The sequence below is a fragment of the Dipodomys spectabilis genome, unplaced genomic scaffold (genome assembly GCF_019054845.1).
Source record: "Dipodomys spectabilis isolate Male_0828 unplaced genomic scaffold, ASM1905484v1 ptg000125l, whole genome shotgun sequence".
Lineage (NCBI taxonomy): Eukaryota > Metazoa > Chordata > Mammalia > Rodentia > Heteromyidae > Dipodomys > Dipodomys spectabilis.
Window position 1 is genome coordinate 22,651,252 of NW_024870802.1, and position 144,179 is coordinate 22,795,430.

The window sequence follows — 144,179 nt, forward strand, 5'->3', positions numbered from 1 at the left end:
TTCATTTCTTTCGGCTACATGCCCAGAGAGGGATGGCTGGGTCATAGGTAGGTCTGGTTTTTTTTTCCTATGGACTTATTCTTTTGTAATATTTGCCCTAGTGGCCTATGGTTAAAAAAAAAACAACTAGATGATGTCTAGAAGTAATCTTAGGACCTGCTATTTCTCACACATCAGTCTTTGACAGTGACTCAGGTATCCCTGGATAGTGTTCAGAATTTTCACCTCTTTTGAAGAGCTGTCTATGGATTATTTCTTCTTTGCCTACTCTGTGTGTGTGTGTGTGTGTGTGTGTGTGTGTGTGTGTGTGTGTGTGTGTGTGTGTGTGTGTGTGTGTGTGCCCATACACGCACGTGCTTACGTACCAGTCCTGGGACTTGAACTCAGGACCAGGGCACTCACTGTGTCTTTTTTTTCCTCTCAAGGCTGGTACTTCACCACTTGAGCCACAGCTCCACTTCCAGCTTTTTGCTGATTACTTGAAGATAAAAGTCTCAGAGACTTTCCTATCCATACTGGCTTCAACCTGCAGTCTTCAGATCTTAGTCTCCTGAAAAGCTAGGATAACAGCCATCAGCCACCAACACCTAGCTGCCCTGTCTGTCAGGTCTCTCGCAAATGATCTTTAATGGATCCCTATTTGCACTGAGCTTTGGAACTTTCCATCCTCTTCTATTTCATCAGCTGTTTTGAGTTACTTTTAAGAAACACATTTTTAATGAGAAATTTCTGACAGAAAATGCAGTGCAGATGTAATTCTTTGAACAATTATTTCTTTTGTTGATGCCTTTTTCCCACAGTATCCACTCACAATTAAATAAAACAGCAATTAAAATTCAAAATTCACTCAACATTACTGTCTTAGCAGTCACCTTCAGACCCTTCAAATGCCTTTGTGTAGAAAAAAAATGTTAAGTTTTATCAGAAATCCAATGTACGAAATCAAAAAGCTTTCGATTTTTCTAATTTGGGAGCAAAAACTATTAATATCCTGGAAACTTATGATTATAAAATCATTACAATGAAGTAAAAACCCAAGAGAATAGGCCACAGTATAGCTTAACTCTCTTTAAAAAAATTTAAAAATTATACAAATCATAAAATACATTGAAGAACGTTGGGACAAAAATGTAACAAACATAGACCAACCCATCTTCCCAGGTGCAGACATAAATAGTTCAGTCTCATTTAGCCAGGGTAAAAGTATGTCTTTCGGGGTCTCCACAACTGAGAAAGGGCAGTTTTCAACTTGGTGCTGACTCATCAGTTGTCTCTTTGAGGCATCATAAAACAGCTTTTTAAATGACCTCCTCTCCCCCACCCCTCCTCCTCCCTTTTTTCCCCTCCTCCTCTGGCATTGTCCATGTTCTAAAAAAAAATCATGGTCCCCCAAACATAAGCAGACCCCTTCCAAAAACAGACTACATTTGAATTACCATGGCTCCTGTGACTCATGTGTTGAATTTCTTTCTCCTCTTCTCCCTCCTTTTATGCCTTTTAATCCAATGATATTGTTTTCTTATTATCTTGCCCCAGATCTCCAGATTTCCACTCCCTCTTCACTCTTGCCACTCCTCACCACATTGCGTGTCCAAGTTGATATTCCTAAGGGCAGCTGATGAATCACTACCACGCTCATGAAATTCCCCGGGTCTGTCCAGGATGCACTGCAAGGGTTAGCCCTGAGCATGCCTTTTTCAGTCAACAAACGTTCTCTTAACAATTCACCCAAGGTGATTTACTCTTAATTTTCCTTGTATCTCCTATCTTTAATCCTCTCCACACCTTCAGGTTTGATATTTTATCCACAAGGAAAACTATTCTCTCGTGTTTGGCTAGGATCTCTCCTCTATCTGTCTCTCTTTCTCTCTTTTTCTCTCTCCATTGTTCTGGTTTCCCATAGATTTTCTTTCCTCATATCCTGAACTTGTGTTTGGCCTCTTAAGACTTTCCTTGCCCAAATTTTACCTCTGCTCTCGGTTACCTCTCAGTAACCTCCAAATCATTCTTACTATGACAGCAGAGTGACCATCCAGAGAACCATTCTGAGCCAAGTCACTGACCAAGTAGCCTGTTAGATGCATATGGAATAGAGTAGTAACAACGGGACAAAAAAAAAAAAGCCTAACTGTGATTACTCGCTGTGAGCTTTTCCTCTTAGAAGGGAGCTGTGGTTGAAGCAGGCTATGAGCTGTTACTGATCCAAATGGTATCCATGAGCACACTTTGAGTGTGACAGCCCTAAGGTCATGTGAGGGATTCCCTTTAGGGAACATACTTCGAGGTAGCAAAGATAATCTTTTTTCACAATTTGGGAACATAACCTCATTAGGCTTATCATTAGTGCCTAATTTTTAGGCTGTTGTCTCAAAAACTAAGTTCAATACTAAGAAAGGATTTTATAACAACACAAGCACGAAAAGATGGCTGAGCTTCCATGATTTTTGCTGAATACTTGGTATAAAACAGAGCAAAAAGAGAGTGAGAGAAGAGACAGAGGCAGAGACAGACAGAGAGAAAAACTGCCCCACACACACATAATTCATTAGTCTTATATTTACTTACAAGAATCCAAGATGAACCTTGTGGAAATAATTGTGAGCAGAGGAGTTAATTGGGCACATTTGTCAAACAGTGTCCACAAGAAAAGCATTTGCTCATAGCCATTGGAAATCTTGAGACTTAGTACAAAGAATTTGGCATTAAGGAAAATTGTCTAATAAGGAATATTTTAGAATCAATTCCCCTATTGAAAGGCCAAACAAAGTAGAAAGGGTTGCAACAACTACATTGGAGGGAATCTTAATAACTTTGCTGCTGCAACTCTGTTGGTATGCTCAGTTGGCAAGGGGAAAACCTGATGCCTGGTTTGATTATGTAGTTGGCAAAGAGCCAGGGTCATGGTTTCTATCCTGTTCCTACTTAGCTTCCTTTTGTCCAATGACTACAGCATCGGTCTTTCACCTTAGCCAAAAAGAAAAAAAAAAAAAGAAAAGAAAAGGCTTTCTGCTGTTTGTGGAGAAATCAGCCTTTAGAGAGTGATGCAAATGTCTTTATTGTTTATTGTTGTTGCTTTCTTTTTGTTTTGTTTTGTGCACATGGCCTCTTGACATAGACCATGGTAGCCTCAAACTCACCATTCTCCTTCCTCAGCCTCCCAAATACTGAGATTACAGGCATGAAGTACCACTTTCAGCTATGAAAAGTTTTTTTGTTTGGGTGTGTGTGTGTGTGTGTGTGTGTGTGTGTGTGTGTGTGTGTGTGTGCATGCGCGCACACACACACACGCACACTCGAGTGCATGCCAGTACTAGGACTTGAACTTAGGGCCTTGTGCTCTCACTTGGATTTTTTTTTACCTCACTCAAGGCTGAAGCTCTACGACTTGAGCCACACTTTCATTTCTGGCTTTTTTTCTGGTTAATCAAAGATAAAGAGTCTCACAGAGTTTTCTGCCTGGGCCAACTTTGAACCATGATCCTCAGATCTCCTGAATAGCCGGGCTAAAGTGTGAGCCACCAACATTGTTATGAACAGTTTTTACTACGTTTGTTAATCAGCTTTCTATTGCTGTAAGAAGATACCTAAGAAAAACAATTTAAAGGAGGAAAGGTTTATTATTGTTCACTGTTTCAGAGGTTTTAGTCCTTGAACACTTAACTTCATTATTTTTTGGCCTGTTTGTAAGGTGGTGAGAGAATGTAATAGAATGAAGTTGCTCAACTCATGGGGGATAAAGCAAGAGAGGGAAGAAAGAGAGAGTAGAGAAAGAGAATGAGAGAGAGAGAGAGAGAGAGAGAAGACGGACGAGGGAAGGGAGGCAAGGCCCAGAGAGAGCATATAGTACACAAGGGCATGCCTCTATGAACCCCTTCCCTTCAATGCAGTCTCAATAGCACCTTAGATACTGAACCTACCAATAGGTCAATCCATTGATGGGCTCAGAGCCCTCATGATTCAATTGTATCAGCTGGCAAATAAGCTATTAGCACCTGACCTGTGGGGAACAATTCCAGATCCAAGCCCAAACACCATGAATTGACTGAAAAACAAAATTAGCTGAGTCCACTTCAGCATACCCATCTTTCCCTCTTCATTGTCAAGAAGATACTTTCTCAATTGTTGCTGTCTTGCTGTTTATCTCCCTCTGCAATGACAAGAGCAAGGTGATGAAAGAAAACCAAGAGAAAAGAATGACAGTGACCTCCCTGACTCTCAGGTCATCCATTCAAAGAGAAGGGTGGTCATCTGATTAGAAATTGGATAAAAATTCAATATTGACATGTATTTTTTAATTTCTTAGTAATGTAGAAATAACAATATAATTGGTCAGATAATGTCTATATAAAATCAATTTACATAATGAAAGAGTCCTATTAGCCAGAAAGACAAAGATGCTCCCTCTCCTTTTTTCTTTTTGGCTGCACTGTGGTTTGAAGTCTGTATCCCAAGGAATTGTAAGGAAACTCAGTGGTGAGAAGCAGAAAAGCCACCACTTAAGATGTCAAACTGTGAGTCTTTACTGGAGAGCCAGAGGACTTCTCCCAGACTTGTGTCTCAAAGACCAGCAGCCCCGAACAGCTAGCACCAAGTTTATATAGGCCACCACATAAGGTGTGTGGAATCAAACTGAACAAAAGTGTTATACATAAGCAAAGCAAACCAGATGAGGACACTTAAACCTAAAAGAAAAGAAAAGCAGCTAGGGAAACAGGGGAAATCAAGCACCACTTATCTAGAGAAGGCATAGACCAGTCTCCTTACTTCAAAGGGATCCTGCTTCATGGGCAGGCACTCTAGTGAGCCATCAAGTTCTAGGATGTACTCTTCCCACATGAGCATTTAACACGGGCTCAATGAGACAATGAACAGAAAAAGAAAGAAGTAGCTTTTGAAAAGGACACCAAATTGCTGTTTGTGTATATTTTTCCTAGCTCAAAATATTCAAAATAATTAATTTTTTAAAACTACAGTATGAACCAAATACCAGTGGTTCAAACCTGTAATCCTAGCTACTCAGGAGACTGAGATTGAAGAACTGAGGTTTGAAGCCAGCCTAAGCAGGAAAGTTCTTGAGACTCTAATTATCTCTAATTAACCACCAAAAAGTCAGAAGTGGAGCTATGGCTTATGTGGTAGAGTATAAGCCTTGAGCAAAAAAGCTAAGGAACAGTGCCCAGGCCCCAAGTACTGGTATACACACACACACACACACACACACACACACACACACACTCTTATAGTCTGAAAAGGAAAGTCATAAAACATGAAGAAAACTCTTTCCTAAATGTAACAGTAAAACTATGTTAGAATAAGCTCAAGATGTTTGTGCCCAATTTTTTTTAATGTTAGGAGGCTAAATCTTACAAGCCCTTGAAAATAGGAGAAAGTCTCTCATCAGTCACTAGAAATCATAAGTAGTTCACTGGAAACAGATGCATGCAAAAGAAAGATACTATTAAGAATATAACAGAAACACAGAAGATTAACAGAGATTAAACAATCACAAGGACAGGAAGGGGCCTTAGGTCAATCAGTATGTGATTAATGTCTCATAAATGAATTTCATCTATTAACCAATACAAATAGAGTATTTAAAAATTGAGTCTAGTAAAATCTTAAAAAAAAAATATGAGCAGTTAGGACTTACATAGGCTATATTTATGTAACATTACACTTATGAGTCAAAGTAAAAAGCATACAAATTTTTAATAGTGCTTATATAGTTTTTGTGAATTTTGATACACATTCACATTATGCAAAATACACAATGTTAGGTGAAGTGACAACGATTATATATAGTAGAAACCTATAGAGAGTACCATGTTATTGCCAAAGCAATAACTTTATCTCTAAAATAAAATTTAATAGGAAACAACATTCCTGAAATTATTAAATATCTTACTGTGATACTAACACATTCAATAAGATGGAAAAAATTAATGAAATGAATATATGAGAAAAGAAAAAATATATACTCATTATTTGTAGATACAACATGGGCTTAGGCCCTAAGTATTCATAGATGGACAAGACACAATTTGCCACCTCAGGGAATTTATGCCTTTATTTTTGTTTTCTACTCCAAAACACAGGTATAATTGTGACTCCCTGGAAAGGATTTGGGGTTTTAAAGCTTTCATTCATGATCTCCTGGCCCCGTTGATTGGGCAGTTGCTGTACAACATATCATGGTGGAAGTGTGGGGCAAAGGAGATCTCTAACTTTACAGCCCCTGACCAGGAAGCAAAATGAGAAAAAAATACAGGGGCTGAGGTCCCCGTATACTTTTTTAATGACCTTCCTTCCATTAGGCCCCAATTCACAACCATTCTACCACCTCCCAAAAGTAGCCACAGACTGATATCAAGCCTTCAGTAGGCAGGCCTTTGAGAGACTTGTAAGATCTAAACCATAATACTTTCAAAGGGAGGTACTAAGGCCAGCAGCAATAGTAGCTCCTAGCAATGTATTAGCAACACCAATTCTCTGGTTCCATCCTGACCTACTAAGTCAGAATTTTGAAAGAGGGAGGTATGCCTTAGGTACTAACGAAATTTGGGTTTGAGAAATATGACTCTATTATACACATAGGGAATGCCCAGATGATTTTCCTTGTCATTTTGTTTAAGATCACTTCAGAAACTATTATAAAAAAATGGGGCATACTTTCCATATCTGACTTCTTGGGACATTCCATTTCCCTAGTAGTAAGTACCCTATAGAGAATATTTCTGTAGCTGAAACTCAGTTATGCCCTATCACATCAATGCATAATAACTCCTTGAGCTCATCTTATCCGCCTAACACTCTAGATAACATTGCATAGAACAGCATTTCATAGACAACTTTTCCCCCCTGGAATTAATTTAATGTGATAAATTTCCAGGTATGGGATAGTTGTGTGAGTAACAAAGAATAGGAATGTCTTCATACATTTCATGATGCTGTTTAAATGACTTCGTCCTCAAACTATGCCCACTCTCCAGTGAGTGTAATGGGTATCATGACCAAATTCTCCACATAGGGCATAATTATTCAGTAATTTTGATATGTATAAAGCATTGCCTCCAAACTGCTTCATTTTACTTTGTTGCCTAACATGGTTGTAGTTTTGTGTTTGCCCCGTTCACATTGTTCATTGTGCAACTTGAGTGGATGATTCTTCAAAAAATGCCCACTCAATAAGTCTCTACTAGACTTCAGGCATAGAACTGTGTTCCAGGAGGATGAGATTATGGAACCAAGCTATTAACACCGAGGAACCATTGTCTTATCTGAGCCAACAGGCAGGACCTCTGTTAGTACTAGACTTTCTGATTTGTCCAGGGCTGCTGTTTGCCCACACGAAGTCTGTGAGAATTGGGGAAAGGATCTCTTCGGTGGCTTGAGGAGCAGAGGGCTTTCAGTCCCTATTGGTTCCCTAGGCCAGGTGACCTTGAAAAGTGAACAAGCTGCTTGAGCCTATGCTAGCACCCAGGTGCTATGCAGATTAAACAAAGCAGGAGGAATTCTGCCATTTCCCCTTTCAATGGGCCTGTGCTTTCTGTGTGGAAGTGTGGGTAGGGGGAGGGGGACTCACCACTTCTAGTTCTTTTCTGTGGTTTGGAAGGAAGTTCTGCGCTTAGACAAGTTGGGTTCTAAGCAGGACCCAGGAATTGGTGGATATGGCTCTTGAAAGTAAGTGCTCTGTGTATTACTACTTCCCCTTCAGGAGACTAGAGAGCTAACTGCTAACACTGTTTCAGTAGTTTCTAAGTGGTCATAGTGGGGTCTCCCTGCAGCATTTCTTCCCAGGAGTTTAGGCATGTTTAAAACTGACTGAACCTCACCTTATCCTGAAACCACAGACCTCTTGCTATTCTTATCCTGATGTGCATATTCATTCTACCACCAGTCCAATACAGTCCTAACTTAAAACAACTATCCTTCCAGCCTTTCCTTTGTCAACTAAACGTCTTAAAGAAAATCTTATACAATAGTGCTTATGCCATGGTCTGAGTGTCTGTATTTGCCCTTGCCAAATTTCTAGGTGATAGTCTTAAGAAACAGGAAGAGACTAAGTCATGAGAGCTTCATTCTTATGAAAGGAAAAGCTATTTTATCTATTAAAAAAAAACAAGTAAGGATTTCAAACATATAAATTAAGAAAATACCTTTCAACTAATACACATATTAACTGATTTTATACTTTATAGATGCAAACAGTACATTAGCTAGATATTTTCAGCAAGAATGTTATATCCTTTGAGTCAAAAATTTATAGAATTATAAATCATAACCATACAAGTCAAACTAATAAAGATAAGATGGAATTTTAATCTTCGTAGAATTTCTTGGTATCCTGGCATTCATAAAAGCCAATTGAAGTCACTTTTAAGAACTGTATTTTTTAAACTGGGACTATATTTAATTTTTCATTATTTAATTGCATTAGACCCTTGGTCTTTCAACACATTGTTTTACTTAGGATCCTTTCATGTCTTGTAAGGGTAAATTAAGAGGAAAATGTCAACTTTGCCACTTCAAAGTTTCACAAGTAGGAAGCCGTCTAAAATCTAGTTATCTCAACACATACATACAAAAGAATATAATGAATATAAAGAAGCAAATGAAAAAACAGTAAGGTATCCTCAAAAATATATTTCTCCTCCACTCTCCTCAACTGAAAGCAAACTATTCAATATTGTCCAAGTCCAGATCCTCAGCCACAGGAGATAACCAGGAAAAGACAGAGCTAGCTAAGAAAGGACTGTGCCTACACTATAATATCAGCCTTTACATAGTGAAATAGATCAAATTTATTCTTAGATGTCACTTTCTTCTGTGATATTGTATGAGTTGCAGGCTAAACACAATTCCGAACCCTAGGCCATTGGGAAAAATCATCTACATCTTTATTTGAAGACTCTCTAAGGATTGTTTTCACTCTAAAACATACCAGGAGGAAAGAAACATATTAACACTGCAATCATCAAAATGCAGACCAGGGAACGAGACAGACAATCCAATTTCTTCAGCAAATAAATACAATTCTTAAATAAATAAGAAGGAAGGGCCCATGTGTTGAGTCACTGCAAAGAAAAACCACTTCCTCTTCCTCTTAGGACTACCATGTTACCCCCTGACCCAAGCAAGGGCTTTGAGGATCACCTACTCTCCCTCATTCTTTCATTACTGCCAGTCCATCACCACATCCACCCAGTTGGCATCCTTAGTTTAACTTGATTCCCCTTTCCTCTGTGTGCTTAGCCAATTAAGTCCTCTCTCCTCCTCCCAACCGGCCTCTCCCTCTTCAGTCTGGCAAAATATATTTGCATACTCCAGTATATCTGGATACAAACTCTCAATAACTTTCTCACCGGTTCTAGCTGATGCTAACTACTGGTCCTAAGCACAAGGCTGACACTGGCTAGACCCTAAATTCTGTCCAGCCTTATTCCCTGCAACTGACTAGTGCTCCAACTCCACAGATCAGTTGGTAATTTCTTAACTCTCATGTAAGTTTTCACCCCTTCTAAGGTTTGCCTCCCCTTCCCTCTCCTGCTTTTTCCTGCCTTAAACCCTCTGTCCATCAGTAAATGGATATCTTTTTCTGAAATTCCCTCCAGCATACAGCACTTTGTACATTTTTGCTTCACACCAGACAGAGCTACCTCAGCCCTGATCACATTATAAGCACTGTGTATGGGGGTCTCACCTAGTGCCCATGAACTCTCTCACTCTCTCATCAACTCTCTCTCTCTTTCCTTTCTGCTCTGTATTACAATGGCTCTCTTTCCTCAATTCCTGGTTAGGACTGGCCTGTGAAAACTCTAGTAGAAGACTGGAAAACTCCAGGATGTAGGTAGCCAGAGTTGCCCTCATCTTCCCCTCAGCTTCCTGTGATGTTCCAGAAATAAGAGAAATAGGGCTTCACCTCCTCCATCCCTCATCCCTGTAGGGATTCAACTCTAACAATTAGGCCCCACAAGAGTTCAAATTCATACCACATAGTGCTGACACAGAGTCTCCAGGAGCTCCTCCTCCTCCTGCTGTGGCCCTGCCCTAGGGCAGTGGTCATTTGTTTGCCAACTCATCCCTAGGTTGCTTCCCATCCATAGATAGATAGATAGATAGATAGATAGATAGATAGATAGATAGATAGATAGATAGATAGATAGATAGATAGATAATTGATGGTATAGATAGATCAATGATAGATGGTAGATTATATATTATATAAATATAAGTCCTCAAAAACAAAAAGCATGCATTAAATTAGTATGCAAATGAATATTTGTGTAAAAGAATGAGCAGAGCCTCCTTATGTCCCATATTAAGCAAAATTCATACACCTATACTTCTGTATATTAACAGGAAAGAATGAATCATTTCCCCAGAGATGTGAGTGGCTCCAACTCATGTGAAATATTGTAATATTGTTTTGGGGTTTTTTTGGGGGGGCAGTCCTGGGGCTTGAACTCAAGGCCTGGGCACTCTCCCTGAGCTTCTTTTGCTCAAGGCTAGCCTTCTGCCACTTGAGCTACAGCACCACTTCCAGTTTTTTCTATTTATGTGGCATCAAGGAATGGAATCTAGGGCTTCATGCATGCTAGGCAAGTACTCTTACCACTAAGCCACATTCCCAGCCCACCCTTAGCTTTCTTTACTAAGATTAACCAAGTTTTCTCTTTTCTTCTTTCCTTCCCATCTTTCCTTCTTTTTCCTTTTTTCTTTCCTTTTTTCTTCCTTCATTTTTTCCTTTCTTCCTTTTTTCCTTTCTTTACTTTCTCTCTCAATTTCTCTTTTTTCTCTCCTTCTCTTTCTTCTTCCTTTCCTTCTTTCTTTCTTTTTCTTTCTCTTGTGCCAGTCCTGGGACTTCAATGTAGAGCTTGGGCACTATCCCTAGGATTCTTTTATTCGAAACTAGCACTGTACCACTTGAAAGCCACAAGCTGCATTTCTGCCTTTTATATTGGAGATAAGAGTATCAGGGACTTTCTGTCTGGTCCGTCTTTAATTCGGGCTCCTTAGATCTCAGCCTTCCCAGTAGCTAGAATTTTAGGCACAAGCCACTGGTGCCAGGCCCAAGTATTCCATTAAAATGTTTCAGCTGCACATTGGGGCATTCTTTCCTTCTGATTCACATTACCCAGAAGCCTCCAGCTTCCTGGAATTTGTGATAAGCAATAGTTTTCAAAGATTATATTTGCCCACAATCCCTGGGGCACTACTTTACATTTTCCTGAAATAATAAATGGAATATTTTGTCAATATTTCTTTTTTTCTACAGTCTCCTGCATGTTATCAGTCCTCATCTGGCAGTATCTAGCAATTACTCTGGTCACATGATAGAAATTACTCCACTGTCTAAAACCTCAGTTTTCAATTGCGGTTGACCAACAGACTTCCTGACATTTTCATGAATGTCATACCTATAATGTGGGTGCTAGATTTCCCACTTTGTTTTGAGGAATACTGGTCACTGGCATATGGGTAAAGACAAAAAACTTAAGAATTTTATTTTTACTCACTTTCCAGAACCTAATTCTGTATGCCTGCACCATTATCCCAATCTTAGACATGATGTAAGAAAGAATTATTATTATTATAAGAAAAGATTATTATTGATCTAATCAAATCCAGTGATTGCTTCTTGTCTTTCTTCTTTAGCTTATTTTAATTTTATTTCTTTTTCATAACTAGCAGTATGGTTTATTCTATGTCCAACTACCCATAGACTGGTATCCAGAATTAGCTTTGCTGTAAAACAATTGAAGGATGGATACTCCTCTATGAAATTCCATGATGCCAACCCACCCAACATAATCTTTCTGTCCTCCATGTAATCTTTTTTTATGGTGGGTAGGGGGTAGGGACAGAACTATGGGCCTGGGCACTGTCCCTCAGCAATTCAGCTCAAGACTAGCCTCTACATATTTTACATGGTATTCCACACATTAGTGCGTGTGTCTTAAAATTCCTGTTGTACTGCAAGTTACTTTTATAAAATGCATGCTTTTATAATGTCCCTATTAAAGGGCTTATCAGAGGCTTGAAGATTGCCATTGTTTGTTAAATTAGTAATATATTTCTCTATCTCTCTTAGATATTAGCTACTATAGGAGACAAATGGATGCTATAAAGGTTTTAGTGACTATTTAAGACAGACTGGAAACACGTTTTGATACTTATTATATATATATATATGGATATAGATATATAGTATAATCTAACTTTTGTAATTCTCTAGCTCAGAGAAAAACTCTTCTTTGCCTAGAAAATTCTTCTTTATTACAAGGAGGTAAGATGCGCGCAGATAGAGGCCATACCTCTGCATTCCTCTGGTGAGTGCTCAATATGTATATCAAATTAATTCTCCACAATTTGGCTCAATTCCTTTCAAAAGCTTTTCTGAATATCCCAAGGATTCTTTCATGCCCAGTACTATATCTATGTGTGTATAGGCACACACATTTGCACATATGTAAATATATATATATATATATATATTTATACATGTTCATTGAATATTTTATGGAGTCATCAAATGAAAAGCATATAATCCTCTGTGTGTGTGTGTGTGTGTGTGTGTGTGTGTGTGTGTGTGTGTACTGAGACTTGAACTTAGGGCTTTGAGCTTTTACTCATCCTTTTCTCCTCAACTCGTAGTTGGCACTCTACAACTTGAGCCACACTTCCACTTCATGCCTTTTGTTAGTTAACTGAAGATAAGTCTCTCAGATTTGTCTTTCCAGACTGGCTTCAAACCTCAATTCTCAGATCTTAGACTCCTGAGTATCTAGGATTATAGGAGTGAATCACCAATGCCAAGCAATTACCATTTATAGATAAGAAAAGCAAGGGCCAGAAAACTCTAGGTAATTTGGTAGTCAGGTAACAGGCTGTTTACCTGACCTTGAATCCTGACTCAAGTATGCCAATCCCACTTGGGCCTTCTTAATACACCACAGTGTCTTTGATCACTCCAAGAGGCTTTAAGTTTTCCTCACTTTCCAAAATCAACATCATATTCTTTCCAGCATTAGTATTCATTTCAATATCTATATCCCTTCCAGATACATTTCTCTTTCCATTCTCTTTGTATATGCTCTACTTGGAAGCACATGCTGCCCACAGTGAGAGTTTTCATTCCAGCTTAAACTGCCTTAACTTCTTTTTCCACATATGAACTAATAATACATTTTCGTTGGATTTCCCTCAATTCTTGTAGTTTGACAAATCCTCTCAAAACACACTGAACTTATTTCTCTGTCCACTTTCCCTCCTTACTACTGATCAGTTCTCTGTTATGATGGCCATTCCCTCTTTAATTATTCATCATGTAATATAAACTAGATGACTCTTGCCAGGTGCCGGTGGCTCACACCTGTAATCCTAGCTACTCAGGAGGCTGAGATGTGAGGATCACGGTTCAAAGCCAGCCTGGGCAGCAAAGTCTGTGAGTCTCTGATCTCCAATAAACCACCAGAAAACCGGGTGGCGCTGTGGCTCAAGTGGTAGGGCACTAGCCTTGAGCTGAAGAGCAGAGGGACAGCATCCAGGCCAAGAGTTCAAGCCCCATGACCAACAACAACAACAACAAAAATAGATAACTCTCACCTTTACCTGTTTCATATTTTACAAACAATGAATCTTCATTGCAGAAATGTCAAAATACATATATAAGTAAAAGGGAAATGCTGTTAACCAGAAATATTACCACCCAAGGAAAAAAATACTATTGATGCTGAAGTCTTCATCTTTCTTGATTTTTACTTTCTAAGTATATTTAAATACAGTACAGAAATATATGCATATACACATGCCTTCTCTTCTTGAGAAGTGACAAGATGACATTTGATGGGTAATGATCAGCAAATCCATGGAAGAATATTGCATAAGAGTGAAGCCCAAAACTAGGCACCAGTTGCTTGTGTCTGTAATTGTAGCTACTTAGGAGGCTGAGACCTGCAGGATCAAGGTTCAGGGCAAGCCTCAGCAGAAAAAGCTGTGAGATTCTATGTCCAGTTATATAGCAAAATGCCATACTGAAGACCTGGATCAAGTAGTAGAGAGCCAGCTGGGTGCAAATAAGCCAAATGAGACTATGAGTGGCAAAATAAAAAACCAAGAATGAGGCCTGAAATCCTCTCGTTCCTCTCTACCCTATCACCCTGAAGAAAACTAAGTTAAAGAGTTTGGCAGCATTTCTTTAGGTACTTCCAGTCTTACAGGATTTCAGACATCCTATGAAATACCATGAAAAGATACTATTATCTTTATGAAAAATAATGTATGTAGTCTTATGCCTCAGGTTTACTAGGAAGCTGTCTGAAAAATGAGGAAAAGAAAAAAAATCGAAGCTGAGTTATAGCTAGGAAATGATGTCAGTAATCCAAATGAGAAAAACTGGGATGAAGGCGCGCTCGCACTCGCGCGCGCGCGCGCGCACACACACACACACACACACACACACACACACACATAAATTCTGTCTTGGGATTCAAATGTTGGATGGAATTAATTTGGGTTAAGTGTGGTGGGCAGGGCTGTTAAACAAGAGGAAGAAATGGTCAGACTTATGTCTTGAGCCACTAGATGGAATGCCACTATCACAGACCTGGGAAAGCCTCCAGGAAGAATGGGTTCAGAGCTGATGACAATCAAGTGTTTTTGTTTTAGGAGACTGGTGGTTCATGCCTGTAATCATAGCAACTCAGGAAACTGAGATCTGAGGATAGCAATCCAAAATCAGCCTGGACAGCAAAGTCTTTGAAACTTATCCCCAATTAACCACCAAAAAGCTAGAAGAGGAGCTCAGGTAGTAGAGTGCCAGCCTTGAGCAAAAAAGTTGAGGGATATTGCCCAGGCCCCAACCTAGCACACACACACACACACACACACACACTCCAGTTCAGTTTTGACATGTTGAGCTTGAGATGCATGTGGAAAAACAGATAAGATGGGAACTAAGGAAGTAGGGATGAAAATAGAATATAAAAATGGGAGTCATCAGGATACAGAAGGCATTCAACATCATGTGAATAGGTTGGAGCTCCTTGTGTAAACTGCAGAGTGGAATAGGAAGGCAGAAAAATACCACAGATTCAGGAACTCCAACTTTAGGTAGGTTGCAGGGGAAACAGAGTTGGAGATGAACCTAAAGCCAAGACTGTAAAGAAGGTGTTGTAAAAACTGGTGGAATCACATTAAATATTGTGAACCTGCCATGCACTGGTGGCTCATCTCTATAAACCTAGCTAACCAGGAGGTTGAGATCTGAGGATCCCAGGTTTGAAGCCAGCCCAGGCAGTTAAGTCCATGAGATTCTTATCTCCAATTAATGACCAAAAAGCCAGGAGCAGAGCTGTATCTCAAGTGGTAGGGTGCTAGCCTTGAGCAAAAATACTCAGTATATCACCCATATATATAAAGCAAAAGAAATCTTGAAAATTATGAAAAACTGTAATTACTCTTCTTAAAATAATGATGAGAATATATCTAATGTCTATCCAACAACAACAGGAAGCCATGAAGAAGAAGAATTCAGGGTCAAAAGGTAGCTTCAAGGTAGAGTGCTTGCCTAGCGTGCATGAGGCTGAATTCCATCTCCAGCTGTGGTAGAAAAAAAATCAAAGAACAAGAATGAGATCATGGAAATAAAAATCTAACAGGACTTTAAAAGAATCAATAGAAGGGTTAGAAGATAAAATCAAGAAGATCCTGGAAAATAGAATAAGGAGAGAAAGAGCTTATAAGGTATTAACCCAAAAGAGGAGTTTTAGAAAGAAACCACAGAGAAAATGCCAGGAAGGTAATTATTACACACACACACACACACACACACACACACACACACACACACACACACACGTGTGTGTGTGCGCGCGCGCGCGTGCGTGCGCACAGAATGCTAATTCTCAGGATTAAAGGATATGAAAAATAAAAATTTTAATATCCATTATTGCACTAAATAAATTCTCAGATATTTAACACACACTGTTGTGTGTGCTAGGGTCACAGGTGAGAGTCATCACATCTGGCTTGCTTCTTTTTGGTTTAATCCCTTTTTCAGTAATGCTCATGATTCTGGAGCTTCCTGAGAAAAAATGCAAAGGAGGTAAATTATATGTGTGTGTGTGTGTGTGTGTGTGTGTGTGTGTATATGTATGTATATGTATATGTATATGTATATGTGTATATGTACATACATACATATATATTGGCTGAGCATGGTAGCACATACTTATAATCCCAGATATTGAAACTCCAGACATAAATAAAAAGAACTTGCACAAAGGTTGGCCTGAGCAAAATTTTAAGAGTTTTCTGAAAAACAAACTAAAGCAAAAAAGAGCTTGAGGTATGACTCAAGGGGTAGAAAGAAACAGTATTGGAAAAGAGGAAATCTAACCCAGGAGAAAAGCAAAGGAAATCCCCAGCAGAGAAGGCCTTGGAAGGCCACCTCTGAAGATCAAAGAAACAAGTCCAGGAAAATAAACGCATTGGATGGGCTCCTACTGGAGTTTACCATAAGGAACATGATACTGAGAGGAGGAGAGAAATTAGCAAAGTTTCGAGGCACAAGGAAATGAACATGAAAATAAATCAGGCAATCACTAATGGCAGGAAACACAAACGTTATATAAGAAAGGAAATGGTACACTACTTGGCAAAGCACTGAGCAATATTTATTTATTCCTATGATGCAAATACTTAGTAGTCATTTAATTGAAATGGTGATGTGACTCTTAGAAGATTGAAAAGAATTGGCCAAGATGATGAGAATTGGGTATGCTAAGTGGCATCTACCAAAATAGAAAGCCAATACAATCTCTAAAACTAAGAAAAGAGTATTTATATCACATTTAGAGCTATGGAGGTAAAAAAAAAAAGTCAAGAAAAATATGCATAGCATGCATGCATGAAGTGTCCTTGAGTCTCCTCACTGACCCTGGTGGTACATCATAACTCCTCTTAAACCCAATTGGAGGGCTAAAGATGTGTGCATCTTCACAAAAATTCTTAAGGAAGTCTAAAATGGGGGAAGAGAAATATTCCAGAACTGCTTGGGAATTAGGAACCGTAAGGGAATTTGTCTTTGTTATTTGACTTTCCTGTTCTTTACCAATAGAAGATAGTTTTGCATATGCAATTTGTTCTTTAGCTTGGTAGCTACTATTCCCAACAGTCTTAAGTTGCTCTAGATGTGAAGTCTTAAGTTACTGAGAAGATAGATGAGAAGAAGTTTAATTTTGTTGCTATAAGTTATGTATCACACCCTTATGATAGCCACACTTCCCACTTCCCACATATCCCTTTAAAGGACTCCCGGAGGGTCCTAGAATTTCCTTCTTTCTCTTGGCACTTCATTCTGTTCCCACTGCACCAAAATCATTTCCTAGGTTCAAAACAAGTTTTGTTTTGTTTTGTTTTTAATGTCTCTAGATCATTTCCAATTCTAAGAAAAACCTCAGAAAACTTAAGTATAAACTACCTCTTTCTCAAAAGTCTGTGGCAATTGACAAAGTTGATTCTCCTCCTTGTGCTTAACTCATGTCTAAATGTTCTTGCAAAAAAGAAATAGTATTAACATGAAGTGTTTTAAAAATAGACCTTTTCAAATTCACAACCTGAAAAAAAAAGGCTTAGGTTTTAATGTATCCTATCACCACCTGGTCCTGTATTGATTCAATTATACTCTATTGATAAGGATGTTTAAAATTCAGGTACAAAAATGTGGTATATCTATAAAATGAAATATTATTTAGCTACAAAAGTAGGAATGAAGTAAAACAGTGAAATTTGGAAATAGGAGACAAGTGAGACAGAGACAAAAGGTTATATCATACATAATTGCATTTATATGAAATGTTCAAAGTATAGAGACATGAAGTAGACTTTTTATTTCTGTGGGGAATGACGAAGGAAAATAGGGGGTGAATGGAATGGATATTAGGTAATGAAAATGTTTTGGAATTCGAAATTGCTTGCATTACCTTCTAACTATACTAAAAGCTACGAGGGTAGAGAGTTTAAAAGGGTGAATTTTATGACACGTAATTATATCCATAAAAACATTCTAATGTAGTCTTAAAACTTCTTGACAAATTTCAAGCCACGGCATACACAGTTAAATACAAAAAGAATCCACAGAGCTATGTAGAAACTCTCAAGTCCTCAAGTTTATCTAGTCTAGGATTTTATGTATTAATAATGGAGCCAATGAATTATTATATTAAGTAGTAAATTAATGAAACTCTGAAATGTGTACAATATGCTATCATTTACACACACAAAAAATGGAAAGGAAAAATAAAAATTTGTATATAGGAAACATATCTCTGGGCAATACATGAAAAGTGGTAACAGTGGTTGCCTCCAGGTCCAACTAGCTAAGTGTGGTAAGATGATGAGAACTTTCACTGTGCATCTTTCTGACGTTAAACAATGTGAATGGAATGTCCACTCAAAATAAATCTAAATCCAATTAATACTGTATAATTGTATCCTACTCCATATTTACAAACGCATTTTAACTATAATTTAGACCTTTTTTCTATTTATTCTTTCCATCTAACTAGCTTTTGCTTGGTTTATTTGAAGCTCTATTATTAGAAGCATGGACTTTTATTTATGTCTGTTATTTATTTATTTATTGAAGAGATTTAACGTTTTATTTGTTTCTTTACATGGATGCACATGTAAAATAGCCATGGCTTCTCATGTTTTAATGCATTTATCATTTGGTATTATCTCTCTTTAATTTTTGTTATATTCCTTGTTCTTATGTTTACATTATTTGATATCAATATAGGCATTCCAGCTTTCTTTTGATTAGTAGTTACACAGTATTCATCGTCTCATTCCTTTTGTGTGTGTGTGCTAGTACTGGAACTTGAACTCAGGGTCTGGGAGCTGTCCTTGAGTTTTGTGCTCAAGGATAGTGCTTTACCAGTTAAGCCACAAGTCCACTTACAGCTCTTTTTTTTAAGTGGTCAATTGGAAGTAAGAGTCTCACAGAATTTCTTGCCTAGGTTTTAAACCATGATCTGCAGATCTCATCCTTCAGAGTAGCTAGGATTACAGGTATAAGCTGACAGCACCTGGCTTCGTTGTTTATTTTCAACCTTTCGTTTTCTTCTTTATTTTATTTTAGGTCCAAGACTGGGATTCAAACTTGGTATCTGAAACTTTTGTTCATTGGCTAGCACTCTACTAACTGAGCCATGAGCCTAATCCCTTACTCTGTATTTTGATATAAAAAGCCATTAGTGGAAAGCAAACTATTTTTTTAATTATCAGTTCAGACAATATCTGCCTTTTAATTTGGATTTTAGGCCATTTACATTTAATGTGATTGTATGTAGAATTAACTCATTGCTATTTTTTTTCCTCTCTGGCTTTTGTACCATTTCTATTTTTCCTACTTTCTTTTGGATTCTTTGAGTATTTTTTAAACTCATTGCATTCATCATCATTAGTGGCCTAACACCTTTACCTTTTTGTTTTAGCTGTGATATGGTTGTCCCAGGAATCACAGTATACATTTCAAACAAATCACTTCAAGTACAGTGTGATAACTTTATAACGGTGTATTTCCATTTCCTCCCTCCCTTTCTTTGTGTTGTTGCATTGATTCCAGATACATTATAAATTTACAGCACATCATTATTGTAGATAATAATAGCAATGATCAATTTTATATGATAAACTGAATAGGCTATAATCCCTGGATATTCAGTTAAACATTAATCTGGATGTTTCTAAGAAGGCACTTGTTTGTCATAATAAATATTTAAATTAGTGTACATTGAGCTAGCAGATTATCCATCATAATTTGAGTGCATTTCGTCCAGTAAGAAGAAAGATGTTGGTAGAACAAGGATTGACTCAAGAAAAGGATTCTGCCCAAAGACTACTTGAATCTTAAGATGACCTTTGGAGACTGCACTGACATCTGGTAATCACAGAATTCTTTTCTCATGCTTTTAAAACTGCCTGCTACTGAATACATAAAAGTCTTTTTCTGGGAATCTGTGTTAAAAATATTGGCCTTTGTTACCCAGAATCCATCCCTCTGGAGAGCTAAGGCAATCTTCTCATTTCTGTGTGTCTGAACTTTCTCCTATTTCCCTTAGTTTATCAGAGATTTCTCTGAGGGTGACTCTGCAATTTAACTTTAAAGTCCCCCAACATCCTTAAAATCAATTTGCCTGGACTTCATAGCTAACTATTCTCTTATTTGCTTCTCCACCATCAGTCCTCTTACATCAAACCTCTTTTATCTTTTCAATAAAACCAAGCAACATTTGTTGTCAGTGATAAAATTCAAGGTTTTAACATTTTTAAAGTTTGCATTCAGCACTATGAACTTAAATTTGACAGCTTGCTAAGATTTCAAGGCTCTTCTAGAAAGCTCTGTGGTGATATTAACATCTTAATTTCTTTAATATTGTATAATGAAATGTGTCAATATTGGGAAGATCTGTGAAATTCAGTGAACCAAACTTTTCCAAATTATGCACAGATGACCTCACAAATAAGTACAGATCTATTTGAAGAACAAAACAATGGAATAGCACAAAACCTTCACTGAGGCCACAGTCCAATGGATTAACACCTTACCAGTACAGTTTCCCAATACCATGGAATTAGGGACCAATATATTGGTCAATACATTGTCCTTTGGGGACATTCAAGATTCAAACTATAACATCAAAATTTAGAGCCTTGCTTTGCCATACACTAGGTCTGTTATATTTAGCAAGTTATTGAAACTTTCTGCTCCTCATCTACCCATGTATAAGATGGGTAGCTTTGAACTTCTTATCTTATAATAATTAGATGCAATCATTGTTAAATACTCAAGCCAAGAATTATCACTGCCATCACAATAATTTATACTGCCTTTTCAAAGTAATAAAGGTCTAATATAGCAATAGGAAGCAGTCAAAATATTAGAAATTCTCCTTCACCAAGAAGCCATTTCTCCAAATGTAATATCAGCTTAGTTTTAACTAATTGTATTTTTTACAGTAGATTTCTCAGTACAAACAACAATACACATTGCATTTATCTGATTATATTCTTTTCTATTGAGAAGCAAGTGTTGTACCTACTTGATAGCTAATTTTTGTATGATATCACTATAAAAAATCACATGTGGAAAAAAGTTCTAGGCTTAAATAAAGAGTAAATATCAACTGCATGTGATGACTCACACCTATAATCTTAAAGTAGTTGAGGGGCTAAGATCAACAGAGTCACAGTTTGAGGCTAACCTGGGAGAAAAAGTTCTTGAGACTCCATCTCAACCAATAAAAGGTGAGTGTGGTGGTTCTCTCCTGTCAGCCTAGCTACACAAGAAGTGTAAATAGGTGGACCTAGGTCTATACCAAATGAAGCATAATGTGAAACCCCATTCACAAAATAACTAAAGCAAAAGAGTTTAGGGCATGGCTCAAAAGGTAGAGCAGCTGTCTAGCAAGCGTAAGACTTTGAGTTCAAATCCAAATACTTCCAAAAAAAGAGAGGGAGAGAAAAGAAAAAAAGAGACACTGATTCTGAGGATGAACTTGATCATACTTACTGACTCCGCTGGATTTTCAAATTGCTTTTACTGGAGGCATACAACTCAACGGACCCAGGGCAAAAAAAAATTTTTTTCCCCCCTGGTTAATGCATGTGTCCCCTTGGTCATTGTAAACCTCAGATAGAGCATTTGAAACATGTCTTAATGGTTTAAGCCCACAATACACTGTAACAAGAAGATCTCATAGTCATTATGGTTGGGTGAGTGATTATGCTAATTTCTTACTCCATGTAATTGACGAACAGTAAGAACGTCTTCATATGTATCTATGGAAGTCACAAAAAAGCCCTAGGAATAGTGTTTTATTGAGGACCCCTGTAGCTAATTATAGTTAGATACATTATGCTTTCCAAAACCTTGTGCACCTTTAAAAACTCTAAAGCCATCATTAAAACTGGTTATTTATCAAATTATGGCCCTTCTGTCTTTTCCATTCTTCTAGTGTCCATCTTTTTATCTTAGCTATCATAATTTTAGTTATAAAACTTTCATGGGGAAGGAAGAAAAGTGGTAGAAAAATGAAGGAGGGGGTAACAAGTTCAAGAAGAATGTACTTATTACCTCAATAAAAATAAATAAATGATTAAAAAATTTTCATGGGTTTGGTGTGTGTATGTATGAGAGACAGAGAGAAAGAGAGAGAGAGAGAGAGAGAGAGAGAGAGGGAGAGAGAGAGAGAGAGAGAGAGAGAGAGAGAGAGAGAGAGAGAGAGAGAGAGAGAGCCAAGTCTAGGGGCTTGAACTCAGGGTCTGTGCACTGTCCAGAAGCTTCTTTTTGCTCAAGGTGAGTGCTCTACCACTGGAGCCACGCTCCACTTCTGGCTTTTGGGTGGTTAATTGGAGATGAATCTCATGTACTTTCCTGCTCTGGCTGACTTCGAACTGTGATCCTCAGATCTCAGCCTCCTTAATAGCTAGGATACAGGCATGAGCCACTGTCACCTGGCTAAATTTTTTTTAATTTTTATGATTTTAATTCCTTGCTAAGGATATCTATCTTTCTGTTCAACTGAGGTTGTTTTTTATCTTATGGAGTATAATTATAATAAATAATTTTTACATCTGTGAAATTCAACCTAAGAGTTATCCTGCTGGGGGCACCTCTTGGTTGTCCTGTTAGAATCGTCTAGAAAAAAAAAATTGGATTCAAGCAGTGTTAGACTGCAGATTTGATTTCACCTTCTGTGAATGGTAGTTCCCATCTTGGTTTCCATTTTGACGCCTTTGCTATTCTCTTTTGGTTCTGTTCTAACCACATAAGCTCAAGGGATGAGCTAGGACTTGTAATTCAAACATGTAAATCAAAGACCTCCCTTTCCAGCTCTCTTCAGGATTTCATAACTGCCCCTATCTTTCACTTCTATGCCCTCTAGCCTTTGTACAAGACTTTTCCTGGTTCTTCTGGCTGAAAAGCTAGATTTCCCTGTGTGAGCTGTTCATGACTCCATCTCCATTCAGTTCCACAAAGCCGAAGCAGGGGGGCGGGGAGTGGGGGGTGGGTAGTCCTCACTTATAGGACAGGGGCCAAAAGACATAAAAGCAGAAATATCTCAACATAGTTTACTTTGCTCAGTTTTGACTTTCACAATCTTCCTGCATTTGCTTACTTTTTAGGACACCAAGGTATTTGGCAGGGAGATTTTCAGTCATCCTCCACAGAGAGACAGAAGTTCCAGTTGTTGGATTCTGCCTAGGCTGTTTCATTCACTCTCTACTTCTCCAGAGTGCTTACACCTCTCTCTGCTTTCTCAGCCCTGTTTTAGTCACCGTTTCATAAATGGCAAGTTTGTTCCTCCATCGATCCATTGTATTGCTCCTGACTCTAAAAATCTGTGAACTCAAACTGACATATTGAAATGCCATTTGTACAACTACTTAAAGATAATAAAATTTCAAAACAAAACTCAGCTCTTCTGATTCTGTACCACTGTAATTCCAATGTGGTACAACAGGTACATATCACAGACTTGTTGAATGTCTGCTTGTCCTGCTTAATTGAGAACCAATCACTTGGTTGATTTTGTTTCTTTTTTGTTTGGTGGGTCATGGGGCCTGGTCGGTTCTGGGTCTGGGCACTGTCCCTCAGCTCTTCAGCTCAAGGTGAGAGCTCTCCCACTTGAGCCACAGCGCCACTATGATATTTTTTGTTTAGTTTTTTTTAATGACCATATTAGTTGTACAAAGGATCTCGTTATATTATTTATATACTTGAATATAATTTATTTTAATCAAATTCAGCCTCTATTGCTGAAAAAAATTACTTTAAATAATTCAGGATATTCCAATTCAAGCAAAAAGTTTAACAGATTTCATACCAAATTAGCAAATCAAAGAGCTCCCTTTCCAAATTTTGATATAAAAATGTTAGTATCTCACTATCCTTTCTTCAAGACATCTACTTCCTCTTTGTAGTTTGAGTAATAGTTAACTATTTCTCATCATTGATGTTCATTTTACAAGATTTATATCTTGCACTGAGGTTCGCTTTTCTTATGTCAGTAATAAAGAACATTGCATGACCCCATAACCTGTGACTTATTTTGGAAGTTTAGGTTTTTTGCTTTTTGTTTTTTGTGGGAGTGACTTCTCACAGAACTTCCTATAAATTATTAATATCAACCTCCAGATTTTCTCTTTTTTTGGGGGGTCTGGTTGTGGGGCCTGAACTCGGGCCTGGGCGCTGTCCCTCAGCTCTTCAGCTGAAGGCTGGTGCTTTACCACTTGAGCCACAGTGCCACTTCTGGCTTTTTTCTTTTTGCTTATGTGGTGCTGAGGAATCAAACCCAGGGCCTCAGGCATGCAAGGCAAGCACTCTACCACTGAACCAACTTCCCAGCCCCTCAACCTCCAGATTTTCTGAGGTAGAATTGTTTAATTTTTTTGGAAAAAGATTCAGTTTGAGACTTTCATGTGCCCACTTGCCAAGATTTTCCCTCAGTAAATCATGTTCACTGTGACATCTTTGTTTTATTAAATTTTTATATACAAACAGTGGCTTCAAGTCTCTTATAAAGACAAGACATGTTAATGGCATTTTCCAAGCCTGGCAGATGGAAGTTTTACCTTTTGCCTCCTCTTTTAGCAAAAAAGAATGTTCATTTAAATATTTATAACTCTAAAATGCCTATGCATTATTCATATGACTTATGATAGCTATGCACAGTAAACAAAGTATTACATAATTAAAGAATTACTTGGGCTGTAGATGTAATTCAGTGGTAGAGCCCGTGCATGGCATGCACAAAGCCTTGGGTTCAAGCCCCAGCCATCTCTTAAAAAAAAAAATAGGGATAAAAGGGGGAGGGGAGGAAGGCTAGTTGTTGGGAGTGGTGGTGCACCTAGAATCCTTTTTAACATCATTTTTAATTATTATTTGTCATTTAAGAATTCATGTATCAGAAGCAGGGCATAGTGGCACACATCTGTAATACTAATACTTGAGAGGCCAGAAGAGACCTCCCTTTCTCAAAAATAAATTAAAAAAGGAAAGAAAGAAAGAAAAAGAAAACTCCCAAACTACTAATCTATCTCTATGTACTATGTAAAATACTGGGGTTTATTCTACCAATAATACTTTCATAGAAATATTAAATAAAATTAAAAATTTCAGTAATCTTCATATCTATGTAAGAAAGTTAACTACATCTTTCATTTTTATAGGTAACAAGGATTGGAAAATTGGAAGAGCTCATTTTAAAACATGACTATAATTGAAAATATAAGCATAAACATGATTAATTTGCTAATAGTTTCTTCATATTTGCCAGTTCTAATGTTCTAATGTTAATGAGGCTACTTTACTCAATTTTATAACTGTGAGTCAATATAAAATATTTTTTCTTTTGGTGCTACTGTGGTTTGAACTAAAGCCTTATAAGCTTACTAAGCAGGCACTTTATTTCTTGAATCATGCTCCAAGGCCCCTTCCCTTTTTTTTGCTTTTTTTCATGCTTTGTGTTTTTGCCTACGTCTACCTACACCTGTCAGTAGCTGGAACCAGAAATGCACACACCAATGCACTAAGCTTACTGGTTGAAATGGAAGGGGAGGGGTTCATAACATTTAGCCAAAGATGGTTTTGAATCACAATTCTCCTCCCCAAATCCACCTGCTGGGTAGTTAACTACTACACTTGCCATTTTTGGAAAATATTTTTAGAGTAAAATTTTGTCAGGTTTCACAGTATCTTCAGATCCCATAGCCTGTGTATATTAAATAGAAACCCATAAGCAATGGAATTGTTTCCATTCTCATGGTTTTCAGGAAGGGAGAACACTACAGTAGAAACACACCTTGTATCTATGAAATAAGGGGTTTGAATCTATTTGTCAGTGTTTAAAGGAGCAACTCAAAATACTGTTGCAATGTTTCTTTTTTCAAGCCCAATGGCATATGTTGAGGAGATATTCTATGACCATTAAGCAAAGATTATACATTTCTACATTTATGAACATTTTCTTTAAAGCTAAAATTCTGCATTTCTATGGCAATTTTCTTCAAATTGTTAACTTTTATAGTAACTTTCAAATTTTTCTTCAAAGACTTTCTGAAGTTTTCTGAAGCAAAGTGAAATGCCAAAAAAAAGTTAAAACAAAATACAAATTGCTCAAGAAAATGTCTTTAAAATTACTTAAAATCTATTTTTAAAATTAGAAATTAAAAGAGAAAAATATCTAGTAATTAAAAAATAAATTCTTGGGAGGGGGCGGGGAGGATTGGGGGGGGAGGATGGGAAGGAATGGGAAGGGGAAACAAAGGAGGAGGCTACAATGCTTGGTAAGAAATGTATTCATTATATTGCCCATGTAATTGTAACCCCTCTGTGCAGTATTTTCACAATAAAAAAATAAATAAATACTTTCAAGCTACCATGTCCAATTGTAAATAACTACTCTGACAGGAGAAACTGACTAGCAAAAAGCCCAAGTTTTAATGAACAATTGAAAACGTATACTGTATCAAATTAATGAATATCATAAATTTCCTTAATCCTAAAGATGAATTTGCTGGATTTTGAGGTAGGGTGAAAGAAGAGGATTTCATCTTTGTGGAAAAAAAAATACTTTGTTTGCTATTTAGATAATGGTGTATTTCTAGATTTTTAGCTATGAGTTAAGAACAAAACAGCATTAGGCCATAAATTTTGCCTTTTTTGTTTCTCGAGTAACTCAGAATTTATAGCTTGTTTCCTACTAACAAATCACAAATGGCATTTCCTTTCAGCTTATAGAAATGTTGAAGGCTCTAAGAATACTTTAATTTCTCCTGAAAGTGTTTTCAAAAGATTCTCTCTCTCTTTCCCTCTCCCTCATCCCCTCTCCCTCTCCCTCTCTCCCTCTCTCCCCCTCCCTCTCCCTCTCTCTCTCTCTCCCTCTCTCTCCCTCCCTCCCTCTCCCCCCTCTCTCTCCCTCTCTCTCTCTCCCTCTCTCCCTCCCTCCCTCTCCCCCCTCTCTCCCTCTCTCCCTCTCCCTCTCTCCCTCCCTCCCTCTCCCCCCTCTCTCTCCCTCTCTCTCTCCCTCCCTCCCTCTCCCCCCTCTCTCTTTCTCTCTCCCTCTCTCCCTCCCTCCCTCTCCCCCCTCTCTCCCTCTCTCTCTCTCTCCCTCTCTCCCTCCCTCCCTCTCCCCCCCCTCTCTCTCCCTCTCTCCCTCCCTCCCTCTCCCCCCTCTCTCTCCCTCTCTCTCTCCCTCCCTCCCTCTCCCCCCTCTCTCTCTCTCCCTCTCTCCCTCCCTCCCTCTCCCCCCTCTCTCTCCCTCTCTCCCTCCCTCCCTCTCCCCCCTCTCTCTCCCTCTCTCCCTCCCTCCCTCTCCCCCCTCTCTCCCTCTCTCCCTCCCTCCCTCTCCCCCCTCTCTCCCTCTCTCTCCCTCTCTCTCTCTCCCTCCCTCCCTCCCATTTTCTCCCTCCCTCTCTCTCTCTCCCTCTCTCTCTCACACACACAGAGCAAGGGGGTAAGGAAAACTGTAAATAAGTAAATAAATGAAGCCAACTCTGAGAATGAAGAGAAAAATTGTACAAGTTTTGCCAAATCGGTTTAGAAAACAAAATGGTTTTAAATGTTAGTTCTGTATGGTGGTATTCTTAAAAATAGTCTCTTAAAAATACCCTTATGTGACGATTTTATTGGTGGGGGGGGTTGGTCGTGGGGCTGAACTCTGGGCCTGGGCGCTGTCCCTCAGCTCTTCAGCTCAAGGCTGGCGCTCTACCACTTGAGCCATAGCGCCACTTCCGGTTTTCTGGTGGGTTATTTCCTGTCCGGGCTGGCTTTGAACCGTGATCCTCCGATCTCAGCCTCCTGAGTAGCTAGGATCACAGGCGTGAGCCACCCCGCCCAGCCTTGTCAGGGTTTTTAGAACAGCAATGGATACACGCCTCCCGAAGGGCTCTGTGGATGGGTGCATCTTGTTCACATGGCAGTGCCAGCCCTCCAGCCCCCCTCCCGGGAGACCAATTCTGGCCTGCCCTCCCCCTGCCTGCGGTCCTCCTCTCCCCTCCCCTGTCTGCAGTCCTCCTCCTTCTCCCCTGCCTACAGTCCTCCTCCTTCTCCCCTGCCTGCAGTCCTCCTCTCCCCTCCCCTGCCTGCAGTCCTCCTCCTCCCCTGCCTGCAGTCCTCCTCCTTCTCCCCTGCCTGCAGTCCTCCCCCTCCCCTGCCTACAGTCCTCCTCTCCCCTCCCCTGCCTGCAGTCCTCCTCTCCCCTCCCCGGCCTGCAGTCCTCTCCTCCCCTGCCTGCAGTCCTCCTCCTCCTCCCCTGCCTGCAGTCCTCCTCCTCCTCCCCTGCCTGCAGTCCTCCTCCTCCTCCCCTGCCTGCAGTCCTCCTCCTCCCCTGCCTGCAGTCCTCCTCCTCCCCTGCCTGCAGTCCTCCTCTCCCCTCCCCTGCCTGCAGTCCTCCCCCTCCCCTGCCTGCAGTCCTCCTCCTCCTCCCCTGCCTGCAGTCCTCCTCCTCCCCTGCCTGCAGTCCTCCTCTCCCCTCCCCTGCCTGCAGTCCTCCTCCCCTCCCCTGCCTGCAGTCCTCCTCCCCTCCCCTGCCTGCAGTCCTCTCTCCTCCCCTGCCTGCAGTCCTCCCCCTCCCCTGCCTGCAGTCCTCCTCCCCTCCCCTGCCTGCAGTCCTCCTCTCCCCTCCCCTGCCTGCAGTCCTCCTCCCCTCCCCTGCCTGCAGTCCTCCTCCCCTCCCCTGCCTGCAGTCCTCCCTCCCCCTGCCTGCAGTCCTCCTCCTCCTCCCCTGCCTGCAGTCCTCCTCCTCCCCTGCCTGCAGTCCTCCTCCCCCTCCCCTGCCTGCAGTCCTCCTCCCCTCCCCTGCCTGCAGTCCTCCTCCTCCCCTGCCTGGAGTCCTCCTCTCCCTCCCCTGCCTGCAGTCCTCTCCCTCCCCCTGCCTGCAGTCCTCCCCCTCCCCTCCCCTGCCTGCAGTCCTCCTCCTCCCCTGCCTGCAGTCCTCCTCCTCCTCCCCTGCCTGCAGTCCTCCTCCCCTCCCCTGCCTGCAGTCCTCCTCCTCCCCTGCCTGCAGTCCTCCCCCTCCCCTGCCTGCAGTCCTCCTCCTCCTCCCCTGCCTGCAGTCCTCTTCCCCCTCCCCTGCCTGCAGTCCTCCTCCCCCTCCCCTGCCTGCAGTCCTCCTCCCCCTCCCCTGCCTGCAGTCCTCCTCCCCCTCCCCTGCCTGCAGTCCTCCTCCCCCTCCCCTGCCTGCAGTCCTCCTCCCCTCCCCTGCCTGCAGTCCTCCTCCTCCTCCCCTGCCTGCAGTCCTCCTCCCCCTCCCCTGCCTGCAGTCCTCCTCCCCCTCCCCTGCCTGCAGTCCTCCTCCCCCTCCCCTGCCTGCAGTCCTCCTCCCCCTCCCCTGCCTGCAGTCCTCCTCCCCTCCCCTGCCTGCAGTCCTCCTCCTCCTCCCCTGCCTGCAGTCCTCCTCCCCTCCCCTGCCTGCAGTCCTCCTCCCCTCCCCTGCCTGCAGTCCTCCTCCCCTCCCCTGCCTGCAGTCCTCCTCCTCCCCTGCCTGCAGTCCTCCCCCTCCCCTGCCTGCAGTCCTCCTCCCCTCCCCTGCCTGCAGTCCTCCTCCTCCTCCCCTGCCTGCAGTCCTCCCTCCCCCTGCCTGCAGTCCTCCTCCTCCTCCCCTGCCTGCAGTCCTCCTCCTCCCCTGCCTGCAGTCCTCCTCTCCCCTCCCCTGCCTGCAGTCCTCCTCCCCCCTCCCCTGCCTGCAGTCCTCCTCCCCTCCCCTGCCTGCAGTCCTCCTCCCCTCCCCTGCCTGCAGTCCTCCTCCCCTCCCCTGCCTGCAGTCCTCCTCCCCTCCCCTGCCTGCAGTCCTCCTCTCCCCTCCCCTGCCTGCAGTCCTCCTCCTCCTCCCCTGCCTGCAGTCCTCCTCCTCCTCCCCTGCCTGCAGTCCTCCTCTCCCCTCCCTGCCTGCAGTCCTCCCCCTCCCCTGCCTGCAGTCCTCCTCCCCTCCCCTGCCTGCAGTCCTCTCCCCTCCCCTGCCTGCAGTCCTCCCCCTCCCCTGCCTGCAGTCCTCCCTCCCCCTGCCTGCAGTCCTCCTCTCCCCTCCCCTGCCTGCAGTCCTCCTCCTCCCCTGCCTGCAGTCCTCCCTCCCCCTGCCTGCAGTCCTCCTCCTCCTCCCCTGCCTGCAGTCCTCCTCCTCCCCTGCCTGCAGTCCTCCTCCTCCCCTGCCTGCAGTCCTCCTCCTCCCCTGCCTGCAGTCCTCCTCTCCCCTCCCCTGCCTGCAGTCCTCCTCCCCTCCCCTGCCTGCAGTCCTCCTCTCCCCTCCCCTGCCTGCAGTCCTCCTCCTCCCCTGCCTGCAGTCCTCCTCTCCCCTCCCCTGCCTGCAGTCCTCCTCCCCCTCCCCTGCCTGCAGTCCTCCTCTCCCTCCCCTGCCTGCAGTCCTCCTCCTCCTCCCCTGCCTGCAGTCCTCCTCCTCCCCTGCCTGCAGTCCTCCTCTCCCTCCCCTGCCTGCAGTCCTCCTCCTCCTCCCCTGCCTGCAGTCCTCTCCCTCCCCCTGCCTGCAGTCCTCCTCCCCCTCCCCTCCCCTGCCTGCAGTCCTCCTCTCCCTCCCCTGCCTGCAGGTCCTCAAAGTCAGAGCACTGACCACCCACAGTACGTTTGTTCTCACCATGTTTTCTCTTGCTAGAACTGCAGTTTTCCCGCGGGCAAGGACCCGCCTTTTCACCCCCTCCTATAGCCAGCATCCAGGGCACAGCCTAATAACCAAAGCAGATCGTCGGTCCTGCTAGGTTGTGCGAAGAAGAGCGAAGAGCGAAGAGCGGCGCTTTGGGTCGTTGCCTTGCTTCACCGTGAATCCCTGTTGCTGAAGAAACCCTTCCCTGGTTTTCCAGTCGACTGTCCTAGGGCCGGGCGTGCGGCTTAGTGGCAGTGTTTGCAGGCAAGCAGCCCTGGCTGGGCTCCAGTCATTCAAAAGCCGGAAGTGGCGCCAAGGCTCAAGGTGGGGAAGCGCTAGCCTTGAGCAATCAGGGACAGTGCGCAGGCCCTGAGTTCAAGCACTAGGACTGGCACAACAACAACAGGAAAAATAAACATAAACTGTGCTGTAGTCACCCATGCAGGAACAGTAAAATATCAGTTTGCTTCTTGCTTTGTGCACCGTAAGGGTGGGAAAACCAAGAACTTGCCAGAGTTCTGCTCCTCATAAGAACTCAAAGATTCAGGCTGACAGAGCTGTACCATCTAGAGCACGTCTCACCTTTGATAGCTCCGATACAAGAAGGGAGAATTTGGCTGTTTCAGGAGTTTCTCGTAGGCTTCACTTGGAATTGACATACTTTCACAGCTGTCACTGGAACGTACTAGTCCCCTCTAACTCCAAGGGAATGGAAATCCAGAGAATAAGTTCTTCTTGGTAGTTATTACTGTAAGACAGGGCATTTTCTGCTTCACAGTATGTATCACAGTTTCTATTTCAGTAAGGCCTATTTCTTCTACTGGAGTGTAAACCCTTCAAAAGTAGAAAGGATGCGTCTATTTGTTCACTTACATATTCAGAACACCCACTATATACTAGGGACTTGACAAATGTTTGTTGAATAAAAAGCTAAAAAACAAATAGTTAAAATAATTAACCTTTTTAATTGTGAAAGGAAAAATACTCTCCATAGGAAGGCATTTCTATTATGTCCATCAGCCAAATGGAACTTGATATAGACATTTCTGAAACTCCAACTTTGGTTTAATGCACAACTTTGATAATAACTCATTAATGCACATATCAAGATGCTACTAACAAATTCATTAATAGCCAAGATTTGTGACTGTACATCACAGGTCATCCAGGATTAACATTTTCATCACAATGAACTGTGAAATTCCAGTGAGAAATGTTTACTGGAAATAAACTTATTTAATCTCTAAAACTAGAGTGTAGCCCTCCTGAAAATTTAATTCACCCATACACACCCCACAAACACTCACACAAATGCACACATGCACACACTTGCAAACTGCTCATTAGGGCATGAGAGCAATTTAATCGAAACAGAAATTAGGATACTGAAAGGGCATTTGTAAACGTGGGATATCATTTGGACAACTGTACAGAGTACGTAGAAAATCCTAAAGGTGCACATAAATAATAGAATCATTGCCAATAAATGATAGGCTACAGTAAGCCACACCTAAACATTTAAAACTCCACTGCAGTAAACATATTTGGCAAACTGCAACACTAGAACCATGACAAGCCTTGCTTCATTCCACACAAACAAAATCTCTAACCATGATACAGACAGGTAGGAATTCACATGCAACAGAGAAGACATAAATTATTTTTAATTTTAAAATGAAAATATAAATTCTTGTTAAACACTTCATTTAAAAATATGCAACTTTTAAAAGGTGGTAATGCTGAAAGATGGCAGTTAACGTCTCCCGTATCCGTAAAGTGTCTTAAAATATCAATACACTGGTTTATAAGTCATATACTGTTCTCAGCTAAATGTACTTTTCACCGAAATTCTCAAATAACTGTCAAGAACTGAACAATACTAACCATAGTTTCAGAGCTAATAGGTGAACTTTTCATGAAATACTGATTTTTTTATGTGTTGCAACTCACATGAGCATAGATTTAAAGGTAACTAAGTGATAAACCAGCAGGTGCATTTGCTTTTTATTTGTGGGATAAAGAGATATAAAACCAATTTATTTCAAACTGAGCAAATATTTGGGAAGTACAAAAACCGGAGTTGGTCTCCCCCACTCCCCGAGATAAAGTTAATTAGTGATATAGTGTTTCACACATTCTGCTGTTTAAAAAGGTTCTTGAGAGCCAGGCATGGTGGTTCACACATGTAAGCTCAGAACTCAGGAGGCTGAGACAGGAAGATCACAAAGGTGAGACCAGCCTAGGCAACACAGTGAGTCCAGGCCAGCCTGGGTTACACAGTTAAGACGCTACTCAAAAACAACCAAAACTAAAAACATAAAATGGTGCTTGAGTAGAAATATCCACAATATTAAGCTCACTTATACTAAATAAATGGAGTTGTTTTACTTAGACATCTATCATCCTAATACCAACAAAATTTAAACAGTCTGGACTATGAGTAACTGCACGTACTTTTATCTGTAGCACTAAAAAGTGATCAAATCAGTGTCCATCTCCTGAGGCAACGGAACATTCTACAAACTCAGGAGGCAAATAAGTAAGCTAGAAGGCTTTGGGATATGCACAGTACAAAGTTCATTTTCTAAAAAGAAAATATATACATAAAACATGATTGTATAGTCACTAAAGTGTATTTAGTGATAGTTGTTTGGTGGCAGAATTATGAGTGATTATTTTATTGATGTTGGGAAGGTATTCTCATAGTAGTCAGAGGAAGAACCAGAGTCAAATCATTCTAATCTTCACATTGTTTAAAGCTATCAACCGACATCAACTTGTCAGAATGGCTACCTACCTTCATTTTTATATAACATCCCTTGAAAGATGGAAAAACAGCAAGATTATGGTCTTAAAAAAATGATTTGCTCTAACACTAAACACTGATAAAGAACTTTGCCCTTAGGCTTGCTATAGCCTTGCAATTCCAAAAGAAAATCAGTTATTAGACTACTTCATCTTTAAAACTTTCCATTTACCTTGTTTGCTAGGTACTGTCCTGACACATCTGGACTGAATTTTTGTTTCCATTCACAACCTTTTCCCTCTGCAATAGCAACAGCACTGCTGAATCAAAGTTACACAAAATCCAGTTAAATCTAAACTTTAGACGTATTGCTAAATATCTAACAAAAAAGTGTTTCACCGTAGCAGTAAATAATTACATTTAAGGGTCTTGATTTTTTTTTTTGGAAGCCTGCATTAAAACACTGGTGATTTTTAAATTCTCAATGGAAATGGTGATGGCATTCACTGAACCAAACCAGTTCAGATTACAGTGCAATGAAGACAAGATGTAAAAGCAAAATGCTAAAAGTTCCAGTATCTTAGCAATTTTCCTACAAATCAAAATACTTCTAGACTCTAGTAGTTTTCTAGTTGTTTCATCCATACTTATTACCTAAGAATCCTACAAAGACAATATGGCTACATATACTTTATATTTCTTTTATTATTATACATCTTTCACATTACTTTTCAAAAGTCATATAGAGATCACATGTAAACTTAAATTAACATTAAAACTCCACTGTCTAGCTTTCAAAACATTTATGTAAGTTACATTTTCACTCACTACTAGTTTCGTTGAGTGGATATGCCTTAGCTTTTAAGAATATTAGAAAAAAAAAACGCTGGGCACTGGTGGCTCACACTTATAATCCTAGGTATTCCAGAGGAGATCTGAGAGTCACAGTTCAACCAGCCTGGACAGAAGAGTCTAGATCTTCTCTCCAATTAAATAGGAAAAAGCCAGAAGTGGAAGTCTGGCTCAAATGGGAGAGTGCCAGTTAAAAAAGCCAATCAAAACTGTGAGGCCCTAAGTTCAAGCTCCAGTATTGGCATAATAAAAAATTAGAAATATTAAATTCATGTAGTCTTTTAGAATTCTGTAATATCAATTTTTAAATGGTTATGGTGAGTATATGATGGCAGAATATTATACTTATATTAATGGCAGAGTATAAAATTATAAAACAAGCAAAAGCCACAAATTAGAGATCTGCAGTAACAAATCCATTTGGGGGAGCTAATAGTCAGAATCTGGCTTAAAAAAAAAAAAGCATGCACAATTTCATAAGAATTTTGAAGGTTATCTAATATTCCTGGAGCAATTTAAGTCATAACTAGGGCAAAACAAAAACAAAAACATCAAACATATATACAAAAAAAAAACAAAAACAACTTCTTTTAAGCAGGAACAGCAGATACTCTACTACAAAGCTGACAGGCAATGCTTCTGTAATAGTGGGCTTTGAATGCTAGCAGGAATGGGAGAACCAAAAACAAAACTAATGAAACTTCTTAATTTGGCTATTATTTAAAATTTCTCAATTAATAAAACACCCACACAGCGACAAGAATGAGACTTTAATCAGTTTTAAGTGGAGTTTATAACACTAAGAGATAAAGGGTTGTTAACAAACACAATAACAAATGGACATCTGATTGGTATGAGGCATTATCCTGTACACATATTTTTTGTGTATCCTCAGTGCATAGCATTTACACACAGAGCCACTGCTGCACAGCACAAGAGTATCTGAAGAGGCTGAATCAGAGTAAGGCTGTTTAACAGACTGAAATGTTTTAGTATATATATGTATATATTCTATATGAAAACAGATTGAACTTTTGAACTGGCAGGTAAAAGGCGACTCTGTCGAGTACTACAGTTAAAGCCCCCACTTTAGTGCACAGTTCCACCCCTCCATCTGCATGCATGACACATTAACAGTATTTAAAGGTAAACGAGGCACTTTGTGGCAACCACAGCCATCGTTATGAACATATTGCACAAATTTTCTAGAACTAAACATGTAACTTGTACCCTACTTTTATTTTTAAAGCTGAAACATTTGATGCTGCCGGTAAACTCCACTTAAGTCTATAACCTGTGCCACAGCAAAGAATGGTGATGCTATTTATTCAACTACTCTTTTGTAATTATGGCAAAAAAAGTCCAAGAGGATTACAGAGGACTGGGATGGTATAGGGCCCAACTGTAAGCTTTCTTAAAAGTGATACCTTCAAGTAACTTCAGATACAACAGCTGCTGCACATCCAAAAAGTCTAAGAAAACATTCCAGAAACTTGCGAGAGATTACCTACAGACTGCATTTCAAGCTAATTATGAATACTGTCATAAATAAAGTTTTAATTCAGACTTGAAAAACCTTTCAGTCATAGCAATTCTTGTCAAATCCTATGGGGATGGTAACTGAAATAAAGTAAGGAGAGTATGTATAATATATATTTATATATAATATATATATAATGCCATTTTTCCATTTCCAATGACTACACCATAAAATGTAAGCAAGGCTTCTCAAAAACACTGAAACATTCAAAATCAAAACCCTCATTCAGACCTTCACATTCCAAAGGAAAAATAACAGTGCAAAAGCCCATTGTAATGTCATTATTAATGACCTGGCCCTCTGTGTTATGTACTGGAACAATACAAGTTATGTTTTAATATGCTGTGCCCAAAACTGTAACAAAGAACAGTACTAACAACTATTTTCAAAACATAAGCAGTTGGTTTCCATTTTAGTCAACAATTTTCAGCTTTTATGAAAGACAAGGTGACATATAAATTTCAATGGTAAGGTCTTAGGAATAGTTGTCTCTAACTTTACCAATTTAACTTATGAACAACCAGTCAATACTCTATGTATCAATGTTTAAATATAAATGTGTAAATACTAAAGAGCTTTGTTAAAAATTTAAAAATTTTGTTGAGTGAAACTGATGATATGGAAAACATGTCAACATTATTTATTAAGAATATTTTAGATGAAGTTCTGCCTAGTCTATTTACCAAACTCTAAATGCTGCTGTAGTAGGTCCTATGCAATCTGTATTTGTAAATTAACTAGGTCAGACCACAACTAGTGAACAATTTCAGCACCAATAAGATATTGAAAATGGGACTTTACACTGTTAAGAAATATAATGGCTGGATATTCAAATGTCAAGGTCTAATTTGAAAGACATCAAATTCCTGGAAAAAGAAATATCCTTTTTAATAGTATCTTCACATTACCTTTACAATAGTAGTTATACTCTGCTTAAAATTGTATGCAGTCTGGGCATATCAAATATATGATGATATTTAAGAAGTGAAAATTGAAGCCCTAATCCCAACCGTAGCACTATGAAGAAATGACTCAACACTGCACATTAAAAAAAAAAAATCTATTCTTTCAATAGCAAATTGATAAAGCAAATGTAAGGACAGTTACTACTGAAAAATTAAATGCCTCATTATTTGTGCAATGTTGAAAATTTACTGCAACTCTAATTTCCTTTTTAACACAAACAATGTCTTTTTAATATACATATTATATGTATTCAATATTCAAGTAAAATTCCCTAACAGTTAATGACATTTAAAAAATGTGCAAAACTGCAAAACTCATTGTAATAGAATGTGTAAGGTCAAAATGGCAGAAGGGTTGACAGCTACTGGACTGAATAAGTGCATCATAAGTCTTTAAAGAAAAAAAACCGCGTATTGTAGAATCTCAAATTGAAATTTCTTGTGCAGTATTACAAAATATTTTATATTTAAGAAGAGAAGCTTGCAGCCAGCATATGAAGCATCCACAGCAGGTATATGATTGAAAACTAATGAAATAAATGTAAGTTGTTGACTGAGTAGGTACTAATAGCATCTGACTTTCAGCACTGGCCTTGATTACACAGGAGATGGAGCAGTCATTACAACTGAGAAAACATACTTAATAAATCATTGTCAATTTTTTTTAATGTTTCAAGCCCATTCTTGTTGATAGCCTCCACATTTATATGATTAAGTCATTGTTGCTGTGTTTCTTACCTAGGACCACATTATTTTTATATCCCTTCATTTGTGGATTAAGATGTTGTAAAAGGTTCATTCCTGACCCCAATACAAATTCACTCCCTCTAGCTGCCTTTTCTAGCACCAATATGCTTTTTTTAAAAAAAAAAAATGCACAAACAACAAGCAGTGACAGCGGCCAATTCCTCAAATGTCCAGATTAATAACTGTAGCATGCCAAAGAAAGGTGTGTGTAAATAGCTGGCGATGGTATACGGTCCAGTGTCCAGCATAAAATATATCCCTTTCTGAGCATTCCCTCCAATCCCCTAACCTGAATACATGCATTAGAATGTAGTAAAACCCTTTAGAAACTTCTCTTAGCCAACTGCAAACTTATCTGTTGCCACAAGTGCAAAGGGGTAGGACGTGAACCTCTAATTCACAAAGCTCTTTAGCCACTTCAGTTGGTGACAGAACATAAAAGGAAAAATTCCTACGTTTACACATCAGTCTGTCTCCACTTTTTATAAAACTGGAATAAAATGGGAAAGTGCCATCTTTATTTATCCTAATTGAATTTTAAATGTCTTTTTGACACAAAAAGGTATATACATAACACAGCTACACAACCTTTTTCAACTGGACAACAAGTGTCAAAACCCTGTGGATGTATAGGGTAAAACAAGATTGGTCAGGAAAAGAATTGTTCCTATAACTGGATATCTGACACAATGTCCTATTTCCATTTAAAAAAAAAAAAAAAGGTCCATTTTCAGTTTATTCAAGTTTGTTTTCATCCCTCTTGATAAAAAAAAAAAAAATCAGACTTTCGTAATTTGTGTATGCTGATCTTCATCAAAAGGTTCATTCTCTGGATCAGAGTCAGTGGTGTCAGAATATCTATAATGATCAGGTTCATTGTCACTAACATCCGGTGTTACAGAAGTTGAACTGCTAGCCTCTGGATTTGATGGCTCCTCTACTGTTTTTGTGAAATACAGCTTCACCTAGAGAAAGAAAAGTTAAAGTAACAATTCACAATTACAACTTATTTTAAATTACTTAGAGAAAATATGTATTTTAAATGAATTCCTTTTTAAATGCTATAACAACATGAATACTTTAAAAGTGCTGACAGGTACCATTCTGGACAACATGGCAACTGCTTTCTTTTTTTTTTTTGGTGGGTTGTGGGGCCTGAACTCTGGGCCTGGGCACTATCCCTCATCCAGCTCAAGGTTAGTGCTCTACCACTTGAGCCACAGCACCACTTCCGGCTTTTTTCTGCTTATGTGGTGCTGAGGAATCAAACCCAGGGCCTCATGCATGCAAGGCAAGCACTCTACTGCTGAGCCACCTTCCCAGCCCAGCAACTGCTTTTCAAATCCATTTTACTTAAGATTTCCTATATTTTCTCTCTTGCTATGTACTGAAAAGATAAATTGGGATACTAATATACTACTTTAAAAGAAACATAAGGTATGAGCACTAGCTAAGTAATTTTACAGAAGTAATGCAGACAGAAAGTGATTGAGAGTTCACATAATACAGTTTTTCAATTACAAAACACAATTTTACAAAGAATTAAATTTCAAAAAATGTCTGAAACCCTTCAGATCTTAGTGATACCATACTAACATAAAAATACTGAATAATAATGATGGTTAGGTATTTCACCTTAAAGGACAAAGGAGAAGGAAAAAAGTAACACAGATCATACAGTGGTATAAGAGAGCAAGCTTATGTCCTTTGTAAGTATAGTCCAAAGTACTATCAAACCCAAAGGCCCAGAAAAATCAAGGAACTGTTAAAAGGGCACATACCTGGTAGGTAGGCAGTTAACATGGGATTTAAATCAGATCTAACTTCAAATCTCTTGCTTATTATAACACTTCCCCTGATATTCAAGGCACTATCATTTCTTTTCTTACATCCACTTTCCCAGTAAATTTTTTAAAGATCTACCTTCAAAATACTATTTTTGAATATAGTATTTATGTATTTATATACATGTATATATACGTCAGCTTATTACCCATCCCTGCCTCTACTCTAGTCCAAGCACCCACCCACCACCTCTCTCACTTGAACTAGCCACTTTCAGCAGCCTACTAACTCATTTCTCAGCTTCTATTTTTGCCCCCCTTTCCCCACTTTCCTCTCCAGTCTGTATTTTAAGAGAACAAATAGAGTAAATGTTTAAAGAAAAAAAAATCAGCTTATATCTTTTCTGCCCTAAAAACAAACACTTCACTGTCTTTACACCAAGATTAATTCACTTCTCCATTCTCTTTTCATCAAAATGCCATGTTACTCAATCTCATTCCACTCTCAGGGTTTTTCATCTACTTTTCTCTTTTCCTAGGTATTTGGACCTTTGTTTAAATGCCAAACCTTCTCTTACTATCTTAGCTACTAAAAACAAAACCAAAAAAAGTTTGATCTCTAGCTCATCTCCATCTTTCATTGAAATTAACATGACATTATATTTATTCATTGGTAAGTAAAAGGTTTGGGTTTTTTGGCAGCACAAGCTATCAAACCCAGAGCCTTGCCTAAGTTAAGTACTCTATTAGTGAGCTACATCGCTAGTGAAAGTTTCCACAATACTAGAACAAATCAACAAAACTACAGGGAAAACCATTTCAAAGGTAATGATTGCCAGGCATGATGGTACATACCTATAATCCTAGCACTTGGGAGGGAAAGAGGACTACAAGGTTCAAGGCCAAAATGAATCTCACATAGTAAGACTCTATCCAAAAACAAAAACAAGTCAGAAAAGTAATGGAGAAAATGTAGCTTTACAGGGGAAAAAATGATAGATTATAAATGAAATTTAGGGCTGAGAATGTGGCCTAGTGGTAGAGTGCTTGCCTATTATTCATGAAGCCCTTGTTATGATTCCTCAGTACCACATAAACAGAAAAAGCCGGAAGTGGTACTGTGGCGTGAGTGGTAGAGTGCTTGCCTCAAGTAAAACATACTGTCCCTGAGTTCAAGCCCCAGGACAAGAAAGAAAGGAAAGAAAGGGAGGGAGGGAGGGAAGAAGGGAGAGAGGGAGGAAGGAAGGAAGGAAGGAAGGAAGGAAGGAAGGAAGGAAGGAAGGAAGGAAGGAAGGAAGGAATTTAGAAATACTTTAAAGACATTTAGGGGGCTGTGAAGGTGGCTCAGTGGTAGAGTGCTTGCCTCACATGCATGAGGCCCTGGGTTCGATTCCTCAGCACCACAAAGCCGTAAGTGGCGCTGTGGCTCAAGTGGTAGAGCACTAGCCTTGAGCTGAAGACCTGAGGGACAGTGCCCAGGCCTAGAATTCAGGCCCCATGACCAAAAAAAAAAACTATAAAAAGACATTTAGGATAAAAAAGATCCATTTTAAACATATACCCTCTAACCTCTCCACTCCCTCTAAGTACTACTAGCAATATTCTTAATTTATAAATTAGTTAGGTTTGTAACAGATTATAAAGACAGAAATATAAGATAATTTAAAAAAAATAGAAGTCCAGGTGCCAGTGGTGCATACCTGTAATCCTAGCTACTCAGGAGGCTCAAATCTAAGGACCTCAGTTGGAAACCAGCCCAGGCAGGGAAGTCTGTAAAACTCTTATCTCCAATTAACCACCAAAAAGTTCGAAGTGGACCTGTGGTTCAAGTGGTAAAGCAGGAACCTTGAGCAAAAAAGCTCAGGGACAGCTCCCAGGCCCTGAATTCAAATCTCATTTCAGGCAGAGCTATACTCTTATCTCCAATGAACCACCAAAAAGCTGGAAGTGGACCTGTAGCTCACGTGGTAGAGCAGGAACTTTGAGCAAAAAAGCTCAGGAACAGCTCCCAAGCCCTGAGTTCAAACCTCATTTCAGGCAGAGCTAGAGCACAGGCACACAGAAGAGAGAGAAGGAGAAGAGGAAAAAAGGAAAGGAGGAGAGAAGAGAGGGGTATCAGGAGAAGGGGGAGAGGGAGGGATAGAGATTATGTTAAAAGGAAGAAGAGAAAATTCAAATAGGGTATATATACAGATGAGGCTTTTTTAATCTGAGGAATTCTTGTCTATAAATAGAACTCCATGCATTTACATACTCACATATATCATACATAGAGATGCCAGTGGCTGACACCTGTGATTCTAGCTACTTAGAAGGCTGAACACAGGAGGACTGCTGTTCCAGGACAGTTCAAGTAAAAAAGTCCACAAAACTCAATCTCAATGGAAAGATGCTGGGCATGGTGACACATGCCTCTTACCCCATCTATGACAAGAAACCTGAGATAGACAGTCATCCAAGTGTGTGCCTGGGAAAGAAGTGAGACCTTATCTCACAAATAATCAGAGGAAAAAAAAGGTCAAGAGAACATGGCTCAGCAGCAGAGTTCCAGCCTGGTAAGGGTAAGGTCCTGAATTCAACACTCTAAAACTGTCAAAATAAATAACTAAGGCCAAATAATCCAGAGACATTAACATGATGAAATAAAAAGGGTTTGTTAAAAGGAAGAACAATAAGAGAATGCCTTTCAAAGCGGATTATGTTGAAGCCAAGGACTGAAATATGAGGACAGTCATGTAAGGGTCATGGAAAGGCTGAGTCAGAGAGATACACAGAGAAGGAAAAGAACGGGAAAGACCAGAGGCCAAAACATAGCATTTTCACGGACTTGAACCAAGAGCACTGTGATAAATCTCAGGGAACAAAGAAACAATGTGGCTAGGGCTAGAACAGAAAGTAGGCCTGTACTAAATTATGTAATTCCTCCTAGTACATACAAGTTCTCCAAAAAGTGTTCAGAAGAGTGACACAATCAGATTTACTTAAAATCACTCAGAAGTTGATACTAAAATGAAGGAGAAAACAGAGTTGAAGTTGTAAATACACTCCATACCAATCACACCCAAACAAGTGAGCTTCCAAGAACCTCCATATTATTGCTACAAAAACATTGCTTCAACCAACACAATTTAATTTAGAAATGAGTAAATTCTTCACCTATATATTTAAAATAACACACACATACATATTCTCTCTCTTTCTCTCTCTCTCTCTCACACACATACAGAGTGAATATACATATCAACAAAAGTTTCCCAAAATGTTTTAGACTAACCTTGAAATTTGGAGAAAAATATCGGTTGGCTTTGTCTTTATTTGCTTTGTCAAGATCATTTTTTGTTAAAGTAAGTACTAGATATTCCTTGTCGTTATCTGCCCGTTCTATACTGCAAATACTATCAATTTCCTGATCACATAGACTTCCATTTTCTACTTTTTCTGAGGTTTCCTCTGGTCCTGGTATGAAGAACGTGTTTACCCAAAAGTGAAACATTTTGTCCTAAAAATAGAAAAAAAGAAAAAAAGGACATTGAGGCTTTAAAAAAAAGGGGGGGGGGGGGAACAAACCATCATAGATCATTTTCAATGAAGCTGAGTGAACATAATTCTTGGGTTACCTATTGAATCCTTACTCATTGATATTTTTTCTCTATGCAAACTTTAAACCAAAATCATCTCATAAGACATGAGATAACTTATTTTGCTTTAAAATCATAAGTAGAATTCTTTCTAAGATTAGCTTTAACAAATGTTTTGAGTTTATTGTGTATAGGTGTAAACAAAACCCAGGAGTTTTTATTTTAATGAAAGAACTTGAAAGTACAACTTCCCTTGTGAAGTATGGCAGATAAAAATTTTTACTTCTACAGAAATAAGAGGTTTCAGTTTTTTACATGACAATGTATGAAAATTTTCAGAATAAAATGGGAAAGGTAGTGTTTCTAATTTCTTTTTGCTATAAAATGTCCATTTTTAAAAATCACTTCTTACTACTAATAAAAAGACTTCTTAATCTAAATACCCTAGAAGTATTGGGGTAGTATACACCTGTATGCTGTATTAATCTCAGCACACAAGAGGATCTGATTTCAAGGTTAAACTGAGCTTTACAGTATAGGCCAGCCTATACATAGAAGTTCCTGTCTCAAATAAAATACCACCTGGGTCCCGGTGACTCATGCCTGTAATCTTAGCTACTCAGAAGGATGAGATCTGAGGATCAAGGTTCAAAGCCAGTCTATGCAGGAAGTTCATGAGACTCTAATCTCCAATTAACTCCCAGAAGACTGGAAATGCTGCTGTGGTTCTAAGTGGTACAGTGCCACCTTTGAGCAAAAGGCTCAAGGACAGCCTCGGCCCTAAGTTCAAGCCCCACGATTGGAAAAAATAAAAAATAATAAAAAATAAAATACCATAAGAAAAGTTCACCACTTCAAATGGTTTTTGGCCAACATAAAAATAAGTTGGATTCTTTGACAGTCAATGATTTAGAGCCTTGAAACATCCTGTCTGGTGCTATTCTAATTTATCTTCAGGATTTGTTTTTTCCCCCCAACAAGATGAGAAAAGACTTTTATGGGCCTGGTCTTATGCTTTAAATTTCACTGCACTTTTAACAGTACCTAGCAATAGAATCTGAGATCTAAATATTATTTTTAAATGTTCCTAACTTTAGAACCAAGCCCTAGTGCATCATGTCTATAATCCTAGCTACCCAGAAGTCTGAGGTATGAGGACACCATGGTTTGAAGCCAGTCTGGACAGGGAAGGTCCATGAAACTCTTATCTCCAAAAAGCCCAACTGGAGCTGTGGCTCAAGTGGTAGAGCACCAGCCTTGAACAAAGGCTAGCCCAAGCTCTCAGTTCAAGCCCCAGTATTAGCACCAAAATAAAATAAAATGTTTGTTAACCTTAGTTATTAGCCAAGTCATTCAGAGTTAAAAGAAAAATGTTTTAGATTTCCAAAACTATGGACCCTTGACTTGTATTAATTATCCAAAAACTGTTCTAAAATCAGATTAGGCATTTAAATAAGAGGAAGAAAATAATGAAAAATGGAAATTTATGTAAAGTAACCTAAGATGTACAAATATGTTATAAATATAAATATGTTATAAATATCTTCAGTCTTATTTGTGTTAAACTGAAATAAGAATGATTATGGTCTTAATGGTAGAGGGAAACAATGAGGTAAGTCTCTACTTTTTACAATAAAATATTAAGACTGCCGGGCGCCAGTGGCTCACACCTGTAAACTTAGCTACTCAGGAGGCTGAGATCTGAGGATCATGGTTCAAAGACAGCCCAGGAAGGAAACTCCGTGAGACTCTTATCTCCAATAAACCACTAGAAAACCAGTAGTGGTGCTGTGGCTCAAGCGGTAGAGTGCTTGCCTTGAGCTGAAGCGCACAGAGAAAGCACCCAGGCCCAGAGTTCAAGCCCCACGACCAACAAAAAAAAAAAAAAAATTAAGACTGAGTATCAGTGGTTCACATCTGTAAGCCTAGCTGCTTAGGAGGCTGAGACACAGAGGATCTATGTTCAAAGCCAGCCTAAGAGGAAAAAGTGGATGAGATTCACATCTCTAAAACCCAGGCTGGAGGTATGGATTAAGTGGAAAAGCACTAGCCAAGCCAGCATGCAAGCTAAGTATCAGGTCCTAAGTTTGAACTGATATATAGATATCTATGTCTATATATATGTATATATCTTTATATGGGTATATATAGATATCCATGTATCCATACATAAACTATCTTCCAGCTACTTGGATTCTGGATAAAGAAACTTATATTTCTCTGACAAATCAAGTTAAAGCTAAAATTCCTGTAATAAGCAAAACTTTTTATTTTCTTTCCAAAGAAACAGTTGAAGGGGAAAGAAAAAACTAAAATCTAAGAAAATGAATCTTACTTCTGATAATATCTGAAAATTAGCAATGTCCTATGTACTATGTTTAGCGAGGCAGCAAAACTTCATAAAGCTAGCAGTTTCTACAATAGCTGCTAACAACATATGCCTTAGACTCACTTTAAATGTTCACATTTAGTATTTTAAAACAAAATAGTTTGTTTTATAATTGTGCTTTTGCCTTCTCTGAATATAGCTCAGTAAAATTCAAACTTCATTAACCTTCTAAATCTGCATAGTTAAATAATACAACATTTATCATTCTTATTACTTCTTCATATGTATTTTTCTCTTAGCTAAATACTCAGTACACCTAGAGAAACAAAATGTAAAAAAAACCTAGTCTCTATACACAAAAACAAATGGGGGGAAAACGTTTGTGTCAATATGCAAGACCACAGAACATGCATGTCTTTTAATATTTCTATCTATAGACAAAAACATTCTTAATATTATAGTTTCATATTAATTTTTTTTCAATTGATCATGTTTTCTAAGAATGTTAGAGCTGATCATTATAATGTCTCACCAAGGCCACAGTATATACAGCATCTTTTTTCTAAAAGAAAACTAATTACAGTTCATTAAATGTGGCCATAAAATAAAACTTATCTCTTAATCTTTCTTTACAGAATGAGTTCTGCCCTACTAATAACTTTAAGCAAAAGAGCTAAGGTTACTCTTCTAGGCATGGCTATTTTGGACATTTTGCCAATAAAAGTACAACACAAACCTTTTTTAGCATCTTGTTCTGTTTGTGGAAGAACTCTACTTTGATGTCACCACACACAGGCAACGGCTGAGGGAACTCAAAATACATAAACTTGTCTTCCCGTCGTGTGGGTCCTGAATTGGAGGAATATATCTTCACCTTTAGCTGGCAGACCACAAACTGAGGATCTGCATGGTTAAATACATACTGGTATCATTTCACAGAAAATACCTTAACTATCAAACTATCAAAAATTATTTAAATGATTATCAACAATTTACATAAAATGACAATTCTGTTTTCCTGATCTAAAACAAATCAATGGAAATAAATTAGGTAAAAAATACAATGTTAAGGTTTTTCCGATTTGGAACCTTCAAAATAAGGATTCATTAATGATATGAAGGTCAATTACTACTTCATATTGTAGCAAGATTAGACGTCCAGCATATACACAAATACACATATTAAACATCCCATTAAAAATATGACTTTGAGTATAACTTTTAAAGAATTTTCTGGCAGTTTTATCTACATAAATAGTAAACTTTTAGAATATATTTATTTGCTGTGGTACTTTTAAGTCTCTAGTATATGACCCCCCCCCCCCCAGAAAAAAAAAATCACAAAATAAATCACATATTCATAAGAGGAAACAGTATAATCCATAACAAAATCATAATAAATCCCACAAATAAGCTTAGGTATTTACAAAATATTACCCTTCATTCTTTTGACCTCAAGCCTACATTTTTCCTGAAAAACATATGAAGTTACCGTCTTGAGAAACAGGAGGAAAACTCTGAAATGTCTGTAAAGAAATGCAGCAGACCTCAAGTAAAAGCTATAGCACAACCTCCCTTTCCTCCCAACATTCCACTTTCACTAACAACTATTTGCCTTTTAAAATAACTGGAAAAATTAACTTTTTCATCTGCTTCTCAGTTAGCAATTCTAACTAAAAGGTAGTAAAGACTAGAATGAGAAAATTTTATTTTATATACTTAAAAAAAATCTACTCATAAATCCATTTAAGTTAATGACATTAATGGCAGAAATAAAACACTGTTAAGATTCAAGGACTTTAAAAACTTAAAAGTATCTAAATAACTTGACAAAAAATAACATATGGAAGTTAAAAAGTAAAATCCTGGGGCTGGGAAGGTGGCTCAGTGGTAGAGCGCTTGCCTTGCATGCATAAGGCCCTGGGTTCGATTCCTCAGCACCATAAGCAAAAAGAAAAAAGCCGGAAGTGGCGCTGTGGCTCAAGTGGTAGAGCGCTGGTCTTGAGCTGAAGAGCTAAGGGACAGCGCCCAGGCCCAGAGTTCAGGCCCCATGACCGGAACCCTCCCCCCCCCCCCCCAAAAAGTATAATTCCTTTGAAAAGAAACTGATTGCTAAACTTAAGTAGGTCTTGAAGGAAATATGCCAAGACATTAGAATACAAGCTTGCAATATAATAAATGGTGTCTGTGTTGTGTATACATAAATTATTAGCAACAAAAGGCATTATCCTCCAAGAAGCAGCTGGGCGCCAGTGGCTCATGCCTGTAATTCTAGCTACTCAGGAAGCTGAGATCTGAGGATCATGGCTCAAAGCCAGCCTGGGCAGGAAAGTCCGTGAGATTCTTATCTCCAATAAACCACAGAAAAACTGGAAGTGGTACTGTGGCTCAAGCGGTAGAGCTCTCATCTTGAGCTGAATTGCTGAGGGATAGCACCCAAGCCCAGAGTTCAAGCCTCACAACCGACAAAAAAAAAAAAAAAAAGAGAAAGAGAGAGAGAAACAGTGTCACATTTTTATCAATGTGACCAAGGAATGAGAAATATGGAAACGCCAGCTAAATGGAATTCCCACTTTAATAAACACCTACTGGCTTAGGTAGCAATATCAGAAACCATACAGTAAATCCAAGTTTGGTCAAAGCATTGTGAGGTTATTCAAACACAGATTTGCAAGACACTGATCATGCCCAAAGTGGGGAATATTACAACAACTGGTCAATAAATTTCACATCTTTGACTGAAGGTTCAAAATTCAATGAACCATTTTATAAGTCTGTGTAAGAAGAAGCCTATTTGGAATAAGCAAAAATAAAGATATAATAAAATATAAATATATAAGTGTATATATATTAATAAATATAATAGCTATACACGTAATATGTAATATAATATAAAACTAGCCAGGATGGAAATGCCTTATCTTAATTCAGAAGCTGGCAATACTGATTTTAGAATTTGAAAAGAAAATAATGGTGTAAGCCAGATTTCAATTAAACTCTTTTTTTTTTTGCCAGTCATGGGGCCTGAGCTCTGGGCCTGGGCGCTGTCCCTAAGCTCTTCAGCTCAAGCCTAGCGCTCTACCACTTGAGCCCCAGCAACACTTCCGGCTTTTTCAGCTTATGTGGTGCTGAGGAATCAAACCCAGGGCCTCATGCATGCAAGGCAAGCACTCTACCACTGAGCTACCTTCCCAGCCCTCAATTAAACTCTTTAAAATATACATCTTGTAGAATTTTAGAACTATAGTATAAACAATTTGCAATCTAATTACAAATCAGTGTCATTTAATATTTCTACTAAAAACAAAAGGAAGTCTAATAAAAATTTAGGTAATAAAGGTCTCCTAAAGTCAGTAAGAAAATAATCACTACAGTATGAATTTCACAATTTAGAAGGCCTAATATCAAAAATCTAACATTAGTATGGTTCTTTTGACTTCATAACTCACAAATATTTCCCATGATTGCATTGTAGTGAATTCACAGTATCTGTATTAGGTACTTTAAAAATCAGAATTAAATATTCTTATAGACAGTTATATTAATTTATGTCCCTAAACCTTAGTACTTTTCCTTTCTGTGAATAAAAGTCTCTAATAGGATGATACTGTCCAAAAAGGAAATGTACTCTTTGCTTGACTTATATAACTGTAACATCACCTTTATAGTAAAGATTAAAAAATCTTTTTTTTAAATCTCTGAATATAAATGGTAAAACAAAAGCTAAATAAATTTCCTCTGATTGCCTTATCTAACTTAAGCCAGGTCACATTACCAGTTTCCCCCCACTATTTCTTTCCTCCCTCAATCTTTACAATTGTCTTTAAAATGGGATTTTTAAGCCTCTAGTATTATCATGACACCACAGTACTTATCAAATCAAATCATGTCTGACATCTCTATTCAAGATCCTCTAATAGACACAAAGTCTATTACTACTCTAGTCCTGGTTACTACTTTTCTTGTCCAGTTCATTTCCTTTAACTATGCTTTAGTTCAAGCTATTCTCCACTGCCTGTAATACTTCCTTTGGGTTTATTAACCATCTAAATTGGATGCTGCCTCCAATGATTCCTTCCCCTCTATGAATCTTGTAAGTTCCTATGTCAACACCTCCAACAGGCAATTGCCTTGCATTCAGTAGTTTTAAAAATTGTACTGAGGGGCTGGGAAGGTGGCTCAGTGGTAGAGCGCTTGCCTTGCATGCATGAGGCCCTGGGTTTGATTCCTCAGCACCACATAAGCAGAAAAAGCCAAAAGTGGTGCTGTGGCTCAAGTGGTAGAGCACTAGCATTGAGCTGAAGAGCTGAGGGACAGTGTCCAGGCCCAGAGTTCAAGGCCCGCAACCAGGAAAAAAAAACAAAAATCTAAAATAATAGATATATTAAATATAAAGAAGTGGTATCTTATCTAGAATTTATACAGTAAACAGAAAATGTACTTCTTAAATTTTAAAACCGGCCACTTCAAGTAGTAATTCTATATCAATATTATAAAACTCTTGTTAAAGAAAAAAGAAAGCAGCAATCTGGCCTCTTTCTAGGGCTTCCTTCCATATATTATCCATATATTCTCCTGGACCCTGCTTTGGGACCAGGTATTAAAACTTCCCCTCAGTCTAGCTAAGAACTTGAGCTAAGAATGACAGAAGAGAATAGGATCAGGGTTGACTGAGATAGACTTTTTAAGGCTAGGCTGAGAAAGAAATCACAAGCAAACATTAATGACATCACCTGTACTTAGTACTTAATCTAAGAAGTTTCAGATTTCAAAGTCTATTTTTTTGATGAACAAGCTCAAAGCGAGGTAGGTGAGTTGGCTGGATTACACAGTACATTAATGGCAGAGCTAGGACTAGAACCAAGATGTAAATCCAGGTTTTCTCTTACACTCTACACACTGACTCAACCTTAATTTGCTCTTTATACTTGAACTTGCTGCATGACTCAACATCTCTTCCTTTCATTTTCACTGTCCTGTCACTATTATTACCGCACATAACTAGTCTTCTTAAGATTAAAGAATTAGGGCTGGGAAGGTGGCTCAGTGGTAGAGTGCTTGCCTTGCATGCTCGAGGCCCTGGGTTCGATTCCTCAGCACCACATAAGCAAAAAGAAAAAAGCTGGAAGTGGCGCTGTGGCTCAAGTGGTAGTGTGCTGGCCTTGAGCTGAAGAGCTGAGGGACAGTGCCCAGGCCCCGAGTTCAGGCCCCACGACCGGACCCCCCCAAAAAAAAAAAAAAAAAAAAAAAAAAAAAAGATTAAAGAATTAGTTCCTAAAACTAGTAAAACTAGTAAACTAGTAAACCTAAAACTAGTAAACTGATGACTCTCTGCTACTCTCACACTGGACTTTTATTTTAATTTTATTGTCAAGGTGATGTACAGAAGGTTTACAATTACATAAGTAAGGTAGTGAATACATTTCTTGTCGAACTTGTTACCCCCTCCCTCATTTTCTCCCTCTTTACCGCCCCGCTTTCCACCGCCCCGCCCCCCTGAAGTTGTACAGATCATTTCCAACACAGTGTCTTGTGAGTATCCCTGCTGCATTGGTTCCCCTTTGTCTCACCATTTTATGTTCTCCTTCTCTTCCCTAATTCAGATAAACATATATACAATACCCAGGGTACCAAAATCAAATACAGTTACCACAGGGGATATACCATAGGGGAAGAAAACCACAAAAGAAAAAAAAAATCACATAGTACCTTAAAAACAACAACAAAGAAAAACCTCTTCTGTCCATGTCTTGAAGTTCATTTTGCTTAGCATCATCCTTTATGATCAATGTACATAGCTATTGAGCAATTCTGCTCATCTGCTAAGATTACAAATAAGGGAAACTATGGGACCTACATTTCTTTGGGTCTGGCTTACTTCACTTAATATGATTTTTCCAAGTCCTTCCATTTCCTTACAAATGGGGTGGTGTCATTTTTTTTGATGGAAGCATAGAATTCCATTGTGTGTGTGTGTGTGTATGTGTGTATGTGTGTGTGTGTGTATTTACGTGTATACACACACCACATTTTCTTGATCCATTCATCTACTGAGGGGCACTTGTGTTGGTTCCATATTTTAGCTATGGTAAATAATGCTGCGATAAACCTAGTTGTGCTGGTAGCTGTAGTATGGTCTTGTTTGTGGTCATTTGGGTAAATGTCCAGAAGAGGGATTGCTAGCTCATAGGTGAGCTCTATGTGGAGTCTTTTGAGGAACTTCCATATTGCCAGAGTGGTTTACACTTCCACCAACAGTGTAGTAGCATTCCCTTTTGGTACATCTCCTCCACTCATGCTGGAGTTCTTATGAACAAGATTTTTAGTCATATGATCAGAATTTAAGCTATCTTTTATGCCTGTAACATAGAATGTTTTTGTAAATATAATTTGGCTTCAAGATCATTAAAACCCATTATTCCTGGTTTCCCAATGAGCTAAACAATGGAGCTAATTAAATACACTCTTCTCTATGAATTTAAAGTGTGGTAAATTTCTTTGTGGATATGTTAAGAAAAATGTTCCAACAAACGGAAGGATGAAAATTTAGAGCACTTACTGCAAGTTCCGCCACTGAACATTGGAATAGTTTCAAACATCATCTTGTGAAACAACAGTGCCACTGGTCTATAATCCAGATGATTCTTTAACAGGTAGCTATAATAATACACATAGCGCCTCTGACTGGGAATTGTTACTCCCTGGTGGACAGAAAGAAAAAATAAGAAAGAAGCCAAATTCAAAAGGAAATTTTCATTATAGTCATTTCACTAAATTGCTATGGCAAATGGGTTGTACCCATTGACCAACATATACACTTTGAAATTTTGACTTTAAATGACTAGTATTTAAATCTGATTCGATAATAGAGAAAGATCAGAGCAACATCAATATAAAGCTAAGTTTCAGAATAACTTTTCCTCTTTAAAATTATTATTAACTCACTTATTTAAAGATCACAATGCTCTGACACATGAACCCAACAAAGGCCATTGCATAGCCAAAATAACTATCAAAGGCCTCCACACTACAGCTATGCTCTTAACAAGAACTTAGAGACACACAATTCCTAACAAATGTGGTTACCTACTTTCCATGCAAAAGCATATCACAACTAGATAGATGCTGCTTTTAAAAGGCAGAAACAGCAGTGGCAAAAAGTGGTATTAACCTTAGATACTAACAAAACTAGGGATGTATAGCTGCCATAATATATAAATGTAACAAACTGCTTAACAGAGGTACTTAAAATGTTTCTATCATACATACATGTCTCTGTTGAAGAAACTAGGTAAGTATAGAATAGTTTAGAAAATGTTAAGTATTGTAAATGCTTAAAAGATAACATTCATGTAGTTATAAAAGGGGAACCTAAGTTATTTTTAAAAAATCTCTGCAATGATACATTTAGTATGATTCTGAATAAATGAAGTACCAGAGTGATTATCTATAGGGTTTTTTTGTATTATACGATATGACAAGCAAAATTCAACTTAGAAATATGATAAACAGTAAGTCTAACAGTTAAAAGTGACACAGAAAATTGTACTTTAAAGTATACTATTGGCATCTAAACCTCCTCAATGTGTTAAAAAAAAACAGTAACAATAACTCTGGAAACAAAATGTATAAAGCACATTAACATGAATTTTAAAACAGGTATACTAAATAATAAGTATGGGAGTAGCTATTGTAATATTCTTAGTATTTTTAAAGGTAGGCATTTAATTATATATACATATATAATACATATATAACATGTAAAAACTGTAAACCATCTGAAATCAGGGGCTGGGAAGGTAGCTCAGTGGAAGAGTGCTTGCCTTGCATGCATGAAGCCCTGGGTTCGATTCCTCAGTACCACATAAGCAGAAAAAGCCAAAAGTGGTGCTATGGCTCAAGTGATAGAGTGCTAGGCTTGAGCTGAAGAGCTGAGGGACAGCACCCAGGCCCAAAGTTCAGGCTCATGAACAGATATACATACATACATACATACATACATACATACATATATACATACATAAATGTTTTTTAAAAATCTGAGCAGGGCACTGGTGGCTCACGCCTGTAATCCTAGCTACTCAGGAGGCTGAGATCTGAGGATCACGGGTCAAAGCCAGCCTGAGCAGGAAAGTCCGTGAGACTCTTACCTCCAATAAACCACCAGAGAACCGGAAGTGGCACTGTGGCTCAAGTGGTAGAGCGCTGGCCTCAAGCTGAAGAGCTGAGGGACACCGCCCAGGCCCAGAGTTCAAGCCCCACAACCGACCAAAAAAAAAAAAAATCTGAAATCATGACTTAAGAGTTTGGTAAGAGGCTGGGAAGGTGGCTCAGTGGTAGAGCACTTGCCTTGCATGCATGAGGCCGTGGGTTCGATTCCTCAGCACCACATAAGCAAAAAGAAAAAAGCCGGAAGTGGTGCTGTGGCGCAAGTGGTAGAGTGCTAGCCTTGAGCTGAAGAGCTGAGGAACAGTGCCCAGGCCCAGAGTTCAGGCCCCAGGACAGGACCCAAAAAAAAAAAAAAAGTTTGGTAAGAGGGTAAAGATTGTAAGTTTTGCAATCTGAAGACTTGGGTTTGATTTCTGATGGTAAAAACAGAAACTCCAAGTTATTTCTTCAGGAAAATGAGGACATAATAATATATTCCCTTCCTCTTAACAAAAATATCAAGAAGATCAAATATTAAATGCAGCTCATCATAAGCATTCAAAAAGTACAAATGATATAAAAACACTAACAGTTTAGAAATTATGCCTAGATATACAGTATAACTTTAGAATATATAATTTTGTTTTCATTGTTGTTCTTAAAGAAACACAGGAAAACAATGCTACTCTGATGAACTATTACAAATAGTCATAATAAAAAGTACCTTTAAAGTTTAAAAATGTTTAAATGTCACTAAACATAATTCTTTGCAAATTATTTAATTCAGCATCAAACAATTTATCATTCACAATTATCTACATAAAACAGCATCGTGATATGGGTGTGGCAAACAGATGCAAGATGAATAGAAAAGGTACTTTTTGGAACCACATAAATTTATTTTTAAGTTTTATTTTCTCTTACTATCTTTAAGTAATTGTGCAAAGGAGGTGCCACTTAACAAACCAGTTTATGAACACATGTGATCAGTGTCACCCCTTCAACATTCTCACCCCTCCCAACCCACTCCCCATCCTTATTCTTCTTAATTTTGTGGTATATACAATGAATTCTTGACTGCATTCTCTCCTGCTTCCCTTCCTTCTTCCCCTGGCTACACCCTCCCCTTTCAAGTACTAATTTCCTGGTGCTTATTTTGTTGGGCTTTGACTTCGTCTTTATACTATTTGAGTTCTTCATAGAGTCTAATATACTTCAATTAGTTCAATTGTAACCACTTGCATACCACCATGTGAACTAAATAATGTAGCCCCCCCAAAATTAAATAAAATGTTAAAGATTGCAAAAGAAGGAATTTTAGTGCATGTCCATAATCCCAGGAGAATTCTGAGTTCAAAGTCACCCTGGCTTTATCTCTCAAAGGAAAATAAAATAATAAAGTGAAAGAAATAAAATTTTACTAGACTAGGTTTTCAAGTTATTTGTAGTAGGCAATATTTTTTTCTCATGATAGCCATTTTGGTATAAATCCATGTACAATAAAACAAGGTTTCAAACCTTAAGTTTTCTCAAGAAACAAGTGATTCGAAGTATACATGTAATATAGATGTTTATATACTCAGTTAATCCTCCTCAAAAAAGAGATAAGCAAACATAGGAAAAATACTTGACTCTGCTAGCTGTCTTTGAGCCTATAATTTACATCAGTACCAGATGAACCAAAATTACAAACTTCACAGAGCATCCACTCAACCACATCTTCATGCTACAGGAAGAAAACACAGCTGAAAGACAGGAGGTATACAGGGTGGTAGAAAAGAAATGGAAAGCCAGGCACCAGTGGCTCACACCTGTAATCCTAGCTACTCAGGAGGCTGAGATATGAGGATTGCAGTTCAAAGCCAGCTGGGGCAAGAAAGTCGATGAGACTTTTATCTCCAATAAACTACTCAAAAAAAAAAAAAAAAAAATAGCCAGAAGTAGCACTGAGGATCAAATGGTAAAGCACTATAAAGCCTTGAGTAAAAGAAGCTTGGGGACAGTGCTCAGGCCCAGATTTCAAGGACCGGCAAAAAAGAAAAAAGAAAAGAAAAGAAATGGAGACAACCAAAACTATGAATGACAAAGGTATAGGCGATAGAATGGAGGTCAGAGATTGGTGTATCAGTCAGCATTCTACCTGATATAAACACACACACAAAAACACCCACATAATGGGAGACAAACCAAAGATTAAGTTAATTTAAAATGTTTATCTTTGACTTTTACAGATCTATTCAGTTACCAAAATTGTATCAGTTCTGGTTTTCTACAGCCTTTCTTTTTCAAATTTTGACCATAATTTTGCAATAGGCAATACAACTCATTGATTTATTTTCTAATCTACTTTCTTTTTACCACTAGATTTACCTCTTGTTAACTTGTATGTATTCTAAAACCTGGAGTGTTTTGGTTTTGGGAATTTTTTAAGTCAGTCATGGGGCTTGAACTTGGGGGCTGAGCACAGTCCCTGAGCTTTTTTGCTGAAGGCTACTAGCATTCTACCCCTTGAGCTACAGCACCACTTCAGGATTTTTGGTGGGTAATTGGAAATGTCTCAGATTTTCCTGCCCAGGCACCCTTTGAACCGTGATCCTCAGATCTCAGCCTCCTGAATACCTAGTATTACAAGCATGAGCCACCAATGCCCAGCCTGAACTGTTTTTAATACCACCTCCACAATTATTGATATGGTTTTTCAAATTTAAGCATTTATTTTTGGCCCCTCTCCATTCTATATTCCTTGACTGGCTTAAAAAGAGACGTACTGATTTTATTGGCATTTCAATATAATCAGTATTTGGACTTACTAGTTCAAATGGTTTACTGTTTTCTAATTCACAAATTTATATTTTAATCTTTGCTTATTATGAATCTTGATCACTAATATGAATCTGTATTTTTTTATTGACTCAATTATTTAAGAATATAGCTTTAAATTTCTATATGGATTTACATTAAGTTTCAACTGTAGTCCTATTTAACTTTAATCAAGGAATAGGGCTTATATATTTCTTTCAAATAGAAATATATATAATTAGCCTAATAAATTATTAATTATACATATATACCAATTATTAACATATTGTTAGCCCAGTAAAGTATTAATCTTCATAACTTTTGTAGAGGACAGAAAAACATTTTATAGGTTATTTTATTTACTACCTACATATTTTATTTTATGCCTCCTTGAAGTATACTAAAGATTTGCACTATCATTTCTACACATTTTCTTCTTCATTGTCTTTGCTTCATACATTTTGATGTTAGTTTAGCACACATGTTCCTGTTAAGAGTTCACATGGAATGTACCTGGGCCAATGCAAAATGACTTTCTGATCCAGTTTTATGCTTTTTGCTTTAATGCTAGTCAGTGAGATATTTTCAATATGCTTTTGAAATTCAAATTGAATTCATTGAAATAAGACTAATGTCCTTAAAAAGATTTAAAAGTATGAATTATGCACATCTTTTAAACCTACCAAACTGGTCAAAATATCTATCATCTTTTTTCATGTCTAAACCAAGAAATAATGTAGATGTTTTAACCAAATAATAATATCTTAAGGCCTAGAAAACTGTATTTCAGAATGATTAAATAGACTATAACCACTGGACAGTACTCAACAAAGGAGAAAATATGGCTCCTATAATTGGCTAGTAAAATAAATCTCTTAACAGTACTTTCTGTACCTACTTGCTGATATTCTACACACATTCCTTCCTGACATAAGCACACTTTTACAAGGTAGATATCAACACCTCTACCTTTTTGAGACAAGATCTTAATATGTAGCCCAGGCTGACCCTAAGCAACAAACAAACCTCGTCTCAGCCTTCAGAATATCAGGATTATAGGTATGTACAAACACCACCAGTCATCATCAATTCTTTTCTCACTGTACATAATTACCTTAATTAAAACCAAGAACACAGATTCCTTAAGTGAATAAATGTGAGTCTGAGTCTAAAACTTTTACTCAAGTGTCCTGGATTCTACTAATAAGAGGCATGCTATGTGATTTATTTATTTTTCCCATCTAAGATTAATCTCCAAAGTATAGTGTACTTTTGTCATTCACTTCTACAAAACTAATATTTTTAATGTTTCTCTTTATTTAACGAATATATAAATATCTAGTAATTTTCAGGAACATTCACAAATACTTTATAAATGTTAACTCAATAAGAATTGAAGGCATAAATGAAGCAAAGTCTAATGACATATTCAATAAATAGCACAGCTAATTTTAAGTACTAAACAATCCATAGAATCCTTGAAAATGAATGTTAATGCTTCTCTACTCCCTGTGGTTTGGAGGTTAGACCCTATTCTTCAGCTTCACATGCATGATCCAATCAGATATTTCTATTCCCTGACTAGAATGTTTCATTCAGATCTAGGCATATTTTCCAATCCAGAAAAATCAGAACCCAAACTATGAATTTTTGCTCAAGCTGTTATTTTCCTATAGAATGAGAACGCAAACATGAAGCTACTAGGAATTATACTTTGACATTGCTTATAGAAATTCTATATAGAGTATTTATAGAAAAGAATAGAAAAGGGTAGGAAGGGAGAATCGGAGAAAGAAGGTGACAGGGTCTTAACATTTGTTGAGCACCTACGTTCAGATCAAAGCTCTCAAGTTATGTAAGTCTATAAAATTCCCCTATTCTTTTAGTCATATTTGTTTGATTTGAAACTGAAAAGTACACATACATTCCAAAGCAACTATTCTTCTTTTTTAAAGCTTTTTTCTACTTTAGGTATCAAAAAAAACAAGGAGAAGAAATGGACAGTAGAACCAGGTAGAAAGCACAGTGATCTGGAGATCAGGATAAAGTTTCCAGTTAAAACACACAGATTTTAAGACTCAGAACTGTCTGATCTTTGCAGATCTGCTCCTCCTTTGTATAGAATGAGTCTTAATTAACCATTTGATGAACCTACGGATTGTATAATAGGCTTACATATCAAAGTAACACAGATTATCTCTAATGAATAAGATGGGAAAAATGTTACTTTGGAAGATGTTTTTTGTCAGTCCTGGGGCTTGAACTCAAGGCCTGGGTACTATCCATGAGCTGCTTTTGCTCAAGGCTAGCTGGGGAAAATGTTACTTTGGAAGATTTTTTTTGCTAGTCCTGGGGCTTGAACTCAGGGCCTGGGTACTATCCATGAGCTGCTTTTGCTCAAGGCTAGCTCTCTACCACTTCAGCAACAGCACCACTTCTGGCCTTTTCTGTTTATGTGGTATTGAGGAATAGAACCCAGGGCTTCATCCATACTAGGCAAGCACTCTACCACTAAGCTACATTCCAGCCCTATAAAATTTTGTTTTTAACAGAGCAATTATAGCTTACTTTGTTTTAAATATAGATGAAACATGAAATTTTCATTTAGTATCTTAAAAAGAAAGTTTAGTCAGAAAACTAAAAATAAAAATAACCTGAATATGAAATTAAATCACGAACATTCATTCCTAAGACAAAATTTTTAATAAATTCCTTTTTGACATCACTTAAAATTAACACATTATTTTTAGAAGGTTTAATTCATCTTTTTTTTTTGAGACTCTTTTTTTTTTTTTGGTCCGGTCGTGGGGCCTGAACTCAGGGCCTGGGCGCTGTCCCTCAGCTCTTCAGCTCAAGGCTAGCGCTCTACCACTTGAGCCACAGCGCCATTTCTGGCTTTTTTCTTTTTGCTTATGTGGTGCTGAGGAATCGAACCCAGGGCCTCATGCATGCAAGGCAAGCGCTCTACCACTGAGTCACCTTCCCAGACCCATCTCTCACAATTTCTAAAGGATACTAAATATACAAATTACTCCTAGGGAAGGGTAATATAGTTGATTCCTTATAGATTTATGAATAAAAAGTAGGAGTCTTCTTTATCTCAAACTGTTACCTCATTCTCAGATTTTTTTTTTTGCAGAAGGTATAAATTGACCCTTGAATATTCAAAACCTCAGTACTAATAACAATGCCACATTTTATCATCAATTTGCATTCACATCCTACTAGCTAATTTATACCATGTTTGCAGAGGTTATGTAAAGACAAGTCAGATTGTTTTGAGTATTCTCTGAAAAGTCTACAAATTATTACCAAAACCACAATAAATCCCTATTTTTCTCTTCAAAACAAGAAAAACAGATTCTGCTACTACATAAATGTCACCAGAATGTCACAATTTTCTTCAGTTTTCTATTATTTCTCTACAATTAAAATCAAGGATACAAACAAAATATTAAAGACAGTCTAAATTAATACTATACAAACCACAGAACAGATAAATGCATTCCTCTCCTGTAATAATGTTTTACAATTACAAGAAAGCAAAGGCGAAGGTTCAAACTAAAAGGAAATATTGGTAAGACAGACATAAACCTACACTGATACTTTAAGAATGAAACTGTTTTAGTTTGGATGCCAGTGGTATGAGCCTGTAATACTAGCTGCTGAAGAAGCTAAGATCTGCAAGATTACAATCAGGAGCCATAACATCTAGAAAAGTCTGTGAGACTCCTCAAATTAACTAGCAAAATTCGGGACTCAAGTGCTAAAGCACCAAACACATGAGCAAGCCACGGCAAGCAAGATTTAAAAAAAAAAAAAAGTAACAGTTGTATCAAAACAGCTTTATCATGCTCACCTAAGGTCTGTTTTACCATAAAATCTGTTACTCAAGACAGGTTAAAAACATATTACTAGTTGGGCACCAGAGACTCACAGTCTAATCTTATTCAGGGGACTGAGATATAAGAATCCCAATTCAAAGCCAGCCTGGGCAGTAAAATCCATGAGATTCTTCTCTCCAATTCACCACCCCCCCCAAAAAAAAAGCCAGTAGTAGAACTGTGACTCAAGTAATAAGAGTGCTAGCCTTGAGCAGAAAAACCTCAGGGATAATGCTTAGGCTCTGAGTTCAAGCCCCAGGACTGGCACCAAATATATATATATAACTTTTTAAGCATTCTAGTAGGTAAGTTAAATGGTAAATTAAATTTTTTAAAATTTTTTATTGTAAATGTGATGTACAGAGGGGATGCATTTACATAAGTCGGGTAATAAGACATTTCTTTTTGAGCAGTGTCACCTCTTCCCTCGTTTTTTCCCAGTTTTTTTCCCTCCTGTCTCCTGCCCCCAGTTAAGTGTTTTTTGTCTTTTTGTTTTTGTTTTTGTGCCAGTCCCAGGGCTTGAATTCAAGGCCTAGGCACTGTCCCTGAGCCTCTTTGTGCTCAACACTAGTGCTCTACCACTTGAGCCACAGCCCCACTTCTAGTTGTTTCTGAGTAGTTTATTAGAGATAAAGAGTCTTGAGAACTTTCTTGACCAGAGTGGCTTCAAACTGCAATCCTTAGATCTTGCCAAAAATGATCTCATTAAACTTGAAGAAATGATGCAACATGAATTTTTCTCAAAAGCATTAGAGAATTCATTTCTTGACACAAGCCTGCTTTTATTGGTCAGATGAATCTGTACATTCCATTTAGTCTTTCATTTGTGAGGTAGTATTCAGCACTTCTTCTCACCAAAACTGACTGGATATCAAGGATGACATAAAAGTTGCATTAGCTTAAACAATGGCCCACTTTCAACTTATTTTACATGGTATACATTGCATTAAAATTTACTGCTGAGCAGAAGTAAAGCTTGATTTTAGTTAATCTGTACCACTTAAATACTCATTGGTGGCCACCCATTTTTGCATGGGGAAAAAGAGACATAATTCTTTTAAGACTTTTCTTTTAAATTCCGTGTTTTTGTTTGTCTGCTTTGTGCTGGTCTTGGGGCTTAAACTCACATTTCCTGGGCTTCTTTTGCTCAAGAATATACTACCCTTCCACTTGAACCATAGCTCCACTTCTATCTTCTTTGGTAGTTTATTAGAGATAAGAGTCTCATGGACTTTTCTGTCTGGGCTGGCTTCAAATCATGATCCTCAGATCTCTGCCTCCTGAGTAGCTAGTACCTGACACATTCTATGCTTTGGTGCAATTAAAAACCCTAATTAAATTTTTTTTACATATATTATACACACTGGTGGTGGAATAGGTTACAGCTTTCATTGGATTTTTAAAGTTTATAACATGAAGAGGTTAAGAGTCTCTAGCTTAAATCTAGTATTATGAATCATGATATAACTTCCATTTTATCAGAAACTTTTTACCCGATTTCTAACATTTATATGCTGTGAATTATAACCAGTAACTAGTACTTTTATAATGTTGTAAGTTATTCAAGCAATAACAAAAAGGTTACAAAATAAGAGATGAGGGTGAATGATGGTAGCTTATGTCTATAATCCAGATACTTAGAAGGGAGAAGTTGGGAGAATTAGAGTCTGAGATTAGCCAGCCCATAATATACCCTATTAGCCAGCCCATGATATACCCTATTCTGCAAAATAACTAAGGCAAAAAGGGCTTTATGTATAGTTCAAATGGCAGAGCACTTGCTTAGCAAGCACACTGCCCTCAGTTCAAACCCTAGTACCACTGAAGAGTAAGAAGAGGTAGAGAAATCAGTAAGAGCCAATGCAAACACACTGCTTAAAATGACAGATGTGATCATTTGCTTCTTACCTAAAATTGAGTTAAGAAGCGGTTTAACCTAGACAAAACTGCCTGACTACTAAAACTAGAATCCAGTTTTACACAACCTTGTGGCATTTCTATCAGCAGAACTCCCTACGTGAGTATATACATCAATCTGGAGTGGTTTGGGGTTTTGTCTTTGGAGAAAGTATAAAGCACACAAACCATGTGTATTCAATGCTAACAGGTTTTGCTATATTTAACATGTAAACAAATGGAATCTTTGAAAATCATTATTAAAGTCCTCCCAAGAGCTTGTTCTTACTTTTTTATGTAATACACAAATTAAATTAGTCACTGATTATCAAGTCTTTATTTTTCTGAGTAATCAATGAATCCTTGATTGATCAATCCCTTCTTTTGTAAGTATCATCTAAAAATAATTTTATTGGTCTGGGAAGGTGGCTCAGTGGTACAGTGCTTGCCTCGTATGCATGAGGCCCTGGGTTCAATTCCTCAGCACCACATAAACAGAAAAAGCCGGAAGTGTCGCTGTGGCTCAAGTAGTAGAGCACTAGCCTTAAGCTGAAGAGCTGAGGAACAGTGCCCAGGCCCAGATTTCAAGCCCCACAAACCACAAAATAAAATAATAGTAAAAAATTTACTTATTATACAAACCAAGAAGCTACACATTATAATGTTATGGTAGTCAAATTATCCAGACATTTTATTCTCAAACAGCAGAAAAATCAAGCTTACTTTTATTATGTTTTCCTAATCATGCTTTGTAAGAATTTTGTGACACCATATTCTCAGTACAGTTATAGTTGTTTTTAGCATGATAAGAAAATAGCATGAAGAAAAAAATGAATGAAACCTGCCATTTGCTCATAGAGAAGTTATAAAGCATCTGATCTTTTAAAAATATGTTTTTTAGGGGCTGAGAGTAGGGAAAAGATTTGCTCAAAGGGTACAAATTTTCAGTTAAACAAGATGAATAAGGCCTAGAGATCTACTGCAGAACATGGTGATGGCAACTAATAATCATGTATACTTATCTCAAGTGCTCTCACCACAGTGAGGAAAGAATGAATGACTATGTGAGGCAGGTAAAGCACATGTTAAGTTGCTTGATTGTGGTAGTCACTTCACAATGTATATATTTGCCAAAACATTAGTCTATACACTACAAATATACATAATTTCTACTTGTCAATTATACTTCAATAAACCTAGAGAAAGAAAAATCTGTTTTCCAGTAATTTTTTTGGATCCAGGAAGAGAAAAAGAAAAACACCAGATATAGCTTACCTTCTTATCTCTGGTCCTTACTTCCCCATAGAAATCTAGGGCCTCTTGTGCCTTTAAAAATTTGCCCCGATGCAATAAATATGCACAAATCATTACACCAGTCCGTCCCTTTCCAGCTTTACAGTGAATTGCTGCAACATGATTGTCATCTTCACTTAGCCATTGGTCAAGATCTTCACAAAAGGGTTTGATGAGTTCTAGCTGTGGTGGGTTATGGTCTTCAAAGGGATACTGTGCAACTGTGGTAAAAAGACAACCTCAGAGTAAGGACAAGAAACTCTCTTCAACTTTTCACTGAATGTTAACTAGAAATGGTGAAAATACACTCAATTGTTTAGAAAATGTCCAATTATGTAAAACCTGTGAGTACATTATGTAAAAACTGAACTATGTAAGGAGGGTAGATACAGGAGGGGGAAATGGGGGAAAAAAAGAAAGGGGTGACACTGACCAAGAAGTACTTATTATCTGCTTTATGGAAATATAACCCCTGTGTACAACTATTTCATAATAATTTTTTAAAACTGACTTCCACAGGAAAAGAATTCAACTATTTATTTTTAATTTGTATGTATGTATGTGTGTGAAAGTACTGGGGCTTGAAGTCAGGGCCTGGATGCTATCCCTGACCTTTTTCACTCAAGACTAAAGCCACAGCTACACTTCTGGGTTTTGAGTTAGCTGGAGATAAGAGTTTCATGGACTTTCCTGGCCAAGCAGGCTTTAAATGGTGATCCTCAGATCTTAGCTTCCTGAGCCTATAATTACAGAGGTGAGCCCCAGTGCCAGCCTGAAAAGAATTTATTGATCATTAACTTTTTTTTGGCGGGGGGAGGGGGGGGGGGCGCCTGCTGGGGTTTGAACTCAGGGCCTCACCCTTGCTAGGCAGGCACCTTACACTGAGTCATGCCTGATTATTTTTGCTATAGGGCCTTCCTTTCTGCTTTCTAGAGTACAACCTTTCCTTTTTTGTTTCCCAGTGTGTCATGACAGGGGCTCACCACCATTCCCTGATTCATTCTGCTTAGATGGGGTCTTGTGAACTTTTCTGCCCAGGTTGACTAGAACCCAAATTCTCTCAATATAGGCCTCTCAAGTAAGTAGGCTTCAAGAGCACGCCACCACACCTTGATTATGGAGTGGGAAGGGTTCTCATGAGTATACCTACATTGACCTTGAACCATGATCCTAATCTCAGCTTCTGAAGTAGCTAAGCATGAACAACTGGTACTCAGCTTGTTCGTTAACCTTTTAATTTTAGAACAGAATAGAAACTACTACTAATTCTTAGATGTATCCTTTAGACAGGGAGGATCTCACTTCATGCAAGCAGAAGCTGTGCAAGGTAGCAGATCACAGCACATCAGATATATAGCTGAATGCAAAATGAAATGTCACATTGGCCACTTGTCAAGGATGTAAATGCATTTTTTGCTAACAGTACTGGGGCTTGAACTCAAGGTCTGGCCACTACCCTTTAGCTTTTTCCTTCAAGGCTAGTTAAGTCAGAGCTCCAGTTCTGGCTCTTTGATAGTTAATTGGAGATCAGAGTTTCCCAGACTTTCTTGCCTGGGCCTCAGCCTCCTTAGTAGCTAAAAATACAGACAAGAAACACCAGAGCCGAGCTTCTAAATGTGTTTTCTAATAAAAAGAGCAATATTATTACTGTATCATCATAAAACATTTCAAAGAAAACATCCCATTATCTATACAGTCATTCCATGTCCTTACCCCAATGACAAAAAAATATTTAAGAAAATTTGTTAACAGTCTATTTAAAGGTAGATAAACCTCAACTGTCTCAACTGTGGCATGTTTTGCCTAGTAAGCAATAGCCTAACTTCATCAAAAGAAAAAAAAAGGAACAGAAAAATTCTATTGAAATGTCTGAGTAAGATCAACCATTAGTGCTTCAGAATTCTCAAACTAACTGTCTGAAAGTTCATTTTAGATTTTCAGGAGAGATCAATAGCAAACCTATCAATCAATTGCTAACAGTACTCATTTATCTTTTTAACTATTGTGGCAGCATTTGCCAAATGTAAGTGAAAGTTTTTATGGGTTAAGGCAGAATTTACCTATATATGGAGCAGGGTAATAAATGTATCCATCTTTTAGGCTTCTTAATCTACATTTTTTTTTTTATCCTTTCCAGTCTCTTAAGCTATTCATCAGTATAGAGAACAGTTAAATAGTTCTGCTTTTTCCCTCATTATACTGACACTAATTCTTAGCCCATTTTCCTAATTCTGTTTTCCTGACAATGTCACATGTTTATGAGATACTTATTCCTAAAGCATAACATAAAAATTGACTTTGAAAAACTATGGAAGCCGGGCGCTGGTGGCTCACGTCCGTAATCTTAGCTACTCAGGAGGCTGAGATCTGAGGATCTCGGTTCAAAGCCAGCCCGGGCAGGAGAGAAGGTGAGACTCCTATCTCCAATAAACCACCAGAAAACCGGAAGTGGTGCTGTAGCTCAAGTGGTAGAGCGCTCGCCTTGAGCTGAAGAGCTGAGGGACAGACCCTAGGCCCAGAGTTCAAGCCCCACGACCGACAAAATAAATAAATAAATTAATTAATTAAAAAAAAATAAAAACTATGGAAGTATCATTAAGATATTTATCTCACTCAATCATCTAGATAATTCATTACTACTAGTCAATAAAAGACAGTCTACTAATTTTAAGCTCTACAGTGTATTATAGTGTATTTATACATACCTCTGCAGTTAAATTTGGCGGTGTCATAATGTCTTTCAGCACATCTAGAAAAAAGTTTAAATGTTGTATAAGTTACCTTTGGTCTTGGGAGAATGTATTAATATCAGCCAACATTTCTAGAACTTTTATTGTATGCCCAGCATTATGCTAATTTTTTTATCGTTACTATCTTATTTAATCCCAAGAATTTTGTAAAGTAGGAATTATTATTATCCTCATTTTCTAATTAAGGAAACTATGGTTATATTTAAAAGGTTAAATGTATGACATTAGAGCTGGGAAGGTGGCTCAGTGGTAGAGCGCTTGCCTTGCATGCATGAGGCCCTGGGTTCGATTCCTCAGTACCACATAAGCAAAAAAGCCGGAAGTGGCACTGTGGCTCAAGTGGTAGAGTGCTAGCCTTGAGCTGAAGAGCTGAGGGACAGCAGCCAGGCCCAGAGTTCAGGCCCAACGACCGACAAAAAAAAAAAAAAAATGTATGACATTAGTTTGTACATTTTCTTATAAAATTTGTCACACCACTAATATACAACTACAAATTCATCTGCATTAGTCTCCAAGTTTTCTCTATGCAAATTTTCCATGCTTTTAGGATGTATTTCTTTATTTCACAAGTACCTATAAACATTCTATTTTTAATATTCTCTTCACAGATAAGCATGTATAAATCTCAAGCCATTATTTTAAAACATGTTAACAGTAGAACATACAAAATAAGAGAAAAGATTAGACAATACTGTCCCAACCGTATTGGAACATAAGATCTGCTATTTGGATTTGGGGGGGAGGGTCCTGGGGCTTAAACTCAGGGCCTATGTGTTGTCCCTGAGCTTCTGTGCTCAGAAGTAGTGCTCTACACTAGAGTCATAGCTCTACTTCTAGCTTTAATTTTTTTTTTTTAACTATAGATTGAACCCAAGGCCTCACTCATACTAGGCAAAAACTCAAAACACTGATCTATGCTCCCAGTCTACATACAAATTTTTTTTTAATTAAGCCTTTCTCCTTTTTAGAGATGCCAAAATCCATCTTTTTCAATAATCTCTCAGACTTTCAATTTTATTTTATTTTATTTTTTGGGGGGGTCCGGTCGTGGAGCCCGAACTCTGGGCCTGGGCCCTGTCCCTCAGCTCTTCAGCTCAAGGCTAACGCTCTACCACTTGAGCCACAGCGCCACTTCCGGTTTTTTTCTTTTTGTTTATGTGGTGCTGAGGAATCGAACCCAGTGCCTCATGCATGCAAGGCAACCGCTCTACCACTGAGCCACCTTCCCAGCCCAGACTCTCAATTTTAATTGAATATATAGTATCAATAAAGAATAAAATTTTGGGGCTGGGGAGGTGGCTCAGTGGTAGAACGCTTGCCTTGCATGCATGAGGCCCTGGGTTCGATTCCTCAGCACCACATGAGCAAAAAGAAAAAAGCCGGAAGTGGCGCTGTGGCTCTAGTGGTAGAGCACTCGCCTTGAGCTGAAGAGCTGAGGGACAGCGCCCAGGACCAGAGTTCGGGCCCCACAACTGACCAAAAAAAAAAAAATATATATATATATATATATATATATATATATATAAAAACACTAATAGATTTCAAAAAGATCCTATGTATCATTATGCAGTAACATCTTTGTACTACTACTAGCCAATAAGATATTTTAAAACTATTGGTAATTAGGCCAAGTATAGTGGTACACACATGCAATCCCAACTACTTGAGGTGCAGAGATCAGCAAGGTTAAGGCCAGCCCTACAAAAGTTGACAGGACAGTATCTCAACCAACAAGTATAGCATGGTGGTATGCACATATAACTCCAGCTACTGGGAGACATGTAAAAAGACTGTAGTCTGAGTATAGTCTTGGGCACAAACATTAAGACCCTACCTAAAAACTCAAGCAAAAAAGCTGGGAGTATGGCTCAAGTTGTACAGACCAGACCTAGCAAGTAGGCTGGGGACACTGTTAAGGCCCTGAGTCAAACCCTACAAATTGGAATACAGAGGGTAAGAGAAAAAAGGAAAAATATTGAAAATAAACATTCAGGTGCCAGTGGCTCACGACTGTAATCCTAACATCCTAGCTACTCATGAGGCTGAGATCAAAGGATTATGGTTTGCCAACTCAGGAAGGAAAATACATGAGACACTTATCTCCTATTAACACACACACACACACACACACACACACACACACAGCCACAAGTTGAGCTCTAGTAGAACATAAGCCTTGAGCAAAAAAAAACAAAAACAAACAAAAAAAAAATCTCAGGGACAGCATCCTGGCCCTGAACCAAATGAGAGACAGAAAGAGAGAGAGAGAGAGAAAGAGACAGAGACAGAGAGAGAAAGAACAGTTTAAAACAAGCTGAAGTCCACAATTCCTTAATCTGCAATTCCAACATTTCCCAAAACATTACACATTTTCTTTTAAGTTTTTGGTAGTATCAATTTTAGCAGAACCAGATCTAAAACTATGAAGATGTATGTACTTGAGATTATATATATTACACACACACACACACCTGGTATAAAACCAACACACACACACACACACACACACACACACACACACACACACACACACACACACACACACACACACACACACACACACACACACACACACACGGTATAAAACCAAACATTTCATTCTAGGTACCATTCAAAATCCTACTGTCTATTTATGTAATACAAAATATATGCTTCCATATTACCCTTTAAAAAACTGAAATTTGTGTGCAGATTAAAACATAACTGGCTTAAAAAGCTTGAAACAAGTGACAGTGAGCCTGTACTATTATACATTCAGAAACCTTCAAAATATCTGTATAGTGCTGGGAAGGTGGCCCAGTGGTAGAGCGCTTGCCTTGCATGCCCTGGGTTCAATTCCTCAGCACCACATAAGCAGAAAAAGCCAGAAGGTGGCTCAAGTGGTAGAGCGCTAGCCTTGAGCTGAAAGCTGAAGGACAGTGCCCAGACCCAGAGTTCAGGCCCCACGACCAGAAAAAAAAAAAAAATCTGTATAGTTCTTCTACTTTAGAGTTTCAAAGACTAATTCCAATGAAGATTGAATATATTTAATAACCCACAACCCACTGCTTTCTTACCTAACCAAACCAGAAATAAATCAAATTTTACATTATAACTCAAAATAAAACAATGTGGCCAGGCACTGGTAGCTCACAATTATAATCCTAGCCTCTCAGGAGACTGATATCTGAGGGTCACTGTGTTAAGACAGCCCAGTCTGAAAAGTCCATGAGACTCTTAGCTCCAATTAATGGAGGGAAAAAAAAAAGCTGTAAGTGAAGCTGAGGCTCAAGAGGTGGAAAGTTAGCCTTGAGCACAAAGGCTCAGGGACTGTACCCAGTCCCTGAGTTCAAGCCCCAAGACTGGGACCAAAACAAAACAAAAACATAAAATACTACTGAAGATGGAGGAAAAAGTGGAGAATTGACTACTAAATGTTTACACAATGTATACACATTACGAAAGAGTTGTTAAGTTTTCTGTTTTACACTCAGTACCATGTGCTAGTATTATCAGCCTAGTTCCTTCCGTATATGAGGAAGCCAAATGCAGAGCATTGAAAAGCTTACCCCAAACCATAGTATATACCAGAGAAAGAACTCAAGCCCAGTATCTTTGATTACAAAAATCCAACTATTACTACTATTGCTTTATTCTTCAACTTACAATGAAAACTTTTTAAATGTAAAAGTAGCAAAAGGGCTGGGAACGTGGCTTAGTGGTAGTGTGCCTAGCATGCATGAAGCCCTGGGTTCAATTCCTCAGTGCCACATAAACAGAAAAAGCCACAAATGGCATTGTGGCTCAAGTGGTGGAGTGCTAGCCTTGAGCAAAAGAAGCTCAAGGACAGTGCCCAGGCCCTGAGTTCAGGCCCCAGGACTGGGAAAAAAAAAAAAAAAGTAGCAAAAAATTTTACTCAAATTTTAGTCAAAGCCAGCATTCCTATGAAACAATATTTTTCACTAAAGACAAAACCAACAGTGATTATTAAAAAGTGTATGCACAGCTGGGCTTCGGAGGCTTACACTTATAACTATAGCTACTCAGAAGGCTAAGATCTGAGACTATAGTTCAAAACCACCGGGCTGGAGATTCTGTGAGACTCTTACCTCCAAATAACCATCAAAAAGCCAAAAGTGGAGTGTGGCTTGAGCACAAAAAACTCAGGGACAACACCCAGGCCCAGAGTTCAAGCTCCATGATTGGCACACACACACATACAAAATATGCTGGTCTTCATACATAAACATAAAAGGCCCACCACTTACTGGGTTAGGTAGTGATAAAGGTACCAGGGAAAGGGTTGGCAGGGTAAAAATGAAGACTTTTTCTTAGTTTAAATCTTCTCTGGCAAGTGCCCTACACACCCAAAAGTTTCTTATGGTATGTTAATGGTAAGTTTCTCAACATACTAAAAAGAGATACAAATGGTGATTTGGATTTAAACATTTAAGTGTAATTAAAATTTAAAATATGATTCCTTTTTATCATTGCCTCATACGTGCTTATATGAGAAACAAGCAGTAAAGAAGCATTGGGAGAAATTTTATAATAATCCATTTGAACAATTCACAGACAGTTTAACAAATGAATACCAAAATACTGAAACATGTTGTCTAGGGGTGAAACTAAAAGGAGAGGGTGGACAAATGGAGAGAGGACTGCTGGGAAAATACACACATAATATTTAAAGTACATTCGTAAACATGGAACAAGAAAGCTTGAGGAGACTAGTGGGGATAGGATCTAAGGAGAGGATGAAACGCACTGTCCACATGAACATGTTAAGTTGTGACCCTTTGTACAACTATTTGAAGATAATAAAAGAAATAATGAACCTGGCACTGGTGGCTCATGCTTGTAATTCTAACTGCTCCAGAAGCTGAGATCTAAGGATTGCAATTTGAAGTCAGCTAGGGCAGGAAAGTATGTGAGACTCTTATCTCTAATTAACCACCCAAAATCTGGAAATGGAGCTCTGGCTCAAAATGGTAACGCATTAGATTTGAGAGAAAAAAACAAAACAAAACAAAACCTCAGGGACAGTGCCAAGGCCCTGAGTTCAAGCCCCACAACCAACAACTACAACCAAAATAGTAATTATAGTAATAGCCAGGCACTGGTGGCTCACGCCTGCAATCCTAGCTACTCAGGGGGTAAGATCTGAGGATTGTGGTTCAAAGCCAGCCCAGGTAGAAAAGTCCATGAGATTCTTATCTCCAATCAACCACCAGAATTCCGGAAGTAGCACTGTGGCTCAAGTGGTAGAATGCTAGCCTTGATCTCAAGAGCTGAGGGACAGTATCCAGGCCCAGAGTTCAAGTCCCACAACCGAAAATAATAGTAAGTACAAAGTGGTACTAGACATAAAGTGCAAAAAGGATTAAGATTAACAGGAAAAGCATACAGAGAAGTGATTTGTCATAGAATTATCTATGTAGGAAGGACTTTTCACTCTCTACCATGAAGCTATCTTCATCTTACAAAAGAAATCTTTTTGGGGAGATAGGAGGTACTAGAGTTGGAACTCAGGGCCTTATGCTTATTAGGCAGTCAACTCTACCTCATCAGTACAAAAGAAATCTTAACAGATAAAAATTAATAACAGTCAAGGGTTTGCAACAAAATAATGAAATGTGTCAAAGTAGAATACTCAGTGAAATACAATAAAACTTTTAAATAATAGTATTCAGTGACCACTTGGGTTCCTTAAAGGCAACAACTATATATATTTATCTTTATTCCCCACCTTCTACTTTCCTTCCCGACCCTTAACCACAGTGTAGATTATACTGAGGAAGAAATAAAAGTGAAGAATACTCATACAAAACAAACTGAATACCAAAGTTTGGTTAGTGTCATGTGGCTTATTACTATCCTAAATAGAAAAGAAATAAAATAGAAACACTGGCTATTGAGAGGCTCGCCCCAAACCAAATACACAATAATCAAGTGTCTAGAAAAGTGAAAAAGACTAGATAGTAATATCAAAAATTAAAATATGAAAAACAAAGGAGGGGGTAACAATGCCTGATAGTACAGTATTTTTTACGATAAAAAATATATACAAAAACATAAAATATGCCTGCTGCAAGTGTGTAGTTGGAAACTTTGGTAAAGTTAAAACAAATACAACTTAAAGCACAGAGAGAATATTGTAGTGGAGGTCTGGTATCGGATGTGCCTATATGACTATGTTCAATCACTTAATGTCTCTAGGCCTCGGATGTCCCATCTGTAAAATGAGAAGCTTCTACAATCCCATGTGAAGGGGAGTTAATGTGCATTAAGAGACTATTCTAAGGGAAGGTGGAGGTGGCTCAGTGGTAGAGTGCTTGCCTTGCATGCATGAGGCCCTGGGTTCGATTTCTCAGCACCACATAAGCAGAAAAAGTGGAAGTGGTACTGTGGCTAAGTAGTCAAGTGTTAGGCTTGAGCTGAAGAGCTGAGGGACAGAGTCCAGGCCAAGAGTTCAGGCCCCACAACCAGCAAAAAAAAAAAAGACTATTATAAACTAGCAAAGAGAGTTCATTAACTTGGGAACCCAATGTTTGATAATATAAACCTAGAAAGTCAAGTTCAGATGTCAAATTTAACCCTAAGTGATCTACAATACAGGTAATACAAGCCTAAATTCTGAAAGCAGGAAACCACTATATGCAGGAATGAAAAGAATTTCCTTCCCTTTCTTTGTATATGTTAAACTGGAAAAAAAATTTACAAAGGCAGAATTCATCCCTAGTATCTCCTCAACTGGAACCCTCTAAATCCCAAATCCCTAAGAGTCATAACCTAAAGTGATTCACGTAATGGACTCTAGCTTTTGACAGTCTCCGTCCCTTTTTAAACTCAATTTCTACATCTAGTTATTCAAAAACCCCAAAGCTTTGTGGTTTTTATTTTTCTCCAAAGAACACTAATGATGCCAGCAATAAAGCTTGATTTAAATGAGGCTAATCAAGAAAAGATGAAAAACCCCTAAAGGACTCTATTATTTGTAAACTGAGATCACCTAAACTCAAGGACCTTTTTACCACTACAACTCCCCCAGCACCCATACACACATCACTATCTGACCAACATAAAGGACCTACCATATTCTTAACATTCTCAACACTATGAGTGTGCCAATAATCACCTTGACTTGCCTGCCATTTTTACTATCTACAATACCATTTTCCTTTGTCCTTATCTGAAGACTCAATCTCCTACTGATTCTGTTCACCACAGCTCAAATATGCCTTCTTTTATAAAACCTACCTATGGGACACAATTGATACGTCTACTGTTCTTGTCACTGCTATTGTTTTCACTCTTTTATATAGCGGTTACTACTACAATACATTTTCCAACTTTCACATTCAACTATAAATAAGTTTTGTGTGGACTGGACATCTTCCTTCCCTTTCTAGAAAAGTTAAGTTAGTTTACAATACCTGTCCTATGGTGAGCACAAGTGAGTATTTATTCATTTGTGAATCTGAAAAACTCAATGGAAACTCACTAGAAGGAACCATGTTGGTATCTACTACACATTCAACACTAAGATCTTAACTGAACGGAAATACCATTAAAGATTTTTTTTTTTTTTAGCCAGGCGGCAGTGGCTCACACCTGAAATCCTAGCTACTCAGGAAGCTGAGATCTAAGGATCGTGGTTCCAAGCCAGCCCGGGCAGGAAACTCCATGAGACTCTATCTCCAATAAACAACCAGAAAACCAGAAGTGGTGCTGTGGCTCAAGTGGTACAGCGCTAACCTTGAGCTGAAGAGCTGAGGAACGATGTCCAGGCCCAGAGTTCAGCACCATGACCAAAAAAAAAAAAAGATTTTTTTTTTTTAACTCCACAAACCAAACCAATTAGGTGCTGCTGACAATCATATTTGCTAAAGATATAAAATGTCAGCTGGAGGCAGGAAAGAATCTTGTTCTTTATTTGATAATCTCCGTAGAAAGATTTCAACAATGAATTAGTACTTAAAACTTTTTTTGGTTGTACAGGAATTTGAAACTCGGGCCTTTGGCTTGGGCTTGCTAGGCAGATATATTCTACCATTTGAGCCATGTTCCCCCCCATATATATGTTTATATAAACTATATTTATATATGTGTATATGTGTGTGTATATATGTATATATATATAAAACTTTACATAACTATAACATATATATATATATATATATATGTGTATATATATATATAACTTTACTTCCTGTGGGAGGAATAAAACACCTTCCTGTGTAATTTGTAGATACCAATTTGGAAAAAGAAAGGCCAAGTAGAAATATATCACATTTTTATCTTTTTTTTAATTAGAAAATGTCTATATTTTGGGAAAAAATAACAAAACTGTTTACAAACAAAAATTTCATCTCATCTATCTACTCCCAAAGATGCGCACACACACACATACCCCAAAAGTAAAAGCACAAAGTTTTTTTGTTTTTTGTTTTTTTTGGGGGGGGGTCCAGTTGTGGGGCCTGAACTCTGGGCCTGGGCGCTGTCCCTCAGCTCTTCAGCTCAAGGCTAACACTCTACCGCTTGAGCCACAGCACCACTTCCAGCTTTTTTCTTTTTGCTGCTTATGTGATACTGAGGAATCAAACCCAGGGCCTCATGCATGCAAGGCAAGCGCTCTGTCACTGAGCCACCTTCCCAGCCCCCTTAAAAGCACAAAGTTTAAGATAAAGCTAATTAGCTTTATCAAGTGTTCAATCCTTAAATTAAAAGACATTACCAAATTCAAGAGTATTAGATTCTCATTTAGGTTCTATACAATGGAGAGCATTCCAATGACTGTTTCAATCCACCAACCAACAGGCATAAAATGGACAAAATTATATCCACTCAAGCATGCTTTCATAGAAGACATCATTAATGCTATGACAGAAGCTCGTCTGTAGATTACATTTCAAATTACCACATGGTTATGGGTCCAAAGATGGGCTAGATGCCAAGTCATTTAATGCAGATCAAGTAACATGAATCTGTGCCAACACTGTTTTACCTCATCACTACATTTTCCAAATGATCTAACTATGCTCTCAAACTTTTTCAACTGTTTTAGAATACGATTCTATTAAAGATACCTTTATTTCTAATGAGGAAATAATTTTTGCTTATTATTTTAGAATTTATTTGCAAGCATAAAAATAAGAAAACATACTTACAGATTGTATATCTTGTAATGGTTTTTATGCTTTGAATCCAAAAACCTTAAAATAAAACAAACAAACAAAGAGCCAGCATTAACAAAGACAAGCTAACATGTGAAACTACATTCAATATTACTGAAGTGCCAGAAAAAAATTCTATTATTTTTCCTAGTCTCAAATATAATTAAGTGAAATAATAATAATAACCAGCCCAAGCAAATATTCCCTTCATAGGTTTAAACTAGTATTTATATTGTATCATTCTTAAACAATTATTACATTACATAGATTTATACAATCTGAAGTAAAGCAAAGAGCTTTTCATACAGTATTTTCAAAACTTTCTATATTCATATAGTCAGCCTTTTCATAATTTCTTGAAGAGCCAGCATTAGCATTTAACTGAAGTTCACCTAGTTCTACAGATTTTCTAGACAACCACAGCAATTAGATATTTTTAAAAATAACCCTGAAAACTTAGTCATCCTTCTTTTCAAACTAAAAAAAAAAAAAAATGCTTGAAAGGCACAACTGCTAATTCTCTATACTTTATTAAGCATTTCACATTTATAGTGGAGGAAAGTAGGTCTCCAAGAGATTATATGGTCTTCCAAAGGTCATGCATACTAGTAAGTCAAAGAATAAAACCTTTAAGTTCCTCTCTCAAGACTACAAGGCAACTTTCAGGTACCTCAAACACAAAATGGGAAGCACTATTTGAGAACTTTTGTATATAAGCTGGTTTAATCCTTAATGTTATGAAATAACAGAAAGCTTAGAAGACTATAAAGCTAAGGTATAAAATCTGTTTGAAAAGAAAAAAGGTTCACAAAAAGAATATGGAATCAAATGGCATTGCCCTTTTAAACAATGTTATTTAGCATTAAAAAAAAACACACAAAAAAATGTTTTAACTGGCAGAATAATTATTTACAACTTATTCCAAAATAGATTATAAGTTAAATGTCAATACATAATTAAGGATTTTAAAGTAAGCAAACTAAAATGACTTTGTTTTCCATGTATTTTCTCAAGAAGTTATTAAAAGACGCATTCTGTTAAAGCAAGAATAGAAAATCATGACACATTCTAGGAAGAATCCAAAGGGAGAGAAAAAGATTCTAGAATGATGGTGTAGGGGCATCTCTAGCAGACCACCAGACAGCAAGCCTAGAAAGCAATTAATATGGAGATCAAAATGCTTGCTGAAAGATAAAACTGTTAGGTATCAAATGTACTCAAACATGGTGAGATTTCCAGAATTAGGGGGTATATTTGTGAATGAATTAAAAATAACATAGGAAACTGAGTCAATCAATATGCCACAATACACTTGGCTCTTAGTCAGATAGCATAAGTAGGTATAATTTTGGAACAGAACAAAAAATTGGAAAAGAAAAAGATACAGCAAAAATTGAAGCCTTCGCAATTTTTAACTAAAAACAGGTGGCTAACAAATTCTTAATATACTTGGTTAATTTTCTTTAATCATACATTAATAAAGACAGAAACTACAACTCTGGACATATTTCCAATGAAGACTGAGGACCAAGTTTGAGTGGAAATGCCAGGAAACAGGGAGAAAGTGTTCATTTAATTTTAGAGTTCACGTCAGACCAGGAAGGAAATACTGGCATAGTTAGATATGATATAGATCAGTAAAACAGATTTCAAAAGCTTCATTTAAATAACAGCCTGTGAATTCCTAACTCAGACTAAAAGGAAAGACTACAGAGGATTAACAATAAAATTCTGTACAAAGTTACATTTGATTCCAGTTTTAAAAACACAAAAAAAGAAAAATAAATTTTCTAAGAAGAGCAACCAAGTAAGCTTCAGTCTATACTTACAGAATTCAGATTCTAAAGGTACATATATGATAGTCCAAATGGGGAGAATATCTACAAATGAATATAAAATACAAGTACAGAAGGAACATAAAAAATAAAATGAGGGGCTGGGAAGGTGGCTCAGTGGTAGAGCGCTTGCCTTGCATGCATGAGGCCTTGGGTTCGATTCCTCAGCACCACATAAGCAGAAAAAAAAAAAAAAAAGCCGTAAGTGGTGCTGAGGCTCAAGTGGTAGAGTGCTAGCCTTGAGCTGAAGAGCTGAGGGACAGTGCCCAGGCCCAGAGTTCAGGCCCATGATCAGACCCCCCAAAAAAAAGAAAAAGAAAGAAAAGAAATAAAAGTACAGACTAAGCCGGGCGCTGGTGGCTCACGCCTGTAATCCTAGCTACTCAGGAGGCTGAGATCTGAGGATCGCGGTTCAAAGCCAGCCCGGGCAAGAAAGACCGTGAGACTCCTATCTCCAATAAACCACCAGAAAACCGGAAGTGGCGCTGTAGCTCAAGTGGTAGAGCACTCGCCTTGAGCTGAAGAGCTGAGGGACAGCACCCAGGCCCAGAGTTCAAGCCCCACAACCGCCAAAAAAAAAAAAAAAAAAGTACAGACTAAGTGGAAATCAAAAAAAATAAAGAAATTAAAATTCACAAGGTAGACAGCTATGTAGTGCTAGAAACATGGGGGGAAATGCAGGATTCCAAAATTTTCTTTTACTTTAATCTTCTTTGTCCAAGAGAAAAGTCTCTAATTATCTAATTCAGTAAGCAAAGAGTAATAGTAGTCTGGGTGCCACCTGGCTCACGTCTATAATCCTAGCTACTCAGGAGGCTGAGATCTGAGGATTGAGGTTCAAAGCTAGCCCAGACAGGTAAGTCCAGGAGACTCTTATCTCTAATTAACTACCACTACTGTGGCTCAAAGTAATAGAGCACTAGCCTTAAGCTGAAGAGCTTAGGGACAACACCCAAGCCCAGAGTTCAAGCCTCTGGACTGGAAAAAAAAAATAGTATTAATAGGAGGCACATGACAATTCTTCTAGATTAAAAACACTTGCTACTTGATAATTTAAAGAAAAGCTAGAGGCTGGAAATGCGGCTTAGTGGTAGTGCTTGCCTAGCATACATGAAGCCCTGAGTTTAATTCCTCTGTACCACATAGCCAGAAGTGCTGCTGTGGCTCAAGTAGTAGAATGCTAGCCTTGAGCTGAAGTAGTTCAGGGACAGTGCCAGGCCCTGAGTTCAAGCCCCAGAAATGGCAAAAAGAAAAAAGAAAGGAAGGAAGGGAGGAAGGGAGGGAGAGAGGGAGGGAGGGAGGGAGGGAAAGGGAAGGGAAGGGAAGGGAAGAGAGGAAGAAAGAAAGAACATCTATTTCTAAAAGAATTTTCCTTAGCAAATGCCACCATTTGAAAAACCTTTGATATTCTGCGATTATACATACTAATAAATAGTAAGCAATTAGTAATTGGAAAAGCAAAGGAGAACATACCAATTTCACAAAATGGTCTTTAGTGAAAGAACAGAGGTTTCCTTATTTTTCAGAGATCATTTAAACCAGAAATGGAGACCTGTTTCAACTGGCAAAACACCAGCCTTGAGCAATAAAAGTCATTTAAAAGCCAAGCAAGGCCCTGAGTTCAAGCCCCAACATTGGCACAAAAAGTAAGTTAAAAATAGGGTCAACATGTATACGCATATACAAGTCTTTGCCCCAATGCAAAAAGTCAATAAACAACAAAAAGTTACTTAACCTCACAGCTAAAGAAATTTAATCAAATTAAACACCTGTAATCCTAGCTGCAGAGAAGACAAATACAATTGACCACTAGCTCCAAGTCAGCAGAGTTACTGAGACTCCATCACAAACTTAAAATCAAAACCAAAACAAAAGGGCTTTGGGACAGCCCTTTATACCCTAAATTCAATCCTCAGTATCACAAACATTTAAAAAGCAACAACAAAGTCAGGGGCTGGTATGCTCTTGCCTGTAATCCTAGCTACTCGGAAGACTGAGATACGAGGATTGTGGTTCAAAACCAGCCTGGGCAGGAAAAAATCAGTGAGACTCTTATCTCCAATGATTCCAAAAAACTGGAAGTGGCTTTATAGCTTAAGTGGTAGAGCTCTAACCTTAAACACAAAGAGGCTCAGGGACCACACCCAGGCCCTGAGTTCAAAGCCCAGGACCAGCAAAAAACAACAACAACAAAAACCCAGGAACCAGAAGCTCACACCTGTAATCCTAGGTACTGTGATTCAAAGCTAGCCCAAGCCAGAAGTCTGAGAGACTTTTATCTCCAATTAACCACCAAAGAGCTGGAAGTGGAGTTTGGGCAAGTGGTACAACACCAGCCTTACGCAAAAAAAACTAAAGGACAATGCTAGCGTCCTGAGTTCAAGTCCCAGTACTGGCTCACACTTGTAATTTTAGCTACTTGGACAATTCAAAGCCAGCCCAGGTCGAAAAGTCCACAAATTCATCTCCACAATAACCAGCAAAAAACTAGGCTGGAGGCATGACTCAAACATTAAAGAACCAGCCAAGAAAACGAGCTGAGCCAAGGCTCTAAAGTTCAAACTCAGGTACTGGCAAAACAAACAAAATAAAACTGTAAACCAAATCATATCACTTTTTGCAATGAATTACAGAAAGTTAAGTGTTTGAAACATATGACCCAAGGCTCTAAGAGGAAAAAAGCACTCTTACTTAACATGTTGGTAGTAATATAAAATACCATTTTTGGAGACCAAAATTTAGATTCTATTGACCTAGCAACTCCATAGCTAACAAAAAAATACATACATACATACATACATAAACACGTAAATAAAAAACTCCATAGATGAGTTTATCTACAGATATATTTGGAAAAGACAAGGTAAATGTGCACTGTGTTCAGTGGCAAAAAAAAAAAAAAAAGAGTAACTTAACCATTACTTACTACTACTATGGATTATAGTTAAAAACAGATGAAAAATACACACTTTTTAAAAAAGCAGATGTGCTGGGAAGGTGGCTCAGTGGTAGAGCACTTGCCTTGCATGCATGAGGCCCTGAGTTCGATTCCTCAGCACCACATAAGAAAAAAGAAAAAAGCCAGAACTGGCACTGTGGCTCAAATGGTAGAGCGCTAGCCTTGAGCTGAAGAGCTGAGGGACAGCACCTAGGCCCAGAGTTCAGGCCCCACAACCGGACCCAAAAAAATAAAAATAAAAACAGATAATGTTCATGCCAATATTAATGTTTCCTAAAATAAATTGAATAAAATTAAAAGCATGGTATAAAACAGTGTGCATTATTTTCCTATTTGTTTCCCCCACTCCCCCCTTTTTAAAAAATTATTCACATAGTCTTAAGTGAATTTGCTTCTTTTTTGGTTCAGTCATGGGGCCTGAACTCTTGGCATGAGCCCTGTCCCTCAGCTCTTCAGTTCAAGGCTAGCATTCTACCACTTGAGCCACAGCACCACTTCCAGCTTTTTCTGCTTATGTGGTGCTGAGGAATCAGAACTCAGGGTCTCATGCATCCAAGGCAAGCACTCTACCACTGAGCCACCTTCCCAGCCCTTTTCCCCCTTTTTTAAAGTGTGTAAACCAAGCAGTAATGAGAAGCATGGATTCAGCCCCTTACTCCATTTTGTTGAGGAAAAGGATTAGAGATTAATTAATACATCATGCATACACAATTAAGTCTCTATAAAAATACCAACACTGGGGGGAAGGGGAAGTGGGAGACTTGAGAGGGAAAGGGTAACAATGTTCAAAAAGAAATGCTGGGGAAAGGGTAACAATATTCCAAAAAAAAAAATGTTGGGGCTAGGAATGTAGCTCAGTGGTAGTGCTTGCCTAGCAGGCATAATGCCCAAGGTTCAATTCCTTTGTACAACATAAACAGAAAAAGCCAGAAGTGGTGCTGTGGTTCAAGTGATAGAGCGCTACCTTGAGCAAAAGAAGCTTAGGGACAGTGTCCACACCCTAAGTTCAAGCCCAGGACTGACAAAAACAAAAATAAAAACAAAAAAAAAAAAGAAATATACTCATTACCTGACTCTAACTCCTCTGTACATCACCTTTATTATTTCTAAGTCCTATTTTCTATCTTTCTTTCTTCTTTCTTTCTTTTTTTTTTCTTTCTTTTTTTCTTTCTGTCAAACAGTCATGGGGCTTGAACTCAGGGCCTGGGCACAATCCCTGAGCTCTTCTTCTCAAGGCTACCACTCTACCACTTTGAGCCACAGCACCACTTCTGGTTTTTGAGTTGCTGCTTTCTACACAAAGAATGACACCACCCCATTGGTAGGAAAATGGAAAGACTTGGAAAAGATCATATTAAGTGAAGTAAGCCAGACCCAAAGAAACATAAGTCCACAGTTTCCCTTATCTGCAATAATTAGCATATGTCTAGAATAATTTTAGATGAGAAGAGCTTAATAACTATGTACACATGACCATATAAGATGACACTAAGTGAAATGAACTCCAAGACATGGACACAAGAGGTTTTTCTTTGTTGTTGTTGTTAAGGTACTATGTGATTTTTTTGTTTCTTTAGTATGTTCTTCCCCCTATGGTATATCCCCTGTTGTCACTGTATTTGATTTTGGTACTCTGGTATTGTGTATACATCCATTTGAATTATGGAATGGAAGGGAATGACAGAATGGTGAGACAAAGAACCAATGCAACAGTGATACACAAGACAATATGTTGGAGAAGAGCTGTACAACTTGGGGGTGGGGAGGGTGGGGGAAGGGAAAGTACGAGAAAAATGAGGGAAGGAATAATAAGTTTGACAAGAAATGTCAACTTATTACCTTACTTATGTAACTGTAACCCCACTGTACATCACTTTGACAATTTTTAAAATGCATAAAAAAGGAAGAAAAAGCAAGCAAGCAAGAAAAAGAAAGAAAGAAAGAAAGACAGGAAGGAAGGAAGACAGGAGGGAAGGAAGGAAGGAAGGAGGGAGGGAGGGAGGGAGGGAGGGAGGGAGGGAGGGAGGGAAGTCAGTCTCATAGACTTTCCTATTCTGGATGGCGTTGAACTGTGATCCTCAGATCTCAGCCTCCTGAGTAGCTAGGATTACAGGTGTGAGCCACCAGTGCCCAGCTGTACATCATCTTTATAATAATAATAAATTCACACACACACACACACACACACACACATTCTGGGTTAGGGAGCTTCTGGAGTTGTCAGACACAGTACCTCAATCCCATAGTAATGGAGGCTACTGCTCTGTGGACCCTTCTGGATCTCACCCTATGCCATCTCTTCATCTGTTCATGTTTATCCTTATCACGATCTTAATAAGCTTGTATATTAGTACACACAGCTACAATAACAAAATGCGGTAGGCTGTGTTTTGTTTTTGAGATGGAGTTACACTATGATGCCTAGGCTGGTGTCAAAACTTGTTGTGTACTGCTCATGAATAGTCACCACTATTCAGTCATGGCAGCAGTGACCTGTCATGACACAATGAACCTCCTACCTCATACTCCTAAGTAGCTGGACTCTTTTACAGGTTATGTACCACCATGCCTGGCCAGACAAGGTCATCTATAAACAACAGAAATTGTTGTCTACAGCTCTAAGGCCTGGAAAGTCCAGACTTTCAAAAAGGAGTAAAGAAGTGGTTACATAATGAAAGCACCTGGGGTAAGCAGTACTGAAGATTTGAACCCAGGGCTTTGCCCTTGCTTAGGTAGGCCCCTAAGCAGCACTTTTGTATACTAGGTAATTTTGAGAAGTATTATCGCTTCCTGTACATGGCCTGCAGTCCTCCTGTTCTTTGCTTCCTGTCATAGATAAGATGAAAGGTACACACTACTACATGCCTCTTCTTCTGTGTGATCGTATCTTGATTTTTTTAGTGTAACTTGCACCCATTTGGGGGAAGAAGTTTTAATAATAGGGTGTATAACATAGGAGTGGGCTGGGACGGTGGCTCAGTGGCAGAGTGCTTGCCTTTCATACATGAGAACCTGGGTTCGATTCCTCAACACTACATAAACAGAAAAAGCCAGAAGTGTTGCTGTGGCTCAAGCAGTAGAGCGCTGGCCTTGAGCTGAAGAGCTGAAGGACAGCACCCAAGCCCAGAGTTCAGGCCCATGACCAACAACAAAAAAAAAAAAGGACAAATTTGTAGGAGCTATTTGTCATCTTTTGCCTATTTAAAACAAAATACCAATACAGTTTGAAGAAAAGTTCAAGAAATCATAAGTAAAATTTCCTTCCTCATCTTTGTCTCATCACATTTAGAGGCATGAAGCCAATTAGGTCCTTTCGATTTAGACAATGAATGCTAGTGAGTTAGAACAGTCAGAAATTCTTCATAGAGGAGCTGGAAGTTCACAAGCAAATGACCAGCACTGGGTCATGGCAGCAGTATGTGGTACCAAGTGTCTAGGCAGACACTAAGCAGAAGGCTACTGTGATAACTTATTGGCCATGCTGCTACTTCCCAGAGTTTCTACTATTTCCTAAGCCCAGTTCCCAAAGTACTAAACTTCACAAAAAAAAACAAAAAAACAAAAAACTTTCTGATTAAGTTGGAATTTGCAACCAAGAATCCATGCTTCTTTGTTTTCTTCCTCCCTTATTTTTTTTTTTCCTGGTGTCAAGCCTGGGGCTTGAACTCAGGGCCTAGGTACTGTCCCGAGCTTTTCTGCTCAAGGCTAGAACTCTACCAACTAACTGAGTCACAGCTCTACTTTCCACTTTTTGGTGATTAACTGGAGCTAAAAGTGTCAAGGACTTTCTTACCCTACCTGGCTTCAAACGGAGATACTCAGATCTCTGCCTCTTGAGTAGCTAGGATTACAGGCATGAGCCATTGGCAATGGCTTGTCTTTCTTTATAAATAGAATTTGCCTAGAGTCTGCTTTGAGTGAGTTTTTTTTTTTTTAAATCACACTTTTTATATGCTTACCTTGCTATCTAATCTAACATTATTGACAACAGTGAGAATTATAGCAAAATAAACACTCTATTTAAAAGAATACAGTAGGGGCTGGGAAGGTGGCTCAGTGGTAGAGCGCTTGCCTTGCATGCATGAGGCCCTGGGTTCAATTCCTCAGCATCACATTAGCAAAAAGAAAAAAGCCGGAAGTGGCGCTGTGGCTCAAGTGGTACAGTGCTAGCTGAAAAGCTGAGGGACAGTGCCCAGGCCCAGAGTTCAGGCCCCACGACCAGACTCCCCCCCCCAAAAAAAAAATACAGATTAGGGCTAGGAAGGTAGCTACAGCTAGAATACTAAGAGCTACAGCTAGAATACTACTTAGAGAAACATTTTCCCACTTCCTCACTGCCTCTTTCTTCCCAACCACAATTAGGTCATTGTCTTGTTAGTCTAATACAGCAGAAAAGTAAAAAAAATAAAATAAAATAAAAAAATAAACAGCACTTTTAGAAGAGAAATAGGAAAATTTGCCTAAAGGTATTTGAAAAATAAAAACTAAAACTTAGATAAACAAATGCAGAAAAACAATACTCTCTGAATTTGAATAATATCTTCCAAGTAGTTTCAACATACAAAAATCTGAATTAATGAGTCATTAGCTATGAGAATAAATTTTTTTAATTCTTAAACTTTCTTTAAAGATTCCTAAGCTAACCGGGCACCGGTGTGGCTCATACCTGTAATCCTAGCTACTGAAGAGGCTGAGATCTGAGGATCATGGTTCAAAGCCAGCTCGGGCAGAAAAGTCCGTGAGCCTCTTATCTCCAATTAACCACCAGAAAACCAGAAGTGGTGCTGTGGCTCAAGCGGTAGAGTGCTTGCCTTGAGCTGAAGAGCGCAGGGATACAGCGCCCAAGCCCAGAGTTCAGGCCCATGACCGACCAAAAAAAAAAAAAGAGTTCTAAGCTCTATCTAAGAAAGCAACAGAATACATTTTTAAAATATTTTTGCCCAAATAATATATTTACAAATGCTTCTATGAAAGTTTGGTTTTTTGTAATGTGTATCTTTCTCAAAAAATTAAAGACAGGGTTGGGAAGGTGGCTCAGTGGTAGAGTGCTTGCCTCGCATGAATGAAGCCCTGGGTCCAATTCCTCTAGCACCACATAAGCAGAAAAAAACACAAGTAGTGCTGTGGCTCAAGTGGTAGAGCTCTAGCCTTGAGCTGAAGAGCTGAGGGACAGTACCCAGGACCATGACTGACAAAAAAAAAAAAAAAAATTAAAGACAACTATTAACACTTTGGACAATGGTTGACCACAATAAGGAGGGAACTATTGCAACTTGAAACCATATTTAAAAATAAAGATCTATGGGAAATGGTAAGTACATGAGCCATTATTAAAGCCAATATTATATAACTTTAGTTTATAATTCTACATTACACTATTATATTAGAAAAGTAATTATGACTACATAAATATGTGATATATGATGATGGGATTTTTGTGACATGAAAAGCTGAAAGGATATTAATCTATATGAGTTGAGGTTTTTCTTATGCCTTTGAAGGTAAACTGGTATATAAAACTTGAAATTAAAAGTGCTGTAAGTAGCCGGGGCCAATGGCTCACATCTGAATCCTAGCTACTCAGGAGGCTGAGATCTGAGGATCATGGCTCAAAGCCAGCCCAGGCAGGAAAGTCCCTGAGACTCTTAAAATTAACCACTAGAAAACTGGAAGTGTTACTGTGACTCAAAGTGGTAGAGCACTAGCCTTGAGCTGAAGAGCTCAGAGGACAGCACCCAGCCCCACAACTGGCCAAAAAAAAAAAAAAAGCAGTGAAAAGTATAGTCCTACAATGTGCTATTTACAAGAACCTCATTTTAGATCCAAAGATATAAGTACGTTGAAGACAAAATGCAAAGAAGATATTTTATGCAAATGATAAAAAACAGTGAGATTAATATGAGACAAAAATCAACCCAATTTTTAAATGTTATAAAGTCAAAAAATAACACTGAACATTTTGAACATTTAGACACCTAAGAGAGCATCCAAATATATGAATTCAAAATTGACATTAAAAAAAATAGTTCCAGCCAGGTGCTGGTAGCTCACACCTGTAATCCTAGCTACTCAGGAAGCTGAGATCTGAGGATCACGGTTCAAAGTCAGCCCGGGCAGTAAACTCCGTGAGACTCTTACCTTCAATAAACCACCAGAAAACCAGAAGTGGCCCTGTGGCTCAAGTGGTAGAGTGCTCCCTTGAGCTGAAGATCTGACGGACAGCGCCCAAACCCAAAGTTCAAGCCCCTCGACCAACCACAACAAAAAAAAAAGTTCTAAATAAAATAATACTTAAATATTTTAATACTTGATTTACAACAATAGAACAACAGCCAGAAAAATGAAGAACTGAACAATTGTTGAACACAAAAACCCATCTGGACCTAACAGACATCATCAGAACTCATACCTTAGGGCCAATTGGGGATTTGCAGAACAATGTGAAAAAAAAATTAATGCCACTGAATGGTTCACTTAAAAGTGGTAAAATGGTACATTTATATTTTATACATAAAAGTGCCTATTGCTACATATCTAACCTATTCATCCTGAAACCCTCCCTAGAGGCAACCACCTTAACTATTCTGACTCTTTTTCCTGTTTTTAATTCAGTACGTATATTATTATTGTTTCTTATGCCTTTCTTACCCGTACTTCCTGCCATAGAAGAGGAAGCCTCCAAAATTAATCGTACTCATATACTACATTTTACTAAGTCTCCCTAATACAGAAGTAGCAAGAATTTGGATTAAACCCAACTGATGTTAATAACTAATTTGTTCAGTTTCCTAAGAATCTATTATACTTTTCCTCCAATTTTTCACTATTCACTTCCTAAGTTACAATTGCTTTGAAGCCTCAGCTTCCTAAATGGTAGCTCCACAGTTTACGGCAAAGTTATCTGGTTGCCCCTCTTGCACAGCAAGTATTCTACTACTTGAGTAACACCCTAGACCTCTCCGCTTTAGTTATTTTCTACATATAGTATTTTTTGCCTGCAGGCCAGGGTCATGATCCTCCAAGCTGATGCTTCACCCTGCTGAGCTAACAGGCTTGACCCACCATGCCCAGCTTTTTGTTGAGGTGGGGACTCAATAGCTTTTTATTTTAACCCAGGCTAGTCTCCAACCTTTATCTTCCCATATGCCTTCTAAGTAGTCCTAAAAATGTTTCTTATTGAATATGTTTTTATTAGATCAAGAGTGATTCCTGCGGGGCTCACATTTGTAATGCTAGCTACCTAGGAGGCTGAGACCTAAGCAACACAGTTCAAAGTCAGACAGAGAAGTCTAATAAACTACTCCAATAAACTATTCGGAAAAAGCCGGAAGTGACACTGTGGCTCAAGAGTGCTAGCTTTGAGCAAAGAGAGGCTCAGGGACAGAGCCCAGGCCAGAGTTCAGGCCCCAGGACAGGCAAAAAGAAGGGAGAGGAAGAGGAAGAAGAGGAAGAAGGGGAGCGGGAGGGAGAGCGAGAGGTGGAGAAGGAGAGGGAGGCAGAGGAGGAGGGAGGAAGAGGAGGAGGAATTATTCCTCCGCCCCATACTTGATGGTATGGTTTGATGCAAAATTCTAGGCTGAACCCAACCATGGCAGTAACAATTCACCATCACCTCTAAATCTATTTCCATGAAGCTAGACACTATTCATATTCCTAATCTTTCCTAAAGTCCCTAAAAGTTTTTGAGATGTTTTCATTTCAATCATTCTAACAAAAATTTCCCGAAAATTTTCATAGTATGAGGCTTTTTAATATTTGTTATAGTAGGCATTAAGTAGGGATTTCCAATCTGGAGATGTAACTCTTAAAGAGAAACTTTCTAGTCCTATTTTCTTGATGATCCCCCCTTTGTTGTCTTTATGAATCTATCTATCTATGTATCTATGTATCTATGTATCTATGTATCTATGTATCTATGTATCTATCTATCTATCTATCTATCTATCTATCTATCTATCTTTGTGCCAGTCCTGAGGCTTGAACTATGGGCCTGTGTGTTCTACTACTTGAACCACAGCTCCAATTCTAGCTTTCTGGGGTTTAATTGGAGATAAAAAGTCTCATGGATTTTTCTGCCCATGCTGAGCCAACTTCCCAGCCTCTATAAATCCTTTTAATTGGAGGATAAACCTCTACATTTAAAATGTACATAGAGCATTTTTGGTAGCACAATTCACATACAACGTTGTATAATAATGTATACCTAGGGGCTGGGAAGGTGGCTCAGCGGTAGAGTGCTTGCCTTGCATGCATGAGGCCCTGGGTTCGATTCCTCAGCACCACATAAGCAAAAAGAAAAAAGCCAGAAGTGGCACTGTGGCTCAAGTGGTAGAGCGCTAGCCTTGAGCTGAAGAGCTGAGGGACAGCGCCCAGGCCCAGAGTTCAGTCCCCACAACCGGACCCCCCCAAAAAAAAAAAAAATGTATACCTAAATCAAGCTGTACAGGTACAAATAAAAATAAAGCAAGAACTTACACACATAACTACTGATTCTATGAATTTATCTTGAATCAAACTTATATTCTCAAATGTTTTGTGGGCAAACAATTTAAGTAAAGCAAGTAGAATAAAAGATGAGAAATAGTAACTAATACTCTGTTCAATCACAGGCGGGGCATATTAAACACTGATTTTGTTACATAGGAATGAGTACAATGTTGTCAGATCTTTCAACTTTTCAAAAGAAGCTAGAAATACAGTTTTTGATATGATGCTTCTAGGTTTTTAAATATAAAGCATTACATTTCAATTTTAGACTGGGCATGGTAGCTCAAATATATAATCCCATTTACTCAGGAGATGGATATCAGGAAGAGCACAAGTGGCTAGGCTGGGTAAAAAGTTAGTGAGATCCCTATCTTAACAAATAAGCAGGCATTTTGGTGCACATCTGTAATTCCACCCAGATAAGAGAGATAGAATGATCTCAGTCCAAATCTGGTCTCTACACAAAAACTGGAGATTCTATCTGAAAAACAAAAAACAAAAAAGGCTGGGGTGTATGGCTTCCATGGTAAAGCTTTTACCTCAAGTATAAGGCCCTGAGTTCAAAACCCTAGTATCACCATCAACAACAACAAAAATTCCATTTTTAATCATTGTATGAGGACCAACACTATACTATAAAAAATATAAGATACCTCTAGTCTAGATTAGTCTAAGTTTCTCGCCTTTTTGTCTTCTAATATACAAGATACAATATGGTTATTAAGGAAATCAGCTTGGAGCTAAGGATGTGGCTCAGCAATAAAATGCTTGCCCAGCATTCACAGGAGAACCTGGATCTATCCCAGGATCATAAAAGGGGAAAGGGAAGAAAAGAAAGAAATCAGCTATAATCTCAGCACTTGGAAGGCTGAAGAAACGATTCAAAAATGAATTCCATGGTAAGACCCTAACTGAAAAAACAAAGAAGAATATCAGCTTTGGAATCTAACAGATCTGAACTTAACATTGAGCCTCATTTCTTCCCGGTGTAGCAAAAGAGGAAGTTTATTTCTTGTAATCCATTTATGAAACATACATAGATATATTCCACAATTTAATAAGATGCTGCTTATTAAATATTGTAGGCTTCTAATGCAACAGTTACACATGTAATATGTAAATAAATGCAGAATTGTTTACTATTCAAATAAATTTCATTATTGGTGCTAGTAATATAAACTTTCTAATCCATAGAGAGTCTTTATTTGTAAGAAGAGGCTAACTAAAGGAGTAATAACAGACCTTTCTTGTGGGACAATAAAAATATTTTAGAATTTGACAGAGGTGACAGATGTGATTGGGTGTACTATGAAGATACGTGACTGAAATTATGCACTTTAAAAATAGTAACAAATGGGGCTGGGAAGGTGGCTCAGTGGTAGAGTGCTTGTCTTGCATGCTTGAGGCCCTGGGTTCGATTCCTCAGCAGCACCACATAAGCAGAAAAAGCTGGAAGTGGCACTGTGGCTCAAGTGGTAGAGCACTAACCTTGAGATAAAAGAGCTGAGGGACAGCGCCCAGGCCCAGAGTTCAGGCCCCACGACCACACACACACACACACACACACACTCACACAAAATAGTAACACGTGAATTTCACCTTAATAGGAAAAAAAAGTGGGAAATGGCAGTAAAATTACTCCGTGTGTGTGTGTGTGTGTGTGTGTGTGTGTGTGTGTGTGTGTGTGTGTGTGTTTTCCTGGATGTTCCTCAAGGGCTGGATGCTAATACTGAGCTTTTATGCTCAAAGCTACCACTCTACACTTAAGCCACAGCTCAACTTCTCCAAATTAATGGAAGCTAGCCTCTAAATAATTTGTTTTCAATTTTTTACCAAATAAGCAATAATGATGTTAGGGCAACAAACACTTCCTTCTTTTATTTTTGGGCACAGGGGTCAGTTATGGGGCTTAAACTCAGGGCCTTGGTGCTGTTCCTGAGCCTCTCTGTGCTCAAGGCTAGCACTCTACCACTTGAGCCATAGCACCACTTCTAGTTTTTGAGTGGTTAAAGGACATAAGAGTCTCACAGAGACATTTCTGTCTGGGCTGGCTTCAAACTGTTATCCTCAGATCTCAGCCTCCTGAGTAGCTAGGATTATAGGTATGAGCCATTGGCATCCAGCCCTTCTTATTTAAAAATCAACATATACTTAAGATTAAAATCAATATATAATTAAGGAAAGAATATTTGAAAAGTTTCTTCAGGAAGAAAATGAACATTAATAATATAGGTTCTTGAATCCATAAGCTCACTGTGAAAATCATTGCAAGTCAGAAGAGGGAGCTCTAAGTATTTCCTCATTACTATGGGAATCTTCCTTCCAAACATTTCCAATAAAAGAGGAAGTTAATTATTTCCTATAGACCAGAACAAGAGGAAAATATTTTTCATGGACGTTGTTTCTAATGTCAACATTTCCTAAACTATGCTCCGTGAAACACTATCCTAAGAAAGACATTCAATATACTACAAAAGAAAGAAAAAATAGAAGGTAAGGAAATCAGAAAAAAGAAAAGTGGCATGCTAGAATTGTATTCTTGAGAGATTTTTATAATATATGTAGCAAAGTATAGACTCTATTCTAAAAAGGCTAGTTGCAAAGTATAGACTCTATTCTAAAAAGGCTAGTTTACCTCTATTAAACCTACATTTTCCTTATTTATTACGAACAGCACAATTCTCAAGCTACACCTTTTAAACACATGAAGCACCAATTACAGACTGCTTAGATTTATGCAAGATAGCACATAAATTTAATAATTTATAATATTAACCTGATGGACAATATTAACATACATCAAAGAGTCATCAATTATCTGAATGAAATTTTGTTTCATATTACAAGGTCAGGCAAGACATTAATGGCAAGAAGTAAGGAGAAGGAAAAAAGAAAGTTAAAAAGAAGAAAAAAACATTGTGGGAAGAGTTAGCTCTTTAATTTCTCTTCTATGAGATATCACTGTCATGCTCTATCAGTTCTATCCCTTGAACTAACAAAACATCTGCAAGCTAAGAGAAATTCACTTTTCTCTATCTCTTGTTTTACTTTTTACTTTAATTCCCAACTGTAGGAGATAACCTCAAATAAAAAATGAACAGTTACCTTAAAATTCATTGAGTTCCCCAAATACAGAATTTCACATAGCTATAAAAAATTACACTCAAAAGCATTCAATAATTCTAGACAATATAAGCATGAAGACATTTGCAATTTAAATTTATTTTATTCAAGGCAATGATGTAGGTCAATAACAAGCAATGAATTCTGGATATTCCCTGTTTGGGAAAAAAATACGGAGTTAGTAGTTAAAAGGATACTTTAAAATATTCTTTGCGTATCCCCACGAAAAAAAGCATAAAAATAAAATTTTTTCTAACAGAAAAGCAAAATTATATGAAAATGAGGCATCCCACTGAGATATTATTTATCAGCTTTGAACTAAAAAAGGAATCACTACCAGTTACTACAAATTCACCAATATAGTATAAGCCAATCAAAGTAACTAGCTATTCAGGAACAGGCCACAGCTGTTCCCTTGGAGTAGGCAATTATAACAGTTAAAAAATATTTAGGAAAAAAAGCCGGAAGTGGCGCTGTGGCTCAAGTGGTAGAGTGCTAGCCTTGAGCTGAAGGGCTGAGGGACAGTGCCCAGGCCCAGAATTCAGGCCCCATGACCGGACCCAAAAAAAAAAAAAAACTAGTACTACTGGGCTGGGAGGTTGCCTCAGTGGTAGATTGCTTGCTTTGCATACATGAGGCTCTGGGTTCGATTCCTCAGCACCACATAAACAGAAAAAGCCAGAAGTGGCGCTGTGGCTCAAGAGGTAGAGTACTAGCCTTGAGCTGAAGAGCTGAGGGACAATGCCCAGGCCCAAAGTTCAGGCCCCACAACTGACAAAAAGAAATAAAAAAATTAGGAATGATTTGTTTTCATTATAATTCACAGGAAAATCTACATCCCTCCTGGTTACTACTCATTTTAACTTATGAAGGATAGCATAGCATACTCTACTGCTAATCCTTTATATTAATAGCTGTTAACAACACTATAAATGGTGGCAAGACTAGTTCACTAAAACTGTTGGCTAAATAACAATCCAGACATATACAACTTCTTTTAAAATATATTTTCTTTATAAAAAAAATCTTAAGGCTAAACAAAAACTAAATAGATGAAAGCTAGCTAGATTAATTTCAGCCTTGGTTACTGATTAAAATCTAAAGGTCCTAATCTTTTAATTGAAAGGCATAAAGACGGGACTTATAAACACAGAAGATGCAAGACCAAAATATTTTCCAACACACTAATTTCTTGGTAAAATTATTACAACCTAAAGTCTAATAACCAATGGCCCAAGAAGCTGGAATTTATCATTAATTAGTATGATAAGGGATTAAAAGCTGAATCTCTAATTGAAATAAGACAAATCACATGACATAAGTACATCATCGTATACAAAATCTGTTCTATGAAGAGTTGTATCCCACTATGGACCACTAGGAACAGTAAGTTAAAAAAGGAGTTGTGGAGCACCATCATTACAAAATAAAAGTCTACATCATCATCTTTTTCTACGAAGCCTTTTCAAAAGGAAAATACCACATGAATATAATAAAGTAATATCGGAAATAGAAAGTAAGAAGAGTTCTTACCTTACTACGTCATCAATATTGTTCCTGTATACACCTTCAAGTCTTTCTGCAGGAAATCCCATAGCAATAATATTTGGATAAATATCTGAATACCTGAATTAAGGAAATGTGTGAAATATGCAACAATACAAAAATGTACACATTTTAAAACAATAAAGACATTTTACCCACCATAGCTATCGTTATTAAAGGTAAATACTTGTCTGTAACCATCACCATCACGTAATAATTAAGAAACACTGGTGAATACATTAATACAAAAAAACCTTCAAAATAACATTTAAATCCCTATATTTTATACATTAAAAATGAACTTATGCAAGGCATAGTGATTCACATGTGTAATCAAAAACTTAGGAGGATGAGGAAGGCAGATCATGAGTCCTGGCCAATCTGTACAACATAGCAAGTTCCACAACAGCCCAGACAATATAACAAGACCAACTAAAAAAAATACCCAAAAACATTTTTTAAGAATAAAAAATGAAATTCATATGGAACAATAAAAGACCCCGAATAGCAAAAACGATCCTTAACAGAAAGAAGAGTGCTGGAGAAATATAAATACCAAATTTCAAACTCTACTACAAAGCAATAGTAATCAAAACAGCTTGGTACTGGCACAAGAACAAACCTCAGGACCAATGGAATAGAATTGAAAAACCAGAAATGAACCTACAGTGATATAGCCATCTAACCTTCGATAAGGGAGCTAAAAAAAAAAAAATAGAATGGAAGAAAGACAGCCTCTTCAGTAAATGGTGCTGGCAAAACTGGTTAATCACTTGTAGAAAACTAAAGCTAGATCCTTATATATCACCCTGCACCAGAATCAACTCCAAATGAATCAAAGATCTCGAAGTCAAAGCAGACACTCTGAAAACATTACAGGATGGAATAGGAGAAACCCTAGGTCCCCTTGGCACAGGCCGAAATTTTCTTAATAGAAACCCAGAAACACAACAAATCAAAGAAAGGTTGGACAAATGGGATTGCATGAAATTGCAGAGCTTCTGCATGGCAAAGGACATAGCTAGCAAGATCAATAGAAAGCCCACGGATTGGGAGAAGATCTTCACGAGCCATACAATGGACAAGGGTCTCATATCTAAAATATACTTGGAACTCAAAAAATTAAATCCTCCAACAACAAATCCTCAAAGAAACAACTGCCCAATAAATAAGTGGGCTAAAGACTTAAAGAGAAACTTCTCTGAAGAGGAAATAAGAATGGCCAATAGACACATGAAGAAATGCTCAACCTCTCTAGCCATAAAAGAAATGCAAATCAAAACAACATTGAGATACCACCTCACCCCTGTTACAATGGCTATAATCAAGAACTCTAATAACAACAGATGCTGGAGGGGATGTGGACAGAAGGGAACCCTACTGCATTGTTGGTGGGAATGTAAACTTGTTCAATCACTTTGGAAAGTAGTATGGAGGTTCCTTAAAAGACTCCACATAGAGTTCCCCTATGACCCAGCAGTCCCACTTTTGGGCATTTACCCAAATGATCACAAACAAGACCATACTAAAGCTACCAGCATAACTATGTTTATTGCAGCATTATTTACTATAGCTAAGATATGGAACCAACCCAGATGCCCCTCAGTAGATGAATGGATCAAGAAAATGTGGTATATATACACAATGGAATTCTATGCCTCCATCAGAAAGAATGACATTGCCCCATTTGTTAGGAAATGGAAAGACTTGGAAAAAATTATATTAATTGAAGTAAGCCAGGCCCAAAGAAATATAGGCCTCATGGTTTCCCTTATTTGCAATAACTAGTATATGTCTGAGACGAGCAGAAAAGGTCAGATAATTTGACGTTAGGTGAAATGAACCCCAAGGTAAGTATTCAAATGTTCTTTTCTTTCTTGCAATTGTTTCTAACATATTTATAAGGTGATTTCTTTGTTGTTTTGTATGCCCTTCCCCCTTGCTTTCATTGTATTTGATGTTGGTATAATTTGTGGAGGGGAAGGGCAAAAACAAACCTTTTAAATAGGGATACAGGTGGACCTATTGCAACAATGAGATGTACAAGGCAATATGTCGAAAACGAACTTTACAACTTGGGGGGAGGGGGGAGCGATGGGAAGGGGAAACAAAGGAGGAGGCAACAATGCTTGATAAGAAATGTACTCATTATCTTGCCCATGTAATTGTAACCCCTCTGTACACTATTTTCACAATAAAAAAAATTTTTTAAATAAAAGAATAAAATATGAGGGGCTGGGGTATGTGGCTTAGTGGTAAAGTACTCACCTACCATGCCTGAAGCCCTGAATTCCATTCCTCAGTCCCACATACACAGGAATAAGGCAGAAGTGGCATTGTGGCTCAAGTGGTAGAGTGCTAGCCTTGAGCAAAAAGAAGCTCAGGGACAGTGTCCAGACTCCGAGTTCAAGTCCCAGGACTGGCAAAAAAAAATGAAAAATGAGGAGCTGTAATGGTGACTCAGTGGCAGAGTGACTGCCTTGCATGCATGAGGCCTTGGGTTCGATTCCTCAGCACCACATAAGCAGAAAAAGACAGAAGTGGCACTGTGGCTCAAGTGGTAGAGCGCTAGCCTTGAGCTGAAGAGCTGAGGGACAGTGCCCAGCCCCAGAGTTCAGGCCCCCCCCCCCAAAAAAGAATAAAAAATGTATGCTGTAGTTTACAGTATTTAAATATAAGAAAAAAACAAAATTTTGACTGTGTTAATCACAGAACTAATATTAGTTTGTCCAAACCAAAAATTAAATAAATAAACGACAAACTAAGACAAAACAAAGCAAAAGTTGTTACAAGCCGGGTGCTGGTGGCTCACGCCTGTAATCCACTACTGAGGAGGTTAGTTCCAAGCCAGCCCGGGCAGGAAAGTCCATGGGACTTTTACCTCCAATTAACCACCAGAAAACCGGAAGTGGGGCTATGGCTCAAGCAGTAGAGAGCTACCCTTGATCTGAACAGCACAGGTACAGCGCCCAAGCCCATAGTTGTGCCTGAATAAAACAGTACAACCTCTAATTTTCCACAATTTTAAGAAATCATGGTGTTAGGAAAACAAATAGACAATGAGGCTCAGGAATTTAGATTTAAAAGGTGGCTTTGCCTCTAACAAGTTATACAATGTGGGTAGTCACTTGGGCCTTTCTAGACTTTGTTTCTATTATACATAAAAACTAAGGTCAAGCTAGGGGCCAGTAATCCTAGCTACTCAGGAGGCTGAGATCACAGCCAACCCAATCATAAAAGTCCAGGCATAAAAGTCTATGAAACCCTTATCTCCAATAAACTATGAAAAAGTCAGAAGTGGAGCCATGGCTTAAGTGGTTGAGTACTAGCTTTGAGCCACTAAGTTCAGGGACAGTGCTTAGGCCTGAGTTCAAGCCCCAGGACTGGCACCAAAATACAAAAGCAAAATGCAAATCTAAGTCAGATGTGGGAGCAAATGTCTATAATCGCACTTGAGCGGGTGAAACATGATCAAAGAGTTGAGGATCAAAGCAAGCCTAGACTACACAGTAAGATCTACAAAAAACAAAGAAAACTGCCTGGTGCTAGTTGATGCCTGTAATCCTAGCTATTCAAGAGGCTGAGATCTGAGGATCATGATTGTAAGCATCAAAGTCTGTGAGACTCTATCTCCAATTAGCCACCAAAAAGCCAGAAATAGAGCAGTGGCTCAAGTAATAGAGTACCAAACTTGAGTAAAAAAGCCAAGCAAGGGGCTAGGAAAGTGGCTCAGTGGTAGAGTGCTTGCCTTGCATGCATGAAGCCCTGAGTTCGATTCCTCAGCACCACATAAGCATAGGAAAACGGAAGTGGCGCAGTAGCTCAAGTGGTAGAGCACTAGCCTTGAGCTGAAGAGCTGAGGGGCAGCGCCCAGGCCCAGAGTTCAGGCCCCACAACTGACCAAAAAAAAAAAAATTAAAGAAACCAAGCAAGTATGTAAAGCACAATGTTGATTTTCTCATCACAAAAGCTAAATGGCAACAGGAGTAAAGAAATGGATAAATCCAAACAAACATGAAATGGAAAAATGAATGGAAAGCAAGTTAGCAGATACCAAGATTTTAATTCTATATCCCAAAACTTTCTGGGTCTTCCCTTGTTAATGCTTTCAATTAACAGGCAGTTAGGGCTCATGTAAGGGAAAAAGAAAATCAAACATGGATTCACAGGCTATTAGGTTCATATTTCTTTCAAAAAACTTAAGTTCAATAAACACTAAGTATGTTCATATTTTATCCATACCATCAACCTTTCCAATAAAATAATGCTTTAAAAACCATTGTTCTAGACTTTGATTTTTTCATCTATGAAAAAAAAATCTCTGTCGAAAACGAACTTTACAACTTTCGTGCTGGGGGGGGCGGGGAGGATTATTGGGGGGGGCAGAGAGAGGATGGGAAGGGATGGGAAGGAGAAACAAAGGAGGAGGCTACAATGCTTGATAATTATCTTGCCCATGTAATTGTAACTCCTCTGTACAGTATTTTCACAATTAAAGAAAGAAAAGAATCTCTTACTAGGTTTTATATTTTTCCCTACTAAGTGCACTAAATGTTGAAAGGAAATAAACAGCAATTATTTTAATTTCCAAATAGATAAAATGCTAATTTGTTGACATGATTTAATTAAATAAGACCTAATAAGTAAAGCATATAATCATTCCAAAACAAAAGTAATGCAGCCTAAAACCTTACGAAAGTATTACCTAATATGAACAGTATATAATCATTCCTACAGAACAAAAATTAATGTAGCCTAAAACCTTATTTTCTAAATATAAAAAGAGGCATAGGCACAAATGCTTGAACCATAAAAAAAAAAAAAAAAGTGCTCCAAAAAATAAAGGAATAGCTAGACAGACCTCGGGAACACATATATATTTAATAGGTGCCAGGTCATGTGCTAAACACTTAACGAATATCATCATGTAATAGTGAATAATAGCGAACACTGAAGTTCCACTCCAGCTTTGCAACTTCAAGCTTATCACATCAGGCAAATGACTCATCTCTGGGGCATGTTTGTTCTTTAAAATGATGACAATGTCATTTGCTTCAACTTTTTCATTGGTTGTTTCAACCACCAAATAAAATATGCGAAAATATCTATAATATTAGCAAAGGGCTAATAGAGGTTGAATGAGAGTTGTTTTGCTGTTGTTTTAAATGTCCTGTTAGTTTAAGGGTCTCATTGCAAGACAGCTCAATATGGATTCATACAAACACGGACTGTAAAAGATATACTGGTATAGTAACCGAAATTCATTCAGCATAAATTTCAGGTTCCTTTTGAATAATTTTTTGTTATCTGCTAGTAGTGCCAGGACAGAAAGGAAAACTGACTGCCAAATAATCTATGAACTCTGCTTTAGTTTTCTAACTTCTCAAATATCATTTTTCTTTCATGTTTTTCACCATATGACTTATGTAACTAAAAAGTTTGCACATATTTTTACCTTGAAATAGAAGTTTAGATCTCACTTTCTAAATGGAAGCCTAACACTCTTCAAAGATTAATATCAATAGGAAAACAGAATAAAGAAACTTGCTGAAATCATTTTAATCAGGATACACTGTATACATATATGGAAATATCCCAGTGAAACCTCCCTTGTAAACTTGTATGCTTAAAATAAAAAGTTAACATCTGCTAGTAATTTTAATCAGGTGTAATGGCACACCTGTAATCTCACCACTCAGGAAACTAAGGCAGAAGGATTACAAGTTCAAAGTCAGCCTGAGCTATACATACCCTGCCTCATTTAAAAAAAAAAAAAAAAACTAGTAATTTTTTATTTAGGAATAAGACTATAAGAAATCTGAAACCTGTAACAAACAACTATAAAATTGTTCCCTCTTTCAACCCTAAAATCCCACCCTAGTAATATACTGAGGAAAAAATACCACCCCTAAAAATGTACTATACAAAGATATTTATGGCAGAGGTATTTACTAAAAAAAGAATGAAGACATGACCCAAATGGTAAAGCACCAGTTCCAGTATTGATGAAAAAATTAAAAATTAAAAAACTTGGGATAAGCGTAATATAAGCACTGCCTGATGAAAGAGTATGTAGTGCATATAGTTTAAATATACCTGTTAACATGTAAAAATCACATTTGTGATAAAACAGATCACAAAACAGTACAAAACCCTGGTTTAGCTATATAATGTTCATATATACGTTAATGTCTAGTAATAGCTTCTGAAATAGAATGTTTCCCATTGAACTTCTTAGAATCACTTTTAAAGTAGTTCCGCGCGCACACACACACACACACACACACACACACACACACACACGGAAAAACTTTAATTTTAAAGAGTAAAGCACTCTTGATGTCAATTATTTAAATTTAAGGCAGATTAAAGTCCAGAAAAACAACTTCTCAAATCACTAGTAACATCAGCAGCTCTAAAATCAAAAACATCATTAATTAAACCTTTAGGTTTTTGGGTTTTTTTGGGTCCAGTTGTGGGGTCTGAACTCTTGGCCTGGGCACTGTCCCTCAGCTCTTCAGCTCAAGGCTAGCGCTCTACCACTTGAGCCACAGCACCACTTTCAGCTTTTTTTTTCTTTTTGCTTATGTGGTGCTGGGGAATCGAATCCAGGGCCTCAGGCATGCAAGGCAAGCGCTCTACCACTGAGCCACCTTCCCAGCCCGAAGGTTTATTAGATCCTTCAACTAATTTTACCAAATTTTCTCCATAGCAGTTGTTATGAAATAATGTACTACAACTGCTTAAGATTGTACCTATGATTGGAGGAAAAGACTGTGAACAGCTAAGGAAAGGGTGACATCACCCAAAATACATACAAAATACATAACTGTAACTCCTTTGTATATCACCTTTATTTTATTTTACTGTAAAGATGCTGTACAGAGGGGTTACAGTTACATATGTATATCAACTTTATACTTGAAAAAGATTTATGAACCTCTCAAAATTTAAGTTACCCAAAGAACTTGTTTTAACAAGTATACCAAACAAATACTTTTTTCCGAGTGCTCTAAATGACTATGGTAAGACTGGCTTCCTATTTCAGAATTCTACTATTGTTAAGTGTGTGTGTGTGTGTGTGCGCGCGCGCGCGTGTGTGCGTGCGCGCGCCCTGTCTCATTATTCCCACTAAAAAGCATTCTGCTATTAAGTGTGTGTGTGTGTGTGTGTGTGTGTGTGTGTGTGTGTGTGTGTGTGCGCGTGCGCGCGCACGCGCACGCGCACAGGCGCTCTCCCTCTGTCTCATTTTATTCCCACTAAAAAGCAATCAAAATGTGGACATAAGATGGGCACCAGTGGCTCACATCTATAATCCTAGCTACTTAGGAGGCTGAGATCTGAGGCTTATGGTTCAAAGCCAGAGCTAGCAGGAAAGTTCATGAAACTATTATTTCCAATAAACTACCATAGAAGCTGAAGTGGACCTGTGTTTCAAGTGGTTAGAGCACATGCAAAAGAAGCTCCATACTTTTTCAAAGCATTACATACCTGAACTAAGATAAATGCTAACTCCTAATTTTCTACAGCAAAATAATAAGCATATGAAAAACTGTAAGTTTAAACTATAATTAACCTTGCTCTAACCATAAAGCTCATAAGTATCTTTAGTGCCCTTAAACTTTGCAATGTTAGATTGATAAATTACTTCTATAATATTCTGCTAATTATTAAATAAACACTAACTTTGGGCTACTTTATAATTAAGCAAAAGGAATGAGTTATCTTTTTTAGTAAAAAGAATTCAAACAGGTAAAATGTAAAAGATGTCAATAAGATTAGTAATTTGACAACAAAGGCCTAGTCATTTTCCAATTCATTCAATATAAGTCACATTCTGAAAAAAAAAAAAAAAAAAAGGCAAGATGTCTATCTGTGCTGGTCTTATAGATGGAACTTAGTTTGAAAATATTCAAAACCTATGTATGACACAGAAGGTACTAAGAAATCAGAGTTCTAATACAAGTATGTCTCCCCATAAGTATTTTTCTTTTTCCTATTAATTGTAGCCAAAACTCAGAAATTTTTACATTTGCTTTTAATAATCCAAATTTATCTTTTTTTTTTTTTTTTTGGTCCGGTTGTGGGGCCTGAACTCTGGGCCTGGGCGCTGTCCCTCAGTTCTTCAGCTCAAGGCTAGTGCTCTACCACTTGAGTCACAGTGCCACTTCCCACTTTTTTTTTCTTTTTGCTTATGTGTTGGCTGAGGAATAGAACCCAGGGCCTAATGCATGCAAGGCAAGCGCTCTACCACTGAGTCACCTTCCCAGCCCCCCCCAAACTTATCTTTTAAAGTGAGCTGTACAAAGCTGAATTCATTATAAAAGAAAAACCTTAAGTGTAGACTTCATTTTATATGTGGTTTTAATATATGTCAAATTTCTTTGGTTTTAATAAGTCAAATTTCTTTATTCTCTATTACCATAAGCCAGGCAATCATTTGGCACTGACTTTTTTTCTAAGTGGTAAAACAGCTTTTCCTGGGGCTAGGAAGGTGGCTCAGTGGTAGAGTGCTTGACTTGCATGCACCAGGCCCTGGGTTCGATTCCCCAGCACCACATAAGCAGAAAAAAATGGAAGTGGCTTAAATGGTAGGTGCTAGCCTTGAGTTGAAGAGCTGAGGGACAGCATCCAGGCCCAGAGTTCAGACCTCACAAACAGCAAGAGAGAGAGAGAGAGAAGAGAGAGAGAGAGAAAAGAGAAAGAGAGAAAGAAGAGAGAAGGGAGGAGGGAGGGAGACAGGCTTTTCCTAAGTGCAGTGGTTTAGTTTGGAGAAAAACAATATGAACAAGAAATAACATGCACTTTAAAACACAGAGGCAACGAACTGTCACTCATCATACTAAAAATACCACTAGTTTTGAAATTATTTTGTTAATTAAAGTAATTTCTAACCGCACTGAGGATATTGTAAACTTCACAGTCTAGAGAATTGTTTTAAAAAATGAAATTAGATAGTAAAACATTAAAATGCATTTTAAAATTTAACAATATGAATTTTAACAGAAAAATTAGCATATACTGACATATATGAAAATAAGTCTACATTACCCAGCTTCAATTCTTTAACTTTAGTAAGCTACCTGTAACATGCTTTCATGCTTTTGACTGAAGGATACCATTTTAGTAAAAATGAACTACAACAACTGAAGAGAAAAAGCAAAATTATTGATCACTGCTCAGATACAGAATCTTCCTATTCAAAGAACATATTAAAAATAATAATTTAAGTGGGACACCACAGCTCATGCTTGTAATCCTAGCTACTCAGGAGGCTGAGCTCTGAGGATCATAGTTTGAAACCATCTGGGAAAGGAAAGTCCCTGAGACTCTTTATCTCCCATTAACCAGAAGAAAACCAGAAGTGGCACTGTGGATCAAAGTGGTAGAGTACCTAGCCTTCAGAGGGACATCACCCAGGCCCCAAGTTCAAGCCCCAGGACCGACAAAAATAAAATAATAACAATAATAATTCAGCTAAACTGAAAAAATATTTTAAAGCCAACCTTTTTGACAAGTAAGTCAAAATTTTAAATATACAAGACAAAAATATCAATAGATGAGTGGATTGGGAATAAAAATTAGAAACAGGAACTTTTAACGCCTCATATCCTTGAAGTACTAAGTAAACAGAATGGGTAAAGACTTCAAATTATCAGCATTTAGACTTTTTAAAAAATCTCACAAGGTGCCTCACCATAAGAGATATGATTTATATACACATTATTTTTCTATACAAAAAGGTCTAGAACAGTATCATTTTTTTCACGGCCTACAATTCAGTCTGGACCAAATCAATCTGATCAATAGCCAGAAGCTAATATTAATCAGTCTACTTTGCTCACAGACATTAATTTAAAAACTGGCAAGATGTTTCTTATGTGAGGAATATAGATTCCCAAATTCAAAATAATATCTAAACTTAAACATGCTTATCACATTATCATTTGGCATAATCAAAAAAAATGACTGTTTTAATAAAATAAAAACAAGATTAATAAAAAGACTTAAAATTAATCAAATTCTATCAAGCCAAACAAGCATACAACATAAAAAACACCAAGTTCTTAGAGGTGAAAAGAAATATTTTTAGAAACATCTTCAATAGTGTCTATATTGCAACAACAAAATTTTAAATTTGGAAATTCATTTTTGGACAAAAATTAAATTGTAGGGCTGAGAAGATGGCTCAGAGGTAAAGTGCTTGCCTTGCATGCATGAAGCCCTGGGTTCAATTCCTGAGCACCACACAAGCAGAAAATGCCAGAATTGGCACTGTGGCTCAAGTGGTAGAGCGCTAGCCTTGAGCTGAAGAGCTAAGAGACACCCAGGCCCAGAGTTAGTTCAGGCCCCATGACTGACTCAAAAAAAAAAAAAAAAATTTAAATTGTAGAATAAAAGCAGAGTCTGAAAAATACGTAAAGGAATATTTATTAAGTCAGTTCCCTGCTTAAGTGCTGTAATGACTTCTTACACATCTTGTTAGGAAAACTAGTTTTAAAGTATCAAAATCCTGTACAATATCTTAAGTTAAAAATACACTTGCTACACTTATACATCCAGATAATCTAGTAAAATCAAAGCAGCCTAAAAGCCAGCCTTATTACATAATCTTTAGTTCTCAACCCATATGCAGGTTGAAAACTAAAGATTATATAATACATAATGTTTCTTTTGGTAGAAAAACATAAACATTAGCATAACTACTTAAAATTTCATCTTTAAAAAAGCCTAAAATTTAGCCTTATATCTTAAAAAAAAAAAACCTTAATTAGATGATTCCAAAAATGAAGGTGTCAAAACCACTTGTATCACTAAATTATCTTAACTTTTCTCTTCGAGTAACAGATGGTAGGCATTTGGTTCTTGGACAGTACACAATAATCACAATCTGTGTGACCTTTTCAGTATTAAAAAGATTCCAAACAGCTTTAATAATCAGGCCCTTAGCATATTTTAAAATATTACACATAATCTTGACCACAACCTAGATACGAAAAACTGCATCACACTTCTTAGTGTACTACTTTGTTTATTATAGCTTCCCTAACAAACTAGTCTATAAAAGCTATTTCAAGATACTAGACTGCTTCTTCTATTGTCAAAACCATACACGCACACTAGCAAAATATTTTTGCCAACACATTTTTATGAACATCTTTCTAAGCATCTAAGTATATACCATGCTTAAATAAAAAAATCTCTTTAAGAGTTGAAACAATTTTATCTTATTGGAAAAATGTATTCTAACAAGCAATTTTGTTTCTGAGGAAATTTTGTTTCTACCCTCAGTATTTTAAATATTTTTATAACTATATAAATAAAATGAATACACTTCATTAATAGATAAATATCAGTTAGCTGATAAGTTAAAGATTGTTTTTGATATCTGACACTTAAAAATAAAATCTGACAGTACTAAATGCAAATTTTTAACACAAAACTAGTATTGATTATAAATGCAAATAAATAGCAAACCTGGATCAATTACTGTCACAGCAAATATAAGGCAACTATGCAAATACAAACCATTTAATTTAAAACACATTTCAGAACAAACCAATATACCTTCTGATCTAAAAACTGGAAAGCAACAGGGTTTTATAATCACATTAGTATAAAATATGATGTAGTTTACCCAGATTTCTTCCACTTGAAGTTTTAAAATAGTATATTCCTACAATAAAAGGGGAAAAAAAGTATTTTCAGTCATTTTCATGACAGCACTTGGGTGGCTGAGGAAGATAATATGAGATCAAAATTAGCAAGACTTTGCCTGAAAATAAAATGTGTATGTATGTATGTATGTGTCTATTTTTTATCAAACTAGTTAATTTCATTTTATTTTCCTCAAATAAGTAAAATATGCTTTCAGTATTAAATATGAATTAGAAGTAATTTGGAAAAAAAGTTTCTAGCTGACAATACTTCAAATGTACACTGACTGCCTAGCAAGCATAAGGCCTTGAATTTAAACTGTAGTACCACAAAAAAAGAAAATAAACTTAATGCATAATTATAAAATAAATATTCCTCATTAATTTCAAATTTTAAAATAGGCAATTTTGAGTGCTATAGAATTTGTATTTTTTAACACTGCTTTAAAATTACCATGAAGGGCTGGGAAGGTAGCTCAGTGGTAGAGTGCTTGCCTTGCATGCATGAGGCCCTGGGTTTGATTCCTCAGTACCACATAAGCAGAAAAAAAGCCAGACGTGGTTCTGTGGCTCAAGTGGTAGAGCCCTAGCCTTGAGCTAAAGAGCTGAGGGACAGCGCTCAGGCCCAGAGTTCAAGCCCCACGACCGACACACACACACAAAAAAAATTACCATGAATTAGATTAAACCATGAGATTCTTTTTAGGACAATCTGATTTGTCTTAGACATATTTTTATTTTAAAATGTATTGAATATAGTAAGCAAATGAAGTTTTTATTCATATAGTAAAACACTATAAATGTTACTCAATTAGATTACAGAAACAAGTACTATTGTAGTATTATTTTTCTAGTAAATCTGAAGATATATGACTAGCCAAACTAGTTTTAAAATATTTAGGAGACTGCCTGAATATCCCTCTTAATTTCATAATTAAAATAAGAATTATAATACCTGGTCAAAGTATAATTAAGAATTTTAAAAGGCCTTGATCTGATTCTGTATATGCAAATTAAGATGTAAAACTGGAACAGGAAAAAAAGTCTATTCCTAGAACACTTTCATAATTATATTTGTTTGCCTAAAAATAAGACCAAAAATTTATAATCCTTGCTACTGCCACGACATCTTCATATCTCTAGACTAATCTAAAATTTTTTTTCAAACAATTTCACATTAATTCAAGTTTTTGTCTTAGGTATGTTAAAGCACTTTAATTCAACAGGCTAACAACAAATTTAAGGCCCATAAAATACTGTAAAACATGCATCAAAAAACCTTGAGTCAAATAAGTCATATTTCTTTATCTGGAAACTACAAGAAGGTTTTATTTATAACTTGTCAGAAATTTGCAATTTTACATCAGTACATTTAGCTTCACTACATGTGACTACAACAAAAGCAACTTTGGAAAAAAGTATCAGACTAATAAAAAGCAACAAAGCAATGACATTGAGAGCAAAGTAACTCCCACTAAACTCTACTATTACATAATTTAGGGAGGAGTGCTACTACTGTAATATAAAAGTTTTAAATTGCTTTCTTTTAATAAACCATATCCATCCTGCATCACATGTGACATTCTTCTGAATACAATATATAATGCATTACACTCACTAATGTTTTTTGAAAATATCTTCAATCTTTTCTAGGAGAGATTCAGAACAATACTCTCACAATCAGCTTAAATCCACGTGAGCTTACTCCAAATAGATCTTTACTAGGGATACTTTTTGTGGACAACATTCTTATTAAATACTGACCAGTGGGAGTCAGAAAACCTAGATGTTAAGCACAGCTCCATTATTTACTAGTAATTGTATCATCTAAATACCACAACCTAGGGACAAAAGTACTATACTTAGAAGTACAGACACTAAACAACATTTGAGTCTAGTTCGTTCTCTGTTGGGGGTGGAAAGGAGGAAATTCCATGCACTGAAGGATTTTTTTAGTAGCATTCCGTGCCTCTATACTCACTAGGTGCCAATAGCAACCTATGCCACCGAAGTTGTGAGCCCGACCACCAAAATGTCTCTAGACACTGCCAAAAATAGTGGCACAAAGTAGGAGGGGATCCATCCACAGTTGGCAACCAATACTCTGAAGATAATACTAACATATACTGCTAAGAAAGCAAAAACAAACTAACAAATAACAAACTATGTTGTTAGGGAGTTTATCCCTATATTACAAACTAACAAATAACAAACTATGTTGTTATGGAGTTTATCCCTACAATACAACACTTAAAGTGGCTAAGCAAGGGTCTACACCAAACTTCACATCCAACTACCTCCAAGCCTATATTCTTGCATTCTAACATGTTGCCTTTCTGAATCTATTGTTTCATCTATAAAATCAGGGTAATACATTACGTGCTAAGCTATTAAGGGTTCACAGATTAAGTGGGATAAATGAACATATATTCCATTAACTAATGGAATATAACATTCTGGATCTGATGAGAGACAGTATAATTCAGTGGCTCTCACAATGTTGATTCAGCTTGCGGACTTAGAAATAAATTTTCAGATTTCAACAAGGACCTACAGCCTCATACAGCATCAGTTGATAAACTCTGGGGGTAGATCAAGAAATCTGTGGTTCAATAAGTCCTCCAGCTTACTGTGATACCACACTTAAAAGTTTAAAAAACACTGATGTAAGATCATCAGAAAAGTACCACACCAGGTGGTCCAAATACGCTGCATTCACCTTTGGACAAATTACTAACTGCATTACAATCAAAATTTTCTAAACTGCAAAAATGAGTAAGATAATGCTTGCTGTCTGTCTGTTAGGTTATCTGTTTTTTCTTCCATAATTAAATGAACTGATGATTAAGAAAAAACTTTGAACCAGACATCAGTGGCTCATGCCTGTAACCCTAACTACTCAGGAGGCTGAGACCTGAGGATTACAATTCAAAGCCAGCCTGGACTGGAAAGTCTCTGAGATTCTTAATTGCCACCAAAAAGCCAAAAAAGCCAGGAGTGGAGCTGTGCCTCAAGGAGTAAAGTACTAGCCTTGAGCAATAAAGCTCAGGGACAGTGCCCAGGCCTTGAGTTCAAGCCATAGGCTGGGGAAAAAAAAGAATTTTATCAAAAAATACTAAATAAGACACACTCAAAGTATATGCTAGCTTAAAACATCAAAAAACCTTCAGACTGAAATCCACTGCATCTTTCTGCCAAAATGTCAAGTACATTTTACAAAATAGCCAAATTAAATCTAGTAAAATATTTTTTGTTATGAAGGAAAAAAAATACAGACAAGACTAGGCATTCCATTTTATATCTGACCAAACTATAATAGTTCAAAATTAGGCCGGGCGCTGGTGGCTCTCGCCTGTAATCCTAGCTACTCAGGAGGCTGAGATCTAAGGATCGCGGTTCAAAGCCAGCCCGGGCAGGAGAGACCGTGAGACTCCTATCTCCAATAAAAAAACCACCAGAAAACCGGAAGTGGCGCTGTAGCTCAAGTGGTAGAGCGCTCGCCTTGAGCTGAAGAGCTGAGGGACAGCGCCCAGGCCCAGAGTTCAAGCCCCACGACCGACAAAAAAAAAAAAAAATAGTTCAAAATTACACATTAAAAACAAAACACCTAAAAATCAACTTTAATAATCAATATGTCTTCCAAAAGTTAATTTTCCAACTTTAAACACATAGAGTAAATATATGAATAAATAACTTTTAGGATGCCTCTGTTAAGTGCTCAGCACTAGTGGCTCATGCTTATAATCCTGGCTACTCAGGATTCTGAAATCCTAAGCTAACAGTTCAAAGAAGCTTTGGCAAAAAAGTTCTTTAGATCTTGGGATTCTGTCTCCAAAATAATCAGCAAAAAGCTGGGCTGGAGGTGAGGCTCAAGAGGCAGAGAGTTAGCTTAGCAAACTAGTCAAGCAAGCAAGAGGTCCTATATTCAAACCAGTACAAGCAAACTATAAAAATAAAATATCCAGTACAAAACAAGGCTGGTAGCATGTCTCAAATGACAGAGCTCCAGCTTAGCAAGCATGAGGGTCTGAGTTCAAACCCCAGTACCACAAAAAAGTACCACCTGTTCATGCCACCATTCATTTTCTATTACCTTATAAAATTACATCTTCAAAAGACTGAAAATATTAAACATTTCTAGTTACTCAGGAGGCTGAGACTTAGGATTGAGGTTCAAAGCCAGCCAGGGAGCAAAGTCCAAGAGACTCTTACCTCCAATTAATCACAAAAAAAAAAACAGAGATGGAAGCATGGCTCAATGGTAGAGTGCCTGCTTTCAGTGAAAATGCTAAACAAGGGCTCCAGGTCCCTGAGTTCAAGCCCCAGGACCAGCACAATATACATAAAACGTGATATGCTCTATATGTTATATAAAATATAATATGCTTTATATAAAGTATATATTTTATAGTATATGACATATTAAGCACACTAAAACTGTATCTTATACTTTATATATTAAGCATATAAATTAGTAAAATGTATTATTTGCAATCACTAATAAAGAACTTTATTACACTTGAAAAATCTACCAAAAAATGAAATAAATGAGACTAAATGGCAAGTTTGAGGTATAATATAAAGCAAAAAGTAAATACCTTGAAAAGAAAAAGTGATTTAAACAGGTTAGCTATATCCAGATATCAAGGTACATAGTTCATTCTATAACCTATATTAAGCCAAAATTATGGCTAGAGTTGCAAAACTCAATGAACTAATGTAAAAATCCCATAATCAGTCACATGCATAAAATGCCATTCATTCTGCAATACAAACTAATCAAAAACTCACTGAAAATAAAGTGCTTCACCACTGGGAATCCCAAGATGCAGCTGGCAGACTCAAAAACAAATGAAAAAAAAATAAGGAAACTGAGGCACGTGAATTGGCCTTTACTGGTTAGATCTTAACCTCATATTTGATATGTGAATACAGTTACATGAAGAAAAATATCCTTTAGTTCTCTTTTGTCTGTATGTTTGTGTGTGTGTGCGCGCACTGTTCCTACAGCTTGAACTCAGAAACTGGTTATTGTCCCTAAGCTTTTTTGCTGAAGGCTAACACTTATCACTTGAGCCACAGCTCCACATCTGGGGTTTTGTTTTTGGTAGTTAATTGAAGATCAAATCTAACAGACTTTCCTGTTGGCTTTGAACCTCAATCCTCAGATCTCAGCCTCCTCAGTAGCTAGGATTATAGCATAAACCACTGATACCCCAGAGTCTCTTGCCATTTCTAAACCAAAGCTATATTGAAAATTTGGCAAAATGTTAAAATAGAAGTGATAATACAGATATTTAACATTAAACTTGTTCTATGTTGTATTAACATACTACAGGTTAAGTACAATTTGTTGTAATAAATGTAAACTGGTATTGCTGTATTTCCATCCCACAAAGCTGAATTTAAAAAGAAATGCTAAAATATATACCTGCTTTCTTCTGTAGTACTGGGGTTTAAACTGTGGGCCTTGGGCTTGTTTAGGATGATACTCTACCATTTGAGCTATGCCCCTAGCCAAGACACATGCCTTTAATTATTTATTTTACTGTAAATTTTGCCAACACAGACGTTTAAACTAAGGGTCTCAAGCTTACTTGGCTTGCTTGTTCAGCTAATGCTCCATCACTTCAGTCACACCTCCAGCCCACCTTTTTGCTGATTATTTTGGAGAAGGGAGACGTGAAGATTTTTCTGCCTGAGCTGGCTTCCAACAGTGATCCTCTGGACCTCAGCCTTCTGATTAACCAAAAATTATAGGTATGAGCCACCAGTTTTATTTGAGCTGGAGATTTTTTGTGTGTGAATAAACATGTATTTACATTGTCCAGTCTTCAATACCAAAGAAAACATTATAATCACTTTTTATCCTTAAATTTTTACTTCATTATGCTGAAATAATAGGAAATTCTCATTTTCAAAGCAAATATTTGGAATAGCATGATTATTACCTTTTTCTTTGGTCAAAGTATAAGTGAACAGAGGCTCATACTCTATTTATTGTGAAACAGCAAATCACAGACACACACTACACTCAGGGTTCCTAAAGAAAATCCTCTATTTTTATAGTCAAAGCTTGGGCCAATTAAAATTCTAACTTGTCCCAAACCTAATAAGCTCAGGTAAATTTCTGCTCAGCCCATAAATAAAAATGCCAATACTTTTCTCTACATTGGAAATCATAATTTTTTAAAGCAGCAGCACTATTTAAATACTTCTTAGAATGAGGTAGGACTCAGCTAAGTTAATTACATCACTTAATCAACATAAGCTTTATGGGAGGCACCATTATCATTCCCATTTTTTCAAATAAAGTAGACTGACAAAAGTTAAATAACTCATTCACAGTCATCTAGCTACTCAGTGACAGAGCCAGGATTTTAACACTAGCAGTCTGGCTACAGAGTACCTGACTAAAATTAAAAATTAAACAATGTATAAACTTGGAAGTTATCTGAAATAGACTTAAACATATTTAAAAATTATAAAACAATGTCCTCCAAGGAAGTTTTTTTTTGTTTTGTTTCTGGCCAGCCCTCGGGCTTAGACTCAGGGAATGGGCACTGTTCCTGAGCTTCTTGAAGCTCAAGGCTAGCACTCTACCACTTGAGCCACAACGCCACTTCCAGCTTTTTCTGTTTATGTGGTACTGAGGTATGGAACCCAGGGCATGCAAGGCAAGCACTCTTACCACTGAGCTGGAAGTATCTCTTTTAAAGAGAAAAATATTTTTAAGAAATATCAGGACAGAGATGGAGGCAGGAAAATCCTGAGTTCAAGACCAGCCTGGGATACAGAGAGTCTATCTCAAAAAAAAAAAAAAAAAAAAAGGGAAAAAAAAGAGGAGAAAAAGAAGTTTGCTATCTTTGTATTTACATATATACACATCAAGAATTCAAGTATCTGTTACAAAGTTAGATTCAGTATTCCTATCTGTCCATATTTAATGTGATGACTATTACTTAAAATAACACATTAGCAATCTTTTGCACATATACACACAAAGAATATTCCTTTGCCAGCAGGTAAAATCACAATATGCATCTCTCCATAACCTAAACTCTACAAAAATGCATATACTTTACATATATTTTTAAACTGTTCATACATTCCCTAATGCCAAATGTTGCAAATGAAAAATCTGCCTTAAATATTCTGAACTATAACTTCCCAACCAAAATTAATTTACCCCTAAATTGTGTTTACTAATATGAATATTTGCCTAATAGCCTTTTAATTCCATTGCAAACTGCTTTAAAAGAATGCAACTGCTTTGGGACTGGGAAGGTGGCTCAGTGGTAGAGCGCTTGCCTTGCATGCATGAGGCCCTGGGTTCGATTCCCCAGCACCACATAAGCAAAAAGGAAAAAAAAGCCAGAAGTGGTGCTGTGGCTCAAGTGGTAGAGCGCTAGCCTTGAGCTGAAGAGCTGAGGGACAGCACCCAGGCCCAGAGCTCAGGCCCCAGGACCAGACCAAAAAAAAAATGCAACTGCTAAAACCTCTTTTTGCAACTAATGAAGAAAATCTGAAGTAAGAGAAAAGGCAAAAAGTCAAATCCAACATGTTAATTTCTAGACAAATGCAAGTATTTGTATTAGTGAACCTATATACTCAATACTTACAAAGGGAACCATTATTCACAGACTAAAACACTTAACCACCTGACAAAGAATGTGCATGGCAATAATATGACCTAGAAAAAAGAATTAAGGATATCAATTTGCTCAGCAAATCCTTACCAACTTACGAGTATTTAAGTCTTTCCTCAACATTATTGGTATCTCTGATAGCAATTCCATTAACTTCAAAGCTATCAGAAAGCAACTGTAAAATCGAACCGAGTATGCAGAAATCATTCCTGACCACAATCTCACAAGCTGATACAAATGTCCCTAAATCATTAACTTCAGAACAATTCCTAATAACTTTGTTAATGAATGTAGGCCACAAAATAAATTTTCCTGTACGGACTCTGAAAATCAAGTTTATCTATAGAAGAAAATGGGAACAAAGTGAAAAAACTTCACTTCCATAAAGTAAGCTATTTCATAGCAATAGAAAGTTTTTATATTTTATAGTTAACTGAGAGAGCAGGTATACTGCTCCACACAAAAATTTAAATACCACCAGTTTTCTTAAACTAAGTCTAAACTTAAAACTAGTTATTCCTCACTGTATTTGCCTTTAATCATTTACTATATAGTTATTACAAGCAACCTAAGTGCACTGATAAGCTGTACAGCTGGGCATATTTTTTAAATTGACAGCAATAAAAATTCTTTTTTTCTTACATTGAGCCATATGAACTATACATTATTACTTTTGATGCACTTTCCTCTTAAATAAGCTTTAGAGAAAAGTTTGTATATTAGCATATTTAGGTAGTCCAATCATGGTTTCCAGACAAGAAATACAATGTAGTAGACACAAAACAAGGTAAAATAAAAAACTGTGAAGCAAATTTTCTTAAAACCATACAATTCATTTCCATAATCACTTACCTTAAAATATATAGGTGACATTAAGTCACTATACTCTCTATAATTTAAAGATAACCTATAAAAATCAGTGTTGGAAAGAATGAAAATTAAGCAATAAAAATATAACAGAAGCCTAAATTTTCTATGTACTATAAAGACAATCATCAATATTTCAGCCTCACATTCAGCTTATTTTCCAGGCTAATATTAAGAATAAACTCCAATTGACATGCATAGAATTCAGTTTTGCCCATTACTTTTAAACTATATTATCATCTTCAACTTTCCTCTGAGAAATCACTTCATTAAACACTTCTTTAGCAAATAAAAATATTCCATTCACTATTTCCATAAAGGAATGTAACTCCTGACTACCCTAGCTGGTGAGTTAGCCTTATAATCTCCCTGAGATAGTCTTCAATGATAGTCTTCAATTTTAATCTTCCCCATAAGAAACAGCACACTAAAGTGAAACCAAGCAAGACAAAGTGCTTTGGCATATCAAAATCACTGGGAACATAACTATCAAAAGGGACAAGGATTTCACTAGTTTTTTCCCTATACACTTTCTTTCATACCAACATTTAATTCACTAAAACCACAACTCTAGAAATTAAACATTATTAGTCATTTCATGCAATATTTGATACTGCTTTATATATATATATATATATATATATATAAAATAACTAAAAGCACACTTTTAGAGAAAGTTTGAAATCATATAAATTTCATATGCAGAAGCCTACATACTGTAAAATCAAAGAAATTCCCAATCACTTCATGCACCACATGTAAGGATCTGGAACAAAAAAAAATTTTTTGAAGTCTTAAAAACTCTGACAATTTCATTTGATCAAGTGGGAAAAGCAAAAATAGCGCAAACATACCCTAAGAAGCTAAAAGAAACATGTCAAGACAGCAGTCCAACAATTTCTTTGAATGAGGGTGTTTTTTAAAAAGTTAACTAGAAATCTAATTCATTCTTATGTATCTAGATGACTTTTAATCAGTGCAGTTCACACCAAGAGTAGACTGCTTTGAAGTAAGTCACAAATCAGAATATTTTTCCAACTATCTTTTGGTGATCAAATTCACCCTTCAGTAAAATATTTTAATTAACAGAGATTCCAAAGTCTCCTTTAAAGTATTATTTTGAATTTAAAGGGCAAAAAAACCCCACAGGTTTTATGAGGCTACCTTTTCCGTAAGTTTCATCTTCATTCCCAAATAAAAACTTGGGCAAAATTAGCTGTGCATGTTTATTGTAGCTACTATAATAAAACCTGTCCCAAAATAAAACATTTTCTTTAAAAAAAAAAAAGTACTCTCCACAATAGGACATAGGCAGGACACATAGACACATTTAGTGTTATTCCACCTTTGCACAAAGTGTTTACTAATATTTACTAGGAAATAACTTTCATTAGGAATACTCTATTAGCTGGATGTGGTGGCACAGGCCTATATGCAATGGTAGGTAGGATCCCAGCTCTGGGGAGACAGAGGCAGGAGTTAAGGAGAGTTCCAGGCCAGCCAGGTCTACAACTGAGACCGGCTCAAAAATAAAAAGTCAAAAATAATACCTAATTAACATTGTGAAGTTACATAATTGTAACAAAATACTGTTCATTGGTACAAGTCTCATACAAATTTTTGATCTTCAATGAGAAGCCCTGATAGAACTTAAGTGCTCCAGTCACTTCAGACCAATAATATAATTGTTTTCACACACCTTACATCCACATAGCTCTCCATTCCTGTTAATACTTTTCATTCAGAAAAAGGGAGGGCTCTATTTCCACCCCGGACCAAAATCACGTTGTTAATACCTCAAACTGTGAAGATTTATGTTTTAAGATAACCCGCTAACTTTTGAAACACAAAGGCCTAACTTTTAAACAATCAAAACTACACACTGTTAAAATTCTTAGGCTTCTGTCTTATTCAACAAGCTGACTTGGTAAGTTTAATACATGATATGCAAAAAGGTAGCAAACCTACGATCTGTTGACAGCATTTCTGGATATTAGTAAATTATATCTGACATCCTATACATCATAGATAAACTAAAGGATGTCCAATGAAACCTGAAACCTAAAAAAAGAAAAAAAGGCAATTCTGGGTCGCATTAATAGTGAAATTTCACGTGAAAGCGGGCCAACATTTGCTATGCACAATACCCTTGAATCTACACATTATCACCCCGCATCAAAAACAACTCAATCTCTGTTCTATCACCTCTGACAAGGCCACTGAACATAAAATGCTACTAAAATGCAAATTTCCTGCCCTATGCCTCAACAGATCAGGAGAGCAAAGCCGCATTTAGCAAAGTTTAAATAAGAGCTCCGAATAAAGAATATTATGGCCCTGCTGATTTCAAACTACAAAACTTCTAAATGAGCTCCAAGTTGTTGCAATTAACTCCACCAACCTACTTTTACCTACAGGAAGCACAAACGCCGAAAAATTATTGTACTACTTCTACAGTTATGCAAATTAGCCCACAAGTCACATTTTAAAAGTACCTATCAATGCAACCCAGGGACCTAAAAACAATCACTGCAAGATTCTGATGCAATGTGAGTACGTGCAACATTAATTTTCATTTCAAACCCCATCTGTACCTGTGATCTTGGGCCTAAATCAGAATTTAATCGAAATATGCTCAACTTCAAAGCGCCTACATTTTTTTCCCTCCTTCTTAAGCAGACACAATTACGGGGTTCCCTAATCCACTAGTCGTGTACTGTATTCTGTATTAGCGGACAATAGCCCTTCAAAAGAGACCACTAATAGATAAGACTCACAATCGAGTCGGTGCCTTGACACTTGCAACCAGGCAAGAGTTCCATCTAGCAGAAAACCATCGGATGTGTTCTGTCTAGGTTGAACACACAGAAAAGGGGCACAAATTATCTGCTCTAGACCTGGGACCAGGGTTAAACGTTACAGTCATCCCGAACTACGGGGGGAGAAAGCATTTTTTTTTCGCATCCGTCTACTCCCACGTTAGAAGACAAGAGTGACAGAAAGAGCAAAGAGGATCAGCCAGCCAGCAGAAATGGATACAGGTCAAGTCTAAGTCGAATCCATCCTCTTGATATCTCCTTTTGTTTCTGCTAACGATCTCTTTGATGATGGCTGTCATGTCTGGGAGCCTGTGGCTGAAGAAAAAGGAGGAGAGAGATGGCAGAAGCTGCTGGTGGCGGGGCTTCTTCTGCAGGATGGAAATGGCTCTGGACTTGGCGGTCGCTGATGCCCCTCGCTCGGCTGCCGCTTGGCTCTGGACCGCAGCCGGGTAATGGCTGCTGCGGCGGCGGCTGCTGCTGCTGCTGCTGCTGCTGCCGCTGCTGCTGCTGCTGCCGCTGCTGCTGCTGCTCGAGGATGGTTGCAGCGACGAGGCCTGCTTCTCCTCAGCAGCCAGAGGCCTGGCAGCGGCGGCGGCGGAATGAGCAGAAGACGAATAATCCTCGGAACGGCTGCCTCCACCGGCGGCCTCCGGAGCCCGGGCCAGGGGGAGTGCGGCGGCGGCGGAGGGGAGGTTTAACACCGGCCCGGGTCCCGGGATGCGCCGCCGCCGCCGCCGCCGTGTTGGAGGCAGGAGAAGGGGAGAGACCAACTCTCCGGCGTCCCCAGCCCTGGAAATGGTGACGGGCGGCTCGGACCCCCTCCCCGGAGCCGGAGCTGCAGCCGCCGCGGCCGCCGCCGCCGCCGCCGCTTCTCCCCCCCGCTCCAGGAGCGGGAGGTGCCGCCGCCGCCGAGCCGCCGCCGGCTCCCGCCCGGGCCCACGGCGTCCACCGTCCCTCGCAGCAGAGGCCGAGGACGAGGTTGCACGGTTAGAAAAGACGGCCGAGAGCAGGCGAGGGACGCCGCCGCCGCCGCCGCCGCTGCTGCTGCTGCTGGTGCTGCTGCTGCTGCTGGAGCTGCTGCTGGAGCTGCTGGGGCTGGAGCGGCTGCCGCCGCCGCCGCAGGCCGGCCGGCTCCCCGAGGGCGCTGCCCCCGCGGCTGCTCACAGGCGCTGAGAGGGGCTCGGGGCCGCGGCCGCCGCCGTCTCTCATCTCCCTCGCCTGCGCCGGGCCTAGCCTCACAGCGGCTGAACTCTCAAACTTCCATCATGGCTGCAGCTTCCGAGAGGAGAGAACTGAGCGCAGCCGCGTCCCGGCCCCTCGAGCGCGTATCCTGCCGCAGCGCACAAAGAGTCCCGCCACATCACCGTCCGCCGACCAGCCCGCCCCCTCCGCCGCCGCCGCCGCCGCGCCGGGAGCCGGGCACCTCGGGAGTCCGAGCGGGAGGGCGAGAGGCGGACGTGCCGCGCCGAGAGAGGGGAGGTACCGACCGGGAGGCCGTGGGGGGGGGGGGGACGGGGGAGGGGGCGGCTGCGCTCCCCGCGCCGAGCCCCCACACCTGCCGGCGCTACTGAGCATGCTCGACCTGCCCGCCGTGGGGCTCGCTCGGGCTTGCTCGGCGGCGCCCGCCTGGAGCTGCACTTGCCGCGGCGGCTCCCGAGATGACTACGGGTGTGGGGGGGGGGGGGGTGCACCTCAGGAGCCAGATAAGCCTCGGCCCCGGCCCCGAAGAACCTCAGCGCGGGGATGGCGGGGCGCGGGTGACGACGGAGGGCTGGCGATGGACACGGAGCTGGTGCTCCGCTGGAGGGGACCTGTGCACACAGGTGTACGAGGGATCCGGGGTGGACTGCGAAGGGGAGGCGCTGGCGATGTTCCCGCGGCGAGCACCTCCCCTCCCCCTCCGGCCCGAGCCCGCCCCGGGCGCCCCGGCGCGGCTCCCCGGCGCTCTCCTCCCGTCCTTGGGCACTGTTTCCAGGTGGCAGCCTTGGCCTGGGGGACCCCCGCCCCCCCCCCCCCCGCCGTGTCCTCCAGGTGTCAGTCTTTGCACAAAGAACAGCCCCCTATTGTGTCACCGGCGAGTCTCACCTCCTCCGGTTCTCATGCACTGCCCCACCTTGCTCCTCCCCAGGCAGCTCGGTTCATTTGCCCCAAAACAAAGCTCCCAGCCCAGCGCGCGCGACTGTGCGCCTGGAGCCTGGACATCGCCCTGCCTCCCCCCAGATTTCCAGGGGTCCAGGGACAGCTGTCGAGGTGGACGGAAAGCGGACCCCTCTGCGCCCCCCCCCCACCCCCGATCCTATCGCGGGCTAAGCCGGCTCCTGCCCACCGGCTCCGGGCCATCTCAAGCCCCAACTCCCGCTCCAGCCTCGGAGGCCACTCCGCCCCGCCCCTCTGTGGCCACGGCGAAAACCCGGCTGGACGGATCGCGCGGGGCCTGGCCCCCGCGCGCGCTCCCTCCGCCTCCCCGCCGGGCCCCGCACGCTCCAGGCCCGGGTGACGGGGCCCGAGTGGCCGAGGACGGAACGGTAGGAAGCTGCAACTCGGAGGGTGGGCGGGGCGAGGAGGCCGAGGAGGGCTCAAGAGGAAGTGGAAGGATACGTGAGCCCCGGTCGGAACTACTTTCGGGAGGCGGTCACGTGTGCTCCTAGTTGGGGAACTTTCCAAATTCCCACTCCCCCCCGGTCAGCGCTAGCGGCCGCCGCTCCGGCCTCCCGGCCCCGGGTGTCCCCGCCCTCCGTGGGAGACGGGACCCCACCCCCGATCCTCCCGGATCGCCGACTGGGAGGAAAAAACAGGGCACCGACGAGAAGCCTTGGTGCGTGAGGAGCCTGGTCGCGGGCTGAGCGCCCGGGAGCTGGTTACACAAGCACCCACGTCCAAGCACGTGCCCCCGCTCCCGGCTCCGGTGGCCGCCACCCTGGGGGGAGAGTCCGCCAGCCCTCCCTGCCCACCAGGCCCCGGCCTGGGGCTCCCCGCCCTGGCTCCGCCACCCCTGCGCGTTGCCGAGAGTGGGAGACAGGGCCGGGATCCTGGGAGTCTGCCGGCGCCACCCTCGCGGACGGCGGTGCGCCCTCCCGCCTCTGTCCCGCTCGGGTGACAGGGTCTCCAGGTTGGGTTTGCCGAGGTTGCGGCCAACTTCCTATCGCCACCCCTGAGCTGGTGAGCGCGCCCCCACCGACGGATCTGATAGGAGAAAGTGGTCCGTGGCCCTCTGCCCAGAACAAACCTGTCAAGTCCACTTCACTATCCAGCCAACTACCAAGCAAGTGGTCCGCCTTCTGCTTGGAGAGAAGAGGCATCCATCAATCCCCAATCTAGGAATTTCTCCTTGTTTATTCTTACCCTAAGGATGTGGTTCTCAAGGCAACAGTTGGAGTCCAGAAGCATCTGATCTGAGACTCTGGCTGAAAACAAGTGGGTCATTTTAGAAACCTGAGAAAATAGGAATCAATTAGCATGGGTGTTGCCATGAGAGTAACTAGGTGCCCAGGAAGGTCTACAGGGCATTTGTGAAGTGTATGAGAAAGAGGATTGTATGTGTGTACATAATCTTTGCAGGCAGCCCCTGAAGACTAGAAATCTCCAGAGGCCTAACTCAGAGAGCCACAGGCCATTACCTAACTTCAAGACTACTAATTAAACCAAGGATATTTACAGTATTATTAGAGATCTTCGAGTCTGCTCAAACCTTGGCATTTAATATGCCACATTTTTTTAAATATCTCTACAGGAGTTAGCAACCTGAAGAAGGTAAGGTTGATATTTATGCCCTTAGTTGTGTTCCACTGGAGTTGGGAGTTGGGACAACCCACACATGGAAAAAGAAGTGGAGAACAACTAAGAAACTGTAGGAAAAGGGCTTCCATTTGGTGTCCAGCGATGCATATCTAGCCCATGTGGCCATGTGGTAAGGTAGAGGTTTCTTTTACAAATAACTAGAGTTCCTGGTATTTAGGTGTTTTACTAGCTTGCATGGAAAAACAAAACAAAACATATTCCATTGAGTGTCAGCTCCTGCTTGGTGGGAAAACAGAAATGAAGATGAAATTCGATGAAGGGTGGTAGTTGACTATGGTAAAATGTCCCACATTTGTTTCTCGGGTTGCTGATCTGCGCCCCCCACTCCTCGCAGCTTGTTACTTGCTTTACCCTACACCGCCTGTCCACTGAAGCTACATTTGGTGATGCTTAATCTTACAGCATCTGAGAAGCTCTGAAATCTCCAGTGGAAGTAAATTATACCTTGTTAGTGTTGGTCTTCTACCGGGAGGATCCTCTGCTGTTCCCAGGGCACGGTGTGACTATGGAACAGATAGGATGCCCGTCTGTGTTGCCGAAGTGTTGGAAGATGAGACCAGGGAACCATCTCCATCAGAAGAGAATGGGAAATGGGTTTTGCTGCTTTCCTGAACATCTCTCTACTTCTCTCTAGTGGTGAATGAAAGGATCACAAGTGATAGCAAACAACTTGGCCAGCCTGACAGCAACATTAGCTGGCTGTGGAGGTTTGCTGAATAAATCCTCCCATTGGTAAATGTGTTTCTGAAAGAAATTCTGATGTAGCCCTTTTGTATGTGTGTGTGCCAGCCCTGGGACTTGAACTCAGGGCCTGGGTACTGTCTGTGCTTTATTGCACAAGGCTAATGCTCTACCACTTGAGCCACAGCTCCACTTCTAGCTGTTTTGATAGTTTATTGGAAATAAGAGTCTCAAGGACTTTTGTGCCCCTTGCTGGCTTCGAACCACAATTCTCAGATCTCAGCCTTCTAAGTAAAATTACAGGCATGAGCCAGCAGCACCCAACCTGATGTAGCCTTTTAAAATTTTGTCTTCAATTTTTTTCTTTTGCTCTAGGGACATCTTTGCTCATGTAGTAGTACTGAAATCTCCAACCGGCTGGTCCCATCTAATCCACAGGAAAAAATAATAATATATTAAGCTCAAATGAAACTATCTACTTGGCTGTGAATTTATTATGATACATTGGTTTCCACGCACATTATTCCCTTACCTGTCTGGATTCAAATACCCTGGGGAGAAAAAGAAGCCTGTAACAAAGGGAGAAGTACATAAAGCATCAGGGACACTCACGATATAGAATAATTAGTGAGTATGATAAACCAACTTTAATTATAGTTTCTAACGACTGATTTCAAAACTCTACCCAAATAAGATCCAAAGGAAATGCTTTCCTTAGTTTCTTTGGTTAAGTGAAACAACCAGCGACTTGACATGGGTGATATAAATAGTTGATGTGCTCTTTGTAGGTTCTGCTGCTGCAATGCCTTTGCGTGAACACTCAGTCACTACAGTTCCTTTCTCATCTCCCACACACTGACCTTTCATAAAGAGACCTAAATCAATGGCTTTAATTTTTAAGCAATCCTCTCTATTTTTATCTGCTTAACCACTGTTTTCTAAATAATAGAATAATAGAATGTAAAATATGTATACTATACAGTTTGTGAAGGAGGGCACCGAGAGGGGAAAAAAATGGGACAAAATGAGGGAAGAGGTGGGGCTGGGAAGGTGGCTCAGTGGTAGAGTGCTTGCTTTGTATGCCTGAGGCCCTGGGATTGATTCCTCAGCACCACATAAGCAGAAAACGCCGGAAGTAGCACTGTGGTTCAAGGGGTAGAGCACTCACCTTGAGCTGAAGAGCCCAGGCACAGAGTTCAGGCCCCACAACCAAAAAAAAAAAAAATGGAAGAGGTGACACTGTTCAAAAAGAAATGTTCTCATTACCTGACTTGTAACTGCAACCCCTCTGTACATCACCTTAATTAAAATTAAAATACAAATACACTAATTACTGGTTTTGAATTCAAACTACTCGATTCTTCCAATCCTAAAGACAGTTCTCTTATTTCATTTATTCTAGTATCAAGTTTTCTCATGTTCCCAAGACAACCACCAGAAAGCACTGCTACTGGACATACAATTATATTCTCATTGTGTTCTATATATTCTCCATGTCCTAAGATTCTGCTGAGGTTATTTCACATGGCACTCTGTTGCCTTTCACATCTCAGTCAAGCCATGTGCTGTGTGAGATTATCACACACAGACGGGGGAGTGGCACTAGGTACTTTCAGGGAAAACACATAGCAGGGCACACCTACTCACTGTGTCCAAGTGGCATTCAAAAATGGTGCTTCCTTGTCCACAGGGAGGAAGTAATAGGAAATGCTTGTGACTGTTTTCACCTCCAGGCTATCACAACTGGTATTCTCTGTTAGCCTTAAAACTAATGCTAAATCTAGCATTTTTAGCAAAATGAGTTTTTCTATCATGTTTCCAATGACAAAAAATGACAACGTCAATACCAGTAGGTATTGGGGCATCTACCAGGTGTTTCACAGTGCAGCCCATATTTGTCTACATAAAGTAGTGACATGGAGAAAAAACATTGCTGGGTGCTGGAGGTCCATGCCTGTAATCCTACTAAGGAGGCTGAGATTTGAGGATCACAGCTCGAAGCCAGCCAGGGCAGGAAAGTCCATGAGACTTATGTCCAATTAATCACAGAAAAGGCCAGAAGTGGTGCTGTGGCTCCAAGTGGTAGAGCACTAGCCTTGAGCAAAGGGACTTAGGGATAGTGCCTAGGCCCAGAGTTCAAGCCCTAGGACCAGCAAAACAAAAAACTTGGTGACAATATAATCACTACCATAAATTTTCCACAATTTTGCAATTTGTGAAAGGCTTAACTAGAGCAGTTCTGTTCCCTCTCGTTATCAGCTATAGACATGGGGTCCCTTTAGCTGTGAGTTTGGTTGGGTCTGGAATGTCCAAGATAGAGCTTCACCCACATGTCTGGTACTTCAGCTGGAGTAGGTGAAATGTCTGGGGCCTTCTTCTCTTCATGTGGTTGCTCAGCCCTTTCCTCCACTCCCTGGGGCCCCCTGCCTAACTTAACCTCTGAGTCAGTCTTCCCTTTTTATAAGAAAATGACTAGCCCTGACAAAAGAATACTTTTCTCAGCCTGATTCCTGCCTTAGATTGGGGACCAGAGCCAAAGGTCATAGCGCACACTTGTTACACTATTACATTAGAGGCTGGAGCTTGAAGATCATGCTATGTGGTGGTGGTAGGGGGGAGTAACTAATATTATATATTATAGCTGAGTAGCTAATATTATAGACATGAGCCACTGGCACCTGGCTGTTCTAATTTCTTTCTTTCACTTTTTTCTTTTTTTCTGTTGTTATTGGTTATGCGGTTGGAACTCTGGCCCTGGGTACTGTCCCTGAGCTCTTCTACTCAAGGCAAGCACCCTACCACTTGAGCCACAGCCCCACTTCCAGTTTTCAGGTAGTTAATTGGAGATAAGAGTCTCATGGACTTTCCTGCCCAAGCTGCCTTTGAACTGGGATCCTCAGATCTCAGCCTCCTCAGTAGCTAAGATTACAAGCATGAGCCACCAGCACCCAGCCTAACTTCATTTTTAACTAAATGAAGACATTAAGAAATTTCTAGCACTTAAGCTTGATGCTCTGGTAGGTGTTTGTTGCACCACAGAAATACATGGGAGTGCCAATTTTGAATGTTATCTAGCTGAGGCACAGTGCAGTAATATGTTATATCCTTATTCTCAGTCAATAGTGTCTTCGCTATATCAACTGTCTCATCTATAGTTTTCTTTCACTCTTTGTTCTACGTAATAATTCGTCCTGCTCAAGAAACAGTTTCCTCCAGAAATAATTGTATTTCTACAACAACACCTTTTTCCATCAAAGGCAATTGTTTTCTGACCTAACAGCATAAAAGCTAGGAAAAAAAAAAACTTCAAAGACTCCCTAATTCACCAGTCCCGTTTTACGAATGAAACTAATGGCTCAAGTGCTGGTAGATCACCAGCTGAGCAAGTGCAAGGCCTTGAGTTCAAACACCATTAAGGAGGAAGAAAAGAAACAACTGAGTCCCAAATTTTACATGTCCTGAATACATAAATCTCAATGACAGCCTGGCCTGGAGTCTAGGAAACTGATAACTCCATCAGTAAATACACATGGGAAGAAAACCTGGCTTTTCCAGAAACAAGTTAATTAGAAATTTTATTAGAGATGGTTTTTCATTGCAAAGCTTGCACAGGAGTAAACTTATAGAGAGAGCAAGGAGACTGCTTGAGTAGAAATGATAAACAGGGTTTGGAACAGGGAAATAAGTGATCAATATGATTATCAATGCTCACTCTCTTTCCTGAAATTAGCCCATGAAGATTAGTACCTTCAGAATTATACATGGCACAAGTGGTAGAGTGCTTCCCTAGCAAGTATGAGGCCATGAGTTCAAATCTCACAAACCACCAAAACCTCAAAAAAAAAAAGTTGCAAATTTGCTTCTCCTCTTCAGATTATAAAATCATTGGCAAAGTGCTTTCCAAACATGTAAAGGCTAGAGCCATCATCTGGGGAGTGGAAAAGGAAGGAAAAGGTGAGGATCCAGACAATGCTCTTTTGAAAAGGAAGAAAGGGAAACGCTGCCACCTGCTGAACAGTTGGAGTCAATGAATATACTGTCTTGCAGTTAAAGGTAGCGGGTGAACTATGACTCAAAATCACTTCCTGGATTAAGCAGTCTCAAAATGGTCAGTGGAGATCTTACTTCCGGTTTTCTCTTGCCACTTGTGCTGGAGTAAGTTAGTTCACCTCTTGCATGAAGTAGCAGATGTCTGCATACCTACTTTCTTATGTTTTACAACTATTGTGTTTGCATTGTCCCAAAACCTGAATTTCACAATACTAAGAACTTTGTTCAAATAAGAAATGCAACCCAGGGGGGGAGGGGGGAGGCTGGGAAGGGAGGTGAAGGGTAAACAAAGGAGGAGGCTGCAATGCTTGGTAAGAAATGTATGCATTATCCTGCCCATGTAATTGTAACCCCTCTGTACAGTATGTGCTCAAATAAAATAAAATTTAAAAAAAAAAAGAAATGCAACCCAGCAAGCCCACTTTTGGGCATTTACCCAAATGTTTACAAACAAGACCACACTAAAGCTACCAGCACGACTGTGTTTATTGCAGCATTATTTACTATAGCTAAGATATGGAACCAACTCAGATGCCCCTCAGTAGATGAATGGATCAAGAAATGTGGTATATATACACAATGGAATTCTACGCCTCCATCAGAGAGAATGACATTGGCCCATTTGTTAGGAAATGGAAAGGCTTGGAAAAAATTATATTAAGTGAAGTAAGCCAGGCCCAAAGAAACATAGGTCCCATGGTTTCCCTTATTTGCAATATCTAGTATATGTCTGAGTCAAGCAGAAAAGATTAGATAAGGTAATGTTAGGGAAATGAACCCTAACATATGTATTCAAATGTTTTTTTTCTTTCATGCGATTGTTTCTAACATGTTTATAAGATTATTTCTTTGTTGCTTTGAATGTCCCTCCCCCACAGTATAACCCGTGCTTTCACTGTATTTGATGTGGGTATAATTTGTGGAGGGGAAGGGAAAAAACAAATCGGTTAACTAGGGATACAAGTGGACCCATTGCAACAATGAGATGTACAAGTCATTATGTCAAAAAACGAATTTACAACTTTGGTGGAGGGGAGGATCGGGTGGGGGGAGTGGGGGAGTATGTGAAGGGATGGGAAGGGGAAACAAAGGAGGAGGCAACAATGCTTGATAAGAGATGTACTCATTATCTGGCCCATGTAATTGTAACCCCTCTGTACAGTATTTTCACAATAAAAAAAGAAATGGACATGATTACAATTTTTCAGTCACCACTCCTTTTCCCCAAGTAAAAATCTCCCCCCCCCCTTCCTCTTTTCTTCTTCCTATTCCTTCCTCTGCTATTCATATGCAAAGGAAATGTAAGAGAAGTTACTCATCCTTTTTTACAGCTTCAGTCTTTGGTTCATCTATCCTTCCACTCTGTCTTCTGGGCGCTCTCTCTCTCTCTCTCTCTCTCTCTCTCTCTCTCTCTCGTGCCATTATCTTTTCTTCTATCCCCATTTTCCCTCTCCTCACCTCTATATTTCAAGATTCTTGTTATTGCTACACAGGAAGCTGACACAGCTGTCAATCCAAGTGAGGAGGAGACATAAGTAACACTCCCAAGTTACACCACTAAAGGCTCCAGTTCACAATATATGTGAGGCTACTACTGTGTTGTGTCTTTTGATTTTTTTTCAACCACATGAAATGTAGTGACTTCTATTTAGATTTTTTATATATATAATCTAACCTCAGTACCCAATTGTAGACCACTGTGTTTAATGCCATAGGTACACTAACTGACAAACTAAATCCATTTATACCCTGCCCAGTTCTAAGTTTCTTACTAAAACAAGGTCAGACTTAGCTTAGAAGGGAAATCTTATCTCTTGTAAATACAGTAGAAGAGCTCTCTTTTTGTGCATGTTGGCTGCTTGATTGTACTGTGTTGCATTTCTTACAAGATGAACAACTTTGGCTGCAGGAAACTTCAGAGGAGGAAGAAGTCTGTAGGCAGAGGTCATGGTACTTAAAAATTAACTTGGGAATACAGTATGTCAAATCCTTAACATAAATTTCTTGAAGTCAAGGGACTAGAGATTGGGGGGGGGGGGGGGGGAGGGGCGGGGCATGGAGTAATGGCTGGTAACAATATTTTCAAAGGAAATAAATCCCTCATTTTTATGGCTTCAGGCCAATAATCTTATCTGATATTTCTTTTCTGGGCTTGGTACTTTTGTCTTGGCTATGTCCCAGAGTGTATCCCCAGGCCACCAACTGCTAAAGCTCTGGAGACTTTCCCCAGAATCACATGAAGTTAGTAGGAAGGAGTCCTTAAGATGTTTCTTATTATTAATGTATTCTTGTGGACTTGGCAAATGTAAAACAGAATTGTCAGCTTTTCAAATCCTGCCTCATGTACAATGTTAAACATTTATTCTATTAGCTGGTTGGGTTCTCCTTATGATTTGAATTTGGTACATTTCTCATTTGTCTTGTTTGTTTTTGAGGCAGTGTCTCCTTTCTCTGACCCAGGCTAATTTCAAACTTAGTGATTCTCCTGCCTCAGCTTCCCATGGTAGTGTCCAGGAAAATTTTCTCATTAATTCAAGCAATCCTGACTTCTCTTCTCCCAAACTGTACTATAAATCTATCTCTCTCTATATATATGCATATATATGCATATATTTTTTTGGTTGGTCACAGAGCTTGAATTCTGGGCCTAGACGGTGTTCCTAAGCTCTTCAGCTCAAGGTGAGCACTCTACCACTTGAGCCACAGTGCCACTTCCAGTTTTCTGGTGTTAACTGGAGATGAGTCTCAAGGACTTTCCTGCCCAGGCTGGCTTTAAACCGCCATCCTCATATCTCAGACTCCTGAGTAGCTAGGATTACAGGCATAAGCCACTGGTTCCCAGCCAAACAAAATATTTCTAATAGTCTTCTTTATCAGCCATCTGCTTATTTTGAAAGTAACAGAGTTTGAAAGCATTAGTACTTCAGAGTACATTATGTAAATGAATGACTATGCTATCATTGTATTATCTTGATTGATAATAACACACCCTTAAAAAATTTCTAAATTCAAATATTCCCAGAGATTGTCACACACCAAATTACAGAAAGAAATTAAGAACTGTGGTGGGTTATTGCTCTTTGTCACCAGATATATAAATAAAGTGATTATAGGATGTCTTCCAAATTAGAGGGTGGCTGTGACTTCAAATGGACTGCTCCCAAGTCTTAAAGAAGCATAATAATGTCCTCAGAGATTTGTGCTTCAGTGAATCAGTCTGGCAGCTAGAAGGCATCAATCCCAGCAACAACCCTTTTAAGTATGTATCAAAATAGTGGTCTTCAAGTTGGAGAATAGGAATATTTATTTATTTATTGCTGGATGTAGGGCCTGAACTGTGGGCCTGGGTGCTGTCCCTCAGCTCTTCAGCTCAAGGCTAGCCCTCTACCACTTGAGCCACAGCGCCACTTCCAGCTTTTTCTGCTTATGTGGTGCTGAGGAATCCAACTCAGGGCCTCATGCATGCAAGGCAAGTACTCTGCCACTGAGCCACCTTCCCAGCCCGAATAGGAATATTTAAATGTAAGGAAATTGTTTTTAGATCTTTAATGCCACGTTCTCTGTTACATCTAATCTATCTGAGAACCTTGGAGACAAAGATCATTAGTGGTTCCTTGTTCTTAACTTCCTTTTCATAAGGGCTCTTTCTCACATTTAAAAGGAAAAGGCATCTGAATTCTAAAGCAATGTATAGTCAGCTTCAAGAGTCAAAAATATTCAGAAACAGTTAAATTTAATGATGGTGTACCCCCTATAATTCCAATACTCAAGAAGCTAAGGTAGGAGGATTGTGAGTTTGAGGCCAGCTTGAGCTATATGACAAAATACTCCCTCCAAAAAAATTAAGAAAAAAATAATATTGAATATGTATTGGATTGGCTTGGACTCTCACCTGAGCCACATCTTCAGCTGAGCTTTTGGCTGCTTATTTTGGAGATAGAAGCTCATTGACTGTTCTGCCTGGGTTGTTCTCAAACCCCTATCTTCCATGTACCGACCTTTGAAGTAACTAGGGCTAAAGGTATAAGCCACCAGTACCCAGTTTAACAAAGCCTTTTGAAAGTGTTAAATGTTAAACTTTTCTTCAATTGACCAATCATTTAAAAAAAGCCAAAAATAAGATATATAATCTAAAGACCTTTTGAGTGACATAAAACAATTATTTCTGATCATTAGATACTTGTTTATATGAATACTACTACTCAGAGTTTACAAAATAAAAGCAAAATTAAAGATGAATGATCTGATGTTAAACTTATATCCTTCAAAATATATAATGTTTGTAATGTTAATTTGTGACATATAGCTTAGGTTTTTTAAAGTCCCACTCATTTATCTTAATGTTTAGTAATTATCGGCATTCAGCCAGATGCTTGTGTCCATGCCTATACTCCTAGCTGCTCAGGAATTTGAGATCTGAGGATCAAGGTTCAAAGATTCTATTTCCAATTAACTAGCAAAAAGCTGGAACTGAAAGTCTGACTCAAGTGATAGAGTGTCAGCCTGGGGCAGGGTGGATATGGGGAAGGAGTTGAACAAGGGAGCCCTAAATTCAAGTCCCAGTTCTGGCACCTACACAAAAAATGTTAATACCAAAAGTACTTATATGATGACCTGAATTTAAGATAATTAAAGAGTACAATTCAGAAGAATTTTTAACAGTTAAGAGCATCATGATTATTCTCAACCATTTTTTCAACCATTTAATTTTTTTGGGGGGCGTCCAGTTGTGGGGCCTGAACTCTGGGCCTGGGCACTGTCCCTCAGCTCTTCAGCTCAAGGCTAGCGCTCTACCACTTGAGCCACAGTGCCACTTCCGGCTTTTTTTTTTTTTTTTTGCTTATGTGGTGCTGAGGAATCAAACCCAGGGCCTCAAGCGTGCAAAGCAAGCGCTCTACCACTGAGCCACCTTCCCTGCCCAACAATTTAAATTTTTATATACAATTTGATTCAGGGAAGCATAATAGACTTACCAAGAAATATCACATAGTTACATATATATTTATATTATATAATGTATAAACATAGTATATATGTATTATAAATTGTATATTATATAATATTACACATATACATGGTATATAGTATGTATTCTTTGTGTTGTTAATGGTTTGATGTATAATGTGTCAAATTACTATTCACTTCATATTCCCCTGGATGAATTTAAGACTTCTACTTTATTTGTTTATTTTGAGACAAAGTCTTGCTGTGTACCCCAAGCTAGCCTCAAACTCACTACGTAGCCCAGTATGGCCTCATACTTGAGATCTTCCTTTCTCAGTTGCCTAAGTGCTGGGATTATAGGTGTTTACAACTATGCCATTTTCTACTTTTAAATGGTAATTTTTATATGACTATGACAAAGAAATTGCTTCCTTTACAACTACGCACATCATAAGTTTAATTCAAACTCTAAAATATGTTGGAAAGGTTTTAAAAGAAAGACAAGTTTTCTGAAGTTTTTGTGGGGTAAGCTAACAAAAAAAACTTTAAAGACTCCTTATCTAGCAAAATATTTATGTGCATAAAAATGTATACTGTATTAGAATAGCAATGTATATATGACTTGAAATAGCAAAAAAATAGAAAAGACCTACATGTCCATCAATCTATATAATAAAAGTTGATACTTTTATAGGGTAGAATATCATGGAACGTTTAAAAGGAATACACCAATTTACAGATTTATCAATTATAGATCTATTTATCATCAGGGAAATAAAACTAGGAATCATTAGTTAAATCTCATCCTCTGAATTTAAGTAAACTCATTCTTCCCTCATTTCCTGTCCTCACAAGAATGAAACCCATCCAGGAAACAGGAAGTCTGTAGGCTATGTGACAGCACCTAAACCTGGATCCTGAAGCAGAGACCTTTAGAGACCTTTGAGTGGGTGTGTAACACGATCATATCACAGTTGTGATTGTAAAGCTCCACAGTCATCTGACGCAATTTAGTGAGTACTTCTGGTAAGGGAGTGGGGCAGATTAAAAAGGTCAACGAATCAAATTAAAAGTGTCAAAAGGATTTTCTTGCTCTCCATTTAGAATATCTGTTTGCCCACTAGTGGTCTAGTAAGAAATTAACACAACAGCAATTAAAAATCAGGATTTCATATCTGTAAGCAAGCAAAAGCCATAATACTCAGAAATAACAATTATGTGCCTTGTCTAGACATATGAATTTTGTTTAAAACAACTTTGTTTCTATTTTAAAAAATCTAGTCAAGGGCTGGGAAGGTGGCTCAGTGGTAGAATGCTTGCCTTGCATGCCTGAGGCCCTGGGTTCGATTCCTCAGCACCACATAAGCAGAAAAAAAAAAAAAAGCCGTAAGTGGTGCTGAGGCTCAAGTGGTAGAGTGCTAGCCTTGAGCTGAAGAGCTGAGGGACCGAGCCCAGGCCCAGAGTTCAGGCCCCACGACTGGACCCAAAAAAAAAAAAAAAAAAACTAGTCAAGCATTTTGAAAATCGACCTATTTTCTCTGACTCCATTTAAAAGAAGAGGAGGAGGAGGAAGAGGAGGTGGTGGAGGTGGTTAACTTGTCAGTCCAGTCCCAGTTGTTAATACTTGTAATCCTTGCTACTCAAGGGGCTGAGATCTAAAGATCATAGTTCAGAGCCAGCCTGGCAAGAAAGTCTGAAACTCTTATCTCCAACTAACCACCAGAAAACCAGAACTTGCACTGTGGCTCAAAGTGGTAGGACTCTAGCCTTAAGCAAAAGGAGATCAGGGACAGCTCCCAGGCTCTGAGTTCAAGCCCCATGACTGAAAAAAGAAAAAAGGGGGTCTGAGAAGGTGGCTCAGTGGTAGAGTGCTTGCATGAGGCCCTGGGTTGGATTCCTCAGCACCACATAAGCAGAAAAAGCGGAAGTGGTGCTGCGGCTCAAGTGGTAGAGCGCTAGCCTTGAGCTGAAGAGCTGAGGGACAGTGCCCAGACCCAGAGTTCAGGCCCCAGCATGGACAAAAAAAAAAAGAAAAGAAAAAAGGAAGGAAGGAAGGAAAGTAAAATGGGGACATACATGCTTATAGCCAAGCTTCTCAGGACTATGAGGCAAGAGGAAGCCTTGAACCCAGGAGTCAAAGGGCAATATCAAAGATGCTATCTACAAAAGAAAAGGAAGATGAGGAGAGAGAGGAAAAGAAGGAAGAACAAGAGGAGAGAGGAAGGAAGGGAGGGAAGATGTGAGAGAGAGAAAGGCATCCTACAAAGACAGCATGGGGAGGTACATTGACATGCAAGTGATATGGTATATTCATTAATTGTGCATGACTACAAGATGACCTACAGACAAGACCTACTTAAATACTCAACCCTGTTCTTCTTCTCTACTACATATACTGAAGTTGTCCCTCTCCCCAAACAGCTGAAGTTTTATTTCTATTTGTGCAATTTTCTCCTTTGTTTTCTACATTTCACCACATCCTATAAGCCCTCTCCCAGAAGATTTCACTCAGCAGACAGAGCCTTGAAAGACTCAAGCCTCAATGGTGAATGTAGTCTTTCTGCATGTTCTTCTACCAGAGGAAGAAGAAAGGAGAAAAGGAGATGGCTGTATTCATTAGCATCTGAATGTGTACATATGATTGATATAGAAGAACAAGGCTGTAGCTCAGGACATAAATTTAACTGTTTTGCCATTTGTTGGTAAATATTTCAACTACTCACTGCATTTGATTACTCCGGTCTTCTCTTAGGCACTGACAAGCATTTGTTGAATCAGATGCTCTTTTTTAAAAAACTAAAGTTCCTTTTTAATTCAATGTGATAATTCTTTGAAACATTTGTTAACACCCAGTCTGATGACTTTCTTTGTAGTTTGAGTTTAAAACATCTCTTTTTTTTTTTAAACATGGCCGCTGATCACAAGCAGCATGGATATAGTTACAATCAAAACCAAAAATCAAATAATTTCAGGAAATATCAATACCAAAAAAATCACCATACAAAACACAAGCACTTAGTTTGATAGAAAAAGACTACTTTTTCTCATATCATGCTGACAGTTTTTTGTATTAAAATACAAGATTATTTTGACCATATTTACACACACACACACACACACACACACACACACTTGTGTACAAAGAATACTTAGGTTTTAAAAATGAATATCAAATAAAAATGAATATCAGACATAAGTTTTCTGGAATTTCAATAACAAGAGATACTTTTGCCCATAACACTATAGAACCACATGGTCAGTGTTAGAAAAACAAAAACTTAAAAACAAATACTTTTGCCAACAAACAGAATCTTACTATTATGATAACCAAGACCTAGATGCTTAAACAACTTTCCCAACAAGGCACATTAACATACCAATTGATCTTGAATACATTCTAGATGGGTGGAGGAGGACCAAGCTTGGTGGATGAGTGGGAGTTGTGTGAAACCAAACCCTTAACCCAGCCACATGGCTTTGCACTGTTTTTCACCCATTTTAAGACTAGAGCAAAGCTGAGTTTCAATGGCTCACTTCTATAATCCTAGCTATTTAGGAGGTTGAGATCTGAGGTTTGTAGTTTGAAGCTAGCCCAGTCAGGAAAGTCCATGAGACTCATCTCCAATAAACTACTCAAAAAAAAAAAAAAAAGCTGGAAGTGGTGCTGTGGTTCAAGTGGTAGACTACTCACCTTGAACAAAAGCAGCTTGGGAACAGTGCCCAAGCCTAGAGTTCAAGCCCCAGGACTGGCCTAAAAAAAGAAAAATAAAGACTAGAGCACTTTACATACCAGTTTAGACTGAGGCCAAATTATATTACAGTACAGAGATCTGATGGCAGGGGGAAGGAAAATCGCCGTCATCAGAGGGGCTTGTAGAAATGGCCCTTCCTTGGTCTTAGGATGAGCAGGCCGGGTGAGGAGAATGTTCATGCCCCACAGTAAAGCACATCTTTTCAACGAAGGAGGGGGCTCTCCATTGGTCTATCTAGGAATATTGTCTGGGTGTCTGGAGTTCCTGGTTACCATATTCCAAACTTCCAGGGTTAACTTGGGGGTCAAAGGAGCCTTGGCTTGGCCAGCCAACCCCAGAGATTAGCCAATCTACTGTACAAAGTCTTTTTAGTTTAGATTAAAAACTTTGACCCCATAATCATCTGAAAATCCCAATTTAAAATTATTCAATATACACTGGAGTGGAGTAAGAGTGGAGCTTCGACTCTCCCTCATAGAAATGTCTAAGGAATAAAGAACACCACCACAGAATACAAAGATCTATATTATAAACGGATACCAATTCTGAAAAGAACCAAATGAGACAAGACCAAAACAGACCTGAACAAACCAAAACCCTCTGCTGACACATCAGCCTCACAAGGCCTATTAGGGAGGCCTTGATTGAGTCCAATCTCCCTCCACAATAGTCCAAATAGATGGAGCTGCAGAAACAGAGAAGAACAGAGACTTACTCACCTCTGGAGAGTGACTCCAAAAAAATTGACTCCAAAAAGATTTAGTGGTGTGTCAGGTGCCCACAGTCTGGCTGTTGGAGTGGGGGAAAGGTCACAAGGACCTGAAAAGTCCCCGGTGGTGCCTCCTCTATGGAGTTTCCCATCCTCCAGCAGTCCAATCGCTGAGGCCATTTACCCCTGGCTTCAAGAAACCCAAGTGCCCCCCTTGGCACTGGGATGTCCCAGGAGCCTTCAACCATTATATGGGAATTTGATCACGAGATACAGAGAAGCCACCTTTTGAATTGGGAGTTTTTATTAGAAAGCTGGAGACTTTGGGTGGACCCATGTCCCCTCAAAACTTGCAGCCTCCAATGATTAGAAACTCCAACTCTTAGGAAACTGAGCCATGAGTAGTAAAGAAAGAGTAGAAAGACAATCTCAACAAACTAGATCAACTCTAATGGAGAGTTTAAGAGGGACATCATGGTTACCTGAGGAGTGTCAGGAGACAGGAGGCATGGCGTCAAGTCAGAAGTTCTTGGTGTTGGTTTACAGGAAAAATGAGTCAAGCTTTGCTTCCTTACCCACCATTCCCCGGTCTCACCCTGATAGGGAAAGTGTGTGATATATATTCAGATCCTCAGTTCCTCAGGAGCCTACTTAGCATGGAAGTTTTAAAGTACAGTTTTTTTTTAAGTACAGTTTCTCTAGCCAGAGTTTGTTTTTGAATTTTTCACTGCCATTTATCAGTTGTGAGATCTTTGGCAAGTTACTTCATCTCTGCACCCCAGTGTCCTCATCTGTAAAATGGGATAAGTAACAGTACCCAACTATTGTTGTTAGGAGAGAGAGGAGTAGAGAGAAGAGAGGGAGACTTAGAATTAAGCCTGACACATAGTAAGCTCTAAGCGTTGTTAGTTGAGCACAGGTACTAACCATATGTTTATTCAGTTGTGTTCTCTTTGCTGCCATTCCTAACATCTTGCATAGTGGACATTGATAAACTCTCAATAAATGATGAAGAAATAACTATCAAGGTCAGAAAATAAAGATTCTCTTGGTTCTTTAAGATATCCCAGTAAGCTGGGTGCTGGTGACTCACGCCTGTAATCCTAGCTACTCCGGAGGCTGAGATCTGAGGATCACTGTTCAAAGCCAGCCCTGGCAGGAAAGTGCGTGAGATTCTTATCTCTAATTAACCTCCAGAAAAGTGTAAGTGGCACTGTGGCTCAAGTGGTAGAGCACTTGCCTTGAGCTAAAGAACTGACAAGCAGCACCCAGGCCCAGAGTCTAAGCCCCACAACTGACAAAAAAAAAAAGATATCCCAGCAAAACCCAGACTTTTAAAATAGTCATATACCTTTTATTAATAGAATCTTACACCATACCAATGTTTCAATTAGTTTCAATATGTTTTATTTTTCTCTGAGTCCTCCAAGGAACCAGGCTAATCTCTTCTAATCACTTCTACCTGCCAATGCCTCTCCTATGTCACAACAATGTCCAACATTGTGACATGGGCAAGAATGCACACAATCTCTTCTTCCACTCATTCAGCGCTCTCTGTGGGGGCGAGCTTCAGATGTCACCCCACGTACAGGCTTGGTCATTTCTAGCAAATGTTTTCTATAAATTAGAAGGATGCGAGCTGAACTGGGAAGAAAGCAAACCAACACAGGCTTCCCCAGGCCTGGCCTAGCTCAGAAGGTACAGTGACATTTAAAATTAAGACTCTAGGCACAAATAACTGCTAACTATGTCTTAGTTTTTATTTCCATGATGCTGCTCCCTTTTCTTACTGAAGTTTATTGGAGGTTAAAAAAAATCAGTTGTATAAAACTTGTACTCTGTCAATTCTTACAATGCCTAGTATTTTCTTTTTTTACATTTCAGATAAATGCTGTTAAGTATATATAACGCAGTGAATAATAGACTACAGACTTTTTCAAACACAAACAATTTAGCAGCTGGAAATAATATAGTCTTGAAATAATGTTGACCATATGTTAGTTTATATTATCATGTCATCTTATATAACCTTTCCTTTTTACCCTTAGTGCAGATGTTCTCTGGAAAGATCCTAATCACTATTTCCATCTTTTGTTCCCTAAAGGGAACATCAACAGAGGAAGTGTCAGGCTTAGTTAATATTCTCTGCCCTGAAGGGAGAGAAGGGGATAAGCTATGAGTTCTTTTTAATGACAGACCAAATTTACTATTGTAGGTTTTTCTTCAGCTGCAGCATACAAAAATAATCAAAATTTCCTCAAGAACTTGATAGTTATTCAATAAGCTAACTTTTCTCTTTCAAGTAAATGCTACTGAAGTTATTTTCTTTCATTTCTCTGTTGATTTTTCTCAAAGATGGAAGTGGCAAACTCATAATTGAAGTTTAATTTCATACATTATCCTGATTAGCTCTGGAACAATTAAACTTTTTTTAAACCCTACTGTGGGAGAGGAAAAAAGAAACTCTCAGTGTTTTAGTTCTAGAACTGGGATCAACAATAATCTTTTGTATTTCAAAGTGAGTCAAACAGTTAATTCCTGTTTTCTGGACAGTAGTGGCAAACCGGAGTGAGATGTTGAAGATAATGTGAAGAGACAGAACAGAAACAGCAATGCCATATGCAAGGACAACCCTAGAGACGTAGCTAAATAAATAAATAAAAGATAAATACCCGGTGCTGGTAACTCAAGCCTCTTATTCTAGCTTCTCAGGAGGCTGAGATCTGAGGATTGTGGTTCAAAGCCAGCCAGGGCATCAACATCAAATTAACCACCAAAAAGCCAGTGGATCAAGTGATAAAGTGCTAGTCTTGAGCAAAAACTCTCAGGGACAGCACTCATGACCAGAGTTCAAGCCCCAAGAAGGCAGAAAGAAAGACTGCAGGAAGAGGAGAGGGGAAAGTGGAGAGAGAAGGGGAAGGGAAAGGGAAAAGAGAAAGGGGAAATGGAAGGGGAGGAGGTAAAGAGAGAAAGAAATGGCACTAGCCTCAGGGAGAAGCTTCTTTATAACCCCCTCTGCTGATTAACTCAAGCTCACAGATGTAAGAAGCAAGTGGGGAAAAAAAGGAAGCCAATGAGATGGGAAAAGATCACTGAGGTAGAGGAAGTCCATCTAGTGGAGAGCAGTGGAATATTGCCTTAGGTACCAAAGCTTACAGTTCTATTCCAGAGTCTTCACCTCACTGAAGACAATAGCTTAGTTCCAGTCTAGTTCCATTCCAATTATGAGGGTTCTTTTTTTTGTCATTGTTGTTAGTCGTGGTGGTAAGGCTGGTAGTTGAACCCAAAGCCTCCATTTTGAATGTAGACCCTCTTTTATGCTAAACAAGTATCTATGCCAGCTCCCTTGTCTTTCCTTGATGGTCAAAAATGTCTTGTATTTGCATATCAGATACTAAATTGCTTAAAACTATTATCTATAGAAGATAAGCAAACTTTTATGTTCCTTAAACTCAATTACATAATTCAACATTCCTCCCTCCCTCCCTCCCCCCTCCCTCCCCTCCCTCCCTCCCTCCCTTCATTCCTTCCTTTCTTTCTTGCTTTCCTCATTTCTTGTATTTTAAGAGGCTTTATATGAAAGAAATAGACTGTGACCTATTCTCTTTGACACAAGCTCCTCAAAGACATTTTTATTTTGTTTGTTTGTTTGTTTTTGGGTCCGGTCGTGGGGCCTGAACTCTGGGCCTGGACACTGTCCCTCAGCTCTTTAGCTCAAGGCTAGCGCTCTGCCACTTGAGCCACAGCGCTACTTCCGGTTTTTTTTTCTTTTTCTTACGTGGTGCTAAGGAATCGAACCCAGGGCCTCAGGCATGCAAGGCAAGCGCTCTACCACTGAGCCATCTTCCCAGCCCTCAAAGACATTTTTTAAAAATGAATAATTGACCCTAATTGACCCCAATAGAACCCAGGTCACTTAGCCATTATTTATAATGAAACATTAAGAAATTAAGGGGACTGAGGGCTAGACATTCAAGTAGTAAATTAACTCAAAGTAGCCATCAAAATATATTTGAGAAGTTAAAATTATTTTGAGCTCTGAAGTTATCAGTCTAGTTTTGGTCTGAAAATTCAGATAAGAATAATCTGTTCAATAAAAATCTTGTACAAAAGATGTTCAAGTAGAATTATGAGGAAAAGTAGTGATTGAATTAGAAACTGACATAATATGCAGTGCCACATTTTTTTTAAAGTATTTTGCCAATTACAGTTTCTCTAGCATTCTTCTAAAAAGATGGCCAACTCTAATGGGCTCCACTAACCTAAATAACTCAAAAAACTCATCTCCAGGGGCTGGGAAGGTGGCTCAGTGATAGAGCGCTTGCCTTGCATGCCTGAGGCCCTGGGTTTGATTCCTCAGCATCACATAAGCAAAAAGAAAAAAGCCAGAAGTGTTGCTGTGGCTCAAGTGGTAGAGCGCTAGCCTTGAGCTGAAGAGCTGAGGGACAGTACCCAGGTCCAGAGTTCAGGCCCCACGACCAGACCTCCCCTGCTCACCCCTCCCTCCCCCCCCCCCCCCCCCCCCGCAAAAAAAAAAACAACCACCTCATCTCCAAATATGTGCATGGGAGGCAGAGTGGTTAGGGCTTAAACTTACGAATTTTAATGGGACATAAACATTCAGCCCAAGACAGCAGTTAAATCGTGGTGTTCTGTTCAGGTCTGGGTAAGATGGAATAAACGTTTTCATTGAATATAGTTCTAAACCTACATGGAACTCTTGGAACAATGACTTGAGGAATGTATGTACCAGACAAAAGAATGTAGTAGGTAGACTAGGTACAATTTAATGCACTTCTGAATTAGCAGAGAGATTTCTGGCTTTGTTTTAGCCCTAACAGAATACCCTAGTCTCGTCTTGAGTGAAACTCAGAATTGCAAACCAGAGAGCCTAATAAGAACAGTCCAGAGAACAGACCAGGGGTTGGCAGGTGTTGAGGTAGAGGAGAAAGAGCGATTACACATGGGTCATACAAGGGAGTTTCTTAATGATATTCACTAGTTAGATTTTAACTGTGCTAGTTTTTTGTGCGTTTTTGTTGTTGTTTGTTGTTGGCTAGTCCTGGTCCTGAACTCAGGATGTGGGTACTGTCCCTGATCATCTAGCACTGTATCACTTGAGCCAAAGCTCCAATTCTGGCTTTTTAGTGATTAAGTGCAGATAGTCTCAAGGAATTTCCTGCTCTGGCTGGCTTTGATCTGTGATCCTCAGCTCTCCGCCTCCTGAGTAGCTAGGATTACAGGCATGAGTCACTGGCATTGGGCCTTTCAACCGTGAGAGTGAGTTATTGAAATTTTATCATCTTAGATGCATGTTTCTATCATGCTCAAGGGAAAAGATGGTATATATCTTACCTTTCTTAATGTTGGTTTGTTACTTCTATGAGAAAAATGTGTTCCAAGTCTATACATACTTCCAAATGTTTATAGACTATTAAGGACTATGCTGAATAGGTATGGAGTTTCTTACTCCTAATTCACTTGCTACAGCATAAGATTTAAATTAAGAGAGAGAGAGAAAGAGAGAGAGAGAACATGTTTCTCCGTTGATATAGTAAATCTACACTTACACAGATAAGTCTGTGTTCTTAGCTTTCTTTTTTTTTTTTTTTGTCGGTTGTGGGGCTTGAACTCTGGGCCTGGGCGCTGTCCCTCAGCTCTTCAGCTCAAGGCGAGCACTCTACCACTTGAGCTACAGCGCCACTTCCGGTTTTCTGGTGGTTTATTGGAGATAGGAGTCTCACGGTCTCTCCTGCCCAGGCTGGCTTTGAACCATGATTCTCAGATCTCAGCCTCCTGAGTAGCTAGGATTACAGGCGTGAGCCACCAGCGCCCGGCTGTGTTCTTAGCTTTCTACAATTCTTCAGCTAACTCTTTTATTTATTTGTTTGTTTGTTTGTTTTGTCAGTCCTGGGGCTTGAACTCAGGGCCTGGGCACTGTCCCTGAGCTTCTTTTGTTTAAGGTTAGCACTCTACCACTTGAGCCACAGTGCCACTTCCGGCTTTTCTGTTTATATGGTATGAGTAATGGAACCCAGAGCTTCATGCATGCTAGGCAAACACTCTACCACTAAAGTCACACTCCCAGCCCTAAGCCAATTCTTAATAAAACCATGGATCATGAGAACCTATGTGAGCATTTTCAGAATTTGTTACAATCAACGGAGGTTAGGAAGAGTTCCATTCCTGAAAAGTGCCACATGAAATAAAACCTTCATTGGCAAGCTAAAAAAAGAGATTTACAAGAGAATAAATGTGTTAAGAAATGGTAAGAAAGTATGAAAAAAAAAAAGTCCTTTTCAGGGCTGGGAAGGTGGCTCAGTGGTAGAGTGCTTGCCTTGCATGCCTGAGACCCTGGGTTCGATTCCCAGCACCACATAAGCAAAAAGAAAAAAGCTGGAAGTGGCACTGTGGCTCAAGTGGTAGCCTTGAGCTGAGGGACAGTGCCCAGGCCCAGAGTTCAGGCCCCACGACCAGACCCAAAAACAAACAAACAAACAAACAAAAAAAACCTTCTTCTTCCTTAATGCTTACAAACTCATTCTAAAAGCCATGATCTATGAAAGATGAAGTTTGCTTTATATTTATCATAATCATACCTCCTTTTAAAAACCTTTCGATCTAATCCTTATTAAACTTTTTCATGGCTTTTACAACCCGTTCAATGAAACTGAATGATCTGTTTTATTTCCAAGAGTCCCTAGGAAGTAGGGAGAGGAGGATCTTGTGTTCTGGTTTGTTAGGACAACATAATATAAGCATATGGATTGCATTAAATAGCCTAGACATTGGATTAAATGGTAGATGTTTTGGAGTGTGAAAAGTGGGACACATTCAAGCCACAGGTTGGAGAATAGGCAGAGTTCTAAATCTTTTTATGCAGCAAAGAAATAGTAACAATTTTCAACTTTTTATAAAACACTGTAGGGGAAGTCAACACCATTGAGAAATCAGGCCCTTTTTTCTTCATTCCTTCACCATCAGTTCCCCTTTCTGATTCCTCATCACCTGAGAACTCAGAAGTCCCAAAGAAATGGGTGTGGACATGCCTGTAGCCCTGGGCCTTACTTGGACATTCAAAGCTCTCAGAATGGTGCTTGGTATTTAAACAGAATAAACAGCAAGCTAGAAAATAGGATGCTTTGTGAAACTCTATCTGGCATACTATTTTGAAGTTGAATGGGACTTTGAGCCTGGTCAATTTAGTATACTTAATTTATTTCCTGTCGTTCTGTAACTCAAGTTACAGGCTTTTCCCCCCACTCTTTTACCCCTTTGTCTTGTTTTCCTGCTTCTAGCAACAATAACAACAAAGGGGGTAGGGCAGAGAAGACTTTGACTTTGGCTTGCCATGGCAGTGCAGCTGGTCCCTTGTAGGTGAAAGAAGGCAGAGCAAACAGTCAACTTTTAAACAACCCAAAATCTTCCAACTTTGCTTTGTCTTTTCCTTTGGAAGAAGTACATTCAGTCTCTGGACAGGATATATCATTTCTTTCGCTCAGAAAACTCCTTAGATATTGGGAGTGCTGTATATAGGATATTAACAAATATTTTAGTAAATGTGTTGTGCTCAGATGAATTCACAGAAGTAACAGCTTTGATGTTATTATAATCCTCAGGGAGTAAAAATGAGGGCTGTGGTTTACAGAAATAAACAACTACTAAAAAAAAAGATTTCCAAGTTATTGTACCATATCTGGCTTCAAGAACTAAGGTTTTCTTTTTTCTTTTTAATACATTTTTTATTGTAAAAATAGTGTACAGAGGGGTTACAGTTACATGAGTAAGATAATGAGTACATTTCCTATCAAGCATTGTTACCTCCTCCTCTGTTTTTCCCCTACCATGCCTTCCAAGGTTTTCTTTTTGTTGTTGGTGGTGGTGGTACCAGGTGGTGGTTGTGGGTCTTGAACTCTGGGCCTGTGTACTGTCCCTCAGCTCTTCAACTCAAGGTGAGCACTCTACCACTTGAGCCACAGTGCCACTTCCGGTTTTCTGGTAGTTAATTGGAGATAAGAGTCTCATGGACGTTCTTGCCCTGGCTGGCTTTTGTTAGGATTTTAAAAAGAGGTATCCGAGTAAGAATCACACCACGCACGTGGTATTCAGGTAAGGGGGTAGGTTTATTCATCGGTCCGGCTGGCCAGGCCACACTGGCCCTCCACGAGACTGGGAAAGACCTGGGAAAGAGAGTGTCTGGGCCTGGGCTAGGCCTTATCTAAGGTATAGGCGGAGAAAGGTGTGGCCACATCAAATTCAGATGTGACCTCAGCAGATGCAGATGAGACCTCTTCCAGGTGTGCCAGTTGCCTAGGTAATGCAGGTACTGGGCGGAGACTTTGCTGCAAGGAGGGTGGAGTCTGCTCGCCATCCAGGAGTGGACCTTACAGCTTTGAACCACCATCCTCAGATCTCAGCCTCCTAAGGTAGCTAAGATTACAGGCATGAACCACTGGTGCCCCTCCAGGTCTTGACTTTTAGGATCTCACATCTGGCTCAGTATCTCACTTATTTACTGAATTAATTCCCTTTTTTTTTTCATTCAAAATCCACCTAAGCAACATAACTAAAGTAGTTTTCCCCTAAGCAAAGAAATGGAAATCAAATATTGAACAAAATTCTAGCTTAAAAAAGGTAACAGTTCTGTGAAGAGCCAGGGCTGTAAGTTTAACAAATGGCTGTTACTAGACAGATGGAAATAACAACCAGCATTAATGATAATCTCCAGGAACCAAGAAATATCCGCTTCGTTATTTGTATGGATTAGGGTCATAGAATGGAATCTTACTGGGTTTTATGTAACATCACAAATGGTATGTAGCCTACTGATCATTAAGACCCAGCCAGAAGGGTGTATAAACATTGGCAGGGTCAAAGGAACAGAAAGGCAGGACCTGTTTGTGAGTCAGAGAAGATTAGCATTTCAGATGCCATGTTTGAAAAGCTAAGAAAGTCCTCAGGCAAACAAAAAGGAGATGTGAAAGAATTCTTGTCCTTATAGATTTCTGGGAATGACAGAATATCACTTCATAACATAATGAATATATCATCTCAAATATTATTCTAGTATATTTATTGATTACCTGGTAAGTTCCAGATATTTAACCCAGCATTTTATACTCAGTATTTCACTTGATCCTCATGCAAATCTCTGGTGTGTATACTATTATTCTCATGTTAAATATAAGGAGACTGGCCCACCATGTAATCCTAGCTACTCAGGAGATTAAGATCATCTAATGATCATGGTTCAAAGCCATCCCAGGCAGGAAAGTCCCTGAGATTCTTATCTCCAATTAACCACCAAAGAACTCTAAGTGGAGAAGTGAGTAAGTGGTAGAAGGCTAACTTTGAGCAAAGAAGCTCTGGGACAGTGTCCAGGCTCTGAGCTCAAGCCCCAGGATCCTCCCCCCCCCATACACATAGATAGGTAGATAGATGATAAGAGCATAAGTAACTTATCCAAAGTCACACTGCTGTAAATTCAAATCTAGATATTGAATTCAAACCCAGGTCTGTTAAGTTCATGTTCTTAAAGCCTGTAGATTTGGAGTGCTTTCCTTGACTGGACTAGTGTCTAATAAATCTATCATGAACAGACATGTTATGAACAGTACTAATGGGCCATTTATCTTTCTCTTTTATTCCCCTCATCAGGTAAAATTTGTAAGAATGCAGCTTGAAAATTCCTATTGTATTCAGATTTGAAAAGAAAATTACTTAAAACATTTGTTAGACCCTTTCTATGTCCTAGATATTCCTATTCTTTTTTTGGAGGGAGTTGGTACTAGGATTTGAACTCAAGTCTTCATGCTCACTTGGGAGGTGTTCTGCTGTTCTGAGTCATGCTTCCAGCTTGATATACCCTCTTGTGAGGTATGTCAGGCTTCAAATGTGACTTTGAGAGCACTCTGCCAATGCTAAACACTGTGAGTTACAGGCACTAACAGAATGGACAGAGACTTACGTGAACCTGTGCTTAGAAAAATCAAAGCATTCAAATTCTTGTCCATTTAAATTTCACATATGCTTCAAGGTTACCGGTTATTCTAGCTAATAAAGAAAAGGGAAGTTTGGGGGGGCATTGTTCGTGCAATTTTAATTTTTTAAATGTTAAGTACCAGCACATACTATTTTCCAAATACTTGCAAGGGCATTTTCCTAGAATCAGGTAAA

The 144,179-nt window shown here is 38.9% G+C and overlaps 1 protein-coding gene across 1 annotated transcript; it reads right to left on the bottom strand.

The window, feature by feature from the left end:
* Positions 1-35,015: 35,015 nt before the first annotated feature.
* Pten (phosphatase and tensin homolog) lies at positions 35,016-117,229 on the bottom strand (the record flags this gene model as incomplete). The annotated part of the gene is made up of 9 exons (XM_042689439.1): positions 35,016-38,477; positions 42,571-42,795; positions 45,940-46,106; positions 51,763-51,904; positions 63,206-63,444; positions 65,929-65,972; positions 75,123-75,167; positions 93,066-93,150; positions 116,290-117,229. Coding segments are annotated over 9 exons (2,073 nt in total), but the record flags the coding sequence as incomplete, so codon positions are not given.
* Between the last annotated feature and the right edge of the window lie 26,950 nt (positions 117,230-144,179).